The 117726-nt window shown below is 44.8% G+C and overlaps 1 protein-coding gene across 5 annotated transcripts; it reads right to left on the bottom strand.

Moving 5' to 3' along the window:
• Positions 1-841: 841 nt before the first annotated feature.
• APBB1IP (amyloid beta precursor protein binding family B member 1 interacting protein) lies at positions 842-116616 on the bottom strand. 5 transcript variants are annotated; one of them, XM_059729093.1, is made up of 16 exons: positions 115807-115904; positions 110180-110281; positions 93116-93208; positions 72977-73048; positions 70276-70363; positions 62997-63307; positions 52803-52880; positions 47622-47781; positions 42248-42369; positions 33635-33709; positions 31596-31739; positions 29181-29291; positions 14808-14906; positions 12930-13047; positions 6620-6699; positions 842-2352 (listed from the first exon to the last, which is right to left on the bottom strand). In XM_059729093.1, exons 4-16 carry the CDS (start codon positions 73046-73048, stop codon positions 1819-1821), a joined length of 1992 nt encoding a protein of 663 aa, XP_059585076.1. In that variant the 5' UTR covers positions 93116-93208; positions 110180-110281; positions 115807-115904; the 3' UTR covers positions 842-1818. The 5 variants fall into 5 exon arrangements, with proteins under 5 accessions (XP_059585076.1, XP_059585077.1, XP_059585074.1 ...); XM_059729095.1 differs by lacking the exon at positions 110180-110281 and adding an exon at positions 2478-2695 and having other exon boundaries at positions 2263-2352; positions 115807-115908; XM_059729094.1 differs by lacking the exons at positions 110180-110281; positions 115807-115904 and adding an exon at positions 116492-116616.
• Between the last annotated feature and the right edge of the window lie 1110 nt (positions 116617-117726).

Here is a 117726-nt window from a genome sequence, read left to right as displayed (position 1 = left end):
ATGTTTTTGCATAGTTGATATAATTAGAAATAGAGTACAATCAGGTGTTTGCAATCTTCTTTCCACCCCCGTTTTCACTTTACTTACTTGTGTCTGTCTGATCAATAAGGTTATTACTAAGGATTCTGTTTGACTGGCCAAGCTCATTTCAATAGCATTTCTCAGTTTGGAAATAGTGTCAACTTCTAAACTCCCAACCCAATCAATTCCAAATGTCCAGGTAATGCTCTATTAGGCATCAGTGAGCAGGGCCATACTGACTTTTGTGAAAATCAGAAAACCAGAAGAGGCACATGAGGAACATGCTGCTCTGTGGCATCTCGTTAGCAGAGCTAATGCCCTCAACTACCTCTGTAGTTGTCCACAGATTGATGAACCAGTTGGTGGCAGTCATTAACACTTCATGTAACATTCCTCCCTTAATTCTGCCCTGCTCATCCTTTTAGTAAAGTTTAAATACTGACAATCTGAAAGAGGAAGTAGAAGAGACGGAGAATATACACTTGCCTATATAATATCTATTGCAGAATAACTCCATGTGTGGACATACTGCAGAAAAATCGTGCCTTGGATTTGATTGACAAATTATTTTCTAGTGTAATTGTATTGCAGCCATCAATTCTATATTATGAATGACTGGGAGCCAATATATTTGCCTTGTTTCAAACACTGGCAATACAAAACATATTCATTATATATAGCTTTACAGGATAAGCTGCCTGAGAGGGAGAAGAAACAAGTGGCAAGACCCTGAAGACAAAATCTTAAAGTACTTGAAGTTGCCTGCTACCACATTTCAATACAAACGTTTGCTCATTAAATTTGACACTTTGTGCAGATATAAAATAGAAGATATTTTTATTTGAGCACTAACAACAGATGCTATTCAGATGAACAAGGAAGAATTAAATTGAATCACAAATGAGGAAGATTGTAGGTAGAGACATATTCATACACAGGCATAATATGTTTTTATAAAAATTAATGTTTTTAGGCATAGTTGAAGACCAATGCTAAAAAGTATGGGGAAAAATGCTAACCAAGGGAAAAAATAACAGATTTTTTATCTTAAAATGGTTTTGTCTAAAATAATTAAGATAAATGAAGTTTATAGGTTACAGCTTTGATTGCTGACAAAAGTATTTTTAACCATGCCTGAGAACATATCAGTCTAAGCCATTTCAGCAAACGTGGCAGATTCTTGAAGGCACTTGGAATACGCAATGCCACCCGGCATCCTAGAGAGATGCCTGAGTTCGTTTGGTTGTTTGGGTTTTTTTCATTAAAAATTTTTTTTGGGAGAAAAAATGACTTTTTGATTAAAATGAAGAAAAGAAACATTCAATTTGGGTAAAATTTTCAGTGTTTTTAAAAAAAATACTTCAAAAGTGAAAATTTTTGTTTTTCAATTTTTTGATAAAATTAAAATGTACAGGAAATTTACATAAAAACTGATTTCCTCCAAAAGATTTCCATGAAAAATAATTCTTGTGTTTTGATCAGCTCTAATCTCACCACAGAAATGGTACATTTACTCACTGGGATTGATCCAACTAGTCATGCTGCCAGCAATCCTAAGCATTCAAACGGGCTGAGGAATGGGATAGGGGCCAAATTTCTCGCCTCAACCAGCAGTGCTTGCTGGATCAGTGAAGGGGTGGGGCAGAGAAGACAATGGTGTTCTGCCCCATTCCTTTGGATCCCCAAGAGGAACTCTAAGCGCAGGCAGAATTCCTCCAGGGGCTCCTGATCTAGCACTCCCAGCATGACACCCCACAACAAGAGCTGTAGCTTAAAAGTTTGTTCATCCAATAGACTTCAGGATGTATTATCGCCCCTTTTTTTGTTAAGGGCTTTCCTTAGATCAGACATGAAATCTAGTTGTCCACCTTCAACCCCAGTGGACTTTGTCTCTCCTACTTGTCCAGTGTTCTCTTGCCTTTTTGGAGCAGGTGGACCAGGCTTCCTTGTCAGGGGTAATGGTTTACTGGTGACAGAAGCTGGTGGAGGTGGAGGTGGAGGTGGAAGGGGTGGTGCCAGATCTCCAGTGCTGTTGCTAAAGGAAGGTGGTGGAGGGGGCACAAAATCAGGAGGAGGCTCGTAGAAGTCAGGTGGTGGGGGTGGCAAATCACTTCCCATGTCAGGCGGTGGTGCTGGAAATGAGATAGGATCCGATAGGGAAGCTGTGCTGCCTCGCTTGGCTTTTGAGGGCAGACAAGGTGAAGATACAGTTGCTGAAGATCGCCGTTGAGGTGGGGGTGGAGGTTGCAAGGCCTGCTTAGCTTCAGGCTTCTGTGGCCTGATGACTGGCTGAGCTGAACTAGAGTTGTTGACAACATTTGGTCTCTTTTCCTTTAATAAACAGAGTGAAATGGTCAGAGGGCTGGTGTTATGGGAAGAACATACATGAACTAATGTTGCTGTCACATGATTTGAAATGGCATGAACATGCACCAAATATTTTCAACATTTCTTACCACCATAGAGCTAACAGAAACCAGAAAGTGTTTGAGCCAGGCCTCCCTCAGCATAGCATCACAGTAGGCAAGGTGGCAGACGGTCTCTGAACAAAGCTTCCTATTGTCAGCATCTGCTGGGGGTTCCAGTTATTCTCTTTGATTATGGGGTGATACATAAAAAAACATTTTGCAGTACCAAGCACTTCTCCCTTTAGGTTCCGGTATTCCTGTGGAGACTGACAAAAGCCAACAGCAGGGATGATTTATTTTATAAAAATGCAGGAGAAGCTTAGTGTATGGTACTGATAGGAGAAACAGTGGGCAAACTGCAAAGTGGTTTAGCATAGTTCTGGCCCAGGTAATCGGTACAAAAGAGGGTATGGTTTTCCCACAGCTGTCCACAATGCTTCCAAATTGAGTTCTCACTACCAAATACCTGTTTGAAGTATTCATCAAGCCATACTAAGCACAGCTGCACAAAATGAATGCTAACCTTCAGAACAGTTCCAGCAGCTGTAGAGGTGCTTCCCTGATTGTCCACCCAGTGTCGCCTCACTCCCTGAACACATGAATATTCTTCAGACTCAGCAGCGTGCTTTTATTGACACAAGCTAAACAATTGTTTCTACTAGATTGCACAGGTTGCCTACAGACCTTATCAGCAAATTTAGCTCAGAAATTACCCGGGATGCCACAAACCTTTGTATTGGCATCTGAACACAAGGGTGGATCACAGTGTGGTGCATGCAGTGAAGAGAACTCATTGTGCATGTGCCCTTGCTCTGATCCTGGGTGCCAGCAAGCTTTTAGAGCTCATTACCATGTCAGCACAGCTCCTGCCAGAGCTCTACATGTGCTGAGCTCTACAAGCACTAGTGTGGGGTCTACCCAGATACCGTTTTTCTGCTTTTAGCTCAAGCCTGCTGCTGTTTGTTCTTCCCACTCTCCTGCCTGAATTCAGCAGCAGGGAAAAGGAGGGGACAAGTGGTGGTATGCAGCTTTTAGGCTCCATGAGAGGAAGAGCTGAGCATAGCTGCCACTGACACTTGTCTTCTTTCCCCTGCTTCTAACTTCAGGGAAGGGGGACAGCAAACAGGCTCCAGGGCTGAAAGCATGGACTCTGAGAAGACTAGCTGGAGAGCTCACTGTGCATGCAGCATGCAGCCAAAAGGGGGTGCGACTGTGTCACTGCACCCCTCTGGATCCACCCCTGCCTCTGAAGGACAAGGACATTCCAAAGAGCAGAACTTTCCCCTTGCTGAATGCCACCTTTGTGCTGGCAGAAGCTTCCACTTCAGTTTGCAGTGGCAATAGGACATTACAGAAACAAAAAAATCCCACTGAAGTTTGAATGAACTTTCAGTAGAAGCTCTGGCCTTATAGCTTTTTCACTCATGCCTACAGGTAAGCTACATTAACTACATTATAGTTATTGGAGGACAGATTGTCCCTGACCTGGGGGGAAATAAAGCAGGCGTGGGTTATTTGCCTCTCTTTCCTATGTTATAGTTATGTTCCCTTTTCAAGATGTTATTCCTATTTTTAATTTTTTTTAAACTAATGTTAAAATAATGAGAACACTAGCTGTCTTCAGTGGATTGTGACATTTAGCTACCCTGGCATACCATGGCATTGCATCATCCATGAGGATACCAGAGGTGAACTTTGTCTCTGGGAGCAGGATCCATCTTCATACCCCTGAGAGTGGGGGTTCAGTATACATGCTGCATCTTCTCTTGAAATGGGGTAGTGGGTTCCCTTCTGTGTGTCTGTTCAGCTTTATAAGTCATTGAAGAGTGAAGCAGGGCTTTGGGTCTTTGGTCTTGATCTGGGGGCAAAGAGGAAAGTCTGCTACTGCTGCTCTTGCACCCAGATGTGGGCCAGGAACTATCTGCTGTGTGTCCTGCCTTCTGTTCAAGTAACATTTACTTTCTGTCCACTTTCCAAAATATGGCAAAAATGACCAGAACCCTTTAAGCTCTAGAAACATTCATCCCAAAAGGTAATGTGTGCAGGTCCTTTGATTGCTTCCTTGAAGCAAAAGTGAAGGCAAAGTACCCATCATACAAGTTAAGAAAAATAAAGTATTGGTTAGCGGTCATTAGGAATGTGTTTGCTTTGGCTGAATGTTACCTGAATAATCATTTACAGTGTGTCTGCTAGTCCATATTCTGAAGATTCACACAGGCCAGTTGGCACAGCCTGAATGTATTCCCTCTTCATATTCTTGGTGGCAACTAATAGCTGCTGACATTTACAAATGTGCTACTTCAGGGGCTACGGAATACTTCCTGCTTTTAGTTTTTCACTTTATGAACACAAAAGCTTCTACTACTGCTACCTCAAGTTCTGGTTACATTGAGATAATGGGAAGAAACAAGAAATATAAAGAGATCTGTGCAAGTTGGAAGATGGAGTGTAGTCCTGTGCTACTTGTAGGGTAATGTGCAGCCCCAATGGCAAGTGAAATTCAAGGCTGTGATTTAGTTGTTTGGTCTGAGGCAAGTTGGAAGTGAGAACAGAGCAGAGACAGCAGCTTAGTTGCCTGATGAGGCTTTGCAATCCCTGTGGCCAGTGGTACAATTTGTAGCCAAATCTAGCTCAGTGCCCTCTTGTTTTCTTTTCTTGATTAGTGTGTGGTTGAATGAGACATGGGAGGAGCAGCAAACCACTAGCAGAGTTCCGGGAGCAGAATCTAGTTGAGAGGAACTGAGAAGGGAAATAAGTGAGCTCAGAATAAGGGTGCCTTGTAAGTGGAGGCAGAGAATGACAGAAAGAAGAAGTATGAGACACTTGAAGTGAGCGGCAGGAGAGAGACAGTCCTGGAGGGCTCATTTCCCTTTGTCCTGTCCTGAACTTCATGCTCTGGGATGCTCTTTGAATTCCTGTACAAACCATATTCTTGCTTTAGGGAGTGTGCGGGGTGTGTGTGTGTGTTCTAAGGGTGTAATACTGTCATGTACTCTACTGTACTGACATTTTTGCAGAGCCTACCGGATGGATTGAGCAAGAATTTGGACAGAGTTGAAGGATGCATTTAGGTTTGTGACAGCATGTGGTGTTTTCTTACAATACTGTAAACATGTAAAATGTTACAGGCTCTAAGTGCTGAAGAATCTCTGGAGCTGCCAAGTGAGTCCTGTTCTGAGCAAGACAGAAAAAAGACAGCACCAAAATTCCAGTGAGTGTCTCCCCACCAAGGACTGTCTCAAGTACTCGTGGGCACCATACACTGCAGTGTGGGTGGGTTTTTTGATCCCAGGAAATTCCAGGGTCAGAAAAACCCATGTGGAAAAAAAGCAGGGTGGTGCACGTGGTGGCAGTGTGCGCTGCATAAAACTGGAGCAGGAGTGCTGTGGCTACAGCTTTCCCAGCCCCCAGAACTCCAGGTAAGGCTGCTGAAGCCAGCAAAGTTGGTGGCCCCAGCCTCCCCTACCACACCTGGGGTAACCTGCCACACGTCAGAGCATGCATGGCACAGGCATTCCCCAGGGACAAGTAGAAGTGGCACAAGGTGCGCCTCTGCTTCTTGTCCCCGGAGAGACAAATGTCTGCGCTTGTGTGGGCACTGCCACAGTGTCTCCGTGCTGTGAGGAGGGAACTTCGGTGGCTGGCTTCTACTGCTGCTCAGCAGTTCTTGGCTTCTGTACTGTGTACATGTTTCATATGTATTGCACAGAGTTTAGGAGTGGTAGGGTGGCAGTAGTCAGAAGAGTCAGTTATCCACTTTTTCAGACAATAGAATGGTCGCTCCACCACCACCATCCCTTAATGCTCTAGTGCAAGGGTGGCCAACATGTGGCACAAGGAATCACAAACGGCACAGGTAGCCTCTGTGTATAGCACATGACAGACTGAGGCAGGCAATACAGCAGCAGATTGGGCAGAGCACAGGGAAGGATGAAGGAAGCAGAGCAGCACATCAGACAGGGAGCAGTGCTGGGAGCAGAAAGAGCAAGCAGAAGGAGATAAGAGTGGCACTTGGGGAGGGCATGGGGCTAATTTGTGGCACACCTGCCATAAAGTTTGCACACGCAAACCTCTCCCCTCCCCGACTCTGGTGCTTTATGAGAATAGAGTGAGGGGGAGGGGAAACTGTTTGGAACAGCAATTGAGTTACATTAGGGCGCAGGTCACCCATAGTAACCTCAATTATGTACCTTTGCAATCTCTGCTTGTTTTGGGGCCTCTGAAAACTCCTTGCTTGCATGATGGATCTGTCCATTTGCTTGAGCAGCACCTATAATACACCCGAAAGAGAGAGAAGAAAACAGTTTTATCTCTTTCAACCTGGGGAAGCAAGGGCATATTAGGAATGAGGGCTACCAAACAATGTGTTTGGATTCTACCAGAGGAGAAACAGTTACAATTCTTGTATAGTAAATATCATAAAATATATGACAATATCAAACAAACAAACAAAACCCCAGACCCCACATCACCCATTACAACAGTGCTTGTTTGCATCTGTATTCAGTTTAAATATACTTACTATGAAAAATAAACTGTTAAAATCAATAATCCCATGAATCCTACCATAATTGCAAGTAACCATCCTATAGGAAAGCAAGTAATGATGACCAAGATGGAAGGAGTGGAATCAGTGTAGTGACACATAGTCGAGGAGGGGTGAGGGTCCCTCATTTTGATTGGTGGAAGGTGGCTGGATGTGTAACAAGGCAGAGGTAAGGTTGGTACTGGAACTGAGGAGGAGAGTTGTAATTGGCCTTTATGAGAAGCAAGTGTGGAGGCAAGGGAACAGAGTTCAATATAACCCTCTCTGATCTGCTGCTACTTAAATTCTTAACCACAGTTTACCAATACTAAACTTGGGGATGCCATTTTAAGTTAAATTCTCCAAATGGATTGTAGATTAATGCATTCCATTTTAATGGAGCCTGTTTCAATTTAGAGATAAAAGTGTAATAGTCCTATAAGGATACGAACATTGGAGCTATAGTTTTAAAATAATGTGGACAAGAGAATCTTTTTCTTGACATTATTAAAATAGCTGATAGCTCTGAATCTGTTTTCCCTAGCAGGGCCTTATGGAAGATTTGTGAAACCTGAATAGTCCCAGAGTAGCAAATATTTGCTGGCTAAACTGAAACTCTGGAAAAGTTTTGTATACTTTTGTTGTGTTTGTAAGGAGCTGTGCATAAATATCTTGGTACTGCCAACTGGTATAAATGAAAGGGAGGCCAACAGAAAGTATTTTGGTTTTAACTAGAAAAATAAACTGTATAGTCTGCTAAGGATTAAATGAACCCTCCAGTTGAGTCTGGGATTTTTAGAGACAAACATGTGAAAGAAGCAGATATTCTTTGGTGTCTGATGCATACATTTCTGAACTGCAGGAGCTGGTCTGATTTTTTTAGTGTAATTTACAACACTGTGATGCAGTAAAGATGAAAGATGTCATGACTGAGATGCCCATGTTTGTGGACTGCTTTTTCCAGTTAGAATAAAAGGAATCTGCAATTTCCAGGTTTGTGCTTATATTATCATGACTAATGTCAGTCAATGTTATCACATGGCATAAAACAAAATAATAGTAGCCTGAGCCTCAAAGGTAGGACTACCTAAGGTGAGAAACTAGGCAGAACAGAAAGTGTTCCCACAGGCACGCCCGGATTATAATAGTACTACAATGGAGGGCAGAGAAACCTGGCTAGAAAATTAGGGACCGGCTTCTTAAAGGTGCTCCTACTGGAGTTCATGGGATTTGTAGATGCTCAGGTTTTGGAAGGTCTGCATAACATTTACTGCCATATTCATTACTGTATTGGAAATTACAATTCAGTGCCCTGTTTCTCAGTTCAAATCATGTGACTAATTGGTCATAGCTTATTTGACTGCCAATTTAAGGCCCAGTTGAGCAAAGTACTTAAATGTATATGTAGCTTCAAGCATTTGAATTATCCCTTCAATGTCAATCAGTCTATTCATGCTTAGGGACCTAACTAAATTGCAGTTTCATAAATCTTACAGAAATGGCAAAATCCAGGATTGCTCACAAAAACCAGGGTTGCCCACAAAATCTACAAAAGTTTTTATTAAATCTTCTCGTGGGTGGGTGTTACAGACTGCCCAGGAGAGGAAAGTACCAGCTGGCAGGGCGGCACAAAGGGGGCAGCAGACAAGATGACAGCTGCCCCTCCTCCCACTCTCCCCATCGCCCCCAGGGCCTCTTTACCAATCAGCACGGAGGGGTAGGACTGGACAAAGGGCAGCCAGCAGTCAAGATGGAAGCCACCCCCTTGTCCCTCCTCCCACCTGGGGTCTCTCTGCCAAACAGCATTCAGGAGCAGGGCCACCACAAAATGGGGCTCATCATGCCAGGACAAAGCTATGAAAATGGCTTTGTCTTGCCACAAGTTAAATTAGGTCCCTGTTCATACTCAGTTGCTTCTCGGATCAGAGGCCTTTACTGAACATTTGGTATTCTGGAATAAGGATATTGAAGTGACCAAGTATACTTAGCACACATGAAGTTTTCATCCCAGCTTATGTAAATAAAATCACTATACTTGCAAATAGCATGCAAGTGCTGTGAATGCAATAGGAAGTGTTCCAAGTATCCTGTTAAATGATTTTATTTGTGTAATTACAAATCATGTACCTTTTAACAGAGAAGCAAGGTCAAATTCTACTGTGCCAGTGATTCCACTGCAGAGATATGTATCAAGGAAGATTTGGGCCTGGGATCTTTGCATTTTATGTGTTTATTTAGATTTATTTCAACCCATTTAACACAGTGTCATTTTCTTTATAGGGATTATGTTCCATGTTGACTGGAAATTCAAGTAGGAGCTCCCATAAGCAGGTACAATCAGTCATGTGGGCATGAGCCTGCTGCAGAGGTGGGAACACCACTGAGGATCCCAAATCCTGTTACCTAGCTTAGGGAAGCATCTTCCCTAGTATAACAGCTTGCACCTTCTCCCTGCTCCAAGTGCGGTACTGGCTGTTTGCTCTAGCCATCCCTTCTCCCCAGCACCTCCCTGCTTATCTCGCATGCCATATCTTAATCTTATTCAGTGTGCAGGTCACTAAAGAGAAGAATCTAGTTGAAGGACCCATGGTTTTGTTGGACTTCCTGGCATGCCATATTTTTAGTTTGGACTTTCTCTCATCTAGCAAATCCTGTTTTTAATTCCTCAGGCCAGCCCCTCCCTCTAGAAGCTTCTGAATCCTGAACAGACTTAGCACCAAGCTGACTTTCCTTGCAAGCTGTTACATCTCCCTCAGTTTTCCCCAGGCTTACCCCAGTCAGTTCCCCTGGGTCTCTTCTCCCCAGTCAACTCCCTTACTGCCCTTGCTACTGAGTCCTTCCCTTATACTGCTCTCAGGAGTATGATATCTAGCCTGTCTACTGCTTCTTAAAGACCCCTGTCCATTTGTCCTTGAAGGTGAATTGAAGGGGTCCTACATACCTACTGTGTGTGTTTTATCTGTCCTGCTATGAACAGAATTCAAGAGCTACTTACAAGAGCTTAGGGACAACGTGCTCAAAAATACTGTCATCTCACTGAGGTGTGAGGTAAGATCAGGAGGGAGCACTGTACTTAAGTCCACTGTCTAGAGAGGGCAGTCTAACACAAAAACATAATCAGGAAGTTAGGATATAGCTAAATGGAAGCTCTCCTCCAACATCTCCTTCAGTTAATGGGTCCTTCTCTAGTTTATAAACTGCACTAGACTTGAGCAAGGTATTGGACACTTGGTCCCACCCATCCACCAAACATGCACACAAACATAGCCAACCAAAGTTCCCTTTGGGTTTGCTAATGTGAATCTAGGCCTCCTTCCCTCTGCAATTTTATCTGTGGTGGTCTCTCTCTCATTCAAGTGTTCCAATGTTTTGTGTTAAAATGAAATGGAAATTAACAATACTACTTTTAATTAGAAGTTCTGTACAAAATATGATTCTAACAGAGCCAGGCGAGAGCCCAGGGATGATGCAGTATGTCTAGGAAGAACAGTGTCTTTCAACTTTGGAACATCCTGGCATTGTATATGAAGATTAACATAGTGAGAAAGAGATTAAAACAATGAGTGTTGGCATGGGATTAGTTTGGTGCCAAAGATCTTAAAAAACACCAATTGTGCAGTTTAGGGTGTTTGCAGATACCATAAACAGTAGCCACAAAGAACTGATCTACATATATATCTTGCATGAGATGGAAGAAAAGGAAACTCCACCTGCCTTTCTAAGTAGTGATTGAGGTTGATTAAGGACAGCTCCCCCACCCCCACCCCCTGCCATGTCTGTGTGGGGCTGCTGACTGCTGTTCTTCATTTCAGCCAACACTGTATATGGTAATTGGAACAAAATATTCTGCTCCATTTTAAATTGTCAGCCAGCAGCTGCTTGCAGTTAGACATTCCAGCTTGTATAACATGGGGAAAGTGAGTTCTGGCAAATATGTAGTTCTCCGTATTTTGTCATAGCTACTATGTGTTAAAATCCAATTACCTGCTCATATTAGGATGCTAATAATCCTCAACAGCTAAGTCTGTAGAGAAAACATCAGTTTTCTCATGGACCATGTAAGATGATCCATTATTTCAGATTAATAGCCAGTGGAAATATTGGCTTGTTGCACTGCTTCTGTACTTGGACAGAGCTTGCAATATATGCAATTTATCACTGCTGTAGTTAATTTTCATTTTGACTTTGTTCCAAATTTTTGTTGCATATCTGTTGTGTTAGGGTTGGAGTGTTATAGCTGTGATGACCCAGGAAATGTGTGAGAGGCAAGGCTTTTTATGGTATCTTTTACTGGTAGTTGTAGTAATTGTATTAACAGCTGAGAGAAGTATTAACAACTTTCAGGCACATACTATCCTCCTTTTAGTCTTCTCTCCCAGACCAACTTCTCGCCCAGATGGTCCAATAAAAGATTAAAAAGGAATTCTTGCCTCTTGTGTATATATTTTGTATGGACAATACATGCACACACAAAACAACTCTCACTGACCATTTAAAAACCCAGTGTGCCCACTGCTCCCGCTGAAATAAGGTCACAGTTTAAAATGAGCAAACTTCTTCTGCACATTCCCTTCCCACTTCCCCCAGTCTTAAAGCCTAGAAGGCAACTGCCACTTGACTGCGTGGGATAGGTAATGTTTCAAAATCAGCTGACATAGGACTCTACACCCAATGAAGTCATCCATTATTTTACTGTACTTTCCAAATCTCCCTCCTTCATTTGAACGCGAGAAGCCAGTTCCTTAAAAAAGGTCCCAGTGACTTTAGGACTCTGTCTTCTAGTTATTTGTAAACTTCACATCTAGGCTGCAAAGTCCACTTTCGTTTCTATATTGGCACTTGCAGAGACAAAAGGTAAAGTATTTGAAGGGGTTGGGGAGTAAGATTTTGAGCTAAAAAGGAGAATGTAGAAAGTGACAGCATTGATAGGATTAAGGTAGTTTGGTTTGGTTTGACATAGTTTTTATGATACTGAAAAGGGGCTCAGCACTTTTTTTCCTCAATAAATAACATACTAAGGTATTACTATTATTGTGCCCTGCTATGTCTGAACAATAAATGGGTAACAGAGATACTGTAAGTACAGCAAATACCTCAATCCTCCCCATCCTGTAACTGTGCTCTGGTGAAAATGAGTTTGCTAAAGATATGGCATGATGGAGCCAAATAGTCTCCATACAAAAATAAGGAGAAAGTAGAGAACAGAATAGCTCATAGCTGTACTGATCCCCTCCCCAAATAAATAACATTAGCATCACCCAATCTACCCTTTGGAGGAGAAGTTCCAAGAACGAGCCCAGGGAGGAAGAGATGCTTTTGAGTGGAAGACTGGAGAATTCTAGCACTCATGTCTGCATTGACTTTCAGTCAGGATAACAAATAGTGGGAGAGAAGCCATGGTCAGATGCCACTGAAATAACGTGCATAAGTATGCACTTACTTAAATCTGCTTTGGTGGCCTTGTTTGTCTATTCAGGCTGCTTGCAGATGTTGAAAACAAACAAACAAACAAAATGGGCTTTATCAGAAGAAGCAGTGCGTTACTTTGACCCAGCTCTGCAGCATCTGTATAGATTGGGTGCTTTAGCAGCACTTTTTGGGACTTATCTAACGCTGATTCCATCAGTTATTAGATAAAAGCACCAAATAAGCCCCACTAAAACGCCCAATCTCTACAAACATCGGGCCAGCTGGGTCCAACTAATGCTCTGCCTCTTCTGGGTATGTGCTGGGCTTGATGCAAGAGTGCATGGAGTTTAAATAAAGTGCCATTATTTTGGTTTTTTTTAACATCTGGAAGCAGTCATAGAAGTGTACACTCACTTGTACGGGACCTTCTCTAGGTTACAACTGTTGGTCTGAACAGGACATTTTTTTATGAATCTAATGGGAGAGTTTTCCAAGGATAGATCCTAAGCAGAGCAGTTAGTCAGTTTAACTGTGATGCAAAATGATCATGGGAGCAGTGATGGTACCTGTTGATGATGATCCTGTGCTCACAGCTGGTTCCACGATCCCTAGGCTTGTCCATCGAGCAGCCAACCCAGCCCGTTGTACTGCACGTTTGTAGTTATCATACAGTGTCTTGCCATACTGGGGAAATAAATCACACCTTTTATCCTGAGTCAGAGTGTGAACACACATGCCTCGCTGGCTAGACACTCATTTGGTTTGAGCCAGGTTTTTTGATCCTGTTCCTTTCTACCCATTTTTGATTAAAAACAGCTATTTGTGCCAATTATGTCCCTCTGCCCAAAACTTAGTTACGTGCTGGGGGAAGTTTTGCACTTGTACCAAGTCTCACTGGCTCCAATGCCCAAGTGGAGTCCCATTGATTTCTATCTGATTCTGCCATAAGACCCATTCAGTACAGGACAGAAAACTAAGTATAATATTTAGCTCTTTTAGAATAGTGCAAAAGACCTTTGAGGTGTACAAGGGCAAGTAAGCAGCATTATCTCCATTTCACAGATGGAAAAAGGAATGACAGAAGAGCCACAGTCTTTCAGTGACAACACCTCAGAGAGAATCCAGGTCCTAAGCCTAGTGCACTGGAACACAACTGCCTGACTTGATATTTTCAGCTGAGATTTGGACACTTTGAAACCCAGCTCAAAACCAAGTGTAACTGGAAATGTTTCCAATGATTTCCCATGGGTTACCTTTATGGGGTGGAAACAGCCATGACACTTTTATTATTACTATCGAGTCAGGCATTTCAGAGCTAAACCATTATTGTGCTATGGCATGGGTTGGCAACATATGGCCTGTGGGCCAGGAGCCACTGGATGTAGCCCATGGAACCAGAAGGAGCTGGGGCTGGGCATTAGGAAGTTGTACTGCAGCTGGGCAGCTAGAACCTGTGCTTGCACTGACACCACTTCTCTCCACCCCCTGATGCAGCACAGGTGCAGCTTCCAGAAAATGGGGAACTGAGTCGGGGCCAGGCAACTTTCAGCTGTGCCTGTGGTACAGCCAGGAGCTGGAGAGTGGGTAGAAGTGACAACAATGTGGACACCACCAGCTAGAAGCTGCACAGTGCAGCCAGGGAACAAGTGGTTAGAGAGAACCAGTGCCAGCAGCATGGGTTCAGTTCCAAGCTGCCAAGCCCTGGCATAGCTCCCCTCCAGCTGGAAGCTGCACTTGTGCTCCTGTTGGGGACCAGGGTGCTGCGAAAAGCATTGCTGATGCCAGTAGTCCTAGGTGCCTGGCTCTGGCATAGATGCAGGCAAAACTGCTCTCACTGCTGATGCAACACTGAAGCCACCTGGACTAGAAAAGTGGAGTGGGTTGTTCCAGCCTGTGACTTGAAAAGGCTGCCAGCCCATTAAGTCAGAACAACAAAGCATGCCAAGGAGCCAGCTTGTAGCATGCTTACTGAACCATAGCTGAATGCCTAACCCCTTAGTTTAGCAATCAAGGTCTCCACCATCACTTTTTGGTGTCACTCCATGGACAAGAAGCAAAGCGGCATTTCCCGAAGCTGAGATCAACCCACTTGTTTTATGCCTGGATGTAGTGAGTATACAGGGCAGTGGGAAGTATGACTGTAGCATGTGGAGATGCAACAAGGTAGCTTTAATCTAGCTAGCAAGGGCACTAGTTGCAATGGAGTCATGATGGCTATAGGGATACCTGGGTGGTCTGTGCCACCCCATCTTTGCTGCTGCTGGTACCTGAGCTAGCTATACTGAAATTAGCATGTTCCCAGGCCTACACATTCCAATCACATCTCCAACTGTTACACAGGCATAGCTCTAATGACAGCCATTTAGGTGGGGGGTGGGGGGGGGGGGGTGGAGTTGGGACAGGGTCCTGGAGAAAAAAAATGAAGAAAATGCCTTTTTACTTGCCTTGGCAATTCTTATTCCAGTTACCCACTGATGTAGAGTCCACTGGTCATCACAGCATAAATACTTGATATATTGCGACTCCTTCTGAATCTGTGGATGCTGAAATGAGTAATTTGTGCAATTATAAAATTATATATATAGCCAGCAAAATGTAAAAAGCAGAGACCCAGTGTGATGATCTCAGTGAGAACAATGCCTTTCTAAATTGCGTTAACCTGGAGATGATTAAATCAGTGGTGGAAAAGAGCATATAAAAAAAGAGTGAGATCACAAATTACAGTACAAGCAGATTAATGTTAGCAGTGTTTTCTTATAACAAATTTAATGCGTTGCAAGATAGGCTTGCTTTGTGAATTCAAGAGTTTTAGAAATCTAAAATGTGATCGGCGGGTGAATGAAGTGTACAAATGTCAGTTTGGGACTTAACACTTTAACATATTAATAAGAGGAAGAATGGTTCTCGTTGTAGCTTGCCTCCTGTAAAGCACCCAGAATGCAATTGAACATGAGTAGTTTCCAAAGAGCAAGGTAAATCTGAATAATCAAGGACTTTCCTCTGAAACACAGTTTTTTTCTTTACTGAGTTTTTCTTTGGGCCTGGGTCTAGTTCTGTTCCTCCAAATTTCATAGAGTTTATAGACATTAGGGCTGGAAGGGACCTCAGAAGATCATCGAGTCCAGCCCCCTGCCCGAAGGGCAGGAAGTCAGCTGGGGTCATAGGATCCCAGCAAGATAAGCATCCAATTTACTCTTGAAGATGTTCAATGTAGATGCTTGAACCACCTCCGATGGCATGCTGTTCCAGACCTTGGGGGCTCAGACAGTAAAGAAATTCTTCCTTATGTCCAGCCTGAAACAGTTTTGCAGTAGTTTATAACCGTTCAACCTTGTCATCCCTTGGGGCGCTCTGGTGAACAAACGTTCCCCCAGATACTGGTGGTCACCCCTGATAAACTTATAGGTGGCCATCAGGTCACCCCTGAGCCTGCGCTTTTCCAGGCTAAAGATCCCCATAGCTCTCAGACTGTCATCGTAAGGTCTGTTTTCCTGACCTCCGATCATGCATGTGGCTCTCCTCTGGACTCTCTCAAGCTTCTCCACATCCTTTTTGAATTGTGGGGCCCAAAACTGGATGCAGTACTCCAAGGCTGGGTACAAGGGGAGAATGATGGCCTGGAATTTACTTGAGAAGCATCTATGGATGAAAGCCAGCATTTTGGTCGCTTTACTAGCTGCAGCATCGCACTGCAGGCTCATGTTCATCTTGTGGTCAATGATGACCCCCAAGTCTCTTTCTTCCATAGTGCTGGCCAGTGTAGCACTGCCGAGCCTATAAGGATGCTGCAGATTTTTCCTCCCAAGGTGGAGAACCTTGCATTTTTCAGTGTTAAACACCATCAGGTTCTCATCCACCCATTTGCTGAGCCTGTCCAGGTCAGCCTGGATCGCCCTCCTGTCTTCTGGTGTGGATGCTTTGCCCCAAAGTTTGGTGTCGTCGGCGAACTTGGCCAGTCAGCTTCCGACTCCAGTGTCCACATCATTAATGAATATGTTGAACAATATGGGTCCAAGGACAGAGCCTTGGGGGACCCCACTGGTCACAGGGCACCATGACGATTGACTTCCATCAATTATCACCCTCTGGGTCCGACCACGGAGCCAATTCCCCAGCCAGCGGATCGTGGTGGACCCAAGGCCACAACTGGCCAGTTTCGCCAAGAGGTGAACATGGGATACCAGATCGAAGGCTTTTTGAAGTCAAGATATATGACATCAATCTCTTCTCCCTTGTCCAGGTGATAGGTCACCTGGTCATAAAAGGAAATAAGATTGATCAAGCAAGACCTGCCCGCTACAAACTCGTGCTGGCTATCCCTCAGGATGTTGGTGTCGGCCAGTCCATTAAGGATGGCCTCTTTAATAAATTTTTCTAAGATCTTCCCTGGGATAGAGGTCAGACTGATGGGCCTGTAGTTTGCCGGATCCGCTTTCCTCCCTTTCTTGAAGATAAACACCACATTGACCTTCTTCCAGTTTTCGGGCACTTTACCAGAGTGCCAGGAGTTCTCAAAGATCCGTGCCAGGGGCTGGGCTATGATGCTTGCCAGCTCCTTGAGTACCCTGGGGTGTAGACTGTCATGGCCGGCTGACTTGAAGGTATTCAGCCTCTCAAGGTGATCCTTTACGAGGTCTGCATTGATGGAAGGCAACGGATCTCCCTCACCCGGACCTCCCTGTCCCATAGCGGGCATGGGCGTCCCATGGGACTGATAAAAGACCGACGCAAAGTACCCATTTAATAGGTTGGCTTTTTCCTGGGCGTCAGTTGTCAGTTGTCCCATCTGGTTTTGCAGGGGTCCAATGTTGCCCTTAGTTTTCCTCTGGCTCCCCACATATCTGAAAAAGGACTTTTTATTATCCTTGATACTTGAAGCTAGTTGGAGTTCAGTTGCAGCCTTGGCTTTCCTGGTTTGCTCCCTGCAGGACCAGACCAGTGCAGAATATTCCTTCTTGGAGGTGAATCCCATGCTCCATCCTTTGTAGGCCTTTCTTTTTAGTCTCAGGAAGTCTGCTAGATCCCTGGAGAGCCAGGGGAGCTGCTGTGCCCTCTTGCTGCCTTTCCTCCAAGATGGAATAGAATTAGCTTGTGCATTGAGGATCACTCCCTTGAGGAGCAACCACTTGTCCTGAACTCCTCTCCCTCTGGGAGTCTATTCTCCTTGATCCTGGGCGCTCCTCATCAATACTGGTGTAAGATTGTGGTACTGTGGCTAGAGGATTATACATGATAAATGCCATCAAAAGTGATGTTTTTTCAAGGATATTTAAATCCTTTCGAACTCTTCTGTTCTTTGCTAAGCACAGAGACCCCTTCCTGTCACTGCTTGACACTGCACCCCTACAGCTCAGTCTGCTGCAATTTCAGTCTGATTACTTCCCTGAAATTTGTAGCTACTAAGTTGTTAGATTTTGAAGGAATTAGCCTCCCATGATACAACGCTGAAAACTATAAACACAAGGCAGCTCTAATTTTCAAGAGTAGGAGCTGTCTGCTGCCATTTATTGGTGATTTGGGGGAGATGGGAGAGCAGACATTATTTGTGTGGGTGTTACCTGCTTGGTCATTTTGGTTAATGCCTATTTTAAGTGTTAATAGTCATTCTAGCTTTAGGTATGGAGTTAATGAAGCACTGTTGCCTTTTAGCTGTGGCAAAAGGGCAACAGAACTGTGCTTAATGTCTCAAGTGAGACACCTGAACTTGTATTGCATGGCTGAAGCATGTGCTGGACATGTGTGCAAGTGCATGCATGCAAAAGTAAAAATCTGTGTGTGACTGGATCCCCTCCACACAGTAATGGCAGCAATGAGTGAACTCTGGCCTCCACCCAGGACCAACAGAGCCATAGTAGCTGTAGCAGTTAGGCAGTCCAGCATGAGACAATAAGATGATAACAAAGCATTTGTCCATGGAATTCCAGTAGCACTTTCCCTGCCGGAGTGCACCTCTGGAGCTTCTCTGGCAAAACACCACAAAGGTGCACTGCAGGGAAAAGGTGGGGAAGCATGGTATCAGAGATACTTTTGTCCATTGGAGGCTCACAGGAATAGGTGGACAACCAAGGCAAAGGACTATCATCCACGTCCCCACTGGGGCGAACATTTTAATTACTATTCATATAAACACGTGCTTGGCTGAGGTATTTTCTCTCTTAATGCAGTTTTCTGTGTCCCAACCTCAGTGCTTGTAAGAGGGGCAGTTTTGTTTGTTAAGGATGCCCAGGTTTCTGTTAGGTCTCAAGCCAGAACTGTTTAGGAATTTTAATTTAAAATATGTAGGTGTTTGAACCCACCCCTTTTACTACCAATAACTCCTGGCATTAATAGTTATCACTGGGTTTTTTAATCAAGGTGCATTGCTGGCTGTTTGTTCTGGGAGACTCTACCTCTGTCCACTTGAGGTCTGATTCAGTCTTCAGAACATCCCAGAGCAGGCTCTCCTCTTTTTTGCAATGAGCTGATATCATATGGAAAGTATCAGCCCTGGATGTACCTTCAAGAGACAGCCTTTGCTCTGATCTGTAATGTTCTATTCAGTCCAGAAGATGGCATCAAATCCCTTTCCACTGCACTTTCTTAGGGCTATATCTTTCCATCAAAATGAACAGCAGCTTAATGATCCAGTAAGTCTCCCTCCATTTTTCACAGGCTACATTTAACAGCATCTTTTGTGAGGACTTTGAAAATGAAATTATCTGAAATAATCGGGACAGACTGGGAGGAGCTTGCTCCCTGGCTGCAAATCAAGGCTGAGTAGGCAGTAGCATGGAACAGTCATGTTACCATGTCAGACATGGTCCTGCCTTAGGGACAGACTGCTCAGGGGAAGGACCCTGCCTCAGGAATGTGTCAGTGTCCCCTACACACAAAGAACACCACATCCATCTGAGTGGATTTGGCCAGGATCCCAGCTGCTATGGGGCTTGATGACATGTCTCTGCATGCCATGGAGGACAAGGATGCTAAATCCAGCAAGCATGCAAGGTTAGAAGCTGTTTACTTTTCCCACACCCCTCTCTGCAGGCAGGATCTGGCCCAGTGTTTGCAGTTGCTGAATTGAGCCTGCTCCAGAGAATTTCTAACAGTTCTTTTCACTAACAACTACAGCAAACCAGAGCCACAATCAGTACAGGACAAAATTAAGGCTAAATCCAACAGAAGGCTGAATCACCACTGATTTCAAAAGGATGTGAAGGAGCATAGCACCTTACAGAGTCAGGCTTTTCTTTAGTCAGGTAACATTATCTAGCTAACATTCATATTACCACTCAATTACAAATAAAGTAATATTCCTTATGAAAAATCTGTTTAATATAGCAGCTGTTTCTATTTGTTTTCTATGTTGCTGAAAGATGAGCTCTCTCTTCCTGTGAGTAACATTTCCTCTAATGTGGACTCTGACTCAGAGCCCCCTGAAGGTCAGGGGGAAAGCTCCTGTCACCTTTAATATGCTTTGGACCAGGTGTAGAAAACTAAATCTAGGGGCACGTCTATATGAGATTCATCAATCTAAGTTAATGTGCATTACGGGTGCCCATTTACACGTGCATGCCCTTAATGAGCATTAACTTAGGGTAATCAAGACTAAATTTGATACTTGCAAATGCAGGTATCAAATTTAGTCGCGATTAAGTTAATGCACATTAACGCACGTGTAAATGTGACCTTAGCACTAACTTTAGGACCGGGTCTACCTAGCTACTGCAGGGCCACAGGGGCACATGGCAGGGCTGCATTGACTTGGGACTAACTTTAGTGTGAAGTGTACTAGCTTTAGTCCCAAGTCACTGCACATGTAGACACCTACCAAAAAACCCACCAAACTTAATATGCATTAGCTTAATGCACATTAAATTTAATCAGCCTTAAATGCACATGTAGATGCACCCTAAGGGTCCAAAGCCTTTGCATCTTTAAGTGCAATGTCCCCACCACAGCTAGTCAGCAGAGGTAGAGCCTGGAACTCTGAACACCAGAAATGAACAAACCTCTATGGCTTGCTGGGATCTTGGTATTGAGGGCCCTGCATTCTCTCCCCAACAGTGTCCTCCCCCCTACCCCCCCAACATTTAGGGTGGCTCAAATGTGATTCCCATGGACTTTTAGATGCTTAAGACAAGCATCCCTTGATAGAAAGTGTGTGTAGTATGCAATCTAGTCCACATAAAATATAAGACTGCTGCTGTGAGTGGGTAGTAGAGTTACTGTGTTAGCACAAGTGGTGGAATTCTGTGCTATGGAAGCTAAAGATGCCAGCTTCAGATCCTCCATTGATAACCTAGGTTGTGAATCATTCTGCAGGCTTTATTAGATGATGTGGAATGGCTGGTCTCAGAATGACTAATGCTGTGGGGGACTGACCAATGTAAAATCCTGATCAAGAGAGGAAAGCTATAGATCATTCATGTAAATAGGCTTTCCACATCCCACTGCTTCGGATTCCTGGGACAGTCTGTTGCTCAGCATATGGACCTAGATCCCTAGCCCTACAATAAGCTCTGTGTGAGCATTTGGGTATGCCTGTGCAGACATCATGGCTGGATCAATTCTTTGTTCTGAAACAAACTGCCAAAAGTGCGAGCAAACTGTAGCCAATGTTTCTAGGTCTAAAAGGAGATAAGCCATTTTGTTACACAGTGCATATTGTGCTCTGGAAAAGTCATTGAAATCATCTGACAGCAAAGTGAAAACACCTGTTTCTGCTGAAGAGGTTTATTACCTTTCTTTCTGAAACATCTAAAAACAAACTGAATTATAAAGAATAACTCAAAAAGCAATGGTCTGGCTCTTGAAAGCCTGACTTGAGTGACAAGTGATACCATACAAACAACAGCTAAATAAACAGGAAGGGAATTCGGCCTTTATCTATGTTAAAGGCCACAAAAAGCTGTCATATTATAGTGCCTGCAAAATCATTACATGGTGCACTGACATTTCATAAAATCTACAGTATTTATCTAAAAGCTTTATTCTGTAGATCTCAAGGTGCTAAATAATGATGAGTGGACAGCATCACTGCTGTTTTACAGATGGAGAAACCAAAGCCTGCAGGATAAGGGCCTGATTTCAAGACACAATGGGCACCCACCACTCCAAAGGAAGTCAGCAGGAGTCAAACCTCTGAAAATCTGGCTGATAGCAAAGGACACCCATGAGATGAAAACCTAGTTCTCTGCTCTGAGGCTCTGTTTCCCCCCTAAACATCACTACAGCAGATAAATAATTTAGAAACACTTGGATACTAAGAGCTTATTTCTAAGAAGCTTTAGAAATCCCAAATTTATGCAGAGATTACTTTCTCAGATACAAAGTAAACTTGTTGCCTCAGGAAAACAAGACAGTACACACTGAAAAGCTAAAGAGAAGGAACTGAAAGATGTGGTTTCTATGGCTTGTGCCAAAACAAATGACTAAAAGTAGCTGGTCTGCATGTATTATCAGGGATTATCTTAATAACATACTCTCTTTACTTCACCTTCTTTCAGCAATGAAAATAAAAAATTAACTGAAGCTGCTCAGGCATCTCACTGGCTTCCTTACCCCAAATGCATGGATCAACACTGAGTTTTTGAGGCAGAAACAATAGCCAGAAGGTTTACATAAGCAGCCAGCTTTACATAAACCACAATCTTTCGATTTAGCCCAACATTTTAAAAAATGCTCATTCGTTTGGGCCCCTGTTTCCTGGGCACTCAGTTTCTGCTATTTTGGCAGTAACACAACTGGGAGTAGCAAGTGGGGCACCAACGCTAAGGGCTGACTATGAGGGGGCACATGAATCCTGCTGGGGGTCTTTACCACAACAGGGGCAAACCTGGCACTGCCCAACTACAGGAGCCAAGCAAGGCTGCGCTGCATGTAGCAGTGCATCTGTGTGGTAGGAGGTGAATGCAATGGAGCTCCCCCAGCATCAGCTACTGCAGGAGTAGCAGTAGCCAGCAGCTGCCTTCCCAAGCAAGGAGCCCGGGCTGGTAATGCTTCCCTCCTCCCTCTGAATGAGCTTCCTATGCCTCTGTACTTTAGGGCTGGTTTTCACTCACACCCCAATTGATTTCAACCTGAACCAAATATCAGACGTTTTGAAAATCAGCCCCAAGTTTGGTATTTTCTTCTAAATTCAAACTCCCTGCAACCAAAACATCTCCCTGATTTGCTGAAAATGTATGAATAAGCCACAGGGGTTTAGGTTGTAGCCGTGTTGGTCTAAGGATATAGGCAGACAAGGTTCCTTGGGTGAATTTGATATCTTTTATTAGACCAACCCCAATGGTTGGAGAATAGTTATTAAGCAAGCTTTCGGGTTCAAAAACCCTTCGTCAGGCTAAGGACGCTGCAGCAGTTGCTGCGTGCTCTTCCTGGATGGAAAGAAAAGTAAAGAAGCCAGAGGCTGGGCTGGGCTGGGGAGTCAGTTGCCAGGCAGATTGTAATGTATCAAAAATCCAATGTCTATGTTTAGTCCCTGATCTCTAGTATCCAGCAGGTTGATGAAATGGAGCTCATAGGCTCGTCTCTGGGAAGTGTTGTGTAAGTTTCCCTTGAGGATCAGGACTGAGAGATTGGAGAGAGAGTGGCCCTCCTGTGAGAAATGTGCCCCCACTGGTAATCAGGTGTTTCTGTCTTTGATGGATTTCTGGTGTGCGTTCATTCTGGTGCGCAGTTGTTGTCTGGTCTCTCCTACTTATCTTCCATCAGGGCATTTGGTGCATTGGATGAGGTATATCACATTCCTGGAGGTGCAGCTGTAAGATCCTGGGATGCTGATGGCTCTGTTGTGGGGTGTAGTAATAGTGGGGGTGGTGGAGATGTATTGGCAGGTTTTGCATTTCTTGTCATGGCACGGTCTGGATCCTTTTGGTGTGTTCTGGAGTTGAGGAAGTTTGCTTCTGGTGATGAGGTTGGCGAGGTTCGGTGCTTGTCTGAAGGCTAGGATGGGTGGCTCTGGGAAGATCTTTTTAAGAATAGGGTCTTTTTCTAATATGGGTTGCAATTTTTTGAGGATTTTCTGTACAGGTTCAAGGGATGGGTGATAGGTCATAACCAGCGGTGTGCGATTTGTGGGTGGTTTTCTTCTGTATTGCAGCAGTTCTTCACGTGGTATCCAGGTGGTTCTTTCAAACGTGCGATCTACCTCTCTGGAGGAGTGTCCTTGCTGGGTGAAAGCCTTTTTAAGATTGGTGAGGTGGCGATCCCGGGTGTTTCAAGGGAAACTTACACAACACTTCCCAGAGACGAGCCTATGAGCTCCATTTCATCAACCTGCTGGATACTAGAGATCAGGGACTAAACATAGACATTGGATTTTTGATACATTACAATCTGCCTGGCAACGGACTCCCAAGCCCAGCCCAGCCCAGCCCAGCCCAGCCCCTGGCTTGTTTATTTTTCATTCCATCCAGGAAGAGCACACACCAACTGCTGCAGCTTCCTTAGCCTGACGAAGGGTTTTTGAACCCGAAAGCTTGCTTAATAACTATTCTCCAACCATTTGGGTTGGTCTAATAAAAGATAACAAATTCACCCAGGGAACCTTGTCTGAATAAGTCACACTGCCTCATTCGAAGGGAAGTATGTTTTCAATTGACCTACACTTCCCTAATGGCTGAAGTAGTATTTTAAGTTTAGCCATTTAAAGAAAAGGAATTGACAGATATTATTAACTAAAGAGAATGGCTTTACACAGCACATAAAAATCATTTGTTAGACTGTTTCTCACACTCTCCTTTTCTACCCTCCATCTGTATATTTAGGCCTCAATTCTATAAAAACACACATGTAAACACTTGAGGGCAGGACCTCATTTCTCAGCATGTCTGAAACAGTTCAGTGCTAATTAATAACATCTTTCTACACTTGCCATCTTCAGATGAGTGGTGGAGTCATGAACATGGATCTGAAATACTCATCTGAAGTCACAAAATTTCTCATCCATTTCTGGTTTCCCTTCATAACCATTCTTTTCTACCTCTCCCTCCTGTCCTCAATCTCTCAAACACTCTTACCTTGGACCTTCACATCCTTAAAATTGTATCCTATTGAATGTTTTATGTACAAGCCTCAGTGTCTGATGAGGTGTAGTAGGTGTGGGCTTCAAGCATATCAGCAGTGACCAAACTGATGACAAAATTCTCTGCTGGAATAACTCCAATCTAGCAAACCAAGCGATTCTGGCAGGGAGTTTGGCCTTAACTGTCTCTAGAAAACTGGACATCTGAAAGAAGCATGGCAGCCTCCAAAGGCTATCAGGAAAATTTAGCTAGATAGATTGCAAAGGAAAATGTACCCAGCTGTGGAAATGGAGTATGATGATGCCCTTGTCTCAGTTTATCCCCAGGAAACCACTTTCTTTTCATCCTAGATTAATTCAGCATTATGCACCATTACCTTCAGATTACTCAAGCAAAACCAGCACCAATAAACCATAATTAAATTCATTCTTTGGCTCAGACACATCAGACTGACTAAACCAATCAATTTGCATATAGATTACCTTGCTATTTGTCTGCTTTGAAGGATTCATTACAGTGATACAACCAGCTCCCAGACTAGTGAGTATACTCCCTCATAGAACAAATGCTAGCGGTATATTTAATAATATTCAAAATTTCTATGAAATAAAATAGAAATGAACCAACAAAGTGATGAATGGGCCCTTCTTGCTAATGGAGGGGGGCCTCTCTTTGACTTTGGAAGACTTTTAACCTAATGCCATGAAAGGAATGACAGTGGCTGTGGGATTGGGATGACATGACATTGAGACAACATGCCCACCCCAAAAGTACTCCTCTAGATACTTACTGAAGGAGGAAGAAAGGGGTCATAGGAGAGTCACCTGTCTATAGTAACGTGTGGTGTAAAGGTGCTAGCCTAAATTGTACAGAACACCCTCAACTTATTTGTTTTGTTACAGGTACGAGTGGTAATTTATTCTTGTGGAGGAGAGTCAGGAGGCAAAAGCTGTATCTTCATTTTGTCCCTCCAAGCAGACATGAGAGTCAGCAAGGTGGTTTGGAAAGCAGTTCCACTGAGAAGCTTATTTTACTTTCTACTACCTGCTGCCAGGTGATAGGAAAAGAAAAGCATTGGCTTTGTGTGGCTGCAGGTTGAGATGAAGAGTCCTTCTTACAGAGCTGGCTGTTCACCTCGTTTCTCCTGTTTGTACAGGAAATCAGGACAGTTTTCTTGGACCATAATATAAGCATTCTCTAGCCACAACTAGGTGGCGAGAGGTGTTCAGGGTTTTTTGGTTGAATAAGGTCTCCCTTCTTATATAAAATTAAATGAGCCAACAGTCAGATATGAGGATGCAACACATCTGGTTTCTAAAGGGAAAAGATCTGTTTGCACAGATGTTAAGGGAAAGGGTGGAGCACTTTCACTGTGTTAAGTATAGTTCACTAAGCAGATAGGAAACATCTGCATCTTACAGGGGCAGCCCCCAAAAGGGGCTTGTGTTCTTTTGAAGCTTTAATTTTTAATAGGCTAAGTATATTTTTGTTATGTACAAAATGAAGGGAGGTCTGATGGGATTCCTGGCTCAGGTACCAAAAGCCTGTTCCAGCAGTTCAGCTTCCTCTTACAGAAGGCTATAGCCTAGCATAGACCAAATGCATAAGGAAAAATAATCTTAAGCTTTAGAGTTCCCCAAATGCCTAAAGATGCTATCTCTGCTACTAAGGGTATGCCAGAACCCTCTCCCCAGCCTGCACTTTCTTAGGGATCCAAAAAGATATCAGTTTCAGTTTATGGCTCGGGGATTAGATAGAGGCATTTCAATATGACTTTGGCTTTCTGGTAGATGCTGATTAGCCACCTGTGCTCCTCTCAGCAAGTCCCAGCTGGGCTTGCCTCTGTCTAATAGTAGCTGGCATTAGGAAGCAGCTGTCTGCACTGCGGCCTCAGCCCCTCCTGAATTATCCTGAAAGCAGTCTCCTGAATGTGCTAAGCACAGTAATAGAGGACAGAAGCCCTTGAGCAATCTCAGTCATGCAACCTTTTCCTCCACTATCACTGGAGGCATCTTGATGGTTCACAAAAGGAGAGGAAAAACACCAATTTGGGTGGATTCTTCTTTGATCTGGGCTGCAGCATATCTAAAACCAGTAAGTGGAAGGAATGATAGGTAAACTGCATTTACAGTGTATCATGATTCTACCATGGTTTTGCAGAGACAAGAGGTTAATCTGAAAGGACTTTAGGTTATGTCTACATTGCAATACCAAAGTGTGACAAAAGCATGTGCCTCCTCTGACTTAAACACCTGGTTTGGGAACTGATAACAATGCAGCTGGCAGTATCACAGGGTTCCAGCTGCACAACATACCCAAAAGTCTGGGTAAATCTTCGGGTGGTAACCCAAGCTGAGATCCATGCTGCCACCACTATGTTCGTATTGATACCTGAACAAGTTGGTTAACACTTCACTTGGGTTTGTCCACACAAAGCAAAATTGCATCTCTGTTGTTTCCTGCACCTCTGCTATTTACCATGGGCTACTCTGCTAACTACTGATCTACTTTGTATGAACAAAGGGCACTTTCCATATGGCTGAGGTATGTGTGAGGATAATCTAAAAGATGTAGTGTAAAACAACCATGTCTCAGTTCTTCATGTCTCAGTCTTACTAAAATTGAGTTCTGACAGAATCATTTCTTCATAAAAATCTCTTTTCACTGAGGGTGAGCCTTCCCTGAACAGTTAACCTGGTCTCTCCTGTGCACTTTAGCTGAACCCCTCTCCCCAGAAGCACTCTTTCATCTTGGGCTAGCTCCCCTGGCAGAAGTAGAGCACAGATTCTGCCCTGACTGAGGCTGGAACTGACCCATTTCCCAGAGAGGATGCAGACTAAATCACTACTACTGATTGTCTCCCACTGCTCTTCCTACAACTCCCGCTGAAGAACAAGTTCTCTTGCATTTGACCCAATTAACTGAGAGAGAATCCTAGAGTGTTTCTGCACAAAGAACCATTTCCAGACTGGGGAGTGCAGAAACAAAGCTAGGGCTTTGTTGTGGGGATACCAAGACTATGGTTCCAATTGCCCAAGTTAATGGTATAGTTATGACATGCCCTGACAAGTTAATGCCAGTGTCTTGTAACTACTGCACCTGTTCCTTTCTGATTAATTTATCGTAGGGACTTTATTCTCAAAGCATGGCAGGATCAGAGAGATCTCATGCTGAGATTAACTGATGACCCTTAAGGCTGGCTGGTTCTTCTCTGGCAACCTGGTTCACATTTTCTTCAGCAGGAGAATCTGCCTAGAAAGCTCTCACATGGAAACAAAAGACAGGCTGTTCACTAGTATACACATTGCAAGAGCTCTGTCCCCAGCTCCATGCCTTCAAATACTACAAGCATCTACACAATCATAAAATAACACTGCCTTACTACTTTTCCCCTCAGTCCGCAGAGACCAGGAACTACTACATCCTCACCCAAACTAGCTGGAGGTCAAACAGGTCTTTTTTTCTATGAAAGGTGTGTGTAATTTTTTAAAAGAATAATTATTCCAGGCTGTTATATAGACTTACCTTAATTGGTTAAGACTCTGAAATAAACTAAAGAAATCATATCATACCTTTTTAACAAAAAACAATGAAGTAACTCTGCCTAAGGTGTTTTTGAAAAACTGAATTATTTGAACTGTTGACCAGTATTAATCATAAATGTGCTTACAGAAAATCAGGCTGACTCCCTGATTCCTATAAGTTGCATCTATTTGGCCACAAGCAAACTAAACAGGCAAACATTTGAAATGAAACAGATTTTTCTTTTTGTATGAGTCCATTAAATGCAGTTATAACCAGAAAAAAGGCATCAGAAATATCTGCTTCTTCTTATTGTTTGGATTTCTATATTATGCTTGCATACGGTTCTTGTTAGTCTCACAGACGCATTCAATATAGCTGTAGAAGAGGAATCCATATCTTTTTTCTCGCATACAACTATGTCACCAGATACATTCCAATTCTGGAATTTCCATTCCTGATCACTAGCAACCCATGTCCAGTTAAGGCAAGTTAACATTTTAGACATATAACATTCTAGACCTCACAGCTCTCTGTTCCTTCACCATGGGTTCAAATCCACCCCTTGGGCTGTGTCCAGACAAGTGTGGCCATGTGTGGCACCACATAACGCAGATTCAGGTGTTCTCTGTGGTGCAAGGGAGCAGTGTGTGTGTGTGTGTGTGTGTGTGTGTGTGGAGGGGGGCTAACCCCTGGATATCTAGGGGTCAAAAATACCCATGGGGAGGGAAAAAAAGCAGAGTAGTGTACAAGGCAGTAGCACACGCCACTCAAAACCGGAGCCAAGCCATCTAGAGCTGCGTTCCAGCTGCCAGGAGGCTCCAAATAGTGGCTCCCAGGACCCTCATTTGGACACCCCTCCCCTGGCTCCCGGGTAAGCCTGTTGGGGCCAGCCCAATGCTGGTCCCAGCCTTCCCTACCCCACCTGGGGTAACTTACCACATGCCAGAGGGTGTGTGGCACAGGCAGAACTAGCACTGAGCCAAGGTGCGCTTCTTCTAGTTGTCCCCAGGGAGCCAAATGCCTAGGCTTGTGTGGATGCGGCCTTGGAGTACTAGGGGCATTTCCTTCAGGAGGGAAATAGGCAGTATTGGATCCTAATGCTCCCCATCTGGAATGTTCCTGATGCGACATAGTACTTACCCCAGTGCCTGGCGTTTAGCTAACAAATGCATGAGCCAGGTACCATGTCTTTTGCAAGATCAGGCACAGAATCATGAGACTGAACACGATGATAAATGAGAGCAGCTAGAACACGTTTACAAAATAGATTTGTCATGTAAATACCTTTAAGACAAAGCAGTGGTCCGTAGGAGCCTTGTATTTCACTCTGTACTGAGTACCATAGTAAATGTTAACGTTCTCAAACTGTATAAAGCAGGCCAAATCCCGAGATGTCTAAAAAGGAAAAACCAAGCACACTGTTGTGAGGAATTAAAGGGATAAAACTAGGATGCCAGGCATACTTAAAGACTTGTTTTCAAACTGTTTTGATACTGCTGTTTGTTTCAAGTGTGGACTTTACTGATGCATGAAAGTTTTAAACCTAAGCATGCTTGTATTTCAGTGAACTTTATAACGAGCAGGAAAAGAGCATCATGCCGTATGAAAATATTTCACTAGAATTTCCAGTTTTTCATGTTTTACTATCTTCTCTGGTTTTTGTTGCAAGGTCAGTAACAGTGCTACTAACTAAGGGAAACTGAACAGAGTGGTTGGTTGTCTAGTAGGGAATATTTTTAATTTAGTAATACAGATGTAGCCCTCCCAAGCCTGCTCTTGCTATTCTAAGCTGGGAAATAGATTTGGGGTCTCCTTAACTTTTGTTCTAAGTAAACTGCTTTCCTGAGAGATGTACAGAAAATGTGTGCAAATGTACACACTAGTAGACAAACACTGATCTCATCTACTCCTGCTTCAAATGGTCTCCAAGGCAGATATTTTCTACAAGGCAGATATTTTTTTTCTTCTTTCCACTCCCACCTCTCTACCTACAACATAGTTTACCTGTTATGTGTTGCTGTAATGACAATGTATTTGCAAATATTTTTGCAATGTCATGAATGTTATTTCTATTGGATGATCAGAAAGGAAACGAGACCCCAGTCATTTAATTGAAAGGAAAATGTTTTTTTTTAAGTAGGTAGTGTGTGTGTGTGTGTGAAATTCTAGTGCTGCTGCTTTCTTGGACTCTCTGTGAATATTGCTTTTCATGTGATGAGGAATGGGACAGAAGTAGAGTAACTGAAGGGAAAGGTCTGGTAAGGAAATTGTGATGCAATTAGGTTCGAACATTTTTTCAAGTGTTAGTGCCCAATCTACATGCAAAAAACCAGCACATGCACAATTCCTTGCATGGGTATTTACATTTTCATGGGTCTAGGTATATATTTGAATGACCAAGACGGTTTTTAGTTTTTTATTTTTTTAAACCTAGTTCAAGTGATGTCTAATTACTGTGATTTGCATTTTACTTTAAAAGAGTGAGAACAATTTCACAATCCAGCTATCTTGGAGGGAGGGCATTTAACTTACTTGAGATGTGACTGAAGTAAAGCCTCTTCCAATTAGGGTTCAGATATTTGCTTAGAGTGCTAGACGGGTAGGAGAGGAGTTGAGGAATGGAAAGCCCCTTGACCACTGTTATGCAGCCACTCTGTAAATTGCTGTACAAGCAGGGCAGTTATCTAAGTGCATCTCTTTTGTGTTTTGCCCAGGGTTGGGTCCCACTCTTCTTCTGAATCTGGGTCACCTGAGCAGTAGCACTTTGGGAGCATTGGAACAATTAAGTTCTGTTAACTCTGTGTGCTTCATTTGTTATGGTTACAATGAGGTTCTGTCATATGTAAAAGCTTCCTCAACCAGAATAAAGGTGAAGCCATAACAAAGCTGTAAGTGGCAACTCTCTCCAGAATAGAAAACTGACACCTGCTCACAATACCAAAACCTAGTACCAAGATGTTCACTGCAGAAATGAGAGGCAGTAAGCTGTATACACTTTGTTCTTCTTACCTTATCTTCTGCTGGCTAGTAATGCAGACTCTTTAAATCCTCAGTAACTGTAAATGTCAGTGTATTAGATTTTGCAACCTGAATGCCTCTACCTCACCTCTTTCTCTAGAGAGGGCATCCTTAAAAAAGCTGAAACAGTAGAGCATTTTCTCTAGGTAAAGATTACCTCAGGATAAATGTCTGGTATACAACAATGCAAGATTGTGGAGTACTTCCATGTACCAATTATTGGTGTGACAAATTGATTACAAACACAGACTTAAGCCAGACTATAGATTTCAACAGAGTCTCGTTATAAACAATGACAGATTTACTTTATCTGCATTTTGTTACAAAGAATGAGACTGCTAACATTTAAAATTCTCTCTCAGAGAACCATATATATACCAATGGCATTATTTACAGTGAAATGCCAACTGAAGAGTGTTGTGATTTATTCCCACCCCCCACCATTTACTTCCAGGGGTACAGGATTTCATCCAATGCTTTTATCTAACTGTAGGAATGAAAATGGGGGAAATGCCACAGGATTTCAGTGGCCATATCCTAATATTTGCACAAGTGTTGCAGTCAAAGAGAAAACTCTCTCAGATGCACCAAACACTGCTCTTAAAATGTCACCTCGGGAGTTCTTCACTTTCACCTCTATGAATTGCTTTATTGCTAAAATGATTCCTGTGATTTCCTGACCTTGGTTTTTCCTTTGGGGACATAATAGATTCCAGAAGCCCGCAGAAGAAAATAACGCCTCTTCCAGGACTTTTTTCCATCTTCTTTTAAATAAAGGGCTGCTTCGAGTTCTGGCACAATGACAGATGCCCCACAGAAGCTTTCCTGTGCAGCAAGAATTAGATTACACAAAATAAATGGAGTCAATCACCCATATTAATATATAGAGGCAACGTGTTCACTTAAAGGCACTTTCTCTGTGGGCATGAGAATAAAGAAGGGAAGGCCAGTTTCCAAAGCTGGACATTTGGACATGCAAACAAGAGTTTTCTAGAGTGCTTAAAAGGTCTTGGGAATCCAATTTAGTTCACGCTAGAAAAAGGGCCCATAAAAGCCCTGTTCCCTCCACTTAAGACCCAGAATATGTTTGTAAAGGCTGTAATAGTGGATCAACTTTTGTCGAGTGATAAATTTCTATTTTGGGTCACCCCTAGCCAAGTCCTGTGACCAGAAACACAACTTACTGTAAGAGTGAATGTGAGGGGTAGGCAATAATTTACTCAAGATTTTAACCAGAGCAAACATGTCCAGAGAGGACCACTGTTAGCACTATTACACATTCTGGTTTTCAACTGCTAATACAGCTAAAGGCTGTGCAGGGAAATATTTAATGTCATAAAAACTGTCCCTAAAAGACACTAAGAACCCTAAAATAAAAAACAAAGATTCAGATTAATAGAAATTTATAATTACTCTTAAATTTTGCACTAGCATTCGCAACAGTGTTTGTGAATGTATTCCATTGTCTTAAAGGAGCTCCTATTACATCATCTTTAATGTCAACATACTTTTATTTTAGTTTTACATTTAAAAGGTACTACAATCAGACTTCTTTGCTAATATTAGGTGCCTTCATGATGATGTACTAATTTTGAAGCAAGATTTCCCAGGTATTCTATTATTGGTTATTCTCTTCCTGTACATCAAAATTTAAAATGCTTGCCCAGAAGAAATACAAGGTTTTATTCATTCCCTTAATTCTGCAGTAATCATTAATTTGTTGGAATACTGGCTCTCTCTCTTTCTGGATAGATTGCTCTACTGGAGTTTTAGCAGCAAAGGCCAAAAAAGATACACAGGCTTCTTAAAAACAAGTAAGAGGCTACTTGTCAGTTGCAGAGCTAGCTCAGATAATAACTGGGTGTAGACAAGATTGGGTGGAGAAGCTACATATCTACTTCTAATTAGAAAGAATAGAAGATAATGGTTTTACTATTAATCAATTTTACTAGTAATAAAAGGGCAAGATGATTCTCCAGGCTGGCTCAAGAGCATTGTAGAGTATTGGTTTTGCCCAGTAGGCAGATTTGTGAGAAAGCAAATGCTTATTATGATCTGCCTGGATCTAGCTAGATCCATTTATTCCCCACTATTGAGTGGTGGAGTCCCTTAAATATTTAATTACAAGTTACTTGTAGATTGTGTTTAAACCAAGGAGAAGTGACATTGACTTGGTCTGCGTGTTATATTGTAAATGAATCCAAACTTGCACATTTGGGAACAGGATGATAATATTGGTAGAATCTGGACACAGACTGATAACTTCAGAGCTAAGATGAACTTTGATGGCAAGTACCTTTTTAGAGGGCTCTGAGAAAAGTAAGTTTATGCTAAGGCACTAGTCCTACAAATACTGAAGCACACTCCTAACCTGTATGACTGCAGATAGTTCCATGCCTTTTCCATTACAGTGAAGCTCAGACTACGTGTATACACTTACAGGATTTCAGGCTAACAGAAAAAATGGAATAATTTGGCTCTTTGTTCTCATAACACTGCGTGAAAACCATGTTCGCCGTGCTGAGCAGCAGGGTGTTTTACGGGGCTTGAAAACAAAGCTGATAATATAACGACTCTCATGGTAGAACTTCCTGTTGTTACCCGTTTGCACATAAAAGCTACATGCTGCTATTCTAAAGCAGAAGTGGTTGGTGGCAGTCTGCTAGTAGTATATGGGGTACTTCTGCTTCATCAACACTTGCACCACCAAGTTGGCTTACCTCCAGCAAAGCCTCTTTGTTTTTCTCATTCATTTCTTTGCTTTCATTTTTCCCCTTGTTTGCCAGGTAGAAATTCTGATTACAAAAACAAAAGAAGTTGATGTTGAATATAAATGAACAGTTTGCTACAAACACACACAGTAATGTTGTTCAGCTTTTCTGAACTCTTGCAACCAAGCTAGCAGCTATGAGAAGCAGGTGTCCAAGGATTGTTCTCAAAAACTTATTATAGGTGGTCTTTACCGTAGCTGATTTACCCTAGGGTTCACACTCCATTTTCCCAGTGGAAAATTCATGTGGCTCACATGAATTTAAAACTTTCCATTGCCAATTAGTTTAAAAACTGAGTGGGGGGAAGGGAGGGAGGAGGAGAAGCTGCATACATTAATGTACACAATCCTCTATTAACTTTGGGATGAGTATGGGCTGGGAAACTGTGGAACTTCCATGCAGATTGGTCCCAGAAATCAGAAAAGACCCAAAGGTAGCCTGGATCTGAAATGAAACAAGAAATTTGCCAGCGATAGGAGGAACATGCAGTGGTTAAACTCTCCATCTGCACATGCAATCTCAGAGACTACTTTCCCACATTGCAACACCAGCAGCAAGCAGTTTATCAGCAGAGGAATCCGGTTTGCCAATGTAACCACAGCTCCTTTTTCAAGTGGCATTTTGTACAGTAGTTTGCATGAGTGCAAGGCTCATGACAGACTGTTTTTCAGTGGAGCTTTAGAAATACATTTTTAAATAAAGATAATTTTAAAATGCACAATATGCCAAATGGGCAAGCCCGATACCTGGAGCTACTGTTGCATTTTCATGATCCTATAGTGACACAAGTATAGCAAAACCACTCCAACTTTAAATGCAACAGGATCATGGAGATGTAACACTCCCAAGCAGCAGCAGCAGCTCTCCATCCCCTTTTTAAAGTGGCTAAAATGTCCATTCATGATGCCTACCAAGTCTACTGACAGCCTAAAACAGTGGTTTGGAAAGGACTAAGTAGCCACTTCATCTCAATGCAGTTGCTATCCTGAAACCTACTGCTCTGAACCTTGCTGACATGCTCTCTCATAGCTCTGCTGGCCTGATGTTACACAGAAGTTGGTGCACTTAAGGCGGGAGGAATTTTCAAACGTGCATAAAGAATTTAGCAACACAAGCCCTGGTAGGACTTTGCTCAGCTGCTTGGGCTCTGAGATGAACTCTCTTCCACATCAAGATAGCATATGGGCAAGCTGAAATCACCTGGTCTTGCCTCAAATGGAGCAGTGGCAGAACCCCACTAACCCAGTAAAAGATGTTAGTTGGAGTGGTCCTTATCACTGCTGCATCACCAAGAATGGGTTCAAAAAGTGACTATCTCGATCTGGCCATGACTTAGCCACCAATGCAGGGTATTGATGTCCTTAAGAAAAGAAAGGTTCTTAGTTTATGAGTGGTTTGTGTTTGAGCATCTGGCATTTATTCAGGAGGGAAAAAAAAAAGGACCACCCTGTGTTGACACAGTCCATGGTAAAGTGAGAACTTTTAATAGAGACAGCCTGGCTGGATCACTAGCAAGGCTGCTTTTTATCAGCGAAGCAGGGTTTTGTCGTTTAAATATAAGTTATACCAGCCTGTTGTTTCATTTTTCACTTGTCAGCATTCATTTAATGTATTATTGTTTATTTCCTGTTGTTTCGCATCTCCCTGAAATCTGACAGGACATGACATTTATTATCCTTCAGTAACTTAGGCCTCAGGAAGGAGACCACATACTGTACTGACTTTATCATTGGGTGGTCTTCTCCTGTTGATCAGAACAGCATTCATTGTGTACCAGGCAACCACATGTGTCCACAAGTCCACTAGTCACAGGTCACCTTAAAAGGTACTGTTTCCTTTCTGAAGAAGCGTCAGGCCTGGGGATGTTGGGCCATAACTGTGAAGACAAGCTACAAAGGCTGGAGACCTGTATACACACACATTCCAAGCATGAATATTTCTTTATGTCCAAAGGAGGATGTGTCTGTTTGTGGTAGGGAACTGAGGTTACTTGACAGATGGGTTGATTCTCTTGGGATGATAACAAAAGAACGGAAAGTTAAAAGTAGTACAGTATTCAAACAAACCAAACTGGCAGCACTGGAATTTCCAGTGGCTTATTTTCCTTTTTATTTTTTTTTAAGGATTTTATTTTTGTTTCACCTTGTCTGTAACTATTGGGACTGAATCCTCTGCTGTGCTCATAAAGAACTCAGGAGGGAAGTTTACAAAGAGCCAGCTGCATCTCCCATTCTGCTCTGCCAGGCCCCAAAACAGCTCACCTCTAAAGGACGTTATGTGAGCAGAGAACTGGGATGCCATGTCTCCTTCTCATGCCAGGCTGTGCAGCAGCAGAACTAGCAAAGGATGCAACTCTACTCTTTCTGCTTGCCTCACACCATGTAGAAATAATTTTCAAAGGGGTTCTCCAGCCAGTTTAGCTTCATTTTGTGCTTTGTAATTGTGATTTTCAAAGTTGCATGGGCTATGTAGACACCCTCCCATACTTTCAAGGTTTCCTCTGAGGGGGCTGGGGGAGAAACTGTGTAACCGATTACTTTCTCTTGTGTATAAGTACCACTGGCTTAAGTTATTGTAGAAAATGAAGTAGGTGCTGTGGAAACAAACTGAACTTTGAACACGGCAGAAACAACCAGGTGTTGTGCTGTAAATTCCTAAAGTCAGTGTTGACATTTGTTTAAAAAAACACAATCAATGCTTTTCATCTCTTTCACCCACAATGGGAATCCAACAGCCCCTTGTCAATTCACAGTAACAAATAGGTGTTTGTAGTGCAATTTTTTTCTCATTAGAATATATAGTTTTACCAAAATATATATTAAAGGTCTACTACAGCTGCAAAGTGAAGCTCTCAAATCAGTAAATGGCAGGGTTGAGGTTATCAGAGTAACTTCAGTTTGGGTTTGGTATGCATGTGCATACCATTTTTTTCATTACATGATTATAAAGTATTCTTCCACAAGACCCCAGCATCCATCACTGCACAGGACAGACAGTGTGCAGTAAATGATGCAGCTGCTCCTTACTGATCTTTATATTCTTTGTTCAATGAATAGACCTATCCCTCATTAACTATCCATCATCCAGACTGTGAACTGAATGATGCAAAGATTCTACGGATCACTGTCTCATTTGCTACATGCTGCCCATTCAGACTGCTGAAGGCAGCAAGGCTCCTGCAGGAAAAAAAAGAGAATGTGGCCATAATTCCAGGTTGCATCATAAGACACATACACAAGGGGGCAGTGTTCAGTTTTGCAGGCAGTATTCACTTTGCTTTTGTTTGTTTTCCTCCTTAACATTCAGATGTTTCTTTTTGTGCATGCTATGGGGGGGGGGGGGGGTGTGCACGTCTGTGCGTGTGTTTAAAGAATATAAAGAGAGCATCTATATGATGGAATTAGTTCTACACTTTGCACAAAATTTCCCACCGATGAAAGTGCATAGATTAATAGCTTTGAACACAGACTAAAATGAAGTGAGATTCTAAAAAACCACCTGCAGATGGTCTTCTATGCATACTTGTGCATGTCCTCAAAAATAGCACCATACTCTACTAGTTACACAAATCCAAGGCCAGAAGTGGTTAACCCCCCAGCCAATATGAATGAAACCAGAAGTTACTTGTATGCTTTGGCAATAGAAAATTGAGGAATCTTTGATTGTTATGCATGCAGTTTCGCTTTTAAAGTTAACCCGAAAACCATTATAATTTAGCCAAATCTAAATAGGTGTCATCCATTCCTTAGCACGGCTCCACAACTATCCTAGGGATTGTTTTTGTACCAAATATCAGCGATACTGCAGTTGTTCAAAAAAAGGCTGCAACATTATTTTTATACTGACAAAAGTATGTTTTTGTATGGTGTGACCGTACTCATTTGAAAATGACTGACTGTTTCTGGCCAAAGTTTCCAAATTATATTCTTTGTCAGAAAGCAGGTCAAAAGATGGCCAAAATCATAAGTAGTTAAAAACAAAAAACCCCGTTAAAATGGAACATTTTAGGAGAGTTAAAGAAAATTTAAACTGTAGACAAAACTGAATTAAAACAGAAGAATGCTGAGCAAAGCTTTGTTTGTCAGCAGCTGTGTCTAGTAGCCATCTTGACTATATACTGAAGAACGCCCTGCACTATAGCTGGTACTCTTTCCCACCCCTACATCAACATGCGTCTGCCTGGTCTCTGCTACTTAGAAAATTACAAATGCAAAGATGGAGGAGGAAGATGCAAAGCAGCTCAGGAAACTGAGCTATAACAAAGTTCATACTGTTAGACAGAGGCACCACACTTCCTCTTCCATTTAAGAGGAAGAAAATTTGCTTTGCTATGTTCAGTGAACATGATAATAGAGGGTTGAGTGTAAGAGATTAATTAACATATGATCTGATAAAAGTAACTAAGATTTACAAAAAATAGAGAACACTTCAAAAGAAAAAAAACTCAGAAAAAATGCCTCTAGTCTATTTTCAGTTTCTTTGCACATTTGTCAGCACTGTGTTTACCGGCAGTTTCACTCCTTTCCCTGTATTGTTTGTATGCATCTTTCACAGTTGGAGAGGAGGGAAAAACAATTATTTAAAAAAAATGTGATTGCAAAGCTGTAAGTATGGGCAAAGAGTATTAGATGAAACTATTATAAAAGTTAGTTAACTGATTGGATTTTAAATTTAGGCTCCTGGCACACCTTACATTTATTTAAGAAGAACTTAACTAGTTAATGATGTTTTAAGTAGTAATCTGGTCACATGTTCATGCAGTTAATGATGCAATAAAACAGATAATAAAACACAAAGTTATTCCACAAAATATGTGTAATAATTTTGTGGCCGGTACCCATCACACCTAAAATTGAACATGTGGCCAGGCATCAGCTGACTGGAGCTCCCAGCCTTGGGAGCACACAGGAACCTATGACTTAGGGTTACCATATGTCCAGGTTTTCCTGGTCATGTCCTCTTTTTGGGTCCTCCCATTTCGGTCCGAGTGGTTTTTTAAAATATCAGCAAATGTCCAGGATTTTGCTCTGCCTCTACCCCAGCAAGGAGCTGCTTGATGCTGGGGGCAGCAGGGGAAGGTGATTGGAGGCAGGGCATCACATGCTCTGTGCGCGGGCCTAGCAGCTGCAGGCAGGTAAGTGTGTGTGTGTGTGCGCATGCGCACACACACGCCTGCCGGTACTGGGGCTTTAGTGGGGTGGGGGGGTTCTTCAGGGGCAGCAGAGAGCTGCATGGGCAGCAGGGCTGGTGGGGAGGGCAGAAGGTTGTGGGTTGGGAGTGAGGGGCACTGGCAGGGCTGGGTGGGGACAGGGGGCTGCGGGTAAGGAGTGAGGGGTATTACCAGGGACGGGGGCTGCAGGTCAAGAGTGAGAAGCAGCAGCAGGGATGGTGGGGGGAGCTGTGGCTTGGGAGTGAGGGGTAGGGGCAGGGCATGGGCCTATCCCTACCCCCCTACAATCATATACCCCTTCCCCCTCCTCAGGTGTCCTCTTTTTTGAAGCTGCAAAATATGGTAACCCTACTTTGACTTCAAAGTGCTCCTGAGTCTGGTAGCCCTGATCAGCTGACTGGCTTGCTTCTTGCCATTTCAAGGGGAGCCCGGGATCATCATCCCAGACTCCCCTGAACTGGCAATATGGTATAACTCGGATATGATCCCTCATCCCACAGTTGTCCTTCCTGCTGTGTTCATGTAGCATGGCAGGAACCATGATCATTGGGACTGTGGATCAAATTCCATAAGGGCTTTAACTGAACATCAGCCAAGGGTCTTAGTTTCCCTTACCTAAACTCTATTGTCTACTCTAATCTGACACTACCTATTACAAAATAAAAAGTCAAACAGAATTTTTCATAGCTGTTCTACAAAATTAAGTGTTTGGAATTTTTCCAGAACCTCTTAATTTTATCAAGAGTTTCTGTATTCTTCTGCTTGCTTAGACCCTCAAACATCAGATCTTGGATAGAAACAGAAGTCTTTATATTCATGATACAGGAATTCAGTTGTGAGGCTCATAGCTGTAGCTTTTCCTCCTGGCTTACCAATGGCAGAATTAAAACACAGAGCAGCCCCTATCTAAAATTTCACAAATTTTATGTAAATACTGCTAAGTCATTTTTACTAAAGACATAAAGAAAACGTTCATGATGTGACCCTCAGGACTTGAATTTCTCTTATTTGTGTGAAGAAAAAAGTGCAAGTCAGGAAACCAAAATCTGTGTAAGAGAAGAACCAAAATTAGAGCATTTTAAAAACAACAGGAAAAAAACTTTTGGGTTCAGGAATTCAGATTCAGCTGTTCCTGGGGAATGAACTAACCCAAATGAAACCAAGTATTTCCTTTTTTAAATTTCTTATTACAATCTTCCTCAAATTGTAACAGTTTTCCAAGCCCTTTGAATATAGGTGTCAAGAAACAGATCACCTTTCTTTTTCAAAAGGTCAGCACAAAATCACTGCATCAGTGCAATCACTGTATTAAAGTGTTGGGAAGGTTTTCTTCTGTGTGTATGCATACCAATATGTATTAGCGTTCCACTCTTTAGTCACAGACTTGTGACCTTCTAGTCACTGCTGCAGATCCATGGAACAGACTCTTAACGTAATTTCTCTGGCACAGTAAATATCACAAAGGGTGTGATGATGATATACATGTCTTCATGCAAAACAAGACATTTTTGCATTTTGAAGATGAAAGTACTTCTTTGCAAGTGTTTTTTAAATATATATAATATTAGTCTAGTGCGACTAACTGGCTTTTGAACATGGCTACAAAGATTAGTGGGACAGTACATGCTTGGCAAAAGTATAAAGGTCAGTCCCTCCCCCCACCCCCATCTGTAATCCCAATTGATCTTGAGAGTTCTAGAGGCATGTTTCATAAATGATTGTAGGAGGTGGTTTACCAACACATGAAATATGTCATATCCTCTGGGGACCAGCCACTACAAGGAGATAAGGATCTATTGCTAGTACTAGCTAACAGAGCTTCTCCTTTGCTTAAGTGGCAGAGATCTATGCTGTGATCCAGATAAGGTTTGAACCAAAGATTGTTGTGTATCTGCAGCAAGCATATTTAGAACTACAGTTTGGGAAAGTGGGCCATTATCTAGTGGTCACAAGTACACCTTAGTACCAGAGATTACATAAGTGCTGGTTTGCCTGGTAATATATGTTGCAGAAAGGACCATCATGCTACTTTGAGGAAACCAGTTTCCATATATACCAGTAACTCTGCAGTTGACCCACAGATACTGATCCCCTGCCGAAGTGTGAAAACTGCAGGTGTCCTGCACATTTTGGGATCAAGCCTAAAATAGATATCTGTCCTGAGAGAGTATTAAGACAGAATTATTGATTGCTCTGCTTTTGTCTCACTCTGTGTTTATTTCTAAAGACTTTTGCTAGGCTCTCTGCATACTGGCAGCTGTTCTTGCTGCTGCCACTGTGCAGATTCCCCAGGGACCACCATGCTGACACTGTTAAGTGGTGCACAGGGCTAATGCTCTGCTTGCCCATCCCTAGTGATGGTATTGGCTTGCTGGGAAATGTGCTGCTCACTGGACTGTTCCATGCTACCAAGAATCACATCTTTGGTGTAGGATTCAAACATACAATCCCAGTAACTAGGCAAATTATGACACGTCTAGAAAGCATGGCAGCTCCAGCCATCCTGTACTGTTTGCTTTCAAACTTTGTTAAATTGTTTAATATTAAAAATCAAACACCAGTCCATGCTCACTGCAGTAAAAGCTTTTGTTCCTCTCCTGTGATCACTGACTACATGACTGAAGGAGGATTCCTTTTTGCAGGTTTCATTTGAGGCATTGATTTATTCGAGACAGATGTCCTAAAATGAGAGCGGAGCAAGATTATGCATTTGACACTGTTTTTGGGAATAGTGACTACATTTTCCAATTGCTGGGCTCAAGATCAAACCAGATGCTCAAGGGGATAATGGATGCTGACAAAGACAGAAACCAGGACTCCCTGGGATTCATCATCTGTATATCTTTGGGTCTTTGTTTCTGTGATTTCTGCCACTTAACATACTAGTGACAGGACTTTGCATGGAAGCCTATATCATACACATTTTAGTGATGAGGTCCTCATTTATAAAATTAATAGGTGTCAGAGGGCTAGTGGAATATATAAACTCTCTTCTTAGGACGCAGCATTGTGTTTCTAAAGCTGCATATAACACCAGTCACAACTGGACACAAGCAGATCTTGAGGGTCCATCAGTGGTAGTGATGAAGGAAGCTGTAGGACAAAACCTATGTTTTTACAACTGGTCATCTAATTGTGGCTCTGAGCTCTGCATTTACGCAACAGATTTCATTACTGGAACCACCCCAGTAGGGGACTTTGCCAGTGTAGGCCAAGATAAAGAGGAACCTTGCAGATGGAAGGCGAGAGGAAGCAAGACTAAAATTCTTTTGTGCTTTGTTCCTGAAACTGCAAGTTTGCGTTTTCTAACCATGAACTTGAGAAGCAGATAAAACATGGTACAGATAAACCACAGCATTTTAGATTGATTTACAAACATTGTGTTCCCTTACCTGGGGATTTTTAAACACTGCATATTTTTCATTTTTTTCCAAAAACAGCATTTTATTTTCACTGTCCCGGGTCCAGTCTGATAAGACTTCAACAACATTTTCATGGTCTTCAAAAAATCTTTCTAGAGAGACAAAAAAAGTAACTTAAGACATGCTCACCTCCCCACCTCAGACGTTGCAGATGGAAATTCCCATCTCTGAATAATTACTGTCTGATATGTCTTCAAAATCTGAGAGCCATGGACTCCCTTCCATTGCACAGAAGGGAGCAAAACCACATGAAAATGATGTCATATAGAAGAGCAAACCAGCTACACAGTAAGCATCATGTAGCTTTAGCATCCCCCTCGAGTTGGCCCCATGTCTAAGATGCACTATATGTTTTTGGAGGCATAGTGCAAAGGATGGAATTAGTGTAGCTGTTCCCAATGTGTTTCACTGATTTATAATACCACCTACAAGTTTATCAGGGGTGACCACCAGTATCTAGGGGAACGTTTGTTCACCAGAGCGCCCCAAGGGATGATGAGGACGAATGGTCACAAACTACTACAAGATCGTTTCAGGCTGGACATAAGGAAGAATTTCCTTACTGTCCGAGCCCCCAAGGTCTGGAACAGCCTGCCACCGGAGGTGGTTCAAGCGCCTTCATTGAACACCTTCAAGATGAAACTGGATGCTTATCTTGCTGGGATCCTATGACCCCAGCTGACGTCCTGCCCTTTGGGCGGGGGGCTGGACTCGATGATCTTCCGAGGTCCCTTCCAGCCCTAATGTCTATGAAATCTATGAAATACGAACATGAAGTATACTGCAAAACTGAATACAAATTCATTTTTGCTGGGGCAGCACTGACTTGTCTCCAAAGCTCTAATTGTTGAGTGTCCTAAATCTCTGAGCTTCCAACACAGTGATGTAAATGCTTAGCTCCTTCTCTCTAAGTATATAAACAGGTCTAGAGCACACATGGGTGGTGGTGTGTTTCAGGAAAAAATAACTCAAGGAAATGTTCTATTTGCCTGGAACTGAAATGTTTTGGTTCAGGAGTTCTATCTTTGTTAACCAACAGGGAAATGAAGAGCCCTCCCACAAGATGTGGGAGACTCATGTGGGTTCCATTCTCGGCCTGAGAGCGCTTGAGGACTTGAACCCACATCTCCTATGGGGAAAAAGAGATGACGATGCAATATATACTCTGTTGGTCTTTTCTTGTGTTTCTTGCTTTTCTCAGACCCTCTTTCACTCACTCAGCTGAAAGGATAAAACACGGCCCGCCCATAATCAGTTCTGAGAATTGTCAGCTTTCCACAATTCCAGAAGATTATTTTGAGAACCAGGCTGAATGCACAGAGTTGTTCTTCAGCAAGACAAATAGTGTAATGCACCAACTGATATTTCTATAATGGATTGAAAGCACAAAGCACTGCAAAAAACCTAGGGGACAGAAGAGTAAATATTGTCCTAGAAGGCAGCAGTATAATTTTGAAATGACTTTCAAATGAGTGGCGGTGGCAGTGGTGATCCTGCACAGTCAAGGATGATCACCCCCACAGATCAAGTAAAGGGTTATAAATGAGTCCACTGATGGCTAAGAAGACTGATCCTAGAGCCGTAGACTCTCTGGCAAATGCTACAAGTGGTGGTTAAAGGGAGCATCAGATTATGGATTTCTTGATCTTGTTTCATTTCCTTCTGTTCCTGTTGTTTTTCTGTGTCCAGGGCAAGATGGTTTTCCTCTAAGTAAGATATACTTTCTCTCACAAGGCACCACCGTGTAGCCTTGTCCAAGGCTAGTTTTTTTCCCAAATTTGAGGTGTCAATGCCATACTTCTTAATGTTTGCCTTGGTGTCCTAAAAGTGTTTCCTCTGGCCCCCACATGTCCTTTGTCTTTGGCTGAGTTTGGAATATAGCAGTTTTGCCCTGTCCACCTCAGCTTCTATTAAATAATCAGATTCCATACTGGTGGTGCTAGTGTTAGTGAGGATACTGGCATTCCAAATCATAACCATAACCCACCCACAGTGATAATACTGAAGAACAGAGAAGACATAGTGCACTCTGTTGTATTAGAGTTGATGAAAGAAACGGGCCTGGAAAACCTAAAGTGTTAACAGCACACAGTGACTGTACACCATTAAACCCTTTCTTTAAAGTACAGAGACCATGACCTGCTTTGTGCCATGGTAAGCTACCACCATTAAAAGTCTTATTGAATTTTTTTTTTTTTTAAGCAGAACAGTGAAAAACATTTGAAACGTAAAGTAATAAAGCTTTCACTTTAACAATCTGTCTTATTTCCTTTCCCTTTTTTGGTAGAGTATTCATAAAAGAAAGAAACCATTCCCTGCTTGATATCTTTCAGATGGTATTAAAGGTGGTAATAATGGCCTTTTTGGGAAAAGGAGAAAAAGTTTGTTGAGGGGCTGGAACTATTGTTGTTGGAACCAAACAACAAGGTGAATGCCCACAAAAAAGGATGAAGAAAAGAACAGCAGACAAAAATGCTGCTTTGGGCTTTTAGTGCTGAGCCATACTTGCAACCTCATTCCTGGAGAAAGACAGGCACTTTAGCGCCTGGCAAAGTTGTACTGGCTGCTTATGTCATTTCTTGTAGCTGATTTTTGTCACGCATTCACAGCAATATTGCAAACGATATAGTCTTGCTACGCTGAACCTGCTTTTTCTTAAGGTAGAAAGAGAAAGAAAGGAAAGGAAAGTAACAAGGTAGAAAAAGGAAAAGGAGATGGGAGGCAGGGAAGAAACCACAGGAATGCAAGTCTCACATTCCAAGTGGTGTTTCCAACTTTCCTAAAGTTGACAGAGCTTGTAATGGGTCCATCTTTGCCCTCATTTGCCAGGAACTTGGCTGATGATCAAGGTGATGAAAGACCAGTGCTGCCATGTTGGTCCTCAGTCTTACAATGATGATGAAGATGTCAGACCTAATAGTGAAGTTCTTTCTTTTCAATCCACCTGTTCTACCTGGTGTCAACGTCAAAATATGGTCTACTGATTTCCAGTCCTATGTTCGTTCCTCTTGTTTCAGATTCAGGCATGATATCCTCACTGTCCTTGGGTAGTATCAGGAGATTTTTTTTTGGTTTAGACTACTTTTGGGGGGTGTGTGCGCATGTGTGCAAACCCACTGTTTGCAACATTTTTATAAACAAAGTTTATAAGAATAGTTGAATTAGACTTTTATAATGAAGAACTTGGTATGCAGCAACTCTAAATATGGGGACATCTTATGTGAAATATTAAGCTGTTCACTCTCACAAACTATAAACAGGCACATACAACCCCATGTTATACCACTGTCAAGCTTTCAGAGAAATGTCCTGAAGTTTTCTGTAAAGCTAGTCATTTTATTTAAAAATACCATCTCTCATAATAGACATGCTGTAAACTACTCTAACAAGAATGTTTTGGTATAAAAATGGCTTGGACTCCTGGGAGTATCTACTCACTTGTTATCTATCTGAGGCTTCTTGCACATAGTCAACATAAAAAATATGCTAGAATTCTTATGCAAGGAGGTGATATAATAAAATGTCTTTAAGCACCTTTTAAGCTATATATACTTCAGCAAATCTTCCTACTATAGTAATCAAGGACTATTCTAGGAGAACACATGAAACCCTAACCACTAAAACTAATATAGTTTGTCAGTCCTTTTTCTGCTATGGCATTCTGAACAGCTGAAGTCACAGAAGATATACCATGATGCATTTCTAATCTCCCAAAATCAAAAAGTCTTTCTGCAAATGCATACCTGTGTACCCATCTGATTTGGTACAGAAGAAAAGGCTCTGCACTTGGCATCAGCCTTGAGCTCCATTCCTGCTTCTGCCACTGACTTACTATAGAAGCTTGGGCAAGTCACTTCACTTTTATCCCCTCTTTTCCTCTGTTCCCCCCCCCCCCCCGGGTAGTGAAGGAAAAGTCTGTTGTTATATTAGTACAAAGCCAAGCACCATGGAAGGCCCAACTAAGATCAGACCCCCTATGTGCTAGTGTAATAGAGAATATTTACTTCTTTAAAATGTCTGAATGTGAACCTAGTATCCTTTTGTTTGTGGCTGTAAGGCGAGGAATCCAAAATGCCCTTCTTATTTATACACACAGATAATCAATTTGGTTCCACAGATATCCGTTTCCAGGAAAGATTCTGACCTTACAGTATCATCCTAATGCTCAGGAATTTTTATCCAGCTTAGATCAGGCCAGTGAGAGCAGAATTCTTTGAAAAGAAAACCCTTCAAAAATCACTCAAAGTGACACGTGTGACATTTCTAGTACCTACTGACATTTCCAGTCTTTCTTTAGTTAAGATAAGCAGGTATAAAAGAAGGTGGTAAGATTGCTTCATGTATCATCTTAATGGGCTAGAAAGAGTGGATTGACAAATACTGTATCTGCCATTCCTGCCTGCAAATGAGTATTTCCATGTTCAGAGGCACCCAGACTCTATTCCAACCATTTGCCACACCTCTAAGATTTAGCAGGATGATTATTCCTGGGACTCTCTTAGAATGTGATGTCAAAGTTAACTTTCTTAATACCTTTTCAAATGAGTGTTGAGATAGTAGGGCCAGACGTGTCTGTAAATATACAGTTCTAATCCTCATTTTCAGTTTGCAGCTTCTCAAAGCTACCTGCTGCCCAGGGAGAAGGTCATGGTAACTTTCCTGCCACAAAGGCTTCAGAGCGAGAGAATGCTTCACTTTTACTTAGGCCTTGAGACCTCTGAAACCAAGGTGATTAAATTGAACTAAAACAATGTGCAATTTCTTGCATGGCTGTTCCTAGGGACCCTAGGCAACAGGCTTGTTATTCTTTCAGTACAAGGTGCTACCAGCTGAGTTTTACCTTATCAGAGAGTACTACCCTGTCACAAGTAAAGCATGTCAGAGCTAGTGACATGCCACAAAGAGCTGCTTAGTTAATTACAAACATTAGTTGAGTCAATAGATATCATTCAGGCTGACAGTGCTTCTTTCAAAGAGTTTAGTTGGTCAGTTGTTTTCCCAAGTGTATTAAAGTGTATCTCATTCCTGAGCCTGCTGCAGGGAAACACAGCAGTCCTCCAGAGGGAAAGGCTCAGTGTATCACTACACTAAATATCAACTCTGTGTATTAAGGAGGGGAAGGGGGAACTTGTACTTTCAGCTTTGCTCTGACATGATGCAGCACTCACATCTCTCAAAATCATATGAACTGCTTCAGCAGTCACGCATCCATCAGAGAAAGAGAGTTTATGCATGTTTATTGGGGCATGAGAAAAAACTTAGCAGCTCAGTCTCATTATCAATTTTCATTATCAAGCATACTACACAAATGTACCATGCAGGTCACTGCCAATATGACACTTACCAATTTGCAGTTCTGGGTACACTTCGTACAGACACCAATCCACCTTGCAGTCACAGTGGGTTTTCTCAAAAAGATTGTCTAAAACATCCCGTGCCACCTGCCGCTCATCCACCATCAGTGACTTAGTGCTGTTATCATTCATGTGCACCTTGACGACAAGCTGAGTACAGACGCATAGAGGAGTCAGTTAATTTCAGCACTGAGTAAAAGACTACCTTGATCATGAATCTGCTAAAACAGATAAGAAAGATTCAAGCTGAAGGTTATTTCTTATTCAAAGGTGCCATGTACCACACTGAACTGGGGGGATAATACAGCTTGGGAGCTGTTACATTGTGTTGACAACAAATTAAAAAAAATCTTTTGTAAAAAAGGGAAACTGAACTTTGTACTGAGCAAAACTCCAGAAATCAGTGAAATGGCTGACAGAGAATATAGCAGAATCTCAGCTCTGCCTCTAAGTCCATGGGATATGCAACTAAGAAAAATGCTTGGTATAACAACCAAGTACAATGGGATGAAATACCTGTAATGAAGGCCAGAATTACTGAATTGGATGGTTTTGTGTTTAATGAAAAAAAGAATGAATTCTTGCTACACTAATCGGGTAACCTGGAATCAGATGATACAGTGATAACTACCAGTGCAAAACCCTTCAATAAAAGATTATGCATTACAGTGACTGAATGATCCCCAGTCCATGGTTATTATTCCTTGATGCCATGAAGTACTTTCTAAACAAGAAACAACGTACACACTGCATGTGTGGGTGTGGGTGTGCATGCTAAACTATAAAAGAGTAAATTGAAAATGGCAAATCTGCCACAATGGTCAAATCATGCACTTCAGCAAACAATTTCCTATCAGGAACCATACACAAGAGAACTGAGAGAACTTCTCTCTATGCAGCAGTTTTAACAAATGCTGATTTTAAAATGTTTGCATAGGAAACTTCTGATGCAAGAGAGAAAACCTCCATGAAGGAGAAGTAATAGCAGAGAACTAAGATCAACAAGAAAAAGTCCTTGCAGTCTTTTGAAAAGAAAAAATGTACACCAAAAGCTGAATTGTATATTTACTCTGGTTTCAAGCCCTCTAAATGTTGTTTTTTCCTAAAATAAGGAGCCCATCAGTAGTGGAGGATATGTAGAAAACATATTGAATATACATAATCTAAAACATGTCTAGGAAAAAGGGGAAGTTATTGTCTGGTCCCAGTGCTTTGTCTGTTTGGAAACATGCCTGCAGTAGTTTTATATCATTTGCATTGCACTAAGCCACAGGACATTTAACAGCCTCTGTCTCTTTTTAGAGCAGAAAAGACCAGCCCTGTCTAGAATTTTATTTTAATTCTCCCAGAACATCAGAGTTATGACAGCATGGATATTTAACAATGGGATGAACCAGCAGAGTCTAATTCTAAAATATTTAAGGGTGTCAAAACATTTCATATCTTAAAAAGGCTGCAAAATAAAAATTAAAAAACTGATACATTGTCTCCCAAAATGAGGGTCACTTATTATGCAAGTTAAGAGAGAACAAGATGTGATGCAGTGGAGAACACCTCTCATTACTTCTTCCAACATATCCTCAGGAAAGTCTGTGTGTTTCGTTCCATGTGGGAGATGTCTCAAACACAGACACCCACCCCATAATTCACTGGAAGCCTGAACCATTTTTTTCTGAAGCTTGTAGTATCTCATCTCTGGCAGCACACACACATTATTCAAGTAGAACTGAAAATTTCAGTTCATCCATGGGTCTTAGCTTTTCAGAGCCCCTGGACTGCAGCTCCTGTTGAATGCAACCAGGATTCTAGGGCCTCGTCACACTTTACACTTAGGACATGTTCTATTTAGATTATACTAAGCATTACTGCAAGCCAGAAAGTTTTCTGAGCCATCACATGGTAATGCTTACTATGATCTTAGCCCTCTGGATAGGGCTGGAGTCTGGTGCACGGGACAAACAGCTGTCTGTCAGTCCCAGCCCTTGCACTTCACAGGAGCTGGTTCAAACCCTTTAGTATGGTGTCAGGGCTGAGAGCCGTAACCAGCTGTTTGTCAATCTCAATCCCCACCAAAGTCCTGAACTGGCTCCAGTGGTGTCCCAGGATTGGGACCAACAAACAGCACTGGAGCCAGTGAGGACTGTTTTTATTATCTCTGCACAGCAGTCCCACGGTAGCTGAACATATGTTACTTAATACCATTTAGAGATACTCCATACTCTTTGCCACAACATGATGGGACTTAGCATGTGTTTTACTGCTTAAAATAGGCAGATGCTGGCATTTTAAGCACATTTAAAACTTCTGAAGTGTAACAAGCGACAAGACCCCTAACTCAATCATAGAAATCTAGGGTTGGAAGGGACCTCAGGACCATCCCCAACTAGATTATTCTATCTCAGGCTCTCTCAAGATGGGCCTTAAAAGCCTCCAAGAATGGAGATTCCACCACCTTTAGGTAACCTGTTCCAGTGCTTCACCATCCTCTTAGTAAGAAAGCTTTTCCTAATATCTAACTTAAACTTCCCTTGCTGCAACTTGAGACTGTGGCTCCTTGTACTGTCATCTGCCACCACTGAGAACAGTCTAGCTCAATCCTCTTTTGAACCCCACTTCAGGTAGTTGAAGGCTGCTATTAAATCCCCCCTCAGTCTTCTCAAGACTAAATGAGCCCAGTTCCCTTAGCCTCTCCTCAGAAGTCATGTGCCCCAGCCCCTGAAGCATTTTTGTTGCTCTCTGCCAGACCCTCCCCAACTTGTCCACATCCTTTCTATGCTAGGGGCTCAAAACTAGACATAGTACTCCAGATGTAGCCTCATCAGTGCAGAACAGAGCGAAATAATTACTTCCCTCGATCTGCTGGCAACACTCCTACTAATGCAGCCCAGTATGCTGTTAGCCTTCTTGGCAACAAGGGCACACTGCTGACTCATATCCATTTTATTGTCCACTGTAACCCCCAGATCCTTTTCTGCAGAGATGCTGCTTAGCCAGGCAGTCTCCAGGAAGTAGCAGTGCATGGGATTTTTCCATCCTAAGTGCAGGACTTTGCATTTGTCTTTGTTGAACCTCATGAGATTTCTTTTGGCTCAATCCTCCAATTTATCTAGGTCACTCTGAATCCTAGCCCTACCGCCCAGTGTATCTCCTGTATCTCCCAGCTTGGTGTCTTTCGTGAACTTGCCGGGAGTGCACTCCATCCCATCTTCCAGATCACTAATGAAGACATTGAACAAAACTAGCCCCAGGACCGACCCTTGAGGCACTCCACTTGATACTGGTTGCCAACCAGAGACTGAGCCATTGATTACTACCTGTTGAGACCGACAATCCAGCCTGCTTTCTATCCACCTTACAGTCTATTCATCCAACCCATTCTTCCTCAGCTTGCTTGCAAGAATGCTGTGGGAGATGATATCAAAAGCCTTGCTAAAGTCAAGGTATCAAGCAGTATTGCCAACCCCACCGTGCCAAAAATCATGAGACGAATTCTTAAAGAAAATAAATAAAAAAAGCAAGACATTGGCATGTAAATCATAAGATACTATTTTCAAAGTGTGTGTGTGGGGGGGGGGAGGGGGGGAGGGGGGAGGAGGGGTTAGTTGTGAAGGTGTCAGGGGCTGTGTATATGTGGGGTAGGGAGGGGCTGGAGCCTGAAGAAAGGGGTCTCCATACACCCTGGCAGGATGTGGAGTACTGTGGGTCAGGAGGGAGAAGCAGCAGCAGGGCTGGGCAGGTGGTGGCTTGAGAGTAAGGGGTAGACACACAGGGACACCAACTTCAGCTTTTTCCTCATCCTCTGTCACAAGGTTGCCTCCCCCATTCAGTAAGGGACCCACACTTTCCCTGACCTTCGTCTTGTTGCTAACATTACTTGTAGAAACCCTTCATGTCCGTTGCTGGCTGCAACTTGAATTGTGCTTTGACCTTTCTGACTTCATCCTTGCATGCCCAAGCAATATTTTTACACTCCTCCCAAGTTCTTTGTCTGCGCTTTCACTTCTTGTAAGCTTTCTTTTTCAGTTTAAGCTCAAAGACTTCTCTGCTAAGCCTAGCTGGTCTCTTGCACATTGGGATGTTTTTTTCCTGTGCTCTCAGTAAGGTTTCTTTAAAATACAACCTCTCCTGGACTCCTTTACCCTCAGACTTGCCTCCCATGGGATCATGCCCATCAGTTCCCTGAGGGTGTCTAAGTTTCTGCTTTTCTGAAGTCCAGGGTCCTTACTCTATTGCTCTCCTTCCTTCCTTCCTTTTGTCAGGACCCTGATTCAATCATCTTGTAGTCACTGCTGCCTAAGTTGCCATCCACTTCTACATCCCCCACCAATTCTTACCTGCTTGTGAACAATAAGTCAAGAAGAGCACAACCCCTAGCTGGTCCAGTCTTCATGAAAGTTGAGCCTTTTTGTACTGCCTTCCTCTCAACATGACACAATGAGAATTGGCAATAAATGCCCAGTAACATTAAGAAGAGCAATGTGACTAAATCCATGGGTGGCTGTACACAACCGTGGAGGCTGCTCTGATGTGCTGTAATTACCACACTCCACCAGCGGTAATTACCACGCTCCAGCAGCCTTCTGAATCTTGTGCATCAGCATCCCCGTGCATCAAAATGGTGGCAGGGGTGTTTGAATTAAAGCTTGTTAAACAATCTTTAGTTCAAGCACTCCCACTGTCATTTTGAAGCACAGAGACACTGATACACAAGATGCTACAGTGCTTTAATTAGAGCTGGGCTTGGAGCCACTCCAATTGAAGTGCTGCCCCCCCCAGCCCCAGAGCATGTGTAAAAGTGCCCCATGTGTCCTGTTTTGAAAGAGTATGGGTTAATGTTCTTCATATCAGAGGGCTATGATCTAATATTTTATCAGGGATTTGAATTCCTTACAAGAATGTTATCTGGATTCTTGGTTTTGCCTAGATTTTGGAAACAAATTATTAGAAATTTTCCAAGCAGTTTCACACCTGATGTAGAAGTAGAGAAGTAGAATACTGTTTTCTAGTATGTGACAGAAAAGGAGGAGTAGAAGATCACTCTAAAGGGTATTTTGTAATATCTAAAGGTACATATAAAATAAGCCTAATATCATAAATAACTGTATTACAGTGAGCAATGGCAAATTAAGTTATAAGCACTTTAACGAGACTTTCAGTATTTAAAGTCCTACCTTTTTAACCTTAGCTTCCTTCAGTTTTTCCAGTGCAAGTTTAATCTTGTCTGTTTTTGCTTGTGCCTCCTGCTGTTCCTGAAACAACAGTAATATATGCATTAAACTTTGCTGTTTTTATCTTAAAAATAGCTGTTCCAAGTTATTTTATACCATTGTCACCAGGCCTGTCAAAAGAAACTTAATTATCAGAGATTTTAATGATAGGGAAAAGAGGGATTTCCCATGGCTTAGCTGCTGTGTAATGTTGTATTTTGATTCACAAGATGGAAGTCTCCCTGTTGCTCTGCCATAGATTTCTTACCAGATAGTGACATGGCCACATTCACAGATTGAAGCTGAAAGGTCTCCCCTATTTATTCAGACTTATGCAGTAGTCAGAATCCACTGATTTCAATAGGAGTTGGCTTGGGAATGGTGTCTGCTCCTATGACTGACTGACATGGCTTGCTCCCATTGCCACAAAACTCTGTAGTTCTAAATCTGGACTTCCGGATCCTCATTTGCTGCAGGATTCCAGGTGACAGCTGATGGTGACTGTTTTTTTCCACTTTGTGGTTGATGCGGTTTCTTTCTGAGTTCTTTATTGGGACCTATGTCTAGGCTGCAACCACCTGTGACTTCTGATACTGCGGCGTGCAACTGATGCAATCATGAGACTTTTAGTTTATTAGAGTCGGAAGGGACCTATTAGATTATTGAGTCTGACCCCCTGCTCTGGGCAGGAAAGAGTGCTGGGGTCAGATGACCCCAGTTCTCTTCAAACACTCAAAATCAACTCCCCAGATACAGAGCAGTCTCTTCTCTGCTTTTTCTTTTCCTTTTTGGGAAGAATCTATAGCTTTTGACTAGCTTTTTCCTGTCCCTAGTATTTTTTTTAAACCTCCACAGGCCTATTTCAGAAGGGGCAGGCCTTTGTTCCTATGGTAGCTGGATCAAAACCTGCAGTTTGAAAGCTTTTGGAGTCACTATTCCAAGTGGTACTGCCCTTATCCTAGAACTAGGGAGGTGGGGGTGGTGGGGGAATGAGATTGTTTGTAAACTCCTGGGGACTACACTTACAAGAGACATGTGAGACTAATTTAGCATTGCTATGAAGACCTCCTCACACAGGAGAGCTACTTACTATTATCTTTCTGGCTGTCCTAATGTTTTCTGCAACTATTCCCTCTTGATGCTGCCATGATGCCAATCCGTTAGGATGTCAATATGCAAAGCATGAAAGGTTAAAAAAAACAAACAATCCCAATCAACTCCCACCCCAACTTCTGCATGTATGACTACTGAAGTCAGATTCTTAGCTGTGAATGTCAAAATAACAGTGCATGGGAATTTGCATCTCTAGGGCACTACAGCTCAGGGTAACTAACTTTGACAACCTAAAAGTAATTTCTTTGGCCACATGTATTTTAATGAGGTTTGAGGTTTTGGAGTGAGAGATAAGTAAGCTATCAGAATGTAGTCTCTACCCCAAATACCTCACTGCAGGAGTTAAGTAAAAGATGTAAAAAAAAAAAAAACCAAACAAAAAACGTGGTTCTGTAGTCTGGCTTCTTGTTGAATAGCTGGAAAATGTGTATACCAGACTTCTTCACCAGTAAATTGATACATGTTGAAACAGGCTCACACAAAAACATAAAACTTTGCAACAGGCTTCTCTCCCTACCTAAGAACATTTAGTCATCATAACCTTTGTCTTTAAATCGGTGCAAATAAAGAAAACAGTAGACATAGTAAAAAAAGTGATCAGGCTAGCAATAATTTTTGTCACCATTAAATAAACACTCTGACACTTGACAAGATTTGTTTTCTACTAAATTTTTATCAACCGATTCTCCAACGTTTCAAATAGGAATGTACAGATCTAATCCACATAGCACTATCAGAAAACTAAACCTCTTATTTAGCTTCAGGACAATTTTAAAAAGAAATGTCAGAGCTGATAAAAAACTGAGACTCCATGCTTCTTTAGAAGAACAGCTGTATTTATTTTTTATTTCAGCATTTTAAAAGAACATAGCCCTAATACCGGAGATATGAGAACAACTAACTCTTTAATCTAAAGATACCTAACACTATTAAGGAAAATGTCAAATATCGATTTGTTGGAAGACTACCAATCAAATGATTTGACTAAAGGGATTATGAAGTGGGACAAGCAAAGAGTTTCTAATTACACCTGCATTTGGCAGTCCTAAACACACTATCAGATCAAAGAAAATATTCATTGGCTGAGACAGTAAAGCAAACATCTTTGTTTAATCAATTTTTAATGCATTTATTCCTGCTGTCATTTACACTGTCCTTTGATTAATAACACTATACAACAGCACTATACTAGCAAGCCACAACTGACTGGCTATCTAAATATGTGAACACCTTCTTTCTCCAGTAAGGAGGAAGAGGAAGGAAGCATTTTTGTGAAGTTCCATGTGCCTGGTGGCCAGGTGCAGACACAGAGTTCTGAACAGAGATTCTTTGGCAATGTAACCTCCATCTGCTTGGCAGAGCACTTGGCTTCTCAGAGGACAAGAGAGAACACTGCTTGGAGACTGGAAATGCACACAACCTCACAGGAATATTTTGTGGGGAGGAAATGGGGATAGAAGGATGTGAAGTCTTTCCATAAGGGATTCTGGGTTGATCCAAGACTCAACTTTTGTGGCCCAAAGAGCCTGTATTCTCTTCCAGATAAGAGTACCCTAGAATGCTGTACAGCAGTGGACACCAACCAGTCGATCAGGATTGACCCATCAATCCTGGAGCCTCTTGCAGTTGATCTTGGGCTGGTGGGCTGAGCATGCGTGCGCAACTGCGCACCCCCCACCCCAGCCCAGCAGGTCAGTTGGTGGGGGAAAGGGAAGGGGCAGGAGCTAGATGTAGGCCCCCACGATGAGGGACAGAGTGCAGAAGCAGCCCAGTAAGTGGGGCCACAGCCAGGCAGGTGGTGGGAGGATTAAGCCTGGGCATCTCATCCAGCAGCAGGAGGGGTGGTTCCCGCTGCTGTGTGCACTCCAGTGGAGGCCCCAGGGAATTCTGCTGCATCCAGCCACTCCCAGGCCAGCTGCAGTGGGGCTTGGAGTGCAAAGCCCAGCCTGCAGTGGGAGCCACCTCTTCCGCGCACAGATCGGGGGGGAGCAGCAGCAGTGAGGGAGGGAGTGGGGCTGAAGCAGGCCCTGCACAGCTGGGGGGGGCAGGATGGGGGGGCATGCACCCCAGGACTGCATGGGGGGGAGGGGGTGTGCATCCCCAAAATTGCATGGGGCGGGATGGGCTGCAGCTGCTGGCTGGGGCCGGGCTGATCCTGGTGAAGGGTGGGGCTGTGTGGAGGCGGTGCTGGGAGCGAGGCCATAAGGGGCTGCAGCCATCTGAAAATTCACTATAGTCCTTCCCACCCTCTCCCAGTGCCACCACCACCCAGCCCAACCACAGCTCCCAGCCTCCACTGGGAACAGCCTGGCGCTGACTCCCAGCCCCTTCCCCCTCCCTGCCCCCAAGAGCATGGGGGCTGCGTGCCCCAGATTTGGGCAGAGGAAGGCAGGCTGCCGCTGCACGCTGGGAGGCAGTGCTGGGCTGTTTCTGGCAGAGGCTGGCAGCTGCAGTCACGCCAGGTGACGGCAGCGCTGGGAGAGGGTTGGTGGGGGCTACAGTGAACTTTCAGGTGGCTGCAGCCTCCCATAGCCCCACTCCTAGCACTGCCTCCTCTGGGAACAACCTGGCCTCAGCTGGAAGCTGCATCCTGGCCTGGCCTGCCCTGCAGAATTCTGGGGGCATGCCCCCCCCCTGCCCCCCCAATGTCCTGCTGGGGTGCGTGCCCGCTACCCCCGGATAAGCCGCTTGTGGCTCTGTCCTACCCCACCCCGGCTATGACCCGAGCAAGATGACCCCAACACGATGGACATCAAGACTTTTTTGAAGATCGCCAGAGTGGGCGACTGTACCACTTCAGGGGGGAGCCTGTTCCAAACCCTCAGTACTCAACTAGTAAAGACATTTTTCTTTATGTCCAGTCTGAAATAATCTTCAATCAGCTTGTGCCCATTATTTCTAGTCCTCCCCTGGGGGGCCTTGGTGAATAGTGGTTCCCCCAGGCCCTGAAGTACTCCCCCGATATACTCGTAGGCTGCCACTAAGTCCCTGCCAAGTCTTCACTTCTTCAGGCTGAACAGTCCCAAGTCTTTCAGCTTCTCTTCATATGACCTTGACTCTAGGCCTCTAATCATGCGCACGGCCCTCCTTTGGAGTCTCTCAAGCTTCTCCACATCCTTCCTAAAGTGTGGCACCCAGAACTGGATGCAGTACTCCAGTTGTGGTCTCACCAAGGCCAAGTAGAGCGTGAGGACGACATCTTTAGCCTTGCTCAAGATGCCTTGGTAGATGCATGCCAGTGTTCGATTAGTTGTGCCAGCTATGGCATCACACTGGTGGCTCTTGTTCATTTTGTTGTCTATCATGACACCCACATCTCATTCAGCTATGGTGCTGGCTAGTGTAGCACTACCAAGCCTGTAAGCATATTGTGGATTATTTCTCCCCAGATGGAGCACTTCGCGTTTCTCTGCATTAAATGACATCAGGTTGAGGTCTGCCCACTTTGCAAGCCTGTCCAGGTCGGCCTGTAGTACCAGCCTGTCCTGGAGTGTGACCACGCTCTCCCATAGTTTGGTGCCGTTGGCAAACTTTGCCAATTTGCATTTAATACCTGAATCCAAATTGTTGATAAACATGTTGAATAACACTGGTCCAAGTACTGAGCCCTGAGGAATGCCACTGTAGGAATATAACAGTGCTGCTGGGGTTCTAGTGCTGCAGGTCCTGCAGGCCATGTTTGACATCTGAGGTAGATCAAACAACTCCAATGACATTGGGCTTTGAATCAGATTGCACAGAGTCCCCGAAAGAGATAGTCTCCTCAAAACAAGATGAGGGCACTTCTATGGGCTAGTGAGTGAGGCTTCCCTAGTCTGTATCTGCTACACAAGTCAAATAAAAGACGTTAGCTTTTAAAGCAGTCTACTGCATTTCACAAGCATTATTATTGCTTTAAAAATATAGAAGTAACTGTAATCTCTGATTTAGAGAAAGGCAAAGTGAAGTTCCTCCCACATGTTTCTGGCTTTTATATTTCAGTCAGCATGCTGACAAGCTCCCACAACACAGTCAATACAGTTTCATCCATCTAGTTGCCTATTTTGCGTGATCAGTAGGTTTCACCTTGCACTGAATTTTTTGCTCTTTGTGCTCTGAAATAGATCACCTCAATGTCACTTCTACCTTTTTGTTCTGTCTATTTTGAACTTTTTGAATTGTAATAAACTGTTCATCTTTTTATGCAGAATTGACTGTAGCAGTTTGGGTGGGCCTGAAGAACAATTTTTTACTTTCTTGTCTTTTCCTTCCCAGATACAACTCCTCTCCTTCACAGTTACCATACACAAGATTTGCCTGAGAATCTGGAGAGGGCTAATGAAATTTTTTTCATACATCACTACTAATGGAACATACTCAGTTCATACACACAGTGTACATGTTAGCATCTGGGGGATCGTTAGGTTATTTTTCCCTGCATATTTCATGCTGGAGGACTAGAGTCCAGTTGCTTATACTGGAGTAGGTGTATACAGAGTCCATTGGTTAAAACAGATTTGTAAGAGACACAAGCATGCATGGCATCATAGACACCCCCCCCCCCCTCCACAAATCTAGGCCCCCACAGTGACAGAGGGCATGGGGCAGAAGCTGGGGTGAATGGAACCCCAGGGCAGGTTGTGGGACAGTCAAAGTGTGGGTGGCTCATGCAGGGGTGTGGGGGGGCTCCTGCCGCTGCGCACACCCAGGGGAGGCCTGGGGGGCATGTGCCCCCCAGATTTGCGCGCAGGGTAGAGGCAGGCAGTCACTGTGGGCTAGGGCTCTGCGCCCCACTGCTGCTGTCTCGGGAGCTGTGCGCAACACTGTATGTCTGCTGCCACCACCAGGTGGGCAGGGGACGTGGCGCAGCCTGGCAGTGGCAAACAAATGACCTTGCACGTGACTCCTGAGGCAATGGGGTGCAGAGCTCCAGCCCACAGTGGCAGCCTGCCTTCACCCCGTGCACAAATCCAGTGGGCACATACCCCCCCAGGGTGTGCACAGTGGCAGGAGGCTCCCATATCCCTGCACAAGCCACTCACACTCTGACAGTCCTGGAACCTGCCCTGTGGCCTCATTCACCCCAGCCCCTGCCCCATGCCTTCCCTCACTGTGGGGGCCTCAATCTGCCCCCCCACCCCATGCTTCTTCCTCTCTACAAACTTACCAGCCCCCTGAAATAATATTTTCTCCCTTTGCTTATGTTCAAAATGGAACTGGGCAGGCCAACCTTCTCAGCCCTGTGTTTGTTTTACTGGGCTATGATGCATTTTGCCCAATTTAGCAAGCTCTTCTATGGCCAGAAGTCACACTGGCTGAGCACAGGAACTAAATTAGTGGCAAGCTGCTAGCTAGATAGGATCTAATTACATCCCTAGTACTGTACTATCAGTAGCTGTAACCCAGACAACTAAACTAACTTGGGGTCTTCCAAATCACTGAGGGATCTGCAGTCTCTGTTTTCAGACCCCAATGACTAGTATTAGGTGGGAAGGGCATGAATACTTTATGACTATGAGGTGGGGAGGAAAGAAAAAGACAAGTTACAACCTTCAGCAATGAGTCTGCACTGTTGTATATCTGTTCAGAGCTACTGTCACCAGGGCCATCTGGTTTGGGGGGGGGGGGGGGGCGTGTTGGCAATGGAGGCGACTGCCCAAGGCCCTGCACTTTGGGAGGCCCCATGGACAGTGCCATAAAGGCTCTGCCGCAATGGCCGGCTCCGCACTCCAGACACTTGCTACCCCCAGGCCCTGCACGGGCTGATATGCCTGGACCCTGCACACCCTTAGGGATGGCTCTGACTGTCATAATGGCTAGAAACTCTGGGACCTAGATTCATAGATGTTAGGGTCGGAAAGGACCTCAATAGATCATCAAGTCCGACCCCCTGCATAAGCAGGAAAGAGTGCTGGGTCTAGATGACCCCAGCTAGATACTCATCTAACCTCCTCTTGAAGACCCCCAGGGTAGGGGAGAGCACCACCTCCCTTGGGAGCCCGTTCCAGACCTTGGCCACTCGAACTGTGAAGAAGTTCTTCCTTATGTCCAGTCTAAATCTGCTCTCTACTAGCTTGTGGCCATTGTTTCTTGTAACCCCCGGGGGCGCCTTGGTGAATAAATCCTCACCAATTCCCTTCTGTGCCCCCGTGATGAACTTATAGGCAGCTACAAGGTCGCCTCTCAACCTTCTCTTGCGGAGGCTGAAAAGGTCCAGTTTCTCTAGTCTCTCCTCGTAGGGCTTGGTCTGCAGGCCCTTGACCATACGAGTTGCCCTTCGCTGTACCCTCTCCAGGTTATCCGCATCCTTCTTGAAGTGTGGCGCCCAGAATTGCACGCAGTACTCCAACTGCGGTCTGACCAACGCCCTATAGAGGGGAAGTATCACCTCCTTGGACCTATTTGTCATGCATCTGCTGATGCACGATAAAGTGCCATTGGCTTTTCTGATGGCTTCGTCACACTGCCGGCTCATGTTCATCTTGGAGTCCACTAGGACTCCAAGATCCCTTTCCACCTCTGTGCCACCCAGCAGGTCATTCCCTAGGCTGTAGGTGTGCTGGACATTTTTCCTCCCTAGGTGCAGCACTTTGCATTTCTCCTTGTTGAACTGCATCCTGTTGTTTTCTGCCCACTTGTGCAACCTATCCAGGTCTGCCTGCAGCTGTTCCCTGCCCTCCGGCGTGTCCACTTCTCCCCATAGCTTTGTGTCATCTGCAAACTTGGACAGAGTACATTTCACTCCCACGTCCAAGTCGCTGATGAAGACATTAAAGAGTATCGGTCCAAGGACCGAACCCTGCGGGACCCCACTGCCCACACCCTTCCAGGTCGAAACCGACCCATCCACCACGACTCTTTGGGTGCGACCCTCTAGCCAATTCGCCACCCACCGGACTGTGCAGTCATCCACATCACAGCCTCTTAACTTGTTCACCAGTATGGGGTGGGATACCGTATCAAAGGCCTTCCTGAAGTCTAAGTATACGACATCCACCCCTCCTCCTGTGTCCAGGCGTTTTGTAACCTGGTCATAGAAACAGACTAGGTTGGTCAGGCATGATCTGCCCGCCACAAACCCATGCTGGTTTCCCCTCAGCATAATTTGTCCTGCCGGGCTCTCACAAATGTGAGCCTTGATGATTTTTTCAAAGACTTTACCAAGGATGGAGATGAGACTGACTGGCCTATAGTTGCCCGGGTCCTCCTTCCTCCCCTTTTTGAAAATGGGGACCACGTTAGCCCTTTTCCAGTCCTCCGGGACTTGGCCCGTGTGCCACGAGCGTTCGAATATTCCCGCCAGTGGCTCTGCAATGATGTCGGCCAGTGCCTTCAGCACCCTCAGATGGAGCCCATCCGGGCCTGCCGACTTAAAGGCATCCAGTTCTTCCAAGTGACTCTGCACCATCTCAGGATCTACGTATGGAAGTCTGGCGCCTTGCTGCTGCCTCTCTACAACCCCAGTGAGAGACTTGTCGTGCCCCTCACTTAGGAACACTGAGGCAAAGAACTCGTTGAGGAGTTCAGCCTTGTCCCCCCTATCTGTCACCAATTGTTTCTGCCCATTTAGCAGGGGTCCTATTCCTCCCTGGGCCTTCCTTTTACTCCCTATATATCTAAAAAACAATTTCTTGTTGTCCTTTACTTGGGTTGCCATCCTCAGCTCCATGGTAGCTTTGGCCCGCCTAACTGCCTCCCTACAAGCACGAGCAGAGGAGGTATATTCATCTTTAGTGATCTCACCCTGTTTCCACCTTTTATGTGCTCCCCTTTTGGCCCTTAGGCTGCCCTGGATTTCTCTGGTCAGCCATGGAAGCCTCCTGGCCCCTTTCCCTCTTTTGCCTCGCTCGGGGATCGTCTTGCTTTGTGCCCGAAGGATCGTTTCCTTTAGGCACAGCCACCCTTCTTGGGCTCCCATCCCATCAAAACTCCTACTCTGCAGTGCTTCCTTGACTAATCGCCTGAGTGCATTGAGATCAGCTTTCCTAAAGTCTAGCATTTTCACCCTACTAGTTACCTTACCCACTCGCCGTCTTATGTTGAATTCTATTATAAGGTGATCAATGTCTCCCAAATGGCTACCGATCTGGAGGTCCCCTATCATGTCATCTCCCGTTGCCAATATCAGATCCAGTATGGCATTCCCCCTAGTGGGACCATGCACCTCCTGTGTCAGGTGGAGGTCCTGTACACAGGTTAGAAACCTGCGTGAGCGATGGGACCTTGCTGTCTGCATCTCCCAGCAGATGTCCGGGTAGTTTAGGTCCCCCATGACTACCGCCTCTTTAGCTTTTATGGTCTCCGAGAGTTGCCTCAGGAGCCCTGCATCTATTTCTTCCCCTTGGTGTGGGGGTCTGTAGCAGACCCCTACCACCAAATCCCTTTCTACTTGCCCCCCATGTAGCCTAACCCACAATCCTTCTACTTCCTCAACCTCGGATTCTGTCTTGATGAGGGTTGATGTATATTGCTCACTGACATAAAGTGCAACCCCCCCCCCCCCCCCCCCTTTCTTCCCTGACCTGTCCTTTCTATGCAATCTATAGCCCTCAATATGTACCGCCCAGTCATGGGATGAATCCCACCAGGTTTCTGTTAGCCCCACTAAGTCATAGGTGTTTAGTGCAAGCAGGAGCGCTAGTTCATCCTGCTTGTTCCCCATGCTCCTAGCATTAGTATATAGGCACTTGAGCCCTGCGACTGGTGCCTTTGCTGCCCCCCTGCTCCGAGTCCCATGGGGCCCATTGTTTCTTACCTGACTGCCACAGATCCCAATGGCTGTATTTGCTTCTGTGTAACAGCTATCAAATCTTTCTGAAGCTCTATCAAGATGTGTGTTCAACTATGGGTATCACTACAGACTATTTCATACCAAGTAGGAATGGGTAACGGCTACTGTTATATAATCCCCTGTACTGAGCATCTAATTCAAGAACGTATGGGCGTTTTACTGCTAAAACACAAGCTCATTTGTGGATAGTTACTCTCATCCTTACTCAAATGTCATTTGCATGACTGCAGCAAAATATGCAGGGATGGTTGTGATGAAGTTTCATTGACTCTTACCTGAGTGAGTGGCTCAGGAGCAGGTGGTGGTGGTGGTGGCGGCAGCAGTGGGAAGTCTAATTCAGATTCTAGAGGTGGAGGGGGCAAGACATCCTCAACGGGTCCACTAGTGGTAATACCATGAGTACTTGTTTTATATTCATAAGAAGCAATAGTCTCAAAACCCATTAGAGACTCAGTGGCTTTTTTTTGCTGGTGGTCAGAAGTTGTCTTCTGTGCTTGTAACGTTTTCTGTTCAGCTTCATTTATGTCGGCTACCAGATCAGCCATTAAAGCATCCAGGTCTTTGTCTTCCAGTGTACTTAGTGATTCTGTTAAGAAAACAGATTTTTAGGGTGAATGAAATTAAAAACAGTCTGTGCTTAGTTCAGTTAAATCTGAATTGCAGAAGTGGATGTGAGCTATAATGGATAAAGGAATCATTTTAAAAAGGCGCATGTTCATTTGGTCTCTGGGAACAAAGTGTGTTTTGGAGATAATTACTAACCTACTGACACTCATAAATAGAATGTGTGGGAACTGGTTTTCAAAAAGTGTTGTAAGAATTTCTCAGGTAGCAAAAGATTTCCTTACTCTTGGTCCCATGAGTTTAATCTTCTAGGATCAGCACCAACACTATCCTGTTGGGTAGTTTCCTGACAACTTCAGGCACATCTGGATGCCATCAGTTCTCTGGACACATGTCAGATGGGCTTTCACCCTGAATATAGCAGAGATTCCACCTATGACTCAGATTCATAGATGTTAGGGTCGGAAGGGACCTCAATAGATCATCGAGTCCGACCCCCTGCATAGGCAGGAAAGAGTGCAGGGTCTAGATGACCCCAGCTAGATGCATATCCAACCTCCTCTTGAAGACCCCCAGGGTAAGGGAGAGCACCACCTCCCTTGGGCGCCCATTCCAGACCTTGGCCACTCGAACCAACCAAGGAGAACTGCATCAGAGAGACCAACTGGCGGCTTCGGCAGTGGTGTCTCGAGGCAGGCTTCGGCTTCCTGGACAATGACCCGCACATCACGACGAGGGACATGCTCAGCTGGGATGGGCTTCACCTGTCCCCCAAAGGTAAGCGTGTGTTTTCTTTTAGGTTGGCGGATCTCCTCCGGCGGGCTTTAAACTAGGCTCGTCGGGGGGAGGGGAGTACGAGGGCAGGGGAAGCTGTGGACCACCAAACCATGTGGCACCCACAAGGACAGCCCAGCCTGAAGAAGGAGAACACTGGGAACCTGAAAGCCATGGGGAGGCCAGCACTACAGAACAGGTAAGGAACAAGAAGGTAAGAAACAATGGGCCCCATGGGACTCGGAGCAGGGGGGCAGCAAAGGCACCAGTCGCAGGGCTCAAGTGCCTATATACTAATGCTAGGAGCATGGGGAACAAGCAGGATGAACTAGCGCTCCTGCTTGCACTAAACACCTATGACTTAGTGGGGCTAACAGAGACCTGGTGGGATTCATCCCATGACTGGGCGGTACATATTGAGGGCTACAGATTGTATAGAAAGGACAGGTCGGGGAAGAAAGGGGGGGGGTTGCACTTTATGTCAGTGAGCAATACACATCAACCCTCATCAAGACAGAATCCGAGGTTGAGGAAGTAGAAGGATTGTGGGTTAGGCTACATGGGGGGCAAGGAGAAAGGGATTTGGTGGTAGGGGTCTGTTACAGACCCCCACACCAAGGGGAAGAAATAGATGCGGGGCTCCTGAGGCAACTCTCGGAGACCATAAAAGCTAAAGAGGCGGTAGTCATGGGGGACCTAAACTACCCGGACATCTGCTGGGAGACGCAGACAGCAAGGTCCCACCGCTCACGCAGGTTTCTAACTTGTGTACAGGACCTCCACCTGACACAGGAGGTGCATGGTCCCACTAGGGGGAATGCCATACTGGATCTGGTATTGGCAACGGGAGATGACATGATAGGGGACCTCCAGATCGGTAGCTATCTGGGAGACAGTGATCACCTTATAATAGAATTCAACATAAGACGGCGAGTGGGTAAGGTAACTAGTGGGGTGAAAGTGCTAGACTTTAGGAAAGCTGATCTCATTGCACTCAGGCGATTAGTCAAGGAAGCACTGCAGAGTAGGAGTTTTGATGGGATGGGTGCCCAAGAAGGGTGGCTGTGCCTAAAGGAAACGATCCTTTGGGGACAAAGCAAGACGATCCCCGAGCGAGGCAAAAGAGGGAAAGGGGCCAGGAGGCTTCCATGGCTGACCAGAGAAATCCAGGGCAGCCTAAGGGCCAAAAGGGGAGCACATAAAAAGTGGAAACAGGGAGAGATCACTAAAGATAAATATACCTCCTCTGCTCGTGCTTGTAGGGAGGCAGTTAGGCGGGCCAAAGCTACCATGGAGCTGAGGATGGCAACCCAAGTAAAGGACAACAAGAAATTGTTTTTTAGATATATTGGGAGTAAAAGGAAGGCCCAGGGAGGAATAGGACCCCTGCTAAATGGGCAGAAACAATTGGTGACAGATAGGGGGGACAAGGCTGAACTCCTCAACGAGTTCTTTGCCTCAGTGTTCCTAAGCGAGGGGCACGACAAGTCTCTCACTGGGGTTGTAGAGAGGCAGCAGCAAGGCGCCAGACTTCCATGCGTAGATCCTGAGGTGGTGCAGAGTCACTTGGAAGAACTGGATGCCTTTAAGTCGGCAGGCCCGGCTGGGCTCCATCCGAGGGTGCTGAAGGCACTGGCCGACGTCATTGCAGAGCCACTGGCGGGAATATTCGAATGCTCGTGGCGCACGGGCCAAGTCCCGGAGGACTGGAAAAGGGCTAACGTGGTCCCCATTTTCAAAAAGGGGAGGAAGGAGGACCCTGGCAACTATAGGCCGGTCAGTCTCACCTCCATCCTTGGTAAAGTATTTGAAAAAATTATCAAGGCTCACATTTGTGAGAGCCCGGCAGGACAAATTATGCTGAGGGGAAACCAGCATGGGTTTGTGGCGGGCAGATCGTGCCTGACCAACCTAGTCTGTTTCTATGACCAGGTTACAAAACGCCTGGACACAGAATGCGTGGATCACAGTATACGTGGATGTCGTATACTTAGACTTCAGGAAGGCCTTTGATACGGTATCCCACCCCATAATGGTGAACAAGTTAAGAGGCTGTGATGTGGATGACTGCACAGTCTGGTGGGTGGCATATTGGCTAGAGGGTCGCACCCAAAGAGTCGTGGTAGATGGGTCGGTCTCGACCTGGAAGGGTGTGGGCAGTGGGGTCCCGCAGGGTTCGGTCCTTGGACCGATACTCTTTAATGTCTTCATCAGTGACTTGGACGTGGGAGTGAAATGTACTCTGTCCAAGTTTGCAGATGACACAAAGCTATGGGGAGAAGTGGACACGCTGGAGGGCAGGGAACAGCTGCAGGCAGACCTGGATAGGTTGGACAAGTGGGCAGAAAACAACAGGATGCAGTTCAACAAGGAGAAATGCAAAGTGCTGCACATAGGGAGGAAAAATGTCCAGCACACCTACAGCCTAGGGAATGACCTGCTGGGTGGCACAGAGGTGGAAAGGGATCTTGGAGTCCTAGTGGACTCCAAGATGAACATGAGCCGGCAGTGTGACGAAGCCATCAGAAAAGCCAATGGCACTTTATCGTGCATCAGCAGATGCATGACAAATAGGTCCAGGGAGGTGATACTTCCCCTCTATAGGGCGTTGGTCAGACCGCAGTTGGAGTACTGCGTGCAATTCTGGGCGCCACACTTCAAGAAGGATGCGGATAACCTGGAGAGGGTACAGCGAAGGGCAACTCGTATGGTCAAGGGCCTGCAGACCAAGCCCTACGAGGAGAGACTAGAGAAACTGGACCTTTTCAGCCTCCGCAAGAGAAGGTTGAGAGGCGACCTTGTAGCTGCCTGTAAGTTCATCACGGGGGCACAGAAGGGAATTGGTGAGGATTTATTCACCAAGGCGCCCCCGGGGGTTACAAGAAACAATGGCCACAAGCTAGTAGAGAGCAGATTTAGACTGGACATAAGGAAGAACTTCTTCACAGTTCGAGTGGCCAAGGTCTGGAACGGGCTCCCAAGGGAGGTGGTGCTCTCCCCTACCCTGGGGGTCTTCAAGAGGAGGTTAGACGAGTATCTAGCTGGGGTCATCTAGACCCAGCACTCTTTCCTGCTTATGCAGGGGGTCGGACTTGATGATCTATTGAGGTCCCTTCCGACCCTAACATCTATGAACTGTGAAGAAGTTCTTCCTAATGTCCAGTCTAAATCTGCTCTCTGCTAGCTTGTGGCCATTATTTCTTGTAACCCACCATTGACCTTGGTCAATGATCTTTGCCAGGAGATCAACAAAGGAAATTGTGCTCTGCAGATCTTAGTCCAACTTTCAGCGGTCTTTGATACAGTTGACCATGAGGCACTGATAAATTGTTTGCATGAGCTGGTGGGTATTCTCAGAATAGCTCTAAACTGGCTCCACTCCTTTCTAGCAGAGAAGTGCCATGGGGCGGTAAGGGGCAAGTGCTCATAACCCCCTCAGCACCTTTCCTATGGGATCTCCCAGGGCTCCATCTTGTCACCTCTCCTGTTCAATATATCTAGGAGGCCGTTGGGGGAGACTGCATGGAGATTTGGAGTGAGGTGCCATCAGTAGGCTAATGACACCCAACTCTACCTCTCCTTCTCTTCTGACCATAGCACCACAGTCTCAGTCCTTTCCTGTGACTGGCTGCAGCTGAAAACTGGGTGCAGGTGAACCGCTTAAAACCAAAAGCAGACGGAGGTGACAGTGGTGGACAGACCACATGACTGGGCAGAGGGCATCTATCATTAATGGGGTTCAGTCTCTCCTTGTCACTCAGGTTTGCAGCCTGCAGGTGCTCTTAAATTGTCTGCTGTACCTGGATCTTCAAGTGGCAGCAGTGGCTGGGAGAGTTTTTCACCAACTCCATCTGGTAAGGAGTCTATGACTCTTTCACATTCAGATTTGACCACCATGCCTTTGTAATCTTCAGGCTAGATTATTGAAATGCACTTATGTACAGCTGACCTTGAAGATGCAGCTGGTGTAGAAGGTGGCAGCCCACCTAACAGGGATGGGTCACCAACAACACAACTCTAGTGCTTCGAAGTCTGCACTGGCTCCCAATGGCTTTCCAGGCACAATACAAGGTTCTGGTCTTCACCTACAAGACCCTAAACAGTCTGGGCCATATGTATCTAAGGGATTCCCTTCTCTCTTATGCCCTATTGCAGTCAAAAACATCAGCTGAGAGCAACCTCCTACAAGTACCAGCAGTATGCCAAGGTAGGCAAGGTTGTTTAGGTAAATGTGATAGCTTTTATTAGACCAACTGAGTAGTTGGAAAAAAGTTCTTTGCGAGCTTTTGGGCACAATCCCTCTTCTTCAGGCACAGGGAGTCTCTGCTGTTCTAGAACTCCAAGGAATGAAATAACACTGCTACAACTAAAAACCCAGCAGTATGCCAAGCCCTCTTGGTAAAAAAAAAAACAAAAAAAAACCAAAAACCACATGGAAGGTGGTTCTCCACAGTTACTCTTCAGCCCTGGAACTTCTTCCTTCTTGATGCTCCCCAGAGCCTGAGCCTGGACTTCTTTCAGAAGTGCTGTAAAAGCTTTCTATTTGGGCAGGTATTCTCCAAACAATGTAATGTTCTTTAGGGGGTTTCTGTTTTATCTTAATGTTCTAGTTCCCTTTTACGCTGTTTTTGTCCCCTTGTCACTCTCTTATTTTAAGTTATTTTGTTTTCTTCTTATAAGCTGTCCTGAGCCTTTGCTGGGAATGCCATCATACATTTTGAATAAAATAAATAAATAAATAAATAAATCTGTCCCTCATCCAGGGAAGAACCTATGCACATGATTACATACAGGAATGTGAGAAGTTCCATTGATTCCCACAGATTACTGGATCTGGGACAGTGCTCACTACTTAAAGAATTGAACCCTAAATAATGAACAACTTACTGAAGTTAGTGCAATTTCACAATCAATTTGAATGAGATAAAAATCAAGCTAATGTGTCTTTAAGATATAAGAAAATAGGATCTGAAAGGTCAAGTTCCACGATACTATATCAGTCACTGAGTGGCACACAGCAGTATCTTACCATGTGCAAATATGTAAGACTCTGAGGACTTTCAGTGGCCACAAACAAGTGTTCATTTCTACCAATAAGAATTCAGAGTAATTTTTACTGGTAGAAAAACAGCCTGGAGTGTGCATGCATTCCAGCCCCCTGGCAGAAAAGCTACACAGGCATGCTCTCCAGCCAAGGGAAACTAGAGAGCTGCTCCCTGAGCCACCCCTACCCTAAGAGGAGCCCATTACTTGACAGCCTGTCTTTTTCCCCTGCCTGGGAAAGTGGCAGGCAATCAACAGACAGCTCCTCACCTTTTAAATTGCCATGTGTGCAGCTCTTGGTTGCTGAGGGCAGAGCAGATGGAGCAGCAGTGCAACCCCTCCATCTCCAGACTGGTCCATGAGAGGACTGGAGCAGCAGAGCAATGCACACCCACCTGTTCTCTTGACTGGGCAGTCCCCAGTCTGGGGCCAGACCAGAAGGGAAGCATACAGACATTCATTTTTGCAAGAGAATCTCTCACAAGGGAGAACTTCCAGGCTGACACCTGGAAGATTTTTCTCTCAGTAGGGGAGGGTTTCCCCTGGGAGAAACTGAATGAATGCTTGTATGCTGTAGTTTCTATTGGGAGATGGCAATTAATCTCTTTCCTGAACCAGGGTATAAATTACTTCTAAATAAGCCCTCTCTCTTTACATGGAAATACTTTGATGCACTGTTCTGGCACACATATTAAACAATATTCCAATCCATGTAGTTTTCAACTTACTTAAATTAAGCTGGTGTCCTACTATTTTAATTAGTTATTGTAAAAAAAGATACCCATAAAAGAAAACCATTTACCAGGGCCTAGTGTATATGTCATTTCCTCATCTTGTTTTCCTTTCATGAATTCCATCTGCCAGACTAACCCTGAAGAGCTTAGTTTTTGGTTTCATTAAACATTTACATATGAAAGACATTTGACTATGATTTTCTAAGTGATTTTTGTTGCTTCAATTTTGGGGTTCCCATCTTCAGACATCTTAACAGGTCTGGTTTTCAGAAGGGACTAACCTTCTAAAAAGCTTTCCCTTCTAAAGTGTGTCGAATTGATGCACAAATACATATCACCAGTGATTTTTTTTTAAAAATAATAGCCATTTCACTTTTTGTTCCTTAGTTTATTTTTTAAAAACACAGAGTAATATTAAATAAACTTTCTAATTACTTACCATTTAAATCTTTAAAACCAACTGAAAAGTTAAATTCTTTAGTAGATTCTTTGGGGGATGAAAGCTGGAAAGTCTCCACTTCTAAACTCTGTTGAGAGAGAAGAAAAAATGCTGCTGATGGTAGTCTTTAAGTTATTAATGTTTACTTACATACACCGAATCATTCTAACAAGCAGTCCTTTCTCAAGAAAGAGAACCATGTGTAGTCTGCCATAGGTCTCATTTATTCTATGATGTTTTATACATATGTGTGTGATTCTTTAAAGGGGGCGTTCTAGCATGTGATTTATTCTCTATGATGGTGCATTAGTAGGCTAAGAGAAATGTGCAAAATTAAGTCATAAAAAGATAATTCCTCCCTCTAATTCCCACCAAGGAAGAGGCTGGCTCTGGCAACACTTTGCCAGAAGTGCCTAAATTCACAAGGGTTAGCAGAAACTAGTGAATTTTCCATGAAAATGAGTTCAATTTTCTTTGCCAGTTCATTTTATATGATTTCCCAAGCAGGAAGTATTCATTTCTTATGAACTTGTGCAAAGCTAAAAAACTGAAGCAGTGAACTCTGAAACTCATTTCCTTTTATGACCAGGTTACTTATCACCTGGACAAGGGGGAAGAGATTGATGTTGTATATTTTGACTTTAAAAAAGCCTTCGATCTGGTATCCCATGATCACCTCTTGGCAAAACTGGCTAACTGCAGCGTTGACCTCACCATGATCTGCTGGCTGGGGAATTGGCTCCGCGGTAGGACCCAGAGGGTGGTGGTTGATGGAAGCCAATCGTCTTGGTGTGCGGTCACCAGTGGGGTCCATCAAGGCTCTGTCCTAGGGCATATACTGTTTAATATCTTCATCAATGATGTGGACATTGGTGTCAGAAGCTGACTGGCCAAGTTTACGAACGACACCAAACTCTGGGGTAAAGTATCCACACCCGAGGACAGGAGGGTGATTCAGGCAAATCTTGACAGGCTCATGAAATGGGCGGATGAGAACCTGATGGTGTTCAACACTGAAAAATGCAAGGTTCTCCACCATGGGAGGAAAAACCTGCAGCATGCTTATAGGCTTGGCAGTGCTACGTTGGTTAGCACTACAGATGAAAGGGACTTGGGGGTCACGATTGACCACAAGATGAACATGACCCTTCAATGTGATGCTGCAGCTAGTAAAGAGAACAAAATGCTGGCTTGCATCCATAGATGCTTCTCAAGCAAATCCCGGGATGTCATTATCCCGTTGTACTTGGCCTTGGTGAGGCTGCAGCTGGAGTACTGAGTCCAGTTTTGGGCTCCACAATTCAAAAAGGATGTGGAAAAGCTTGAGAGAGTGCAGAGGAGAGCCACATGCATGATCAGAGGTCAGGAAAACAGGCCTTATGATGAAAGGCTGAGAGCCATGGGACTCTTCAGCCTAGAGAAGTGCAGGCTCAGGGGTGATCTGATGGCCACCTATAATTTTATTAGGGGTGCTCATCAGGATCTGGGGGAACATCATCAGCTGTAGGGTGGGGTGCCTGGAAGCAGGTATCCCTTTACATTGCCAGAGATGGTGAGAGGGTCTGGAGTAAGTTAGAATAAGACGCAAAGAAATTAACTAAAAGGGGGGGAAATATATTATTGACTGCTTCAAGAATATAGAGAACCACAGGAAACAAGTACAGCTTTAGACAAAGTATGAAAAATTAGAGATGTGAAGTAGGAGATGTAAAAAATACAAGACAAAGTAGTTCTGTCTCAGAAATAAACTTAATAAAATGTCATTTAGTCTCCTCTTTTCAATCATATTCAGAACTGTTAAAAAGTTAGAAAGTCGGACAAGGGACAAAGTGTTATGGTTTTGATAGCAATGATCATCAGATTAAATCAACTTTTATTTGCTGCTTTCAAGATGTTTCAAGAGGAATTCCTAATTATTGCTCTTGAATTTGGCAAGAAGTAGAGTCCAAGAAACAGGAAAGACTTTATAATTAGATGCTTTAAGGAGGGTGTTTCATACAAAACCCAAGATGACAATGTAAGATATGTTAAATTAAAACAAATGTAATGAAAAAATGTCTTGGGGTCTAAATTCTCCCTCAACCTTATCAGTTTTGTAGGAAATTTCTTCAGGTCTTAGGTTTATAAAGAGGCTTGTGCTGTAATAGTCTCCTTTAAAATATGTTTCCTGTTATATTTTATATACATATAATTCTAAATATCACTGGTGTTAAGTTTTGGCATGTGTAATAATGATGTTGAATTACTATGCTAGATACAAATGTGCAACAATTTAGTGAAGAAGATACATTTTTGTTTTCATTTTTCAGAGTTTACGGTCAACACAGCATGCTACAGTTCACTTGCACATGCATGCAAAGTGTTCATGCATGGCTATTAAGATTCAATCTCTGTCTGTTTCCATAGCAGAATGCTTGGACGGGGCTGAGTCTAACAGGACTCTGGATTCACTTTTTTGAAAAGTGCCTATTTCATATGATGTCAGAGCTGTTTCATACTCCCAGCCTAGAATAATGTCACCTTTGTTTTGCAGGCAACAAGGTTTGGATGTCAAATAGGAACAATTTTAGTTTTTTGAAAGTAACTTATCTCCATTTATTCAGTATAATGGAACAATGAGTAGTTGCAGAGAGAAGTTCTCTTCACTTCCGTCCCTTGTAGCCATCCCTCTAACCCAGGTGAAAACAAAATAATTATTTACCTGGGTCAGCATGTCCATTTCCCCAAGTAAATTGCTGAACATTTCATCTATTTCATCGGAAGTTTGCTCCATCTGAAAAGAAACAAGAATGTTATCACTAGCCCATTTAGTAGTGAGCCAAAAAGAAAAATGATGGCATATGGAAGACCACAGGCATCCACTCTGTGCCAACAGAGAAGTAACTGAGTGGCTTAAAGTGTGAAAGAGTTTTTTTGTGACCAGTGTTGTGACATTGGATACAACTGCTGATAGAGCACCACTGAGGTTATGGAAAGAAAGATTCTGCACAATCAGATACTCTGAAATAGGCCTGGAACCCCAGGAAGACCTTCCCAGAGGGGCCGATATAGACTGGCCAACATGGCAATGCCTGAATCACCCGCACATGCAAACTGGAAGATCAAAAACAAACATGATCAAATGGAGCTACAGTAATGACATTAATATATGCAAGTGTGGTGAAGTGCAGACTATGCAGCACCTGCTAATTTGCCGACTCCTTGGTGAGACCTGTACAAAGGAGGACCTCACTGGAGTAATGGAAAGAGCCGCTGCTTGTACACAATTCTGGAAAAACACCTAGCTTATGAGAGGACACAAAAAGAAGAACTAGCCCATCTCAAAATTAGCTAACCAATTCTGTAAAGGCAGACATAAAGCGACATTATGTCTTACAATGTTTTTTTCCCCACTAATTTCAAAAGAAACAGTTTCGGATTTAAGACAGCTTGGGAAATAAGGCTACACATGATTTGGAAATTGCATGTAGCAAATTAGGACCTGGATCTTGCGTATTCCTACACACACTGCTGGAATTCAGTAGATTTAGTAATTTCAGTGATCACTGTATAATCAATATTTGATTAGAAGTCATCAGCTAATAAAAGATATTTGCATCTTAAATCTCAGTGAGACCCGACTGGTGACAGAGGGAAGGAAAACTACAAAAGTGTTAAACTACAACTATCCAGTGTAAATATTTCTTAGGCTTAAACCACTCTACGTTCCTGGTTTTATCTGGGCGGTTATTTAATCCAACAGCTAAATATGCTTTGATATAATTTTATTTGGCTTGATATTCTCCCTATATTATACCAAAAGCTGCTTTATCTGCATTGCTTTTGGTCTTACACTGTTACCCTGAGTATGTGTTGTAGACTGTCAAAGACAGGTAAAAATGCCTACTGACCTCTAAGTGGCAGGAGTTGGACAAAAGGTGTCTGACCAAGAAAACAGTACAATTTAGTGGTCAACACATTCTCACCAGGTGCTAGGTTCTGCAAAAAGCTAAGAACTCTGGTACTGATCTTTCAAAGCAATTAAACAAGGCTTCAACTTTAGTCATGTGAACCGTTCCACTGACTTCATGAGGACTACTTTTGTGTTTTAGTGTTTTGCAGGACTGGGCCAAACTTTTAAGCTGATTCAGACACCTGTATGAGCCCTTAGGGCACTTTTATACATGCTCCAAGAGTGTGGGGGAGGGGTGGAAAGGGGGTGGCACTTTAATTAGAATGGCTCCAAGAGCTGCTCTAATTAAAGCACTGCAGCATTTTATGTATCAGCATCCCAGTGCTTCAAAACGGAGGCAGGGGCACGTGAACTAAAGCCCCTGCCAAGCTTTAGTTCAAGTGATCCCGCCACCATTTTGAAGCATGGGAACACTGATACACGAGATGCATGAGGCTGCTGAAGCACGGTAATTACCATGCTCCCGCAGACTCGACTAATCAACTTAGGTGTGTGCCTAAGTAATTACAGTGCATCGGAGAGCCTCTACACTCACGTATAGGCACCCTTAAAGACTAACTCATTCAGTCTGCTTCATCAGATGCTACAAATGGCCTTGCAAAAAACTAGCAGTCGTAACTACTAAGGCACTAGTGGTCATATTACCATTCCACAAGTAAATAATAAATGCCATTAACTACATAGTCACTGCCTTTCCCTGTGAATTACCATAAATTACTAAACTGTACTAAAATTAGTTGAACCTGGGATTTTCAAACGAGCCTAAGGGAGTTAGTTGCATCCTCCTCCCAAAAAACAAAACCCAAAATAGCTATCAAAACACCCCCCCATTAAATCCCTAAACCTCTATGGGTTTCTCTGACAATCCAAGCTGAAAGCAAATAACTATGGGTGCCTGTACACATGCAGGGAGGCTGCTCCAACTTGCTGTAATTATAGCATGTCGGAGCTGACTCCATTAATTGAGTCTGTTGGAGTCTGGCAATTAACACGCTTCCAGCATCTCATGCATCAGTGTCCCTGGGCTTCAAAATGGTGGGGGTGCTTTAACTAAAACACATTCAATGAGCTTTAGTTGAAGTACCCCCACTGCCATTTTGAAGTGTGGGGATGCTGATAGATGAGGCACTGTAACAGGGGGCCTGCTCGGGGCCAATCTCTGTGGCCCGCCCACCTGTTCTTGAGTCAACCACCTGCCTTCTCACCCACCATGCCTTGATGTTAATTAGTTAATTGATGTCAATTAAGCAGGAGACTACCCATTTTGCTGCCCCGATGCCAGGGGGAGCTCTCTGCAGCTCCTTTCCTCCCCTATACCACAGCCCAAGCCTCACAGATGGCATCTTGATGTTCACATAATCACCAGCCCCCACACTGGGCCCCAGAATCCTCCTAACAGGACCCCTCCATGATCCCTCCACTCAGGTGGCCTCTCTGCCTTCGTTCAGGCTACCTAGCCCCCCGAAACTATTTTCACCTCTCGGGTGTGGTCCCCCCAGGACCTCTGGCTGCCAGCCCTGGCCCACCTCCAGGCCAGTCGGGACCCCAGGCCCCCGGCTCTTGGGCGTCCCTCGCGGTGGGCCTCCGGCCCTTTTGACCATCCTGGTCCTGGCCCCAGCATGGGCCAGTTGAGGGTACTCTCTTGTTCAGGTCGAGTCTCTAGCCCCTTACTCTCTCCAGGGGTCTGCCCTCTGGACCCTTCACACAAACACAGAGGTTACCTACACGATGGTGGAGGCTAGGGGTTAAGGCACCCCGACCCGCCTTTCACAGGGGTGGTAACTGGCCTGGCATTTCCTGGGGGCTCCCGTGCCACTGGGAGCCCCACCAGGCCACCCACTCCTGGCAGGGTGCAGTTTTAGGTCATGCCCAGGACCAGGAGCCTCCTGACCATCCCCTACAGCTCCTCCCTTACCCCCAGATGATCTTAGCAGCCCTCCAGCCAGGTGACATTGTTGCCTAGCCTCCAGCAGCCAAACTGCCCTGTTTATATAGACAGCACCTGACTCCAAAATGGCTGCCCTCATCAGGCACCTGGTGGCTGCCAGCTCCAGGCCCTTAAAGTGGTAGGCGCACACAGTGCATTTTAATTAGAGGGGCTCTCAGAAGGTAAAATGTCAACTATAGGAATACTATTAATTCCATAATCCTTTTGATTTTTTTCAATGGGAATTAGATCTACCTTTAAGGACAAGTTTTATGTTCAAGGACAAACTTAACCTTTGAGGACAAGCTTTATCTTCTAACTCCTGATGACAAGCCAAAATTCTGCTTTTTTCTTTATCCACAATAGAAAAAGTGAAAAGTACACTATCTTCTCTTAGGTAATTACCAGGAGACCTTGTCAAAAGAGGAAATTGCTGCTTTTATAGTGGATAAAAGGATTAGAAGATGAGATTGTCTAAATATAGCAAGAACCAATTTTGCTTGGAGTTGCTAAAAAAAATAGTGCAAAAGAATTGGTTGTTGGATTCTCCAATACCTGACCTAGCTTTTTATAGGCTTTAATAAATGTCATGCCTCTTTTTTGGCCTCTTATGACTCTGAAACTACAGATCCATTTGATTAATGGGGAAAAAACAATACTGTCATATGGAAAATCAATATGTAAAGAAATCTAAGTATTTCCATTGTGAAATGGAGCTGGCTAGTAGTCACTGCTGATTGCTACCTTAGCATATTGGTTAAATAAAGGGCAATGTAATGTCAGAATATTTGGACCTTGAGCAAATGCAGGAAAGAAAAAAAAAAAGGGTCTGCACGTTCCTACTGATTTGTGTATTATGATTATGAAGTATACCAGTGCCTGGTTCAGGCACAACTTTCACTGAACACTTATCAATTGTGAATGCTACACTGATGCACTGAAAGAATCACTAGACCATCTCATTTATTAGTGTCTACATTTGTCTTGCATTTTTTGAAGTCAGTCTTATGAGGACAAAAAGTATGTTCCATCATCAAATCTCATGAGGGAAGGCTACATTTATACTTAACTTTGGATAATTATTTAAACTAATACAACCATGTCTCAAATTCAAAATGGCCTTGTTAAGGGCCAAGCAGGACAGCGACTTTATATTTCAGTAGCGTGAAGATGTTCTTCTTCAGTTTAAAAGGACCCACCAATGGCACAAGTTGCAGTTTATCCCTGGCTCTGGTGCAAGACGCATGGGCAGAAGCCTGTTACGCCCCCATGAGCCCCAGGACCCCCAGGATCCCCAAGAGGACTCTGGCAACCCCAACCCTGACCCCCAGTGCAGCCGGGAGGTAGGTGGGGCCCGTGGTGGGAGGGGAGTAGCTCAGATGTGGGGCAGCTGAGAGGAGCCGAGGAGGGTTATGCCCCCCTTGGCTCTTACTTTGCCCAACCCCGCAGGGAGCCATGCGACTGGAGCCTCACAAACAGAACAAGCAAACAGGCGCACTCTTGGCCCGGCATACCAGTTAGCGCAGGAGTTCGCACAGGAGGGCAGGCAAGAGGGGCCTGAGGCCCTAGGCAGGGAACCTGAAAGCAAGGATCTGCACAGTAGTAGCCCGGACTACAATGAGGACCATGGTGGGAGGGACACGTCACACCTCGAAGCTTCGCCCTGCACCTGGACCCCCAGCACCCCCTGCTCTGGTCCCACCAGGGTCTCTGCCCAGACAGAGCCCATGGTTCCGGCCTCTACCCAAACGGAGCCTGCGGTCCCTGCCCCCACCCTGCCATTAGAGATGCAGAGTAGGAACTGGACACCTGCTTCCAGGCGCTCCACCCTACAGCTGATGACGTCTTGGTGGAAAAAAAGAGCCTCCATGAAGTCCAGCCAGGGGTTGCCTGGATGAAGGTAGTCTCTACTGCACTAGGGAGACCATTCCCCTGGAACAGTAAAACTGCTTCAAAACCCTTACATCAGCTGAGTCGGCCAAACTTCCGGCCCCAGCATGTGAGGAAGGAGGGGCACTAGCAACCGTGCCCAGAAGATGACGTAGAGTAATCATGGTGGGCAATTCCCTCCTGAGGGGGGCAGAGGGTCTGATCTATTACCCCAACCCCGTAGCCCATGAGGTTTGCTGCCTCCCTGGGGCTCATGTCCACGATGCGACTGAGAGGATCCCCAAACTCATCTGGCCCTCAGACCACCATCCCATGCTACTCATCCATGTGGGCACAAATGACACGGCTCGGAGCAATCCCGGCCTGGTCATGCATGATTACAGGGCTCTGGGGGCTGGGCTCAGGAGTCTGGGGGCTCAGGTAGTTTTTTCCTTGATCCTCCCTGTCACAGATCACAGCCCCTGGAGGGATAGGTGCATCGGTGAGGTGAACAGAAGACACTGGCAATGGTGCCATTGCGAGGGGTTTGGCTTCTTTGACCACACTCTGCACTTCAGTGAGAGAGGTTGCAGACTGTTGGAAAGGGATGGCCTCGACCATCTCACGGTCCAATGGCTGGAGAACTGGCTCCAGGCTCAGACCCAAAGGGTACTAGTTGATGGGAACAAGTCAATGTGGTGTAAAGTTACCAACGGAGTGCCCCCTAGGGCTCAGTGCTCGGGCCAGTACTCTTCAATATCTTCATTAATGACCTGGATTAGGGCATCAGATGCGGACTGGCAAAGTTCATGGATGACACTAAACTACAGGAACGCCATCTGCGTTCATGAACTCAGAGCCCGCAGCAGCTGGGGGGGAATGGCTGCTCTGGTGATGGTGGGAGCACAACGGTGGCAGTGGCGACGGGAGCCCGGCAGCAGCAAGCACAGAGCTCCTGAGGAGCTCGTTTAAGCATATTTAAGAAGCGGGTTCGGCATTTGTAAATATTTGAAACTGTGAATGCCGAACCCATGAATAGCAAGGGTTTCCTGTACAATTTCAATGCAGTTTTTAACAATAGTCCAAGGTGTAACTTCATTCTACAGGGAGTACATTCCTTAAGGGTTTAAAAGCATAACATATAAAATACAAAATGCCATGGTAAAGATGAGACGGATGAAATATAAAAATGCACTGTGAGAAATATATAAAAATGCAATGTGAGATAGCGAGGATCAAAGGCTACTGGGGACAGTAAGTAAGTGAGTTAGGTTAGCACAGGATATATTTACAGTCTTTGCAGTGGATATTTTAGTACTTTTGTTTCCTTTAGTGACATTGAGCTTAATTGATATGTAGATATAGTTTCTAGGTTTCACCTACAGAAAGCCACTTCGGCTTTCTGGCTTGCTCTGAGCCTTGCCACACCCATTCAATGAGTGTGCTAGGTCTCTGCCAGTACTGAGAAGGAAAAGAAATGCACAAAATAGCAGAGTGGGGTGGCAGGCAAGAAGGGGTTTCTGTTATATCAATTTCCAGAAGGGAAGTGTACAAAGGGGGCTTTCTGCTACACCATGACAGCCCAATCCGGCAGCATGGGTGGGGGCTGGCTGGGCAGTGGGCTGCCCACGCCAGCTTGAAGGTGCTGGCAGGCTCCAGCCCAGCAGCCTCCTACCACAGCTGTCACCGTGCCCCCTGTCCTGTGCAGCACCCAGCAGCTGCAGCTGCATCACAAGCTGTGGACTGGTCAGGGCCGGGTAGCTGTTCTGCTCCGCTTGCCTCCAGCTGCTGCTACCATGGTCACTGCTGCTGCCACCCCTGCCCCTGCCATGCTGCTCTGGGTGGGCAGGTGGGAAGCTTTAGCTCTGTGGCTTCTGCCCAGCCCATGGGATTCCAATTCCAGCTCCTGGATGCCTTCCATCCACTCCACCTACGGGGTCTGCTCATTGCACTGAGCGGGCAGAGCAGGTGGAGGGCAGCCAGAGCTGGAGCCAGAGCTCGAAGTACTGGGCTGAAGCTGCTGAGCTGAAGCTTCCACCTGCCCCGAGCGGCGCTGCACAGTGCAGCAGGATCAGGAGCTGCAGCTGGAGGTGAGGGGAGAACAGCCCTGCCAGGTTCCCCTTCCTACTCCTGCCCCTGCTGTGCCGCTCTGGGCAGCAGCTGGGGGAGCTTCAGCCCAGTGCGTGTAGCTCTGGCTACAGCTCCAACTGTCTCCCACCTGCTCCATTCACCCAGCACAATAAGCAGCCTCTGCAGGCTGGCTTGGCTCAGCTCCACAGCCCCAGCTGCAGCTCCAGCCATAGTCCTGGGCCATTCCAGCAGGCTCTGGCCAGGCCCCCCGCTGCCCTAGGAGAAGCAGGGTGGAAAGCTGGGCAAATTGCAGCTAGGGTCCCTTGCCTGCCCAGAGACAGGGGAGTTTATCCCCTCTCCCCACCCACCTTTGCCTGAGGCGCTGCCCTGGCTGGTGTCTGGCCTCGGGGACAAGCCTGGCAAAGGCTGCTTCCCCCCTCCACCTCCAGGCACACCCTGGCTGGGGTCCCTACAGGCCAGGGTCAGGGTTTAAACCCCTCCACAATCATACTTAGCAGCCTGCCGGGGCCTGGCCATGCACCCCTGGTCAGCTTCTCTCCAGCCTTGAGGCTGCTCTAGTGCCCTCTGGCTTCTAGCCTAAGCCACTGCAGACATGTGCCTGCATTTCCGCAATCAAAAAAGTGAATGTCTATTCACTTGAAAAATCGGTTCAATCTTTAAACTAACCTGAAAAGATTGAATCAATTCAGGCTCTAGCTTTTTGAATGTCTGTCCCTACATGTCCACTTTGGTATCCTATAAGGATGCTTTCAATCATCTTTCCTCACTGTAGCCCTTAATCTTCACAGTAAAATCCTTCAAGCTTTATCATTCACATCACACAACGTATTCTTCAGATCCTACTGGTACCTTTATATACTCTAGCGTTAAATTCTTATACAAATTCCTGCCTTATCTAAAACTACAGAGAAGGTCCTGTATTCAGCACCAGGGCAATTCTGCAGTTTCAGGCCAAAATAGCTAATGGAAATCTGGGGAGTGGTACATTGTTAGGTGGAACCTGCTGCTATTGTACTATGGAATATGGATAATGTATAATGCTGACAGTGGATAACAGACTGACTAGAAAGGTGGCTCTGTCTCATTGCAGAAAGTTCATACCCCTCTGGCATGTGGAGTACCCTTTTGATATTCTCTGCTGCTTGTGTGAGGGAGAACAAGAAGATACTTCTCACACCAGCAAAGCCAGGGACAAGACTTTACCCTTAGTTTCAGAGAGTAAGATTCTGCTCTGTTAGTGGACATATTTTTTCATGTCATTTTGCCCAAGTCTCTTTCACTGAATAGATTTAAAATCAAAATATCGACTGGCTTTTTAATCTCCATATTCAACAATTCCAATTGACTGAATCCTTTCAAGACCACTCCTGGCGTTGTCTTGAGCTCTGGAACGTTGGTTCACGTAGAATGATACCAGATTCTGCTTCAGGACATTCTTCATGTCATTAATAAATAAGACCAAGGAAAACTGACAGTTTGCTTGCCAGCTTTACAGAACTCTTAAAAATATAGTTGTAAATTCATCTGTTCCTATTTAACATAAATAGGAACACACACAGATCCATACACCAACCCTCATTTAGCTGCCTGGAGGGACTGTTTAGATCTGATTTCATACTAACAGGTTCTGGATTATATTAACTTCAGAAATTACAATTGCTGATGCAGTCCATCTGTTCATTGATGGTTAAACACTATCTGACAAGTACCAATGCAGTTGTTATTTGTGGAAATCCATAAAGTAAATGTGCTACTTGCTTATGTCATTCAAGTCATAATTTAGTATAAAAGCAATACAAAATGGGCCGGGATTAGATAACTCACTTAGCTGCCAGCAGCTATCCCTTAACACCATGAACATTTTACAATGAGCATATATAAAAAAAGAGGTTACCCTCTATTTCCTGAGCATTCAAATCAATTTAAATTTTGGGAGGCAAGGGGAGGATTTTTAAAGAAGCCCAGGTGAGCTAGACCTACAGCATTTACTGAGAACTTGGCTCTTCCCATCAGTTCCAGGTTTGGGGGGCAAACCTCCACCACAAAAACAAAGACAGTTTTAAAATAACTCTTTGGAGCTTACATAGCTGTTTCAGACAACTACTCAAATCCAGTGCTCACGCAAACCATGTGAGACAACGGTGATATTTTTTATATTTTTTCTAAATGATGTGAAAGAATGGTGACAAAAGGAAAATTCAGAATCCCGGAGTTAGAAGAACAGGCTATCAAGCATAAAAGCAGGATGCACTATTCCTATGTTATAGCATAATACTAACTTCTGCCTGAGGTAAATTAAAGCAGCCAAGTTAATATGGATGGGGAAAACACAGCTTCATGCCCTAAGGGTAGATGCATGCAATTCTGTTCTTCTGACTAGGGACAGACATAAAAAAAGCCCGAGTCTGAACTGATTTAATCTTTGCAGGTTAGTCTAACCTGCAGAGAGTGAACCGATTTGCAAATGGATACACATTTACTTTTGATTCAGGAAATGCAGGCACATGCCTGGAGTGGCTCAGGTTAGATGCCAGGGAGTGCTAAAGCAGCCTTCCCTTCCCTTCCAGAGTGTTGAGCTGAGAGGGGTGTGGCCAGGCCCCGACAGGATGCTATAATTAGGGAGGGGTTTAAACCTCCAGCCTGGCCTGCACAGTCCCCAGCCAGGGTGTGCCTGGAGGGAGAGGGGGAAAGCACCCCTTGCCAGACTCTCCCCTACACCCCTGTTGCTCAAGGGGCAGGAGTGTTGCCAGACCCCAGCCACCGGCTAGCACTCTAAGGCAAAGGGTTGTAGGTAGGGGTGGATGGGACAGGACTGTTTGTGTGGACTGCATACATCTGTTGATGATACTGAGCTTTTCAATCTCCCTCTCCCTGCTTCTTCATCCTGTCTGCAGCAAACTGACAGGCACTCACAGGTTCCATGCATCACAAACCAGGGTAATTTCTCACACCCTCAGCAAGCCAGCAGTCATAGATTCATAGATGTTAGGGTCGGAAGGGACCTCAATAGATCATCGAGTCCAACCCCCTGCATAGGCAGGAAAGAGTGCTGGGTCTAGATGACCCCAGCTAGATGCTTATCTAACCTCCTCTTGAAGGCCCCCAGGGTAGGGGAGAGCACCACCTCCCTTGGGAGCCCGTTCCAGACCTTGGCCACTCGAACTGTGAAGAAGTTCTTCCTAATGTCCACTCTAAATCTGCTCTCTGCTAGCTTGTAGCCATTATTTCTTGTAACGCCCCATAGGGCGCCTTAGTGAATAAAACCTCACCAATTCCCTTCTGTGCCCCCGTGATGAACTTATAGGCAGCCACAAGGTCGCCTCTCAACCTTCTCTTGCGGAGGCTGAAAAGGTCGAGTTTGTCTAGTCTCTCCTCGTAGGGCTTGGCCTGCAGGCCCTTAACCATACGAGTGGCCCTTCTCTGGACCCTCTCCAGGTTATCCGCATCTCTCTTGAATTGCGGCGCTCAGAATTGCACGCAGTACTCCAACTGCGGTCTGACCAGCGCCCGATAGAGGGGAAGTATCACCTCCTTGGACCTATTCGTCATGCATCTGCTGATGCACGATAAAGTGCCATTGGCTTTTCTGATGGCTTCGTCACACTGCCGACTCATGTTCATCTTGGAGTCCACTAGGACTCCAAGATCCCTTTCCACCTCTGTGCCACCCAGCAGGTCATTCCCTAGGCTGTAGGTGTGCTGGACATTTTTCCTCCCTAGGTGCAGCACTTTGCATTTCTCCTTGTTGAACTGCATTCTGTTGTTTTCTGCCCACTTGTCTAACCTGTCCAGGTCTGCTTGCAGCTGTTCCCTGCCCTCCGGCGTGTCCACTTCTCCCCATAGCTTTGTGTCATCTGCAAACTTGGACAGAGTACATTTCACTCCCTCGTCCAAGTCGCTGATGAAGACATTAAAGAGTATCGGTCCAAGGACCGAGCCTTGCAGGACCCCACTGCCCACACCCTTCCAGGTCGAAACCGACCCATCCACCACGACTCTCTGGGTGCAACCCTCTAGCCAATTCGCCACCCACCGGACTGTGTAGTCATCCAAGTCACAGCCTCTTAACTTGTTCACCAGTATGGGGTGGGATACCGTATCGAAGGCCTTCCTGAAGTCTAAGTATACGACATCCACCCCTCCTCCTGTGTCCAGGTGTTTCGTAACCTGGTCATAAAAAGAGACTAGATTGGTCAGGCATGATCTGCCTGCCAAGAACCCGTGCTGGTTTCCCCTCAGCATAATTTGTGCTGCCGGGCTCTCGCAAATGTGAGGCTTGATAATTTTTTCAAAGACTTTGCCAAGGATGGAGGTGAGACTGACTGGCCTAGAGTTGCCCAGGTCCTCCTTCCTCCCCTTCTTGAAAATGGGGGCCACACTGGCCCTTTTCCAGTCCTCTGGGACTTGGCCCGTGCGCCACGAGCATTCGAATATACCCGCCAGTGGATCTGCAATGATGTTGGCCAGAGCTCATCCGGGCCTGCCGACTTAAAGGCATCCAGTTCTTCCAAGTGACTTTGCACCATCTCAGGGTCTACGCATGGAAGTCTGGTGCCTTGCTGCTGCCTCTCTACAACCCCAGTGAGAGACTTGTCGTGCCCCTTGCTTAGGAACACTGAGGCAAAGAACTCATTGAGGAGTTCAGCCTTGTCCCCCCTGTCCGTCACCAATTGTTTCTGCCCATTTAGCAGGGGTCCTATTCCTCCCTGGGCCTTCCTTTTACTCCCAGTCAGCAGGGAGTTTATCAGAACACAAAGCTTATCAGCCCATGAAGAAAACAAAGCCTCTCATTATTTCAGGCTCTTCATAAACAGTATTTTTAAGGAAGAACAGAGGGACATTACCAGCTGGCCTGTTGATTAGCTCCAAAAAGCCTTAAGCAGACACTATTCTGTCTGCCGGTCCCAGTGAAATTGGAGACACACACACACACACACACACACACACACACACACACACACACACATACCTCTCAGCATTAGCTAACATGGGGGTGGTGTGACCATGACCAGATAACAGCTGGGGTCTGTGCTGTGGGGGGCAGGGAGGAGAGGCGGAATCCCTGCTTTAGCAGAGTGTAGATGCTGCTGACCCTGCAGTCTCAACCTCCTTCTCAGCTAGCCAGAGATCCAGCTAGGGCAGAAAGGGCCATGGCCAGTTCTGCTCTCTGGAGCAGACAGCCCAGCCCAGGGCTGAGAAGCATGCTGGGATGCTAAGGGGACTCTGATTTAACTTTTACCAGGAAGGGGTTTGGGACAGAAGTTCCATAAACCAGTTTGACCCAAATCTGTTAAGTCTGAAACTACGTTCAACCGGGTTTATGTTAAACCAGTCTCGGCCATTTTGACACTGGTCTATGTTCACTGAACTTATGCTCCGTTACAGGTATAAACCAGTTTCTGATCACCATTTAAACCAGTTTATGTGTATATTTTGTCCCTAGCCCAACAGTTGCTCTTTTCTGGGGTTGGATTGTGAGTTTTGCTAAGGGTGTTGAAATGGTACCAGAATTCCCACATCCCTGCAAGGGTTTATGATTCAGATATACCTCTTAATCATTATGCCTCCCTGCTTCTGGGGTAATTTGCTTGTGGCATTTATCAAAAACAGATTAGAACACTTATTACCTTACCTCAGTTTTGCCCAGGAGTAGGACAAGGAAAGTAGAGCTAAGGCTCTGTCCATTCCCTGTCCCCACCCAATTCAGAAAGAATAAATAGGCATGCAGCATCTGCTAACTCTGAGGCATTGTCCAGATAGCGCACCCAGCCTGACTTTGTACTTTGCCTTACTTACATGTGCAAACCATATTCAGAGTACAGAATATGCTGCACCAACTTCCAGGATCATGCATTAGGGCATGAAGTTGTGCAATGCTCTCAGGACCAGGCTGTCACCGTTGCAAGGAGCTGGGGCAGAGCTGTGATCTGCTGCCTGAGTGCCCCTGCCCAGTGTGTGCAGGCTGCAGGTTGCGGCTCTGCCCTGGACCCAGACCAAACTGCCCCCATTGCAAGATCCCAGTGGCTCCACAGCAGCCCCCTGCCCTGCCCTGCTGCATGCCCTGCCAGTGCAGTTTGGGCCAGTCTCCATGGCAATCCCAGCCTTGTGCTATTACAGCATAGGTGCGGCTGGGCTCTCCATGGAGACCAGCTCCAGCCATGTGGGCAGGGACTGCTGGGAAATGGAGTTTGGCTGCTGGCTGGATCTGCCATTTTGCCCACCCCTGTCCTAGGCCCTTTCAAGCCTCCTCACCACAAAGCTGCATCAAGTAGACAGCAGGGAGTTTCTCTGGCTCAGGGAAATCTACTCTGTGATTTACATGCTGTATCTATGCCAGATATGAGTGGCTTTGAGGAAGAATGTTAAATTGGGAGAGGGGATATTGCTGAAGCATGCTGTGCTTCAGTGAGCCTGATGATGCATCAGCTTCTAGCACAAGTTAGCGCAACATGCAGCAACCTTAAAATCGATAAGCCAGGGGTCGGCAACATATCTGGGCAGAATGCCAGAAACACCCACAACCTCAACTTGTAAGATACTGGCGTGAATGGCAGGGGAGCCGCAAAAGGCCCGACCCTTGTTGTGGAAGCACAGCCCCGACCCCTTCCCCACTATTCACCCCAAGATGCACATGCACGTACTGCCAGTGATGAGCTAGGCTGGGGCTCCACAGATCCCAGGGCAGTGGCTTACAGCCTCCAGGCTGCCTGCCACAGCTGGGCTGGGCTCTGGGCAGGCCCCTGCCGCCCACCACAGAGTCTGGGCTGCTTGCAGCAGATGGCAGGGAGGCTGCAAGCAGCTTTATCAAGGTCTGCAGAGCCCCAATCTGGCTCACTGCCAGAGTCAGGTGCATGCATGGTTTAACAGTCCCTATGAAGCATGTGCCTTGTAGAATAAATATGGACTTATAGCAGTCCAGAGACAGTGGTACTAAACTCACTGCTGAATTTGAGCTCCTGTAGGACAGAGTGTTCTGCTGCCTATTAGTCTACAGGGCGGTTAATGTTCCAAGATGTCTCCCACAGGTTAGCAGGTACTAACCAGAAAAGAAAAAACAACTAGAATTTTCATCTAAAAAGGTTGCATACACTAATACTGTCCACCAAGCAATAAAAACATTTATTGCATTTCCCAAATAAAACAATTTTCAGTATCTCCATAAATGCTTTTCTATTTTATTCATAGCAGTCACTACAGATGCCTTCATGATTAGTGATAATATTTTTATTAGCAGGCTAAAAATAGGAAACAACATTCACTATCAGTGTTTCTGTGTTGCCAAATGTAGACATGCGTAGGTCAGAAAAATGACTAAAAAATATTTTTAAAAAGTTTTACAGTCAAACCGGCTTTACAAACAACTCTTATATTAGTAAGATGCATATAGAATGCATCTACAGATTTGAATTTTGCAGGTTTGACACATCTGTAGCGTGAGCTACAGAAAAGAAGCAGGAAAGAGGAAGGGGGGAGGAAAGAGCCAGCAAAAAATATTAATTAATTTTAAAAATGGCAAGGTCAAAAATAGGGCAGTCTAAGGGAGAGGAAAGAAAGCTTAATAAGAGGGCAGAATTTTGTCTGTAGGGTTGCAGACTGAAAAGGAGAGAAAGCCCCAAAGAAAGTAGTGCAGGGACTTCAAAATGTATCATTATTAGGAAAGCATTCAAAAGCTCATCTAATTCTATCTCAGCTATGCAGTTGGTCAAATAAAAGATATCACTCAAATAACTCCCTTCCCCTCTTATTATTATGAAACATCTGTGTACCAGTAAGTTCAAGAGTATACGACTAGGGCACCTACAGGGTTTCAGAGGGGTCTTTCTCGACCAGAATTCCTCACAGGCATGCTTTTATGCTTGCTGCACAGGCATTGAGAAGAGTTAAAGTTACTTTCCATAAACTGCTGGCATGCTGGCCTACATAAAGGAACCATCACTGTCTCTCTTCTTTTTGGTATCTAGCAACCATGGGGCAGATGCTAAACTAGTGTAAGAGATATCATAACTCTGTTGACATAAATGGACGACAAGTATTCAGAGCAACTGAGAAACCTCTCTCAACTTCCTGGTAATAAGCAAAACTACACTTCCTCATCAGAAAATGCTTCTGAACCTCAAATTCCACATGCACCCAAGGGCTGGCCACAATCTGACACAAAGTTTTATGTTTCAATGGCAGTCATGCAGTAAATGTGGAATACTGGTGCATGCATCTGCCAGATAGATCTATTAGGATTTTCACCCTGAAATCTTTGCTGATATTGTGAATTCTAAGAGTGATTAAAACATGTTCTGTATAAGTGCAATCAAATAAATTTATGAAGCTCACAGGGAGAATGAAACTGAGAAGTTTGCATCTGCAAGAATTAAGGAAGTAAATTTCATGATTTGCATGTTTTATCTGCACAAATAATAGCAGCTTAGCTTCTATAAATGAGATATATCACCTAGATAAGTTTTACAAACTGGGTATAAATTAGCGGTTACTAGTAAAATAAAATTCAACCTTACTTCTTCCAGAGGAGTAGGAGGTAATAACTAATATGAAATCAGAAATGGCTACATTGCAACGTGCCTTGAAAACCCAGGTAGGGTGCCACACTAAACAGGTCCAGTACTGTAATGCACAATGCTTCTTGAGCTTTGGCAAAGCTAACCTACTTTTCTTTAAAGAATACTTAACAGGAAGAAGTGGTCTACCAGCCATGTCATATGACCTAAAATGTTTCTGCATAAACCAGGAAACAATACCAAACAGGAAACACTAACTTCTTAAGCAAAATTACTAACTAGCGCTTCTGCTAGTCTCAGACGAGTTGATGGAAGTTAATTTAGAAGGCTATAAACAAAGAGGAAGGATAAATGACAAGTAGGGTGAAGGGATCTGACAGAGTACTCCAAGGAAGTCTGAAGACCAGTTGTATTTAAGCCTATCTAGTCATCTGGAAAAATAGTTACAAAAGCAGCATGTTAATTAAATGCAGAATATTAACTCTTAACAAGAGTAATCTGAAATATACTCAGTGGAATGGAGGCATAATATTTGGAAAGCAGAAATGCCAAAACTATACATAGGAGCAAGAACTGATGGCAGATTGAGTAGGAGTTCATGGTAAAATGTAGTGGCAGAAATGGCAAGACAAATTTCTGGGTTGTAGTGCTGGGAGGTAAGTCTCTCTGTGGGAGGTACTGAGCCAAATATCTAATATAATAAAAGCCTTAGTCTGTCTGTCCATAATGCTTTACTTGCACTCTGATTGGCTGTCTCGGCCGCCAATCACAATGCTGACTGTAACAACCAGTCAGAGTGCTCCAAGAGCGTTCTGGACAGGAGGCGGCAGCGGCACAGGGTGCTGGCCAAGGGGTGGAGGGGCAAGCTCCCCCACCTCCCCTGCTCCTGGGAGGTGGCGGTGGCGCTCCATCCTTCCCACCATCATTCCTGACAGGCAATTGGCTAGTAACAAAATAATATCCTAAAAACAGGGTTAAGGAAAGATCAAAGGAATATACCTGATCCTCCAGTACACACAACTCTTCTTGGGTTACATGTGTTTGTCTTATGAGTAAGTGTAAGAAAAGGCCAGAGCATGAATGGCGCATACCCCAGCAGCTGCAGGAGGGCACAGCTGTGCCAGTGGCTGTGGGAGCATGGCGGTGGTGGTGGGAGCACAGCGGTGGCGAGCTCCTGCAGATGCTGCTGGCATTGTCGGCAGCGGGGGCGAGGTGGCAAGCACCGACCACAGGTTGGCGATCACCCACAAACACCCTCAGCCAGGGGCGATCAGGGACCATCCGCAGATGCTACTGGTGTCTTTTTCCAGTGGGTGCACCACCACGCGCACCCCCTATGCATCGCCCTTGGGTCAGAGGAATAGGTCCATAAGAAGTAAATGTGGGCCCTTCAGATAATAGCTAATGGGATTTTAATAATCTACAGGCATTCAAAGTGCATAAAATAAAGAGAGAAGAGAAATGGTATGGGTAATCCAAAGGTGTATTATGAAAGAAGTAATTGGATGGATTTTAGCAAAGGAAAGTGCAGGCTATTCACTTATTTTCATAGCATTGGACTAGATCACAATATCAAATCTTCCCATGGGGCATCAGTCCAGTTTTGCCACTGGCAGTGCCACCAGGCCTCCCTTCCTTGGCAGGGTGACGTTTTAGGTCGTGCCCAGGACCAGTAGCCTCCAAGCCATTCCCCGAGCTCCAGGATGTTGTGAGCCTCAGCTCAGCCAGGTGATGTTGCTCCCTCAGCTGCAAATAACACACTGCCGACTGTGCCTGGCTGACCTTAGTTTTAAAATGGCCCCTAATCAGGCACCTGTTGGTTGCCTGCTCCTGCCCTTAAAGTGGCAAGCATCCAAAGGTACGCTGCCACAGCCTTGAATAAAACAAGATAGAGAACCACAGAAATAAACTGATGGTTTGATCTGGTAGAAGAGACCAGGATTGTTTATCTTAGAAAGTAAGAGCAATGTATCAAATAATGAATGGGCTTGAGAAGATTAATCAGGAACATCTGTTTTCCTTGTATAATAAACACGATCAAAATGACAGTCAATGAAACTGACAGGTGGAAAATTTATAGCTGATCAAAGCAAACATTTTCATATGTGTATCTAGATAGGGGAGCTTGTTGCCATGGGATGTTATAGAGGCCAAGAATTTAGCAAGAACCTTAGAGGAACTGTATTTTCATATGGATAACAAAAGATATAATTGTCAACTAACTAACTAATTTTGAGGGAGTTACAAAACTTCATGGTCCAAGGATTAATACACTCATTATCAGGGATGAGCAGATCTTCATGATGGGCGGATTATCATATATTTGCTTATTGCAGGGTTTCTTGTGCCTTCACTGAAGCATGTGGTGCTGGCCCATGTTGGAGGCAGGATGCTAGACAATGGGTCTGATCCAGGGGGCGTGTCTACACGTGAATGCTATGGCAATGTAGCATCAGTGGGCACAAACCGTGACGCCGATGCTACATCACAGTAGCGACAAGCTACCTCGCTATAGTGCATCACTATAGTGATGCAGCTGCTAAAAACAACTGTGCACTGCTGGGACAGTGCAGTAATGGTTGTTACCGTGCTGTCAATTAGTACTTCCTAAAGCAAGTACTAAATGATGGAGCAGTAACAGCTGCGCTATAAGGGGCATGTGTAGATGCATCCAGTGGGGCAGTTCAGAGGATCCTAGCAGTGGTTTAGTAGATACATGTCTAGAAAGCCCTGTGGGTCAAAATCTGATTTATCTTACAGGTCTAAGTGCACAAGGTTTATTGTCAGTTTTCTATGGAATCAAGATCTCAAGAACAAAAGCTCCATGATGATGTGACTCTTATTCATATGAGAGTAGCTGTATCACAGTTACATCCCACTTGAGGAAGCTAATGTTTTAGAGTGAAGATGCCAGTATTTCAATAGAAAATATCTTAACTCTAAAATATAAACCTCTTCAAGCAGGATGTAATCAGGTCACTGCTTTCCTTTCCTAGGAAGAATTCATTAAAGTTAAGGCCTTGCTGAATGCTGCCCTTATTGTACAACTTCTACTGTACTAACCTTTAAGACCATGGGTTCTTAACCTGGACGTTCAAACTAGGTCTAGGGAGAGGGAAATCACAACCGTCCTCCTTATTCTTTATGCTTAAACTTTTTCTGTAGTAATTGAGTCAGAGTCTGCAAAAGACTCCAGCCACTGCACTAGATCAACAGAAATACTGACTTCCAAAATTTCTTTTTCACTAATATTCAATTTTTTAATTTGATTTACATTCTGCCCTTCCCAAAAAAGGCTCGGGATGTCTTACAAAAAAATAAAATTTTAAAATAAGAAAGTATAAAAAGACAAACTCCTCCCCAAATGCCCCCAAATTCAGAAGTAATTCCCCCCACCCTATCCACTGCCACTCTCCTGCCCCTGACCTAGAAGCTGAATGTACTCTCCAAGAAAAAAGCTAGCATGCACAATTAATGCTGAAAAGTTTATTATTTATATCTCTAGGCATGGGCTCATTTGGTGCCCTGAGACATTTTGTTAGCCACAACTGAAAGTCATCTTGTATGTTTATCTGAGTATGGGTGGAGCTGGGTGCAGCGCTTCATATCCCTGTTCATAACAAAATGGAGGCTATGTGGTAACACATGAACAACAGCTTCAGGAGGACTGAAGTACAATAGTATTATGTGCTCTATACAGGACAGTTTAGGAACAAAACAGTTTAGGAATAAAACACATCCAGTTACTCAACTTTAAATCACAATGACGTGTTAAAGATTGTTTCACATTATTGTTTTATCTTGCAGATTTGTAGCACTAAAGCTTCCCTGAGTGGCCATCCTACATAAAAAACTTGACAATGGTTCATCCCTTTGGCACTGATAAGGTCAATATGTGTTTGTAGTGTATTGTTCCAGAACATATTTGCAGCACAATTCTCTACATGAATTATAGGGGCAACTCTTACTAAAGTTGTCTTATAAACTTGTGTCACACCAATACTTAGCATGACCACAGCAAGCCAGAAGGTATGACTAACAATCAAGCCCACATCTGGTTTACTACTATCCACTCCAGAACTGTGCATCTGGAAATGAGTGCAAACTCTTGTTGATAAGGGTATCAGAAACATTCATAATTCTACTTCTGGTGCACAGAAACCTTTTATTTCAGTATTTAAAGGTCCTTTTTCTTTTTAATGTGTAGAAAATGTGCACTCAAGTCATATATATTGAAGTAATGCATACATGGAGCAAGTAGTTCATGTGGGAAGAGAATGAATGCATGGGAGTTAAGTTTAAGAGAATTTTTTTATCAGTCTAAAGGGAGAAAATTGAATATACCTGGAAGTCACCCTGATACATTTTAATAACAATGCTGCTTTCACTTTGTTGTTTTGCTGTGTGCTATTAGTTATTTAAGCAGAGTGGGTCTTCTTATACATGACAAAACTAGTTGAGGACAAATTTTCAAAAAATATTTGCACGTACCTTGGAATTGGATTTTCCTGTACTCAGGACAAAGATGACTTTCCTGTGGGCTTCTTCAGCACCTGGCACAATCCTGACTGTCTCTCCTGGGTTCTGCTGACACATTAATATTAAATAAGTTTAGCCTCTGCCATTCTCCTGCATTCCCTCCTTACCCCCCAAATACACAAGAACCTTTTTACCTCCTAACCTTTCAGCTTAACTAAATATTGTCTTTGCTACTGTGGCTATAGGCCATTCTCTCTGAAACTGAAGACAAGTTAACAGGGGAGTGTCAGGGAGGAGTCTCAGATCATCCTGTACTTGGAGTTAAAGGGATACAGTGAGTTGTATAATTGGACTGCTTGTTTGTATCGCTGCAAGGGTCCTGTGGTCACTATTGTCCTTGATCAGTCCTGGAGTTTAAGGTCTCTTAGGTTTGTCTCCACTGAAGACAAGACCTGTGATTGCATGTGCAAGCATATCACTGCTAGCTTGAATCTATAATTGGCTTGGGTAACAACGGCAGTGGAGACAGAGCAGCACAGGCTATACAAGTCCAGCAGGGCCCTGACTGATTATTTGTTCAGCTACTAGTCCAATGCCAAACAAATAAGAGTAATACTCAGGAGGAATGAACTGTGGATCCTGTGCTTGGAGGTAAAGGATCATGTAAGACTACTGAGTGGTCTCATAACCTCGGTCAAGAAAGACTGATGGGAATCAGTGACCCCCTGAACAGTTCTCTACAGCTGCATATCAGAGAAGTGACCTGAAAATGGAGTCAGAAAAAAGCTGGTGATCATAAGACAGGAAATGGCCAGCAAGGTGGCTTGACTAGTGATAGCACTGTAGGGAGTAGTGTTGGGAGAGGAATACAATAGAATAGTGAACAGAGATACAATGACCCCTCTTTGGGGTCCCAGATGTGGGCAGAGAAGCCTAGATAGAGGCAACAGTGTCCGTCTGCTTACCAACTTTAGGTGGCAAAGCAGCCCTGTATAGAAGGCCAGAAGGACAAGTATGCTGCTGAGGTATTATTTGAGCCTGAGGAAAACCTGGATCTATTTTTGTTGTTCAGGGCTCTGCTTTGGAACCTCATGTTGACTCCTGAAAGGGAAGGGTTTCTATGTAGCTGGAGAGCTGTGTCACATGAAAGCACCTACATTAGTTAGTGAAAGGATAAAATAAAAGCACCAGGCACCTGAAGGGCAGACCTACAGGAGAGGATATGCCTGTAGATCCCCTTTTATTTAGGTCTTTCTGTCTGGGACCAGTTTTAATCAGGCCTTAGTCTCAGAGTACCACAAATTTTGTGTAGCTAACCATCTGAGCCCTGTTTTTATTACAAAATTATCTGTCTTACACAAAAGATACACCCTCAAGAGGTGAGCAAGTAGAGACACTGTGATATTTTCATAGTATTTTACACCAATTCTGCACAGGCATAAACGACAAGAAAAGGTGCAAGACCCCAGAGAATCAGGCTCTGATTGGTTCACTGTTTTTATCTGATGGAATCTCAAATGGCAAAGGATTAGCAGAAGTCAGTGATTAATTTGTGATATTTAATGTTTTCCCCACTGTTTTTAGGTGCTTTGCCATTTGATGACTTATAAAAGTTGCTGTTTTGCTACTTATTTTCCCTCCATGTTCCTATCCATTAGTGACTCCTCCCTCCACTGCTTAGTGTTGTCTGATGCTGAAATCATATTAGTGTATTGAACCAAACCTGTGTTGCCAGAGAGAAACAACTGAAAACAGTTTAAAAGGCATCCAATTCTGGCAATTTAGAAAAAAGCACTGTTCATATAGTAGGGAAAGAGAGAAAAGAGAAGTCTACACTTGTTTGAAAGAGAAGGAAAGAATGTAGGTAGAAAGAATAATGAAAAGCTAAAAGAGAACTGAGGGGAAGGACTGTAATAAAATGCTGAGCATGGGGTGAAGTGGAAAAATAACAAACTATGGAAGAGAGAAAATGAGGAAAAAGCTATATTGCAAAATAGTTAAATATGGTTATTGCTATCTAAATCTGACTGATGGTTCACCTAATCTGGTATCCTGCCTTCAATAATAATCAGCACCAGATGCTATTAGAGGTAAGTACAAGAAATCTCATAAGGGACAATTATGGAATAGCTTGCCTATAAAGATAATTTCTTCATAATTCCAGGTACTTAAGTAGCCAGCATACACCAAAAATCACTATCCTCTCTTATTATTGTTAAAAATGTCTGACAAGGGAGACATAACCTTTGAAAAGAGACAGTGAAAAATGGAAGAAAAGACACCAAGGTATAATGTAGAATGACTCAAAAACAGGTAGTCATTGGGGACCTAAACTACCCGGACATCTGCTGGGAGACGCAGACAGCAAGGTCCCATCGCTCATGCAGGTTTCTAACCTGTGTACAGGACCTCCACCTGACACAGGAGGTGCATGGTCCCACTAGGGGGAATGCCAAACTGGATCTGGTATTGGCAACGGGAGATGACATGATCGGGGACCTCCAGATCGGTAGCCATTTGGGAGACAGTGATCACCTTATAATAGAATTCAACATAAGACGGCGAGTGGGTAAGGTAACTAGTAGGGTGAAAGTGCTAGACTTTAGGAAAGCTGATCTCAATGCACTCAGGCGATTAGTCAAGGAAGCACTGCAGAGTAGGAGTTTTGATGGGATGGGAGCCCAAGAAGGGTGGCTGTGCCTAAAGGAAACGATCCTTTGGGCACAAAGCAAGACGATCCCCGAGCGAGGCAAAAGAGGGAAAGGGGCCAGGAGGCTTCCATGGCTGACCAGAGAAATCCAGAGCAGCCTAAGGGCCAAAAGGGGTGCACATAAAAAGTGGAAACAGGGTGGGATCACTAAAGATGAATATACCTCCTCTGCTCGTGCTTGTAGGGAGGCAGTTAGGCGGGCCAAAGCTACCATGGAGCTGAGGATGGCAAACCAAGTAAAGGACAACAAGAAATTGGTTTTTAGATATATTGGGAGTAAAAGGAAGGCCCAGGGAGGAATAGGACCCCTGCTAAATGGGCAGAAACAATTGGTGACAGACAGGGGGGACAAGGCTGAACTCCTCAACGAGTTCTTTGCCTCAGTGTTCCTAAGCGAGGGGCACGACAAGTCTCTCACTGGGGTTGTAGAGAGGCAGCAGCAAGGACGCCAGACTTCCATACGTAGATCCTGAGGTGGTGCAGAGTCACTTGGAAGAACTGGATGCCTTTAAGTCGGCAGGCCCAGATGGGCTCCATCCGAGGGTGCTGAAGGCACTGGCCGACATCATTGCAGAGCCACTGGCGGGAATATTCGAACGCTCGTGGCACACGGGCCAAGTCCCAGAAGACTGGAAAAGGGCTAACGTGGTCCCCATTTTCAAAAAGGGGAGGAAGGAGGACCCGAGCAACTATAGGCCGGTCAGTCTCACCTCCATCCTTGGTAAAGTCTTTGAAAAAATTATCAAGGCTCACATTTGTGAGAGCCCGGCAGGGCAAATTATGCTGAGGGGAAACCAGCATGGGTTTGTGGCGGGCAGATCGTGCCTGACCAACCTAGTCTGTTTCTATGACCAGGTTACAAAACGCCTGGACACAGGAGGAGGGGTGGATGTCGTATACTTAGACTTCAGGAAGGCCTTCGATACGGTATCCCACCCCATACTGGTGAACAAGTTAAGAGGCTGTGATGTGGATGACTGCACAGTCCGGTGGGTGGCAAATTGGCTAGAGGGTCGCACCCAAAGAGTCATGGTAGATGGGTCGGTCTCGACCTGGAAGGGTGTGGGCAGTGGGGTCCCGCAGGGTTCGGTCCTTGGACCGATACTCTTTAATGTCTTCATCAGCGACTTGGATGAGGGAGTGAAATGTACTCTGTCCAAGTTTGCAGATGACACAAAGCTATGGGGAGAAGTGGACACGCCGGAGGGCAGGGAACAGCTGCAGGCAGACCTGGATAGGTTGCACAAGTGGGCAGAAAACAACAGGATGCAGTTCAACAAGGAGAAATGCAAAGTGCTGCACCTAGGGAGGAAAAATGTCTAGCACACCTACAGCCTAGGGAATGACCTGCTGGGTGGCACAGAGGTGGAAAGGGATCTTGGAGTCCTAGTGGACTCCAAGATGAACATGAGCCGGCAGTGTGACGAAGCCATCAGAAAAGCCAATGGCACTTTATCGTGCATCAGCAGATGCATGACGAATAGGTCCAGGGAGGTGATACTTCCCCTCTATAGGGCGTTGGTCAGACCGCAGTTGGAGTACTGCGTGCAATTCTGGGCGCCACACTTCAAGAAGGATGCGGATAACCTGGAGAGGGTCCAGAGAAGGGCAACTCGTATGGTCAAGGGCCTGCAGACCAAGCCCTACGAGGAGAGACTAGAGAAACTGGACCTCTTCAGCCTCCGCAAGAGAAGGTTGAGAGGCGACCTTGTGGCTGCCTATAAGTTCATCACGGGGGCACAGAAGGGAATTGGTGAGGATTTATTCACCAAGGCGCCCCCGGGGGTTACAAGAAACAATGGCCACAAGCTAGCAGAGAGCAGATTTAGACTGGACATTAGGAAGAACTTCTTCACAGTTCGAGTGGCCAAGGTCTGGAACGGGCTCCCAAGGGAGGTGGTGCTCTCCCCTACCCTGGGGGTCTTCAAGAGGAGGTTAGATGAATATCTAGCTGGGGTCATCTAGACCCAGCACTCTTTCCTGCTTATGCAGGGGGTCGGACTTGATGATCTATTGAGGTCCCTTCCGACCCTAACATCTATGAATCTATGAATCAAACAACCCTAAGTAAGTAAATGCGAGTTTCTTCTGTGGAGTACAATTCCAGTGGTAAAATAAAATGAAGCAAATAAATGATCCAATATGTGCATGGTTATTTGATAGATATTTTCAACCTATGAAAGTGCATAAAAATCACAGAGAGTGATGTGAGAATTAATATTGCAGGTCCTGCTACTTTATCTGGCTAGTGGAGTTGGGTAAAATTTCAAGCTGTGTACTAACTTTCCTCTGGACTGACTATCCCCTTATCTAGGAAAATGAGACAGTGTATGTTGCGTGGGGTATAAGATCCTGGGAGAAGTCCCTAAGGGAGCTGCATTGCTCATGGGAGTCTTTGCATCACCAGCCACATTGGTCATACGATCCTAGGAAAGTATGGCTTGAAGGAACCTCACAAGGTCCATTAGTCCAGGCCCCTGCTCAAAGGAGGATCATCCCTGACTAAACCATCCCAGCCAAGTGTCTATCTAACCTGCTTTTGAAAGTTTCCAAGGATAGAGTCATAGTAATAGAGACATAGAGAAGTAGGGCTGGAAGGGACCTCCAGAGGTCATCTAATCCAATCTCCTGCCTGAGGCAGGATCATCCATATCCAAAGCATCACATACAAACATAATTTAAACTCTACATAAGACTACCATCAACCCTGACACAACAAAGACTACACTCTAACCTGCCACAGGTAAAGCAGAAGAACCATGGCAACCAATATCCTGCCTCTATAAAATGTTGTCAATATACGCTCGAAAAGTCCTGGGCAGAGGGCAGCTCTCCCTGTTACTGAAGAAGGCAACCCACCTTCCACAGTCCCCACCAATCTGACCATGGGGTAAAATTCCTTCCTGACCCCAGATATGGAGATTGGTCTGACCCTGAGTGGAGGGGTAAGACCCTCTAGCCAGAAACCTTCAGTTTTGTTCCCAGGAGCATTGGCACACCCCACATGAGGTCCCCAGTCTTGGCTATAGCCAACACCCAATGTCTCTGGAAAGCAGGGCCATCCCTAGAAGGGGGAAAATTGGGGCTACCACCCCGGGCCCTGCGCTTTGGGGGGCCCCTTGGAGCTGGGCAGAGTGGCCATGGTGAATCTGTGCCACAGCTGCTGGCTTTGCGTCTGGCCCCACCACTACCACTGCCGCCGCTTCTTCACATCCAGGGTGTGCAGGGGCAGGGCCCCACAGGATTTGATTTGCCCGGGGCCCTGCACTCTGCTCGGGTTCTCTCTGCTGGAAAGGCTTAAAAATACTCTGACACACATAGCAGAAAAAGTTGGGGGTGGGGGGGTGCACTGACTTGGGAGTAAAGTTACTCCCAAGTCAGTCCACACAAACAGAGTTACTGCACAGTAAGGCATCTACTGATGCTCGACTATGCAGTAACTGCTCAGGAGTAAATTTGCTACCTGCATCATGCAATCAACATAAGTCACCATAGTCACTGTGCAGTACAGGTGCGCATGTGTAGACGCATGCCCATACTGTGCAGTAGTTTTCGGTTACTGCACAGTAACCTAAGTGTAGATGTGCCCAGCGAGTCACTGAGAACTACTCAGTGGGCATGTCTACACATGCTATTAATTGGCAAAAAGTGTTCCTGGGAGCACATCTATACATGCTCCCTGTTGGGATAAGATTTGTTCTCAATAGGAGCAGACTGGTCCTGCCCTGCTCTGCCCCCCTGCAGCATCCAGGGGGAGCTCCAGGTTTCCCCGGCTGCTAGTCCATGGGCCGGCATGAGGCAGAAGGCCAGGAGAGCTCTGCCAGCTGTGGTGGCTGCTGTCTTCTGACCCTATGCACAGCAGGAGGGAACTTGATCTGTACCAATCAGGAGACAGCTGCCCCTGCAGAGGATAGAGCTCTACTGGCCCCATGCCCATAAAGACACACAGCTGCCAGCAAGCCCCTACCTGGGCAGGGAAGCCCTGTCCAACATGGGGTTTACTGGGAGCTGTCTCAGGTGTGGGGCAGCTGCCAGTGAGCCTCCTGCTGGGCGGGGGGCATTGGGCTCGTTGGCAGCTGCCCTGCTTGGCATAGAGCTGGCTGCTCTGGGGAGCAGGTTGGGGCTGGAGATCCAGTCCCCACTTGTCCCCTGGAACAGCTCTGCATGGCACAGAGATGCTCCAGGGTACAGGTGGGAGCTGGATTCCCAGCCCCCCCTCACTCTCTGGAGTTGCAAGCTCCAAGCTGGGAGCTGGGACAGGGGACACAGAGCTCCCCAGTCCCAGCGCTGATTGACTCCCAGCTCCTGAGAGGAGCAGGGGAGCCGAGCAGCGCCAGGAGTAGGGACAGACAGTTCCCTATCCCCTGTGGCCCCTTACTACATAGGCTGATTTGGAGGAAATTTGTTCCTGGTCATTGTCTACATGAGTGTTACTGTGCACTATCTACTGCACAGTTAGTTTACTACCTGTATTTGTGGGAACTAACTGCACAGTAGACTAATTTCCTTTGCAGCAAATGGTGCACACATGTAGACAGTGACACTTTACTACAGTAAAATTAGTCTACGGCGCAATAAAACATCTCATATAGACGTGCCCAGGGAGTACAATGATCCAACCTCCTTCTGTATCCATCTTACAGAACTTTCATTAAGACTGTATTTCCATAGCTTGTTAATGAGGATGTTGTGTGAGACAGTGTCAAAAGTCTTTCTAAAATCAAGATATACTACATCCACTGTTCTCTTCTCATCCACAAAGCCTGTCACTTTATCATAGAAGCCAATCAGGTTGGTCAGGCATGACTTGCTCTTGGTGAATCCACGTTGACTGTTCCTGATCACTTTGTTCTCCTCTAGGTGCTTCACAACAGATTCCTTGAGGACTGCTCCATGATCTTTCCAGCTATAGAGGTCAAGCTGACTGGTCTGTTATTCCCTGGACCCCCTTCTTCTCCTTTTTTAAGATGGGCACTATATTTGTCTTTTTCCTGTCACAGAATCATAGAAAATTAGGGAAGGGACCTCAGGTTGTCATCTAGTCCAACCCCTTGCTCAGAGCAGGACCATCCCCAATTATATCATCCCAGCCAAGGCTTTGTCTACCTGGGTCTTAAAAACCTCCAAGGATGGGCATTCCACTACCTTTCTAGGTAGCTTGTTCCAATGCTTTACTACCAGTCATCCAGGACCTCATTCAATGTCTGAGTTCTCAAAAAGGACAGTCAATATCTCCAAAATTACTTCAGCCAATTCCTTCAGTACCCTCAAGTGCATCCTATCTGGCCCTGCTGATTTGAAAGCATCTAGCTTCGTGAAGTAATCCCTAACCTGTTCAGCCATTACTCTAGGCTATTTGTCTCTTTCTCAATCTCTGCTGACAACTTGTCAGCTGGTAGTTGCCCCTATTTGTAAAAAGTGACACAAAAGAGGCATTAAATACTTCATCCTTTTCTGCACTGTCTGTGACTAGATTGCCTGGAAGCCTCAGTGGCCTAGGGCTGTGCCTGTACAGTGACTGCACAGGTACAGGCAGAGGAAGAGCTAGGTGTGGCAGGGGCTTTGGTATTGCTATATTTTCAGCCATCCTTTTGATTTTTCTGCTATCTCCTCTTTCCTCTTCTGCCGCTATGTCCTGGAAAAATTCCCTCTCTTTCACCTGCTTGTACTCAGAAGGCTTACAGAGCAAGAAAATGGCTAGGGAAACTCCATAGCCAACTCTCCATTCAAACTCCTCTGTTCTCCAGCCTGTTCTTGGGTCCTGTGTTGCTGGCTCCTGTGCCTTAGTGATCTTATATCTGCATTGCTGTGTCTGGTTTTCAGGTGACACCTTCTACAGAGCTGTTAACCTCTTTGGGGCTATGCAAAAGAATGCTGTGACATTTTTAGCTCGTTTTTTTCCATTGCTGTAGAGTTTTATTCCACAAGGGAATATCACTGCAATACTATCCGCCTTCTCCCCATCCATTTTCCCCCTACCAAATAGAAGTGGAATGGTTGCTCTGGTAAGAGTCAACCCTTATGTGGTAGGGGAAAGGGTTTTTAAAGTTGCAAACAGCTTTAGCAGAGTCCATCTTTATATAAAGACATGATACACACCACTGAAATAGGGATTACAATGGCATGACTTTGGTGCTGCATCTATATTTACAAATGACCTATTCTAGAACCATTGACTCACTTGCACAAGCTATGTACGTGCTATGTCATCAGAATGACTGGCTTTCTGGCAGCAAAATAATCAGCAAGCTATGAAACCAAACTGAAACTGCTGCAATGATGGGTGTGTATTTCAGCTCATATTTGTGAAACACTCCCTCAGTTGCTTAAAAGGATGTTTTATCTCCAGTGTTAGTCCTTCTGAGCTATGTGAGTTCCAGGTTTCCCTGTGCAAAACTTTCAATGTGTCTATTTCTTTCTGAAAATGATGCTGTTTGATTCTCACCTCAAGTGAAAAATGTTATTTAATTTTAGCTTCCAATCAAACTGCTTACAGAAAATGTCACTTGACTGGTGTTTCTGATGCAACCATATTGTTTCTATTTTTGACAGAATTCTCAGAATAGTGAATGGTAGAGGGCTAATAACTTTAAAAAAAATATTTCAAGATCAGTCTGCTTTCCAGACAAACTTGCAGTGTCTAACCACTAAGAAAAAAACCTACCAATACTTCTAGGATTAATTGGTTTAACAGACACTGTCCTAGCATTCACCATTCATGTTCATACCTTAAACTCCACCAAGTGCACATCCCTTTGTACCCCACTTATCTCACAAGAGTACCCTGCCTTCCTAAAGTACCTCTATACCGGAAATGTCTAGTATATATGGCTATACACCCTGCATATATTCTTTGATATCTTTCCTCCTTACCCATCTTTTCCTACACACCTTCACCCTAGAGTCCTCCAGTTAATTCTCTTTAAGGATTAAGAAAGGCAGTCAAGAGGAAAAAAAAATGCAAGTACCTACAAAGTCTTTTTCTGCACCACCCAAGGAAGTGTATAATCTAATTAGTCATGGACTCTCTACTGGTGTAGACCACTACTGTCTATTATCTTTCTATAAGCGAATCCTATCTCATCATGATTGCTTGCTTCTGAAAGCAATTCAAGGGAGGGGCTATGCCTTTACTCACAGATTAAAACACCTTGCATAGCTTTGTCTGATACACAGCTGTTAAATAATTACCTGCCTGTCCACTTTAAATTAGACAGTATAGGAGGTTCAAAATGCTAATATAAATACACTGAGCCTTGGTCTATATCTAGCTTAAACAAGCACAATGGCAGAAAGTCTGCCACAACCAGGACTGTACAAGCGGACCCCAACTTCTTCATGAGAGTGACTCATAGGGGTTGTGCTTTCTGGGGATAGAGCAAGGCCAGAAAAATGAGAGGATACATCTGCTAAAAGAATATAAGCCTCTGGCTACTGGGAATGCATATGGTTAAGGTATGGGAATTTCCAAGTTCAAAAATACCTTTTTAAAAACTTTGCTTACCTAACAGAAGTTTATATAAGATTTTTCTGTTTTTAAAAATGTTGCATCTGATAGGTGCTTGCATGAGAGCACTGGAGTCTGCTATTCAGAGATCTGATACAAAGATGAAGTACCAAGGCAAATTTCACACTGCGTTGCTAATGAGCCCCAGCTACACCCCAGATAGAATAACCTTAATAGGTGAAATAGTAGGTCTCCATATCCAGCCACGTGTCAGTCATTACCCCATGGGGACTAATGTTTTTGCAGCATGGGCTGTTGGAAAACATAAAATGACTTCACAAAGGTCACAGAGCTGTTGCCTGATGTGCAAGCCTTTACTTACTACCAGCACAGGCTCAGTTGTCACATGTACTCTAGAAGTCAGAGCATCTATACAATATTGCACCAGTCTCTTGTCCTGCCCCTTGCAGGTGGCTATATTTAAAAACTGCACTCAGGAGGCTGCTTGCTTTCTGGCATCTATAAATAAAGGCACTTATACATGCTTCTACGGCTTCTCCTCCTATCTCCTCTCCCTTTATATTCTCTGCACTGGCAGTTTGCTATTCAGACCTAAGTGCACACACCTTCATTGTTGCTCTTTAGTCTCTACCTGCCAGGCAGAGGATGATAACATTTTCACTAAAATTCCAGTCTATGGTTGGATTATCTGAAGACAACTGAGCTGTAAGTCATGCAATTAACCCATTAACTGCCCACCAGCAATAATGAATGTGGGGGAAGTATCTAGTATTGACACTGTTCCTTACTATAATTTTATTTTCTGTGCTAGTCCATTGCTTTAGAAATAATAGCCATGACAGCATGACCAAATTCAAAGCATGAGAGTAAGATCATGCTTGCAAAATCACGTTGGTTGTGAAACCCTTAGAAAAAGCATCCCCATGTGTTAAAGTTTCTAAAGAGTAACTGATAGCACATTTTGGTTGCAAATATTCTGATTCTTAGCACCCAGCAATCCTCTTTTGAAGCACATTCCCTCATTTCCTTTGATTTCTAAATAGTTTGTTCACTGGCCTTCAAACTCCTGTCCTGGTTCTTTTTCAGATCAAGTGCCTGCTCTCCTTTCCTAGGACAGTGTTTCTCAACCAGGTTGTCATGGCACCCTAGGACATCTTTAGATCCTTTCAAGGATGCCACAGGTTACCACACAACATTAGCACTGTTAGATGTGAAAACATGATTCACAAGATAAACACAAGCGTTTTCAAATAAGAATCCATAGTGTTAAAAACTTTCTGACCTGTTCTGATCTGAGTTCATTGCAAAATTGCTCTATTATTTTTCCATAATCAAAAACCGAGTGAAAGCTAAGAGCTGGCATTTTCCAGTGGGTTCCTCAAGTCTAAAAAGGTTGATAACCACTGCCCTTGGAGGTGATATTCCATGTCTTCCTCTTACAGCACAAATCTAAGTGGCGGCATTCAGGCTGACACTTCCAAGGCAGCGAGAATGACCCCAGCATATGCTACTTCAAGATTTCCTTTACTTTGAAGTTGTTCTAGCCTTCAGGCTGACACTAATGGAACTGACATCTCTCAGCAGTTGGAGCAGCAATGGCCAGAAGCCTTTTCTTCTCGACACTGCAATCCATGGTAAAGGGATAGCCTCCAGATGTCCTTTCTATGAATTGGGCGATCAGCAGCTATATCTATTAGGCCTCCAAAAATGTTACAGGGAATTAGGCATTCATAAAACCTGCATGGAAAGACACCCTGTGTCATTGACACTGAAGGGTCCTGGAATCTGTTAGGAATAAGTTTTGAGGAGAGGACAGGAAATTCTTGAAGGATTTAGGGTACAGTTTGGGATTTGGAATTTCAAATGTTCATTGTGTATCTGTGTGAAAGTATTCTCATATTACACATTCTTCTCCCATCTTATGATGCCTACAGACATTTAAGGGCAGCGCTCTAACTCATGGCACTTTATATAAAGTGCCATGAGTTAAAGCCCCTGACGCCACAGATGATCACCTGTTGTGTCAGCAGGGGCTGAGCCTGCCTGCTTGCACTGCCCCTGGCCAGCAGGCAGGTGCACTCCAGCAGCCTTGCAGGAGGCTGCCGAACCGGCCCTCTCCCCAGCTCTAGACATGGCAACCCCAGCCAGCAGCTGTGTGCTGCCTGCTCCCTCTCCCCCTTCCACTGCACAGGGAGGAGACTCCTCTCCTTGACAGCCCGGACGGGGGGGGGGGGGGGGGGGGGGGGGGGTGGGAGGGGGTTGGTCACTGGGGCAATCACCAGCCCAGTGCCACAAATGTGAAAAATTAACCCTTGAGGGAACTTGAACAAAAGTTCCCTAAGGTACTCATAACACGTGTTATGTCATGGCTGTAGAATGCTTTCCCCAGGGGCCAGATTGTGCAAAAAGTGTAACTTGTATAAGCACCCTTAATTTTCTCATTCCAGAAATCCTTCCAGTCCTTTATTTAAATGTATCATGACCTGTTTAATTTAGATCCAGTTGAACTGACACTGGAATGAAAAATTTGCCATCACCTGCTGATCTGGGGTAAAAATGAAATAAGCTGTTTCTAAATATGTTTCTAAATATTGCTGTTACCTCTTTGTTGCTTGCAGTGGCATTCAGACTTTAATATGGGTCTATTTCTCCCTTGGAAGGTTTCTGACGAGAGTAATAATACTTTGCATTTATCCAAGCCTCCCAAAGCACATCACCAGGATTTTCTAAAAGTTAAGCAGTAATTTCGTATACAATGAAATTACTCCAGTAGAAGAGAGGAATGACTGTTTTAAGATACCTATTATTTTCATCGAACTCACTGATCCACTGTTTCCCTAGGTAGTAACAGTGGCCACATCTACACATATGCTTTACTGCAGAGCAGACTAATTAGCTGCGAAGTAAAGCATCACTGTCTACACGTGCAGTAGTATTATACCACAGTAAACTAATTTATGTCGCAGTAAAATAGTACTCTTGGGGACAGTACTATCTTACACCAGGGTAATTTACTGAAATTAAATGCATGTTCACCATAGGCATAAATTGCTCCCAGTCAGCCCAGCCAGCAGAGAGCCACATTCCTGCCTGCTGCCTAGCCACAAGACTGCACTTTCAGTACTCTCAAACCCTAGCCAGGCCCTCCACCGCCCACCTGACACTGTCACCTGGAGCCTGGGGCTTGCTCCCTGTGCCCCTTACTTGGGGCCTGCTCCACTCCAATTTAAAATTACTACTGTCCTGGGCACAAATGTAGATGCTGTGCCTGGGAGTAGTTTATTACAGCTCAAATTGCTCCAAAGTTTATTGCTTCACATTAATCACACGTGTAGACACACCCAGTGTGGCCAGACATGGTTCTCTATTGTTATAAAAAGGGATTATTTAGGATGTTTCAGTTTTCCCTACAGCTTCTGCGAGAGGCAAAAGTGGCAGAATGGCAACCACCCCCTACCATGCAGATAACTCCATTTACACTCTACTCAAAATTAATGGCTCACAGCACCCCTTTTTCCTCCAGAGCATTTGTGAATTAAAAGGAACTACATGTGATTTCATTCTAAACTGCAACTTTAAAGTGGGAATTCACAGAGCAGTTTGATGATAACTATTAAAAATTTAAAGTTTTCTCTTATTGGCAAATAGATTTTTGTCTTGTAATAACTGGCTTTTTACTCCAGCAGTCAATTAACTGCTTTCATTGTTTTCCCTGCAGGAAGCCACCTCAATTGCACAGTTTCTCTCCATTGAGAACTGATCCAGCATATTAAGTGTCAGGTTTAAAAAAAATCCTTAATTTCTGAATGGTAGGAAGAAACATTTTAAAAGAAGAAATTTGGAGTAAAAGAATTGTTTTTGGCAATGCCTTAGGTCACTAAATGGCCGAGCTATGGCTCAGTGGAAAGGACTAGGTGGCAACCTAACAGGAATATTTATGATGGCCACATATGATGGCTTTATAAGGAGTGGATTCCATTTAATTAGCTACAGAATCTTCATTTTGCTCCCTGGAGGAGGTTTTATTGCAGGTATAAAGTTCCAGTGGTACAAAGTTTCAGTAGCATAAAGAAATAATGTAAAGAAAAATAGATTTAAAACAAAGGTTCTATATAATCCACCTAACTGGCTGAGGTTACTCTAAACCTAAACATAACCCCCCTCCCCGCCCCAAAAAGCCAGGACTTTGCAAAATAATTAATAAAAGCAAAACAACTAGATTGTGGAAAGATGTTCTGGCTCAAACTCTCTCTTACAGCTGAATTTAGGGTTTTTTTATGTCTTTTAATGTTTCAGTGGGACAATAAAGAATGCATGTAACTGGCATCCTAGGACTACATTCAGATAAATTATTAAGTTTATCCAAGGTCTGGAGGCTGCTCAAGGCCTAAAGCATGTTTGAAACTAAGAAGGTAAAATTACTGCTCGCACAGTAAAGCGTTAAAGTGCAATCTAAATTATAAACAGTTCAATTGAATAGATATAGCCTTGACTTTAAAAAGCATCAATCTCTGCTTAAGGATGTTATTCATTAAATGATCAGCATTCCCATCAGAAATTTCCAGCAAGGGCAGTCATTGTGGAATTTATGATTTAAATCTTCCGTCAGTTCTAAACCAGAAGACCTTTTTCCTATTGCAGTGTTCACAGGAAGGGACTAAAGAAAGCTCCTATCCCCCACACACCCTATTTATTTTCCTGCTATAAATATTCAGTATAGATAGATATCACCTTGAAGCATAAAACAATTACACGTGTTCAAACAGTCCCAAATGAATTTATGGATGATTTTAAATCACCTACAGACATAGTTCATAGTGTATAATTCATTTTCTCCATCATGAAGGGACACTTGCACAAAATATATGTTAATTTCTAATGAAGAAAATGTTTTCATTAGAAAACGTGGAAGGGAAAATAGCAATTGAAAAAATATGAAAAACAGAGATCTGTTAATATTAAAAGACTTTACCTAATTTGCACATTAAAGCACAGAATTTGTGCAAAAGAATTTATCCTGAAAAGAGATTCAAATGGAAATTAACAGGATCTTGTGTGTGTTTAGTTCTCTACACTAGTACATTAGTTTTTGAATCATTGCTTCTAACTTATGTAGCTGCAAAGAATGCTAGTAATACTTTTACACAAAATATATTTTCAGGTACCTGTGCCACATGAATCTCAAGCAAATGATAAGTCCAAAGACACTGTACAAAACATTCAAGAACATTTGCATATAAAATGAAAGCGTAATTACAATTGTTCATAATAAAGCTGCTATCCCAGTAGGTATGGGAAAGTTATATATATATATATATATATATATATATATGGGTATGTTAGCATTGTAACTCTGATTAAATAACCTCCCCCACAACTCTAGGGATCCACATGTGCCCCTCTGTGTAATACCAGTAAGCACTTATTTAAACAGTCCTACTGACCACAGTAGGAGTCCTTCATTGAAAAAGTACTAACCAAATGGAATAATGGTGGCAGAGTCTGGCCCCATTTAAGCAAAAAATATTTTTGATAGGATTAGTATTTTACAACCACAATACATTAATCTTAAAATATAACAATGGATAACTTTCTTTGGAAAGCAGGAGACATTATAGAATCAGGGTTAAGCGAACATAACACTGGGTTCCTATTATAACAATATTTCTACATGCTGCAGGTCATAGTCTATCGGTGATCCTTCTGCAGAGCTCCCATTGTGAAGTCTTCCTCTGTGCAAGAATCTCATTACCAAGCTTTCATTACATTAAAAAAACACCTGGGGCCAGATTTTTCTCTGTGGTACAAACCAGGAGTGTCCTTGCTGAAGTAAAACTGGTCCAAGAGTGGGATCAAACCCCTGTATTACATTGAGTAATTGGAAAAAAAACCTGCAGCATCCTTATAGGCTCGGCAGTGCTATGTTGGCTAGCACTATGGAAGAAAGAGACTTGGGGGTCATCATTGACCACAAGATGAACATGAGCCTGCAATGCGATGCTGCGGCTAGTAAAGCGACCAAACGCTGGCTTGCATCCATAGATGCTGCTCAAGCAAATCCCGGGACGTCATTCTCCCCCTGTACTCGGCCTTAGTGAGGCCGCAGCTGGAGTACTGCATCCAGTTTTGGGCTCCACAATTCAAAAAGGATGTGGAGAAGCTTGAGAGAGTCCAGAGAAGAGCCACGTGCATGATCAGAGATCAGGGAAGCAGACCCTACGATGACAGGCTGAGAGCCCTGGGGCTCTTTAGCCTGGAAAAGCGCAGGCTCAGGGGTGATCTGATGGCCACCTACAAGTTTATCAGGGGTGACCACCAGTATCTGGGGGAACGTTTGTTCACCAGAGCGCCCCAAGGGATGACGAGGTCGAATGGTCACAAAGTACTACAAGACCGTTTCAGGCTGGACATAAGGAAGAATTTCTTTATTGTCCGAGCCCCCAAGGTCTGGAACAGCCTGCCACCGGAGGTTGTTCAAGCGCCTTCATTGAACACCTTCAAGATGAAACTGGATGCTTATCTTGCTGGGATCCTATGACCCCAGCTGACTTCCTGCCCTTTGGGCGGGGGGCTGGACTTGATGATCTTACGAGGTCCCTTCCAGCCCTAATGTCTATGAGTATAGACTTACTAGTCTATAAGTGCAGAGCTATATATGGTGAGAGCGTGCTTGCAGAACAGTATCTTATATTATCAATACCTCAAAAACTTTCTAATACTTAGAAAATTATGCAACAATTGACAAATCATTTAAAATGTTTTGATTCCCCAAGTTAATCAAGTGTCACTGGCACTCATATGCCACCAATAAATTCGCTTTACAGTTTTTGAAGAAGTAGAAAACAACATTATTGTTGCCTTAGGCAATATATAAAAGAAGTAAAATAAAAATTCGTACTTAGCTTCTAATAAGGACAGGGGTGAGTAAAGTCTGGCCCGCTCCGGTTGGCAGTGGACTCCATTTCTCAACCGCCTCTGTGCATGGCTGGGCCAGCTGCAGCTGCACATGAAAACGCAAGGCTGTAGTTGCTATGGAGACCTGCCCCAGCCATGCTAGCAGGGCACACAGCAGAGCAGGGCAGGGGCCTGCTCTGGAGCCACTGGGATATTGTGGCAGGGGCAGCTTGCTCTGCCCTGGCTCCAGACGAGGGTGTCACCACTGCAAGGAGCCAGCAGAGCTGCGATGTGCAGCCTGCATGCTCCAGGCAGGGACGTGCAGGCAGCAGATTGCGGCTCTGCCCCAGCTCCTTGCAGCACTAACAGCCTGGTGTGCAGCAAGGGCACAGCCACAATCCCCTGCCTACATGCCCCTTCCCAGAGCATGCAGGCTGCAGATCAGGGCTCTACCTTGGCTCTGGAACAAGATGCCCCCCTGCAAGATCCCGCTGACACCGGAACAGCCCCCTGCCCAGCTCCACCATGCGCCCTGCCAGCGTGGCTGGGGCTGGTCTCCATGGCAACCCCAGCCTTGAGTTTTTACAGTGCAGCTGTGGCTGGAGTCTCCATGGAGACCGGACCCAGTCATGTGGTCATGGGGTGCTGGGAAATGGAGTCCAGCTGCCGGCCCACTGGATCAGCCATTTTGCCCATCCCTGAATTAGGATGACTGACTTGGCATATTGTATATTTTATGGTCATGATACAGAAGAAAAGAAAAGATAATGAATGATTGTATGGGTCAATTTCATTTTATTTAATTTGGACACTGAAGCATAATAACATTGACAATGTCTACAGTAATGAATGAACGTCTACAGTGCACTGATAAAGATTTTCTTGGCTGATACTGATGACTGATTATTAACCAGCCATATCGGCCAATATCAACCTGACAGCCAATTTATAGGAGTGCAGCCTGGCAGCTGGAAGAGCAGCATCCTGCCATTAAGTCTGTGGGGGAGAAGGGGCAGGGGAGGGAAAAGGTGTGGTGGGGGGCAGATCGAGGTTCCCATGGTGAGGGAGGGAGTGGGGCAAGGGCAGAGGCTGGGGCTGGGGTTGGGGTAGGTGCTGCCCAGCCAGGGTGGTGAATGCGACCCTGGGTTAGGGTGCAGGGCAGAGCTGTGGATGGCTCATCCAGAGGATCCAGGGCAGGAGGGTAGTTCCCCACTGCTGTGCACACCCCCAAGGAAGGCATGGAGGGCATGTTCCCCTCCTAGATTTGTGCATGGGACAGATGTAGGCTGCCCGCTGTGGGCTCAGGGCCAGAGGCGACGCCAGCCTCTTCCCAATGGGGAGGCTATGATAGAGCTATGCTCAGGCTGGGGCAGGCTCAGCTGCAGGGGGCAGGAGGTGGCAGCACTGGGAGGGATGGCTATGGGGAATATTGGAGTGGCCATAGCCCCCTAAGCCCCACCCTAGTGCCGCTGCTGCTGCCGCCCACCTTGCATGACTGATCCTGCCTGGCCTACGCCTTCCCTGAGCGCAGCCCTGGCCCAGCCCCGCCCCGCCCTGCTGAGAAGAGGCTGGCACAGCCTCTGGCCCTGAGCCCACAGAGGGCAGCCCACCTCTGCCCTGCACACAAATCCAGGGGGCATATGGCCCCCATGCCTCATCTGGGGTTGCACAGTGGCATGGAGCTGTGCCCCCTGGACGAGGTGCCAGCAGCTCCAACCTCTAGCCTGTCCCAGCGTCGCATTCACCGCCCTGGCTGGGCAGCGCCTGCCCTTGCCCCAGCCCGTCTCTACCCCACTCCTTCTCTCACCATGGGGGTCTCAATCTGCCCGCACCCCACAACATCACTCCCCCCCAAAACCCCCCAAAAGACTTATTGGCAGGACGCTGCTTTCCAAGCTGTTGGGCGGCATTCCTGGCTGCGTGTGCAGTGAGATTATCAGCCAGAAAAACCCCAAATAATGTTAATTTTCCTGTTATCGGTGCTGATCTGATATGCAACCAATATATATATTGGTGCAACTCTAGTAAAGAAATCATACAAGTTACAAACATGTTAACTAACTCCGACTTTAATGGATCCATATATGAAGCTAGTATTTGTTACAGGCTTTTAAGTTAATTCCAAACTAATAAAATAAGAATGTCAGACAAGTCACAGAAGGAACAAAATGGAAAAAGAGAAAAAAAGTCTATCAAATACTGAAAATAAGAGTTTGGGATTAATTCTGAACCTAGGTAAACCTTGGATCTGTAAAGGAACCATGAGAAACAGAATCATAGAAATGTGGAGCTGGATCAGACCTCAAGAGGTCAGCTAGTCCATTCCTCTGTCTGAGGCAGGATTAATTGTCACCCTGTGTTGCTGGTATGGCTCAACAGCCATAATCTAGAGCAGTTGGGCACTTCTGAGTCGGAGCATCCCTGATTAATGTGCGTCTAACCCAGTGCTTCTCAACCCTTTTAGTTAGGGCATCCCTCCATAACTTTTTTTAATTTGGTGGCACTCTGGTTGAGAATTGCTATGGTGCTGCCTCAGTTTATCTCACTGGTTCTCAACTGGATAGATGCTGCCAGCACAGCAGCCCTGCATGCCTTGTGCACAGTCAGAGAAGCCTAAAACAGGCAGGAGTGCCTGCTTTTGCCACAACCCATCCTGGTCTGGTCCCTCCACGCTCCTCCCAGAAACAGAGTTACGTGGGACAGTTCCACTTGGCTGCTGCTTCGGCAGTGCCTGCTCCACAGCGCTTCTGAAAGGAGCTTGGGGCACCCTGGTTGAGAACCGCTGGTCTAACCTGTTCTTAAAAACTTCCAGTGTTTGGGATACTGAAGCCTCCAGTTCCAATGGTTTCTTATCCTTATGACTCAAAAGTTTTTTTCCTAATATCTAACCTAATTCTTATCTGCTGCAAATTAAGCTGACTTAAGCTCAACCCCCAGGGGATATACAGAAGGTAGTCGATCATTAACCTTTTCATAACAATCTTTTACCTATCATTAGGGATCTGCTTAATTTGCAGCCAGACAAAGGAATTTTTGTGGCTTGGTTGCAGCATGACAAGCCAATTTCATGGGCATTTCCCAGTGGCCCTGCCTCTCACCACTGCAGGTGGTAGGAAGGGGGCAGGAGGGATGAGGGGGCAGCTGCCCTTTGTGCTGCCCCACCAGCCGGCACCTTCCCCTCCCGGGCAGGCAGGAACAGTTTTTTTAAAACCAATTTGGTGGACAATTGTGTATTTCATATTTTCCACAAAACTGCAGATTAAGTACGTCCTTACTTGTTATGTTCCCCTTTGGCCTTTTCTCCAGATCATGGCTGTCCAACTTCCCCCTGACCAGGGGACAAGCCCTGTGCCAGCCATATGCTACGGGGTAGGCCCCCAGAAACACTGTCCCCCTCATTCAGGCTATGCTAGCAGTGCCTTTCCCCCTCCACTGCCCACTGTGTGCGTGGCGTGAGTGGCGTGCAGTTCCTTCCCCTCCCGGCTCTTTCCCCCACTGCGCAGCAGAGGGAGAGGTGGCTGCAGAGCCCACAGGCCGTAAATTGGTCCACCCTGCTCTAGATTAAAGAAATCCAATTTCTTTAACTTTTCTTCATAGGTCATCTTTCTACATTTTTGTTGCTTTGTTGCAATCACCTCCGTTGTGCTACAGATGGTGCTTCTGTTAATACATCTAAGATTGCCTTTTTCACAACAGTATTTCGTTAACTTTTTCCGTTATACTTTTCAACTCCTTTTCTACAGTACTGTTGTCTAGCTAGTTATTCCCCACTTTGTATGTGTGAACTTGATTTCTCCTTTCAAAGAACAGTACTTTGCACTTGTCTTTACTGGCATCTGTCTTTACTGGTTAAAAATCAGCAAGATTTTGGAGCATTTATCCAATTTATCAATATCATTCTGAGTTATGAACCAGTTCTCCAAAGTTCTTGCAACCCCCTCCAAATTTGGTATCATCTGCATCAGCCAAGACATTAATGCAAATATTGAGGAAAACTAGACTTGGGACCAATTCCTGAGAGACCCATTTGACTTGTCCTTTTCAATGATCTCTGATGACTCTGTTCTTCTTGACATTTTTTCCTTATTTTTGATATGAGAATGTCATATGGAACTGTATCAAAGGCTATATTCAAAGGCAAAATAAACTTTACATTTACTGCTTCCCCCCTATCCATGCAGCCAATTGCTCTACCAAAGAATTAGTTCAGTTTGGTCTGATATATTCTTGACAAAGCCACCTTGGCTGTTGTAATACCGTATTATCCTCTAGCCATTTATAAATTCATTGCTTAATAATTTGTACTAGAATATTCTTAGTCATCAACATTAGGCTGACTGGCCTGTGATTCCTTCAGTCCCTCTTTTTAAAGTTAGGGAACTTTACTCATTCTCCATGAGCTCTCAGGGCAAATGTCAAGATTTAGCCTTATTTCTTAAAATAATGCAAACATTTATTGACTAGTTCTGTTCACTGTGAAGTTAAAATGAAAGCCTGGCTGAGGCTAACACACGTTTTCACAGATTCACACAGACGTTTAGGGCTGGAAGGGGCCTCTTGAGGTCATCGTGTCCAACCCCCCTGCTCTGGGCAGGAACGACTGCTGTTTCATGAACACAAGACACAGAATTTGGCCTGCCTATGTGGGGAGGAGGCGGTAGGGATGGACCTGTAAGCTTCAGGCCTGCTTAGTCAACCTTAATGGAAATTAATCTGAATCCGAATGACACATGCTGAGTAGAGAAGAGCAGTCAATTACAAACGTAGCTCCCATAACATCAAATATGGTAAATCAAATGAAACTAGATCATAGTAGAATCATAAAAAATTAGCATGGAAGGGACCTCAGGTGGTCATCAAGTCCAACCCCCTGCCTAAAGCAGGACCATCCCCAACTAGATCTTCCTAGCCAAGGCTGGGATTGATTTATGTATATTAACTAATTAATGGATATATTATTATTCACTTATATATATAAATGTATTAATGTATATAATAGCAGGACCACATATATTTATCTTATGAAGTATAAATATAATTTCAATCCTTCCAAGTCCTTGCTTTAGGTAAGGTTACGTTGGTTGAAGATGAACTAGGTGCATGAGGTGAAAGGAAACTGCCCCCTCACCCCCCTTTTTGTTTTTAGAGCATCATTATTTTGCTTCTGCCAAGTGTCCTTGTCACTGAAGGAAGCGCTGGCTGTGGACCTCATCCCCCGCGGAGCTGGCAGAGGGCTAACAGGGCGCCCTGCGGTTTGAAAGCAGGATGAAGACACCTCGGTCCCCCAGGCAGCACCTCTACAGAGGCCGGTAGGCTGTGCCTTGTTTTTCCCCCGTTGGTGCCACCTGCAGGGCAGCCGGGCCAGGGCGTTCATCCTCCCCGACAGCTCGGCCCGTCTCGGCCTCGCTGCCTTCAGCACCCGGCGCCCTCCCGGTCCCCTCCCGGCACGTTTCAGCAGGACCCCGCGGGCCCGCCGCCGCCGCCGCCCCCAGCCCAGCCCAGCCCCCCGGGGCCGGGGCCGTGCTGGCCCTCCAAGGCAGGGCACGGCGCCGCGGGAGGCCCCGGCGCGGCCCCGCGGGCAGGGGATGTCCCGCGGAGCCGCCAAGCCTCGCGCCCCCCGGCCCGGCTCACCTCGCTGCGGCCGCGGGGGCCTCACGTCGGCGGCCCGTCGGACAGCGCTCCCCGCGCCGGCAGGGACGCAGGCAGGGAGGAGGAAGGGAGGCCGGGCTACGCGGGCACCCCGGTCACACCCCCGCGGCGGCCCCGCCCCGCCTCGCCTTGCCTCGCCTCGCCTCGCCCCGGGGGAGCCCCGACGGGCGTCGTCCTTCCGGTCCCCTGCGGCCGGGACCGGCCCCGTCCTCCCCGCGCTGCGCCCCGGGGCCTTCCTGCGCGGCGCAGGGGCGCCCAGCCTGAGACCGGCCCGGGCATTTCCCTCCGGCGGCGGGCCGGGGCTGGGGCCGGGGGTGGCCGCCCCTGCTAGGGAGGGAGGTACGGTGAAGGAAGCCCTGGCTGCTCTTGACCCCTCTGCCCGCCCACTCAGCGGCCCCTTCACGGTGTCACTGTCCCGGCCAGGCCGGCTGAGGTGTTTGACTCGTACACAAGTTTTCTCCCCCGACCACAATGTGCCCTGCTCCAATTACTCCCGTGCCACAGGACAGCGCCTACAGGGCCACTCTCCCTGCAGGGATTTCATCCTGGTTGTTGCCAGGTTACTTTTCCTCCCGGAGCCGCCATTTTTACTTTGGGAGAAAACTCCTGAACAGTTTACACTCTTGGGAAGGCAGCAGCTTTCCCAGAAGAGGCCGAATCTCTGTACCTGGTCTTCGCTGAGCAGATAGGATTTTGCAGCGTGTTAAACTCAGAGGAGGTCCAGTCATCCACTCTGGCAATCTCCAAAAAGCGTCTCCACGCCCATGGTGCTGGGGTCATCTGATCCCAGCCCAAGTGCAGGGGCCTGCGCCTGATGATCTGTACCCTTCCTTGCAGCCCCTAACAATGATGAAACTCCAGGAAAAGAAGTGCTGCCGAGAACAAAGGAAAGGCAACTCATCCTTAGGTTTGCTCACTGTGTCAAAAAAGGGGAACTAACTTAGACAATCTAGTAAGGCTTTGTTCAGGCTGTCATCTAACTTTTCTAAAACAGAACAAAATGAAGTGTGCCGGATACATTCATAGGTTATTTTAATTACTAGACTGAAAATTAACTTGAGGCCCCTGCCAGTAACTATAATGTCTGTGGTTTGCAGTTTTACTTTGATTCTGACTACCATACGCTGTTCGTGTAGTTACAGGCGTTGCCGTTGCTATTAGGAGACCCTCTTTTTAGTTGCTTAGAATTTTGCCAAACTTAAAGTGTTTGGGCTGGAGTTTTTTATGCCGTGTGTTTGACAGGGGCTGGATTGTTTTGCAAAGTCTCAGGTAAAACATTTTAACTATTTTCAGGAAAGTGGTTGGGGAATATTTGTCACTGAGTACTTTAGAACAGTGGTTTTCAGCTTTTTTCATTTTGGGACCCCTAAACAATTTCAAATGGAGGTGCAGACCCTTTTAAATTCTAAGTGTGGGTTTTCACGTACTTTTGATTGATAATAGCCATCTTTTGTGGACCCCTTAGACATAGTCTTCAGACCCCCAGGGGTTTGTGGACCACAGGATGAGAACCACTGCTTTAGAACAAGGCCTTGCGTTTTGGCAGGGAAGAGGGCTGTGCTTTTCGTCATCCCCATAAAAATCCACCCACATTCGACCAAATCATTAATCTCTGAAAAATTTCACTCTAGGCTACTCATCAGAGATTTTTGAATCTGGCAATTACAGTCTCCTATGCGTCCAGCTGTACTGAACATGTTCCAGTAGGCTATGAGCAGGTCTATCTCTGCATTTGATTCTTTCAGTTCCTGGAATTGGAGACAGAAATCATTTCAAAATGTCAATTCAGATTTGTTTTAAATTTCCCACTGACATTTTGAAAGTGTGATTCAAATAATCAATTTCTCATGGAAAAAATTTAACCAGCATGGCATCTTTCTTTAGGACCTTTCTGGTGGAAAA

The sequence above is a fragment of the Alligator mississippiensis genome, chromosome 5 (assembly GCF_030867095.1).
Source record: "Alligator mississippiensis isolate rAllMis1 chromosome 5, rAllMis1, whole genome shotgun sequence".
NCBI classification, from domain to species: Eukaryota; Metazoa; Chordata; order Crocodylia; family Alligatoridae; genus Alligator; species Alligator mississippiensis.
This window is presented reverse-complemented; position numbering and strand designations above follow the sequence as displayed.

Bases quoted from the DNA above. Each gene is read 5' to 3' on its own strand.
- APBB1IP (XM_059729094.1), bottom strand. From the start codon at position 73,048: ATGGAGCAAACTTCCGATGAAATAGATGAAATGTTCAGCAATTTACTT. The intron at 31,740-33,634 runs GTAAGCCAACTT...CTTGCTGCACAG, and splicing joins ACAAAGAGGCTTTGCTGGAG to GAAAGCTTCTGTGGGGCATC. The intron at 6,700-12,929 runs GTACCATCACTG...GGTGTATTATAG, and splicing joins CACAGGATCATCATCAACAG to GTGCTGCTCAAGCAAATGGA.